Source organism: Toxotes jaculatrix, chromosome 12 (assembly GCF_017976425.1).
Source record: "Toxotes jaculatrix isolate fToxJac2 chromosome 12, fToxJac2.pri, whole genome shotgun sequence".
Taxonomy (NCBI): domain Eukaryota; kingdom Metazoa; phylum Chordata; class Actinopteri; family Toxotidae; genus Toxotes; species Toxotes jaculatrix.
Genome location: NC_054405.1, coordinates 22,972,192 through 23,116,370, shown reverse-complemented (window position 1 = coordinate 23,116,370; position 144,179 = coordinate 22,972,192). Strand labels below are relative to the sequence as shown.

At 41.2% G+C, this 144,179-nt stretch overlaps 1 protein-coding gene across 3 annotated transcripts; it reads left to right on the top strand.

Moving 5' to 3' along the window:
• The first annotated feature begins 44,827 nt into the window (after positions 1-44,827).
• Positions 44,828-143,545, top strand: LOC121190527 (glutamate receptor 4). Of its 3 annotated transcripts, none has more exons than XM_041051328.1 (16): positions 44,828-44,957; positions 49,224-49,382; positions 89,366-89,605; positions 98,428-98,612; positions 102,589-102,642; positions 103,731-103,889; positions 107,088-107,255; positions 108,278-108,382; positions 109,557-109,667; positions 117,792-117,998; positions 121,528-121,901; positions 132,217-132,415; positions 134,200-134,447; positions 136,703-136,817; positions 139,325-139,462; positions 141,606-143,545. In XM_041051328.1, the coding sequence occupies exons 1-16, from the start codon at positions 44,867-44,869 to the stop codon at positions 141,768-141,770; spliced, it is 2,718 nt and encodes a 905-aa protein (XP_040907262.1). In that variant the 5' UTR covers positions 44,828-44,866; the 3' UTR covers positions 141,771-143,545. The 3 variants fall into 3 exon arrangements, with proteins under 3 accessions (XP_040907262.1, XP_040907261.1, XP_040907263.1); XM_041051327.1 differs by lacking the exon at positions 136,703-136,817 and adding an exon at positions 137,479-137,593 and having other exon boundaries at positions 44,867-44,957; XM_041051329.1 differs by lacking the exons at positions 117,792-117,998; positions 121,528-121,901; positions 132,217-132,415; ... (2 more) ...; positions 139,325-139,462; positions 141,606-143,545 and adding an exon at positions 110,774-110,806 and having other exon boundaries at positions 44,867-44,957.
• Positions 143,546-144,179: the final 634 nt, after the last annotated feature.

Here is a 144,179-nt window from a genome sequence, read left to right as displayed (position 1 = left end):
GTAGTCACCTCAGAACTCACACACTGCAACCACACATTTAAAAATTCATTTCATTTTTTTTTTTTGCTGCAGAACAGCCAAACAGCATGGGTTGTTTCCTTTTATACACCTCCTGCATCCTGTACTTTTTTCTGTGCCCAACTCTTAATGACTATTGATTTCCCCTGCACAGGTTTGATTGATTTTGTTTGTCCTCACTGAATCAGGAGGCCGGAGATTAAAGTCCTCACCTTCTCACACAGCAAGAACAACTGATTCACTTGTGATGCCAAACCATGACTGTAATCAGCCTAAAGGTCACGTTATGTGTCCCAGTGACACATGACTTTGGTTCTGGACCAAGTACCTACAAAATGTGACGATGGTTCCTCAGCCTCAGCTGAAAGACTGGAAGTTGTTATTAGCAGATTTACTTGGCTAAAAGCTAAAAATCCTTCTTTTACACATTTATTCTCTCTGGTGGACATTTCCCCAATGAATACCTCAACTATATTTTGTCTTTTGATGGAGAGACAGACCAGAGATTTGTATCTACTTTTCTGTTGCTGTCACAGTCACTGTGTTTCCTCTTCAGGCTGAACAAGACAGTAAAGAATTTATCTATTCCTGCTCCAAGGTCAGGGATAATAACTTACTAAGTGGAAAACTGGATTACAGGCATTCACATTTGCTTGGTCATGGACCCCCCAACACACACGCTCACGCACGCACGCACGCACACACACACACACACACACACACACACACACACACATGCACGCACACGCACACAGACTGAAATGCAGGTGAAGTGCTCTATAAACAAACACAAACTTTGTCATTGCCAACAATTATCTTTTGTGCTCCCAACAAAGTCAGCCTCCTGACCCTTTTCTGAAGACACAGACTTTAATCCTACAAAGTCAAGCAATCGCCGAATCAAGCTGCCTGCAGTTTGTGTGATTTATTCCACTCTAATTGCCTAACTCCAATATTAATAAGTTTCCTCAGCCGTGCTATAATCCCTGCTGAAAAATTATCAAGGAATTACATATGCCGCAAACAAACCTTGTGACTATTTTTTTTTTTAAATAAATGACTTTATAATCCATCAGAGGAATACAAATGTCATTTCTGAAGACAGACAGAGGACAAGGCAAGAATAGGCCTCTGACTCTTTACTTATTTCCCCAGCTGTCAAGTCTCAGACACTAAATCCAAATCTTTGCTAGCCAGAGCTCTTATGTAAAGCCTTAGTAGTAGATTGGTATTAATGGCTGCATACTGTTTAGATGCCCTGCAGAGTTTCACTGATGAAGTGCATTGACATTGCAGTCACAGTGCAGCATTACCAACTCATACTTTGATGTGGTGCATGTTAAAGGTGCCTAATTTCTTCTGTAGAGTTTTAATATTGCAGAAATCAAAAGGATACATCACATTATCATTTGTTGGAGTCACAGCTGTGGTAACAATGGGGGAAACTGGTAAATTAACAGTGATCAAAATAAAGAAGCTAGACAATACAAAATATTTACCATAATATCTGTTCAGCGACTCATGAATGTACTGCAAATGTAGTTATATTGCATTTAATTTCAGGCTTTTTCAAGCTTTCCAGGAAGACGACATCGACATTCTTAATCCCACCTATGAAGCTCTGATTGGTCAACTATTTGTCCAACTGGTGGAAACAGATGCCAGCGGGCACAACTCCAGACATAAATTAAATTTAGGGAGAATTTAGGTGGACAACCTGGAGATATGTGTGGCAATTCAGAGGAAGGGTACCAGGCCAAAAACGCAGTGGATCAGACAGAAGTATTGATGTGTGAACAGGTGATTTAAAGCACGTCTGAGGCTAAGAGGAGTGGAAATCAGGTTTGTGCACTGTACAATACATTTGGCTTTTGATTACAACATTGTGCAAAGGTCCCACAATGCACTCCTCTCTGCAGTTCAGTAACTGTCATAAGCGATGCAGTTTTTTTTAATCCACTGGGAAACTTGTTTTCTTTAAGCTTTTCTTCAGAAATGTTTTAATAATTCTTTCCTGACAAGTTTCTAAGTATCCCCGCCTCTCTCAGGCCATGAAGGCAAGCGTCAGACAACTCTCTTCCTCCATTCATGGCTCCTCTCCTGGATCACCTTCGTTCAGGTGGAAGGACTTAAGTCAGATGGTGGTCCACACCACCCAACTTTGCCTCCTCCCTGAGATTGTTCACCTCCAAAGCTCCCACATTACACAGACTGTGTGTGCGTGTTGTCATACTATGCTGCTCACACAGAGCTTCACAAGGCTTCAGAAACAGCCCAAACTTCTCATGTTCAAAGGGCCACCCTCATCAAACAGCAGCTGTGTCACTGACTGAGTGCAGCTTTTTCCACAAGCGTGTGTTTGGTCAGGACAGGACCCCCTGCTGACATCCGAGCCCACTCTGTGAAGGGCTTGTCATCCTCGACAGCTCAGCTCGGAGAAATGTCGCTGGAGGATATTAGCATGGCATCTCTGTGCCTCTCCACTCGTTTTTATCAGTGTGATAGGTTTCAGCTCTCGATGAGTCATTCGCTGTTGAATGTGCTTAGTGATGTTTGATGTTATTTTTTTTTTTATTGCCTTGGTTGACAATTCAAGCCTCTGATGAGCCATGCGCACTATCTATGGGGAGCCTTGAGGCTGTGATGCATTATGGATATTGTGACGCATGCAAAAGCCCTCTCATAATCACCTTTGTGCAACTGTTTGGCACCACAATAATGTGTAACTATCATCATGGCTTTATCTCCCCGCTGGAGGTCTTTACTTTAATAATTTGTGTGGGTATCTGGTGATCAACACGTATAATAGTCCGTGCTACCACAGTTAATGGAGAAGTTTGTGTTATTATGTGTCATGGGTATTCCGGTGCATGGTTAACTTACTTTTCTCATCTGATTGGAAGTGTTACATAAACCAGCATCTCTGCTGTCTTTCCAGTAGGGGAATGAGGGTGTGATTTCACCCCTGTCGTGGGTTGTTGGTTAATCATAACTAGATGTTTCAGGTTGAGCATCATGATTGGACCCAGCAGGACCAAGTCCAGCTGCGGTTATGATCTTTTCCAGTTTACCTTAAGGCAACACTCATGCAGCCATATGTATGTTGAAAGAGTTATCGTATTGTATTGTTATTGTGCCACCCTCATCAGTCCCACATGAATCACATCTCCTGTACCTACAACATCTCGTAACTTAATTTTTAACCTTGATAAACAGTAAAAGAAATCCTCACCCCTCGTCTTCATGTTGATTTTAGAGCTGATCAGTGCTCGTTTGTCTCATTTCAGCGTTTGACCAGCTCTTTAACTGAATCTTTACCTTTTTAACTTTCCTGTACGTGTGCCTGTCACTATATATTGTGTAATGTCATGAAAAATACCCTGATTAGGTCCTTCCGCATCAGTTATCATGGACGTTGATGTCCCAAAAATTAGCGTGTAAACTATTAATGCCTTGGTCTGCCAGCTACTTACACATTTAAATTTTCAAACAGCTACACATGGCTGTATTATGTCTCTGCGATTCTCATAGTGAGTGGATATTTAATACAGTGGAAAAGCCTCTTTCCTCCGGGGAGATGTCACTCTCTTTGGTACCTTTTATTAAGCTGTAGAATTGGTAGCAGCAGCTTTGTCTGTGTTCCCAGTCAGCCTGAATTTGCAGGTATTAGTCTGAAAAAAGGTCAAGTGTAAAGTGTGTAATAGGATGAACTGGTGTAAGTACATGAGGGGGGATAGAAAGTTGTAAAGTCAAAGTGTAGATAGTTCCTGGAAAGGTGTGAGCGCTAGAAGGCAGGTAAATACAAGCGATTCCATTTAAGCAGTTGAATATATCTGTGCATATTACCCATCCGCTCAATGTACAATTCAGTGGCCAAAACCATCCCACTGTAGCGCTGCATTTTCATTTCTATGGCAGGTCTAATGAAGGGTTGGCAGTGCGAAGGCAATCAGCTGAAATATGTCACTTTTATGAAAAGGGAATTATTCTAATGCGTATTATGGGTGAGTCACCACTCTGAAGCCACATTTGCAACTCGCTCCTTGTTATCTCCTCTCTGTTAATTAAGATTGGTGAACTAAAGAGCCTGGGAACTAGATTTCTCCCTGAATTAAACATACAAATTCGAACTGGCCTGTAGTAAAGCTTTCCCTTCAACATTTTATTGTTCTTTAAACGGCGCTGGGTAACACTCTAGATTACAGCCTGCAAATTGGGCATCAATAATGGTGGTAACGAGGGAAGAAGTGCAGGAAATAAAGGGGGTTACCAATTTGCACTCAGGTAGCACCTAGAAATAAATTACTTTATATGTACTTTTTAAATGATCTTGTGCATATTAATTAGCTACAGGGCACATGCACTGTATCTAAATCTACTAACCTTTAATCATTACCTTGATGTGACTTTTTGTTTTTATTAATGTCAAGTAACTTCAACCTGAAATGTCTGGTTTTACTTTCAGATCACCTCCGAACTTATAAACTTGAGCTGGTGATGGATGATGATGAGCTGAATGAATCTGCAGCTGAAAGTTCACTCAAGTCATTAAATTCAGTTTTTAAGGAAACATGACCAGCGAAGTGCCTAAAAAGCTCTCATAGATATTTTGGTTTAAATCAAACACAGTGTCTGTGAACATTTTACTTATCAATAGGTTAATTAACAACACGTCCTCATTATGTTAATAGAAAAAATAATCTGGGGCACAATTAATAACCGCTACATGGGTTTACTTTGAACGCATCGACAAGGGGAGAAGGTCCAACTGAGGCTGCATGTGTTCAGGGCCCAGACTTCAGTGCTACACCACTGCCTTAATGCAACACACTGCACCTTTGTGGGCAGTGAGGGAGGAAAAGAAAGAGTCTGAATAAATAGTCAACCTTGAACAGCACCTGAAGTGTGAGTGTGTGAGCATCCTCCAGTCCTTCCTCACATCTGGAGGACTGAAGAAAAAATGGAAACACTTTGTAGTGATAGGCCCTTGAAACCACCCTCGTCCTTTGTTTGCATCAGCCTTTGGCAGCTCATATCAGGGGCCTTGGTTATGCTCATCTTGGCTGTGTTTAGAAGTCTGACACTTGGCAGCACTGGACATGATCACAAACAAGCTAATAAAGGCTGACAGATGGCGAGTCTGTCTGAAAGAGGGGCCAAAGGGGTAAGACTCTGTCCTCTATCTGCAAAAAATGTATGTTAGACACTGTGCTACATGTTTTAATTGGAGCCACACGCAGAATTTTAATCAAAACATTACAGTGAATAAATGATTACAACATGAAACAAACAAGATCATTACCATCATCGTGTTTTCCAACCTCCATGACGCGGATAATAAAATCTGCTTTGAGGGAATCTCTTGCGCTTCAGAGGTCGTTGCTCTCAGAATGAGACAAACAATTAAATCAGCTAATTCTCAGTGACTAAAGCCTAATAAAACACTGGAGCACACAATTCGCTTTAGCAAACCTTTAATAAGGTGCTGAATTTGTCAGTCAAGAACGTGACTTTCCTACATGCAGTACACTGTAAGTCAAGAGGGACATGTTTGGTCAGTAGGAAAATCAGAGGCAGCAGTGTTTAAAGTCACCTGACGTGGCTGTGAAGGCACGAGGCTGACAGACGAGCCGATGACTGACAGCTGAGATGACATCGGCTGCCACTCTGCTGTCGGTGGGCAGCAACAACACGGACGTGGATGAAAGCTCTGTCCTCGCACCATTACAGAACAGTTTCCAATCACACATTCCCACTGAGTTCCATGTGGCAGCCGCTCCGAGCATTTTCCTGCTTCCACAGGGGGAGAGCAGACAGCGCCTGCTGTACTTAGACTTAACAAACTACACAAACACTGTGTCATAAACAACGCATGCGTGCAGCCAGTAGGTGAAAAGTGAGTGCACTGCAATAAAGTTTGCAGGGGTGCTGCGCTGGACCAGAAAGTTCATCTTGTGACTCCTTGTGTAATTCTGTTTAAAATGATTTAAATTATATTCAGTTGGAGGCAGTTTGAGCTGCACTGCATCCCCCCAACATGTTTAGGTTTTCTGGATTTGTCCACAGTAAATTTAGCTTTTCTTTGAGTCCAGACTTCATATTGCAGTGTTCAACAGCACTTCCAACCAGCTTTACTTAATGTGCAAAATACACCTAGAAGGCAGTCCTAGTCCCTGATTGGGTAACGAGCAGCTGCTTGTTAAATCAGAATCTAATTACACACAGATTTAAATTTAATAAAAAGGCACAGTGCAAATTACACATGAATAAATCGGGTTCTTAGGGCAGAGCTGCAACAGAAACATTTACTGAAGATGTAATATATCACCACGATTAACATCAGAATATGTTGCAGTCTTTGCTAAGAGGGAAGCAGCGTCTGGGCTCTGGGTATGGCGATGCCAGTTGGTTGACTGAAATACTACCACAACTGCTGGATGGACTGAAATATGATTCCCAGACGATGCATCCTAAAGAATTCAGTGATCCACTGAGGGAATTTGTTGACATTTCCAATAGCATTTAAGTCAAAGTGCCACAGTGAAGTGCAGCCTAGCAGAGCCACAAGCAAGACTGTAAATTTTCATGATGAACATGTCCAGGTTATTTTTAGCATTTTTCTGTCCTGTTGTTGTTTAGAAGCTTGTGCAACCTGGACGACAATTCAAAGGTGTCCTTTGATTTTTGTGCAACAACTATATTGTCCAAAATTTGTATTGTGACATAAGCATCTGTTGTGTTGTTATCCAAAAGATGTTCTTTTCCCTCTCTATGTCCCCTGAAAAGTAAATAGACGTACAATTTCCTCTTTAAACAGAGTTTGTGTAAGAAGTAGGCCTTACTGTAGAAAGGTGGGAAACAGAGGGACGAGCAGAATTAACTATCTGAGGTTCAATCTGATACCAGTAAACAAGAAAAAAAACCCTGTTTTGTAGAAATTGATACTTCATGCATGGCTAAATTCTTAAAAAGGCAGCCTTTTTGATCTGTGTGCTCTCAGTGAACATACAGGAGGAATGAGCAGCCTGGTAACACCTGCTGAGTGCTCTTTTTGCCTTCTGCCACCGAGAAGAATAGCTCTGACAAGGTGACTGGCTCCAAAGAAAAGAACTCAAATCAAACCTCATGAGCCCTGCTCGACAGGCTTGTCCAGATGACAAAAGGACCAAATGGCAGCCTTTACATGAAAAAGTCACACCCTGTCAGCATTATCATCTTTTGTCATTTTATTTATTTATTTTTTTCCCCCCCAAAGATTTATTCAGTCTAAGCCTGCAGATGCTCAGATTACAGGAGGCCTGAAGCAAACTGTGTGGCAAGGTGCAGAAATGCTCTCGACATTTTAGAAACAACAACAGCTGATAGTGGAAATTTTTATTCATTCCAAACTTCAAGATTTTTGTAATTATCGTGGAGGTGGTCAGGGCTGGACTTACACTGGTCTTGAACAACAATCCTGAGTAGGTGTGTCCTGAACCTGGTCGGTGAAATATAAAATTTTTCAGCGTATTTCTATTGTGTGCAGGGATTATAATCAACAAGCTTATACCCTTAGTACACCTTCAGGTATTTAATCATTCTGCCAATTTTAGAGTCCCAGGATGTCATTAATGCTGTTTTCGAGGCTTTTAAAACTGCAATTAAATGTGTCTGCCCGTCTGCGTGTGCAGCCTCCCCAAACACACCACTCATCACTCTGCTTCACTACGCTGGCTTCCCATTGCAGCTTTGGATTAAGACTCTGGTGCGAGCCTACAGGGAAGTAAAGCAAACAGCTCCCTCCTACCTCCAAGCCAGGGTCAAACCTTGCCCTGATCCAGGATCAGGATATGATTGCCATCACTTGGGACAGTAACTCAGGGTCTCCTATAATATTTTTATTCCATTACTGGAAAAAATATTATACATAAAGTCCTTTAAAATCTATATCAAAGATGGCACAGGTCCTCTCCCTTAACCCGACTGAATTGCAGCAGAGTGTTAAGTCCACAGGAGGCTGGAGACATACACTCCCTTGTCTCTTTTATAGGTTCACCTAGCAAGCATGATTCAGTCTAATGCAGTCCAATACAGTATTCAGTATACAGTATAAAGATGTGTGCATTGATTTAGATGTTCTCACTCCTCTCCTGACAGTACAGTGATTGATGGCCAGATATATAGAAATAGTGGAGTCCTACAAGTATTTGGGAACTACAGTAAACATTAAACTGACAATTGACAGTAATACTGACCTGGTTTACAAGAACAGCAGCAGTGTCTCTTTTGTCTAAAAGTTCCAGGTTGACAAGACCCTGAGGACAATGTTTTATTGATCTTTTATTGAGTCTGTGCTCACTCTCTCTTTAATCTACCGGTGTCAATCTTTTAAGGTCAAGCACACAAAAAAATGTACTCAATAAGGTGGTTAATGTCTGCAGCAAAATAACTGGTGCTGCACAGGAAACTCTGCAGCATCCTTACATCAAACAGTTGTATAAGAAAGCAGGATCCATCCTCCCTGATTGTTCCCATTTTTTGTGTTTGTGATTTTGTGTTGTAATGCATTGTATGGTTTTACACTGAGAGGTGTTTCTAAAGTTAGGCTAAATATTAGAGAGTATTGTCTCCAAAATGGTCTTAAAGTTGGATCTAGGGATGCAACTCAAGATTATTTTCATCGTTGATTAATCTGCCAATTATTTTTCCAATTAATGGATCAACCATTTGCTCAGTTGAATGCCAGAAAAAAATGAAAATGTCCATCACAGTTTCCTAAAGCCCATGTGTCACCATCAAAGTTGAGCTGAGTTATTTTTCCTGTCGATTCACTAATCAATTCATTGACAGATCATTTCAGCTCTAGTTAAATCAGCACCTCTCTAAATTAATTTCATTGAAACCTGAACACTATAACCTCCTTCATGATAAGGGCAGGATTTATTGCAGTGTCTAAAACACACAACTGCTTAATTCAGTGGTATTGCTGCAATATGGCTGGTAGCAGCACTGAGCCCTCTGCTGCTGAGCTGCAGACTAGGTGTTGAAGGAGGAAGAAATTCTGCGCCATCTTTGACTGCAGCATGACTGTCGGTATTCTCTGCTTTTGGACTACGGGCTTCCATGTCACTTCAGAGACTCTGTGCTCTGTCAAAGTGAAAATAATCATAAAGAAAAATTAATGAATTGTTGAGCTGCAGTATGGAGTGTCAAATGAAACAGAAACTGAGAACAAAGAGCCCTAAATATCAGCCCAATCAGTCATATCAGTCTTAACACTGTTGTTCAGTGGCCTCTTTAAAAATCATCTCGCCACAGAACTCTCACCAATCTCCCAGCAGCCACTTCAACTGTCCCCCTTTTGTTCCTCTTCCTCACTTCATACGGTGGTCATGCTTACTTGACAAGCGCATCGTGACACGCACTGCACCACGAGCAGCTCTGCAACCAGGATGCTGCATGAATAATGATTGTGACATGTATCGATGATGCTAACCTGTGTGAGCACCAGAACCACCGCTTGCTGACGGTTGTCTGGTCTTTGACTGCAGCTTTTTTTCTTTTCTTTTCTTTTTTTTTTTTGCTTGTGTGTGTGTTTTCTTCTGGTGATGCAGCAGATGATGAAAGCTTCCGGCCCTATGAGCACAATTACTTTAAAAGGCCAACATGAGAACGCAGTCCTTCCATCATTTACATAACCAGCCTTCTGAGTCATTACAAATGTACTGATCCCACTTAAAAGCAGTATTCGCGGGAATGTGTGCAGCCGATCCTGATCTCAATTTGGTTTTATCGTTTGCTACTTGCAGCTTTTCCTCCTTCCCCCTCACCTCTCAAAGTTATTACAGCAGTGTCCTCCATTCCCTCTGCTCTGTGCAGATAACGAGCAGCTACACTCATCTGCTGACTCCTCTTCACCCAAAGCAAAGCCTATCATTCTTAAACACACGGCTCCTGTGAAACTAATTATTGTGCTGGCTTTCTGCCGCGTGTGTCACTGGACCATTAATGTAAAGAGTGCAGCTGATTTTCAGCCCAGTCTGTCCTTTTGACTCCTGTCGCTCTCTGAATTTCCACTCAGGTGACGATTCAGATGCTTCAGTGGTAAAATCACACTGAGTTCCCCCTCTTCTTACAGTAAACACAAAAATGCCTCAGACCATTTGGTGGTTAACTCATCTGGACATGAGGAAACTCGGACAAACATTTTTTAGTAGAAAGAGGTACTGAATCCAAACTCTGTTTATTTTGCTGGCAACTCACCCTCCCACACACTGCAAGTGAGATATTTCATTTGCACTTGACCATATGTTTGAGACAAAAGAACAAAGAAGAAAAGAAATGAATGAATGTGGAATTAATCACTGTCATCATTCATTTTACTTAGTTTCTTTTCCCCCTTTCATTGATTAACCTGTTGTACGGTGGCCCTGAGAGCTCAGCGCCCTGCGACTTAACAAAACACAAACACAGAAAACATCTTCACCAGTCTGACAACACTGCAGTGCTGCAGTGGCCCTCTGCAGTTCACCTGCTCAGGAGGATTTTTTTAGTTTTAAATGCCACATTACTGCCACAACACTTATGATATAAAAAATTGACTTTCTTCCCCCCGATATTCAAAATACAAAAATACCCAGCACCATCTAACATTTATTAGAAATATACATGTTTTTATTCCCATGTTACCTATTAAAAAGAAATAGGACGTGTTTTCCTCTTTTCTGCGCTGACAGGAAATCCTGCCCCCTTTCTAAATAAGGTACATCTACATATTTCAGCATATTACCCGAAACATCACAGATGTGACTTTGTGTTTTATATACAGTATAGCAGGTGAAGTGGGGAAATGACAAATGGGATGAGTCTGAAGGTCAGAAAGTGTTGGTTTTACCCCAGAGCCTCGGTGTGCAGTAGAGTGTAGAGGCTCAGAACAGGAAGAGGGATTCTTAAACGGTCTCAGCGAAAGTCTCCGGCAAGGGTAAATAATTGAAGGAGTGAAATACAGATGGAAAAACCTGTTTATCCCCAGAAACACCAGTGAGGAAAGGACAGGAAAGCGAGGGGATTTATGGGTAATGTGGTTTTAATTTGGAAAAACACTTCCCTCAAAAACTGCAGAAAAAATAAACATCACATTTCATTTGATTCATTAGTTGTTTGCATGTTGTTTACACTGCGGTTTGATTTTGAAACAACAACACAGATGATGGATTGTGCGTTAGAAGTGCTGTGTCTTCACCATGGGAGCTGTCAGTGATACATTAACGTTGCACACTTCCTGCTGATCAGGGACGCTGGACTTTGCATGCATCTGTATTTTGTGGAGACAGTCTGGCTTTGGCTTGCTGCGCCGAGAAGACTGATTGAAATCTGATGGATAATTTATGTTGTCGAGGTGAGCCTGTAATTTCCAGGGGAGCAGTAGTCTATGTGCTTGGCTGGCCACCATGAATGATTAATACGTAAACATTATTCATAACTTTCCGTCATAAATTTAGCTGGTCATTAATTCTGCCAACCTCCACATAGGTCGAGAGAGGAGGGAAAGTGGATGAGTTTGAGGCTGTGGTGTGAAACCTCTGAGAATGTGCGCAGACTAGAAAAGCACATCAGAGAAAAGGATGCCATGTGACTCTCACGGTCCCTCGTTCAGTTCAGCCTTACCTACTTTTGTCTTTGTGTTGTTTTTGGAACAGCGGTCTAATGTGTTGGTTAAACACGCTGTTGACATTTTCAGTCCAGCGGTTCGAACTAATTAGGTACTAATTAGCCTGCATCTGCGTTGTCCTCTGAGAGATGCTTCTCTGTGGTGTTTCCAGAAAGAGGGGGCTTCAGAAAGCAGCCGATCAGAGGTGAGAGGCTTTTGACAGGAATAAGAGGAGATTGATTGTCCTGGGTAATGAGTGCAAGAAACGTACTCTGTCTCGAGCTGTGAGTTTGATTAGACAGCCATTTTGTACACACAGAAGAGGAGAAGTGTTTTTAATTGTAACACACTCATGAATATTTGAATTGTTTCTCCCAGATTTCAAATAAACGATTTTCCTGCACTTATGATAGAGATGCTGTTTGAGAAATCATTTCACATTCAAACACGTTGCTATGTCATTTGCTTCTGTCAAAGCAACTTAGCTGTGTTTTAAACCTCTGAACGTTCGGACACAGTATGTGTAATATCCTCCAATGTTCAAATTATTGTGATGTTTTGAAAAAAAGAAAAAAATACATGGGTTACAATATCTGTTTTAGTATTTTCATGTCAACGTTCACCTTGGGGTTCCACCAGAAAATAACCCTCCATAAATCATGCGTAGAGCTTATCTTCAGACTCAGTAAAAATGAATAAGTCTATGTTTTCACAAGCACCAATGCAGATCTGTTCATAAAAGATAAAGATTCCTTTTCACTGGTGATGTTGTGTCTTTTATTGGAGCTTCGAGGCTTGTTTTACTATTCTGATGCAGTGACAGAAAACCACTTCGCTGATGACGTCTGAAGCAATTTAATGCATGGACGGATTATGAGACACCGAGCCCCTGGGCACAGACATGTAGGAGCCCCCCCATCCCTCCTACACGGGAGCAAGACCCACAAACTGAAGGAGATACAAAATGACTATAAATGACACACATTTATAGTGTGCTGTGGTTCTGTGTCTCTCTGTGGTCATTCTGTGTCTCTGAGGTGGTTTTGTGTCTCTTTGTGGTCATTTTTCTGTCTCTTTGCTGTGCTTTGATTTTAAAAACAAGAAATGCCAGCAGTCACTTTGCACAGAGTCTCGGGCGATCGTAGAGATCCAGTCGGCCCCTACATGATTTAACACAATTTTCTCGACAGTCCTGTGGTTAGTTTGAAAGTGGTTTGAACTTTTAACAAGTTCACTGAGTCAGACACACACTTTGTTGATAGAGTTGAAGAGAGTTGTCATTAGCAACATAAGCACATTTCCTGTAATATACTGAGATTTGGTTGCTGATATTGCCAATACAGCACACACATAATGATTACCACTTTTCTGCAGAGGAGCCTATTAGAAAGCAGGATCTCAGTGGTTGTGTGATGAGATGAAATACAATAAAGTATATTGCAAAGAAAATAACAGTTTGTCCATTTTGAATTTGTTTATGCTGCAGTGTTGAACAATGAGCTCACAGAGCTGAGGCAGTTTAAGAGAGGAACAGTTTTCTGAACCTTTTCAGGTGACTTCCATCATGTCCTGCTCTGATTGGCCAGTTTAAACTGGGAAGGCGGGCTCCCATTCTATAAATATGAGTGCAAAGGGGCGGGGCTTCTCCTTGTTTTGGAGGGAAAATGTCTTCTTGCCAGAGTCAATGTTTTGTCCTCCTAAGCTTTCTTCATGCTCCTTTTCACCAAAACCAGCTACATTCATCAAACATGAAGAACCTGAACTAACAGGTAAAACTGATGGTTTCTTATTATAACATGCTGTTGCGTAATGTGCAGGTGTTTGGCTGCAGTTTGTGTTTGTTACTGCCACTAAACACATTGTCTTCTGGGCATAAGCCCTGTTTGATTTGTGCTGGTGGGTTGCTGTGGTTTGTTTGGTGTAAGAAAATGTCGCTTATGGTGAAAAATTACCTTTACTTTTTTAAAGTAAGGTTTCTGTGTGTCTAAAGGAAGCATATCTTTGTCTTATTAGAGGAAGGATTGACTAGAGATTAAGGCCTGGTCACAGGGATTTAAAATTCTGAAGCATGAGTTTTTCTTTTAAATACAATGGGAGAAGGGCACAACCATTTGTTCAGTATCTCACGACCTTTTATAGACATTACGGCAGATGTAAGGGCTATGAAGTGGTTGAATGACAAAGTCCTTTCCATTTACAAAGACATTGGCTTTTGGTGCCTGATTGGACAAACAAATGAACCTCTTCAAACTCTCTTAAAAATTTAGTTTACTTCTTTTTGTTCCGTACAATGTCAGAATCTCGTCAATTAACCAACTTGCTTTCAGAATTTGTTTGAGGTCAGAAGAAGTATTGTTGTGTCTCTATATAATTATCAAGAGAATCTGAAGCAATTTTTAAAAAATGTTCCAGTGTTTGGGGCAAACAAACCAGGCTGCATGAGGTCGCTAACAAGAACCAAAACAAGTTGTTTGGCAGCAGCCAAAAACCTTGAAGAAGGAGGCTGCGATATTTTTTTTCATTGCTGAGACTTGGAGGAATAATTTGGTCTCCTCATCAGTCCACACATACCTGTTGCTGCTACCAGCCATGTTTTCGTGCTTTATGGTATTGTTGTGTTTACTGTTGTAACATTTTTTATGCTGCCCTCTTGCCCAGGTCTTTCTTTAAAAAAGATGTTTTAACTTTCACTTGGTTAAATCACAGAATGGATGAGACATTTTGGTTCTTGGTCTCCGTTTTTTTTTTTTTCCCAGTCTTTTGATTGATTGTTCTGTGCATGGAGAATATTTCCCATCAGTGTGTACACAGACACCAGACTTTAATTGAGGCAGACAGGGCAGATTTTCAGGGTCTCAGTTTGAGTGTGTGGTACTCGCTTCACTGTCGCAGGGTGTCGTGGTTGGTGCGTTCAGTAAAAGACCTGCCTCGATTGGTTTTAACTGCAGTACATATGGTGAACTCATGTGTTGATCCATTTGCTTCTCTGCCTGCATCCCTTGGCCACAAGGTGTTTGCTAGCACCAGTCGTAATTAACCATGATGCAGTCGTTTTTGGGAATAAGGTTTGTGCGTATTCATTATGGGAGGAAGTGGAGATTGTTTGGATCTAGTATGTTGTTTGCTCATTTGTAATGTATAAAATCACCCTCACACACACACAGACACATTGTTAGGCCTTTTTTTTCACTGGCAGATCATTAATGCAGGAGCTTGTGTTTCTCCTGGCTGTGAATCAATACAGGTTTAGACACATGCGGCGCTTAAGTTGGACGGGCCTATAAATAACCCAGTTTGAGGTTTTGCCCATGACTGGATGGGATGATGGATGGCTGAGGGGACGGCATTTCTCGATAGTGGAAGTGATATAAAAGCCTTCAAAAGACCAACTCTCCGGGGTATTTTGGAGAGGCCGGGCACTTTGACCAGTAGGTGCATTATTTTACATGCCTCAAGTAGCTGCCCTTCTTCCCTTTTTCATTTGCTCTCCTTTTAACATGAACCAGACCTGACTTCAGATCAGTTGTGGAGCCAACACATCATTACCTGGAGAAGCTTCTCTTCTCGGCGCAAAACAGCAAAATGAGCCTCTGCTGCCACTCATTTGAAGTTGTCAAAGTTTCCCTAAACAACATTGATTGGCTTTTCACTGACTTTGCACCGGGCTTGTTATCAGGCTGGATGTGCTGACTCTAGCTCACATTCCTCATGTAACAACTCAGCCCTCCACGCTTCTGCATTAGCACTTTAAAGCACATCTGTTGGCTGCCAGGGCAATTACTGCCACAGATACGATGATTTCACATGAAGATTTTTCCCAATCATGGACGGAAAATGAGGCAGGAATTTTAAAATGAAGGAACTAATGAAGGAACTGGAAAGATGTTTAGGATTAAAAAAAAAAAAAGACTCAAGATTTTAGGGAGGGAATATATGTTAGCCAGTATGAGTCTTATGGGCCGATTTCCTCAACCATCTACTTTCTTTGCTCTGACCCACATTTCCTGTCGGTTTGCCTCGGAGGACTTGGCTTTGTTTTCAGGGTTGCTTCTCTCCGTCTGGCCATTTCAAACAAAAAAGGCCTTTTCTAAACAAAGCCATATGCTGCGCTGGAGCCCTGTCTTTTCCCATCATTCAGAAACATGCATACGAGCACTCCGAATTTTGCAGCACTCGTGGTGAAGTTGAAAATGATCATTTTGACCGCCAGCTCTGAGATGCAGTTTTTGCCGTTTGTATCAGCTATTTCATGAAAGAGGCTTCACAAATAATCCTGGAATAAAAATTCAGTGTAGTGTCAAAGCTCAGTCTTAAAGGATGATTTTGGTGTATTGCAGCTTGTGTTTAATATTTCTAGTTTTAAGCTTAATGTCTTAATTTACTGAGGTACTCACTGGGACCAGCTCCCACCGCATCATTTTGTTCTTGCATTCATCGTTGTGTGTTTACTCTGCTGTCTCAGTGTGGCCTGCTGCCGGCTGACTGATGGCACTCAGTTTAAGTGGTTCTTCACCCTTATCAGTTCATAATCAGCAGCATATCGGCAGTTATGGAGCGTACCCAGGTATCACATAGATGTGCCTCCCTCTGCTCACTGCACAGTCACTGGTGTTATCTCACGTTGTGCCTCCCCCTGCACTGTAGATTATTTATTTGTCATTTTCTGTGTATTTTTTTTATTAATTGTGCAAAAATAAATAAAACTAAACTGAAACTGGCTGGCTGAAGACATTCTGTGACCTGGACAGATGAACAGGACTTTTAAAACTCAGCTCCTAAATTAGAAACTGTTCTCACATCCCAGGACACATTAATATTAATCTTACTCCGGTCATGAAGAAGCCCATAAGCTGTAAGTCCAAGCCCTATTTCGGATCTGGATAATTTGTACCAAACAATTACACAAAATCATTGTTAACTGCATATGCTGATAGAGAAATTAGACTTTATAATCAGCACTGTTCATGCATTACAGTACTCATTAAAATGAATTGAAGTTAAAGGGAGAAAGTTTCTTTTCAGAGTTTGCACTGCCGTTTTTACGCAAACTCTTTTTCATTCTTGTTTAAATGTTTTATGTGTACTGAAAACTTTAGATTCTCTATGTGTGAGAGTTTACCAACCCTTTAACTGCCATAATATGAAGTTATATATTACCTGTACAATGAAATCAAGTATTGTACTAAAACTATTGTATGAAAACTGCAACAACAACTGAGTGAGGAAAATTGTGCATCTAGGAGCCACTGATGCTGATATTTTTCTAGAGGATCAATGGGAAATTGGAATGATCAGGTAAATAGGGCTAGTGTTGCTCTTTGTCTGCTGGATGTGTGAGTAGTGTAAGTGTTTGCTAACATGTTAGCCATAAGGCAGTAAAATGTCAGTGCCCTGTCTCTATCCCAAATTAAAAGTTTGTTAATGCAGCTTTAAGTTGGACCAAATTAAGAGACATGATGTAAAAGTGAAGACGGTCTTTGTTACGTGACATCACTTGTCATATATCAAATGAAAATGTGGTAGTGCTTTCAGTAGTTTTCTCCAGAGGTCGTTTGACACAGATGTTGATGGAACAAACGTTACATGATGGCTTTAAACAAGATGGGACAAGGTTTGTTGGTAGCTTGATTTCCTTGTCAACAGTAAAGTAAATAAGACCTTAGTGTATGTGCCTGTAACAGATCTGGGTGTCATTGAAAACTTGGCAGCGACGCTGGCTTTGCATTGTAATTTCGAACAAGTCTCCCGAGTCTTCAGAGCGCCGGCAGAGACAGCTGCCAATTGAGACCGCCTCGCGTCTCGGCTGTGATGGATGAGCCTGCCTCGTTCTCTCACCTTGCTCGTGTAATTGAGGCTTCAGTTGTTGTCACACCACATGGTCGCGGTCATAAATGAAGCAACGCTACAGTGCACTTAAAGGCAACACCAGTGAAAGCAAATTTTGGCTGGATTGGTCTTTGAGCTGTTGTGATTAATGGGAATTTCTGGTAGTAGTCTCATGAACTGTTTAGTGGAGCACATTTTAACTTATGATATCTTGTTGAAAAATGTTGAAGGGTTGAAGAATGCTAGGCCCCAAAAATGGTGCACTGTGGTTTTCAGTAGCAGAGCCTTTTTAATTTGGTTTCTTTGCAGGAAGTTAGCAGAACATGTGTTGACATCTCAACTGTTTGGAAGAGACTCAGTTAGAAAGAAAGAAAGAAACTTTTTTTTTATTATTTCCATCGCTTCTTTCTGGGCGGTACGATATAGTTACTCTGGATGGCATCAATTTAGCCTCCAGGACGACTGTGAGGAACCTTTTTGTTCAGGATTTGTCCTTTAACTCGCACATAAAACAAATCTCCAGGACCGCCTGTAAATGATTACCAATTATGACAGCTTTTTGCTTCTGTGCTCTGTCTCCTATCATAACTGTAATCTGCTGAGCACACAGTATCCACTAACTGTCATCTGAATGCTGGCCCTCTAACGCTGTCCATTGCCAATCCTGTTTGTATTATGCTGCATGTCCTTCTTCTTCTCTCCTCCATTCCCGGCTGTCCCACCTTCCTCCTTTTCCTCCTTGCACCCAGCCCGGCCATCGGCAGGAGGGTCCCCCATATGAGTCAGGTTCTGCTCAAGGTTTCTTCCTGTTAAAGGGGAGTTTTTTTTTTTTTGCCACTGTCGCCTTAAGTGCTTGCTCTGAGGTCAGGCTCTGGGTCTCTGTAAAGCGTTTTGACACAATTTTGATTGAATTGAACTGAACTTAAAGCAATTAACTATACTATACAACCAGCAAGTGAAACATCTCATCCCTGACAAATGATCCATCCCCTCCTTGAGTCACATCTTCGGAGGCGTCATCAGAACCAACATGCTGTGCAGCAATTATGGCCTTTCAAAGTTTAAAATGGATCTTTGATAACGCCCCCATCAAGCAGAATCAGTGACATGTTTTTTGAACTCAACAGTGCAGTGTCTGTGTGGATCATCCAAAAATTTATCAACATTTCATAAGTGGTTTCGGCCTGATTTTAGCCCTGACTTTCATTTACTGAAGCCAAAATAGCTGTAAAGCTTTTGCCAAACAGCCAGATGATCTTTGTAAATGGAGCTGATGGGTGATAATGTTCAGTCTTCTATGTGCTGTAGGGTGTAGGGACTGCCAGAACACAATAAAATATAAAATTACACCAAATCTAAGCGCTACAGTCAGAAATCCTGCCTTTTAACTCTCTCCATCTGCCTGCAAATGCATTCAACATGAGCTATGATATTCATGTTTGCTGCAGCATGTATTATTAACCGCTGCGTATTTTGATTCAAATGAAGTTTGAAGGCTAAAAGTATTTCTGCCTGGGTCGAACACATCTCGCCTGATAGCTGAATGCTTAATATTTAATATATAACACAGTCTGGCGATGTGTGAACACAAACTGTAATATATATGAGCAAACACACAGCCAGGAACAGCACCGATTCAGCAGAGCTGCTCTGTGAAGCAGAAGACGTTTGGCTGGATAAGGAGCTGAGGACCACTTGACACCAGGACTCCATATCTGTCTCTCTGCCTCCCTTCCCTTCAGATTGGGTTGGTGTGGGTGAAGATGACTGGAGAGCGTGTGTGTGTGGATGAGATGAAGTGTTCATGTTAGAGTGTGTGACAGTGGAGCAATGAGAAACCATTTATGCTTGAGCCTGTGTCAGCCTCTCAGTGTTAGTGGCCACTTTTTTTTTTTTTTTGTAGCTGCAGAATCGGAGCACTTGTCTTGCAAATGGCTGCACAGACAATTCAGCTGACAGATTCGGTCAACGGTCTGTCAACTGAAAACTGCATTCATGGAAACCACTGTCTTACGTTATTTAAAAATCACAACGCAAAACGTAACGACACTGGTTTTGCACTCAGGCTGGATCTTGGAAAAATCATGAAGAGGCAGAGATTTTTCAATTCTGAACCTGTTGACTTTCCATGTTTAGCAGCCAGATGTGATTTACTAGTACCTCATTACTCAGAGTGATGTTTACAGTATATTGGAAATTGTATTTGACCATTAAAATAAGAACAACTGAAGCTTATAGTTCAGTATTATTTCCTTATGTTAGCAGTGACCCATTTCCTGTAGGTGATCCCATGGGTCTCATTTTTCTATAACAAGTCACTTATTTATTCATTTATTTATTTATTTTTTATGTACAAATTGAAAATGTGCACAAAAAATGGGTGGAAACACTCTGTGTCACAATGAAGAACATCAGAGCAGTGGCCCCACAAGTGTTCTCACAGGACTCACAAGATACAGTCAAAAATGGTCAAATTCAAAGCAGCAGAAACTGAGATTTTAGTTCCTAGTATGAGTCAACCTCCAAAAACACTCAGTCCTCCATTTCCCATAATGCAACTCATTAGCATCCATTTGTTAGTGCCTCTAAGGTAAATACCTGTGTCTCTCTCACTGCACACCTCCCGTTTTCATCACGTTTTCTGTTATAAACTTGTTTTCTTTATGCAGATGTAATATCTGATGAGATGACTGATGAGTGTTTCCACTTGTGACTTATGATTAATATATTGACCAGTGTACATTTTAAAGGATAAATATTTAGTTTTTAGCCAAAGGGTCATGGTGAACCAGCTGCCCACTGCTGGCACACAGACAGTGTGATAAAGGAGAGGACTGTCCAGACTGTCCAACTGGCCTCTCCAAAAAATAAACTGCTGTCTTTGTGCAGGATGTGTGGAGGCTTTATTAATATATGACACCTGAATATGCTGCCAAAGATGAATACGTTCACACAGAATTTGCATTAGTGATAATTAAAAACATGACCATGGCATACTGATGTACACTAACTATTAATTTGGAGGGCAGTGATTCATACAGGAAACACATGTGCAGTTAATTTTCCTTGGTTGTAATTGTTATTTTAACTAAAATGATTAAATAGACTGCATATAATTAACTGACTCCCCATAATAATCTCATTAATTTGACAGAAGTATTTAGTCATTGTCAAATCAGAGGTTTTTGTTTAAATCAAAGAGGAAGAAAAAGAAAAACATTTGTTTCCTGTTCAGCCATTATCAAATTGAGCCAAAGCAACTCAATTTGTTCACCACATTGTTCTATTCACAGCAGCTATAAACCCTTCTCTGTGGCAATTAAAATGCACTGCTTCAGGCGTTATTTGTCATGTCAGTGTTTTTTTTCCACATAGCCCAAAAATCACAAATCTGGCTCAAAGGGCTTTACAATCTGTGAAAGATTGATTAGGATAATGAAAAACTCATCCCAAGAAACCTTTAACGAGGTAAAAAGGACAGAAGAGCAACAGAGGACAGATCCCTTTTCCAGGAAGCACAGACAATAGATTTTGTTTGTATGGAGCAGACAGAAATAATAGTGAAATTACAATGCTGAGAAACAAAATGACAAAATTTGGGTAAAATTAGTGCAAACATAAGTGAGGTCAAGCAGCTTCCAGGACTGTATCTTTAAAGCTGTATTTTTTTGTTTGCATAAACATGTTAAACATGTTTGGTGTGTGCAGACCCTAAGATGATGAGTCACAGGGTACGACGCAAGTCCATATACAAGAATAAAACGTGATCAGCATGCGTCATCCATCTGTGCTGCTAGGGCAGTAAACAATGAAGCCAAGCACTTTGTTACATGCCGATTGTTCAGTCAGTAGATGTAAGTCGTAACAGTGGTCACATTGTGAGATGATCATCCTAAATTTGACTTGTCCCAGGCTATGTTTGGGCACACAACTTTTTCATATTATATATTTTTATATTCCAGTCATTACTGAGAGAAGTGTATGTCGTGATTCCTTAATAATGTGATTCCTAAATGCTAAATACTCCCTCTTTGAGGCTTTTTATTTTGCTTTGTTTGCTGGTCTTTCTAAAATTCAGTTAATAACCTGGCTGATTTAGCCTCCAGTTGTGCTCATTAGTCAGTGTTGAAACAGTGAGTTGATCTGTCATTTATTTACAGTTTTTGTCCAAAACGTGACGAATTTTGGGATTGTTTACATCTCTTTTCATACTGACATTGATTAAATATGCCATCTGTGTGAAGACAGACAAACGCGCAGCTCCGCCTGTCTGTCTGGTTTTAACTAGTGGATCTAATTGCGTAAATGTATGCACATACTAATGCATATGATCTTCGCTTTAACCATATGCACAAAGTCAAATTGCTATAAGGCGGGCGCAGATTGGAGGACACCCAAACAGCTCAGGCAGCTCACAGACACACAGCTGTACAGAGACAAATACAGTAAATTCAACTAGTTTGACATAGTGTCTAGAGAAGAGAAAGCACGGTCCATATGCCACACGTCATGGGCTCTGTTTGGTAGCTGTTGTCGTGGAGGATCAAAGCATTCGCCATTGCGCTCGCTTCCAGTGCTGTGCAACTCGCAGCTCAGCTAAGGGATTAGGCCAGCCTTGAATTTAAAGGGATGGGGGTGAATTTTAGCCTACAGGGGGTGGCATGTTTCTATTTATGGCATGAGCTGCATAAACTCAAGATTGGTGTCTTGCAGGCATTCACTGGAGTCTTGGTCCTGTTTTGCAAGAAATGTTGTGGTAGAATTATGCATCAGCGAAAAATGGGCTCCATGCAGGTACTTTACTTCCCCAGCATGACTTTGTTTCATTTATTCAGCATCATGAAGGAAAAAGAAGTCATTTTCCAAGAGTACTGGTGCAGGCTTTTACATACTAAGCATTTTCTTTCTTGTCAGATTCCCCAAACTATTTTTAGGCCCATGAGAGCGTATCTGGGATGCACTGATGGTACGTGATAAGATGTTTCTTCTCCATGCGTATCCATACCTAACCCTTTATAATTAATGGGAACCATGCTGTGTTTGTTTCTTTGAGTGTCATCTTGTGTGAAACGCAGGTGTCACCGAGATCGTCAGGGCCTGCAGGGGCCTGGTGTCAAATCCACCAATCAAACCGGGGCTTTGCGCAGTTCGACCAATTACGCACCAGCTGTGCACACGAGGGGAGAGGAGGGGAGGGTGGGGGGGGTGCAGTAAAGGAGGTTGTAGATGACAGAGAAACATGGAGCTACTGAAATCTGAACAAAGCAGATTTGACAGGAATGGCATGTTGCCCATTTTCTATTAATAGTCGAATATGTGAAGTTGAGTAACTGATGCTCGGTTTCCCCTTTAGTTGGTTCTCCACTGGTTCCAGTTTTCCACTCATCTATTAGCTCCGACACTGTGTTAGCAATGCCAGCGACTCACTGAATTCAATTATATGAAGCTAGTCTCATTTTAAACCTCTATTCTGATCCTGCCAACTCTAATATTAATATTAATATCAATAATATTTGTGCATATTTATATGAGACCTGATCAAAGTGTGTGTCATTTTTGAATCAGTTCAGGTGAACAACTTCCTGCTGACAACCACTGTTGTACTGTTCCATTATATACATCATCTGAGGCGGCCATGTTTAATTTAGATGGTTTTGGAGTAAGTGAAATTCTTCAAGAACGTTCAATAAAAGTTTGTGCAAGTTCTGAAAGTTTTTAGATATTTCTCGCTCCCCTCAGACTCAAGGCTGGTTTACCAACTGGGCAAAGAGAGCAACTAGCTCCAAACACTCAGCCTCACACCTTAATATTGTACATGTTAAAATGACAAAATATTATTCTTTATATTGTTTTTTTTTTTTTTTTTTAAATTAAAGATCCACAGTTAAGGGGTTACTGTCTGAGAGCTGATACAAAGAAAAACACCAGGAACGGCACCAGAACTGGAAGCAGCTGTGTGTGTGTGTGCGTGCGTGGCTCTGATTAAACGGTTAAACATGCAGTGTTAATGTATCCGTCCATGGTGATTTCAAATAACTGACCATATCATACTGAGTTAAAAGGAAGATTTTCTTTGAAACATGATTTATTTACCAGTTTAATCAATTTATCACTCCAGCAGCCAAGCCAGAGGCAGATCAAAAAATAGTTACAGTACATAGAGTGCTGCCTGCCCCAAAACCACAATTTGTTGTTTTTATGTTTCTGTTTGAGTGCGGATTAAACAAATGAGATGCAATGTGTGTTAATTAGTGAGCTTTAGAGGTATTTTTAGCCCTGCTTGAGGCATAGCTCTAGGCATGGCAGCGCTGGTTTGTGAGTTGATTCTCGAGTTTGGTCCAGACTAAAATATCTCAACAGCTATAAGATGGACTGATACAGATTTTCGCACAGACATTCATGACTCCCAGAGGAGGAAGCTCACTGACTTTGGCGATTCCCTGATTTTACCTCAAGTGCCACTATGAGGTTGACATTGCCATAAATCCTGATTCCCCTCGGGATGATTATTATAATTTTTGCTAACCCTTAAATTTTCATAAGGAGAATTGTCACTGTGAGCTTGTCATGAGCTGTGTTTCCATCAGTGTAGTTTTATGTGTATTTTAAAGTATTGTCCAGCAAAAAAAAACAAAAAACAAAACTCAACCGCACTTTCTGAATAAGTTCTGACTTGGCCACAGCAACTACAACCCGTACAGGCCTTGTATATTTCCAAGTAAACATGTACAGTGTATTGCACATTTAACTTCACTTGTTGATTGATTCTCTGAACTTCAAGTTTTTTCTGTAACCGAAGTCTGCTCCAGTTATGTCCCACGTGCTTATGATTACAGACAAATTCTGTGTATTCCCACTGATCCCACTTTATAATAAGTGAAGGTTATCAGATGACTACTGACCCTGAAAAGCATTTCCTGCGTCCCTGCATTCCTGTAGCAATTCCTCTAAGTCCCATTTAAAAATTCATGCGGTTGCCTCCTCTCTACTCAATAAATAAGCACTTAATAAAATGCTAATTAATAATTAATTGTCTCATTTTGCATTATTAAAACCATAATGAGTCAGTTAGGTATTTCTCATTGATTTTGCTAATTAAAGTGGTGTTGATTCAGACTTGGAGATATCACTTTATCTGCTCACTTTAAGTACTTGACCTGACTGAGATGTGTCTTCGAGAGCAGCAGAACATTCAGCAACAGACAGATGAATAATAAACAGGGAACGAGAGACAGACATTCAAGAGAATGGCGACAGTTGCGGTATTTGAAATAACAAAACGAAGCACTGATTATGTCCAATTCATTCTGCCAGTTTGGAATATTTTTAGATTTAAACCCATACTTATCCCTTCTGTGATGCAACACTAAATAAGCATAATTACACTGTCTACAAAGCAGTTAATTAGGCTAATTAATTTCAAATCCGACTGTGGTGTAAGGGTTAATCAGCTGGCATAAACAAGACAGCCCACGCAGTCCTGTCTGTCTACAGATGAAAAGTAGACATATTGCAGTGGATTTGTCTGTCTTCTCTCTGCTGAAGGTCTGCCTGCTTTTCCTCAGTAAAACACTCTTTGATGAGGTGTTTGCTGCCATGTTGCTCCAAATGAACATCAATAACATCTGTTTTTATCTAAACACAATTGAATTTAGTTCAGAGTGTGTGTCATACCTGTGGTGTTGTACCCCTGTAGTACCCCATTTTACCAAATCATTTATTGTCCTTTTCTGACATGTGCATATTTTAATACAAGCATTTAATTTCACTACTTGAAAATTGAGCTTTGGTGGTTTTACAGCTCACGGCCCATGTGTTCTGAATATTATGTTTTCATCAGTCTATTCACCAGCATTTCATATCTTTTATTCTGCTAAAATACACCTTCAGTGAAGTAGATGAAAAGGCCCAAAGTAAACTCAGACTGAAGTGAATCACTTGGTCTCTTCATTTTCTCTGAATCGAGGTGTACTATGAACAAGAGGCTGCAAGCTTAGAAGTCAGAGATAGGTGTTGGTAGGTGTCGGATGCTTTAATCTGCGATGTCAGATTGATATATGGCTCTGATGAAAGTCAAGGTAGTTATGGACAAACTGATCAGTTCTGAAGGGCAACTTGAACCTTCAGCTATTGTATCACTAACAGTGATTGGAGGGACTTTCTGTCTGCTGGAGTGGATATAGTGTGTTAGCAAAAGACCTACCCTTCACTGGTGGTGTAATAGTTTAGAAAATAACAGTAGATCGGTCAAGCGTCTGCCCCTGAGAAAGAGAGCAGCACTGGAAATGAGAAAATAGTGCACAGCCTTTTGGCTCATTGCCACTTTTCAGCTGTCGCAGCTTCTCTGTTTTGTTTCACACGCTTCATCCTCTAACAGAGGACTTTATGGTCTTAGCTAATCATCGGTCCTCCAAAAAGTGTGCACATGCGGAGCCAATCAGGACGACCTGTAAAGCCAGCTCTCGCTCGCCAGGATCAGCTGAAGAGAGTGTTTTGGTAAAACTGATTGTTTTCTCCTGCTCTTTCAAGCCATTGTCCAAATAAAAAATGTGTTTGTGCCATTTCACTTCCATTAGAGAGTGTGTGATTTGGTCCACCCGATATGCTAACACGACGCTACTTCAGTAGTCCAGCTTGTGTGGACTCCACATTAAAGGATCTGCTGCCTGGGTTTTGGCAGGCGAGGGACAAAGCTGTGTTGCTGTTGAGTGTTAAATTCACCTCGACTGTCTGATGAGATCAGGACTCTCTCTGGCTCCTTGTGACAGTGTTAGTGATGATCTGCATGTGTCAGCTCTGCTGCCCATCACATAGCAAGAAGGACTAGATGAGGAGCGGCAGGTTTACTGTATACCTGGTGTACAGGGTTTTTTGTTGTACAGCTTAATGTTACAGTATGTTGTGTTACAACAGGGGGTGTAGTTATCAGAATTCACCTGTGTGAAATAAGACATTTACAAGTAGCAGCTACCATCTTTGGCTCCCATTGTACCCAGAGCTGTTCGAGGAGGAAGGACTTGTCTTTAAATGACACCGAAGTTCTTCTGCAATATTTTTCCTTAAGTGCTATTTTTTTTTGTGTGTGAAGTTTTTCCCTCATCTACTTAGAGAGCTTGGAACCTGTTTAACCCAACGAGACACGACAGGAAAGCAATACTGTATAAGTCAATAGAAGCAGACTTGACCTATTCTCTCATCTCTCCTTTTTGCCATTTGTTTTTAGGTTTTGGAACATGAGACTAACTTATGAGACAACGGTGTCGACATTTAGCTGAAATGGACCTACATTACTTAGGATGCAGTTAAACGGAACACTTGTTACAGTAGCCTAATTATGTCGCTTACTTATTATTGTTGTTTGTAACCATTACTGTTTAATTATTGAGGTGTCTCAACTGTAGAAGAGGAGATGGTAGCGCTAAATGTGAGACCTGGGATTAGAAAGGCTTCTTTCACAAAGATATTTAATTAGAATTGCATTGCAGGGAAATAGCCTGAGCTTCAGTTTATTTCTTGTCAGCTACTGATATTTGTTCTGTACACAGTGCAGGAGGAAATAAATAACCTGTAACCTGTGGACCCACACCCTGACTCAGGCGATGGGCTATTATAGACCCAGTGGACTCCTGGGAACACAACTACAACTTGGACATTTTTTTCTGCAGCCCAACAGCACATTTTTTCCACTTGTGTGCTGAGAAGGGGCCATTAGTCAATATTAGTCAAATAGCCAAACTCAAATGGTTAAAACTGCATTTGAATAATTAAATAAGGCAACATTATTTTTCCTCTACATTTGGAATCCGATGCCCGTCCGCTGTTGTTTGGTGCTCAGCAGTGTGCAGCTCAGCTCTGTGTAATAGGACTAACAACGCTGATAAAACTAAAGTGGCAATGTAATGCAAAACAATTCATCATGCAATACAGCCAGCCTGTCACACGGCGTAATCTATTGACCACAGCAGCATTGTATTTGATTCTTTTAGGAAACATATTGCTTTCCTTGTAAGAATAATGATACCTGCTTCTCTGTATGTGTGGAACGGGCGGATATGCTTCATACTATTTAACTGTGAAATAGATATATTCAAAGATGTGCTGTCATATATACTAAGCTCATAGAAACAGCCTGCTTAAGCTGGCAAAAATATTTATGATGTAAATTTATAGCATAACGGCAATCTTTCAAAAGGACAGCTTCCCTGAATTTGGGAGCCCGCCCATAAATTATGAAGAATATAATGTTTTCGTTGAGGTTGTTGCAAAAGTGTTATTTCAACACATGCTTTCAGTCTAATTTGTGGTGTTAATGAACTGAATTGCATTTTATTGTAAGGTGTTCCTGTTATTTTCTACACCCACACTCACACAGTCACACACACCCTGATCTACACCTCTACATAACCCTTGGTGCTCTGCCCTCAGCTCACTGTTCCCACTTTCTGTCCCCTTCAGGTTCTCCATGTTCTCCTGAAGCACGATGGAGCCTGCAGTGATGGAGCTGAGAAATTAGAAAAGAGCAGAGAGAGAAAAGGAGAGTTGGGGGCGGGGAGGCCTCTGATGAAAACCCAGTGACAGCGGCTTTAATCACAAGAGCGCAGGCATTTGTTCTGTCAGCAGAAAAGAGAGCCTCACAGGGGAAGTGTGTATTAAGAACGAAGCTGATATGAGTGTTGCTGCCTCTGTGGACAGGAGTGTGGATGCATGCGTGTATTAAGGTGAGAAACACTGCAGTGAGTGGCAGTCCAGACACACACACACACACACACACACACACACACACACACACATGCAGTACCTGGACATATGTGAGAATTTGTCTCATCATTGTCTCAGTGGATGAACCCCCACAGGGGGGAGTCCTGTCTCTCCTCTTCACCTCCCTCCCACCCACATCCTCCCATCCTTCTCCTCCTGCTTCTCGTGATTTTGGCACAATTGGCGGCAATCATTCACACCTGTTGGAGGATACTGATGGATGCAGGGAGACCTCATGGGCTCCCTGGTGCTCTCACTCACAGAAAAGACAGGGAGAGGAAGAAGAGTGGAGCCTTGTCTTGTGTGGTCATATATCTCTGTTATATATCACCATGGCTGGCTTTGATTCAGCTGTAAAGATTAAGTTAAGTGTAAGGTTAGAGCCATACATCTGTTTGATGATGTGTGGCGCACACTTTGGCTTTAAATAATAATTCAGTACAAGTAGGTGATGCAAGAATAGACTGAGCTCCTATGAACACTTGATAAAGGAAATAACTTGAATTGATTTGCCTCATGTGAGCTGGCCTTAATGTTTTTAGACATTTTTTTTCTTTAGCAAGTCTCAAGTCCCTTTCACACTGGATAAAAAAAAAACCTCACGAACATCTGGCTTTTGTCTTTAGAATGAAAGGGTACAATCGAACATTCATTCCAGGGTCAAATGGCTCTGTGGTAGTCACAGGTATTTGAAAAGTGTATAAGGGTTTATGGCATGTTAGCAGCTCTGTGAGGCTGTACTCACTGCTCAGGCCCTGAGTTGCTCTGAGCAAGATGCTGTGATGATGAACTGATGATGGCACTAGATGAAATGTCAGGAGACCTCCAGAGTTGTGCGTTCAAAATTTCATAGCTCCTCATCCAACAGTTGTCAAGACATTTTATTCAAAACCACAAATGTCAACCTCGCGGTGACACAGCAGTGAAGTCTGTACAAAATTTACACCCAATCCATCTGGTTATTGTTGAGATGTTTAACTTGCACTTGATGAAAAGTCAGTGGATCACCAAAGCTGTTGGGATTCATACCAAACTTTACGCCAATCCATACAATAATGTTGAGATACTACTGTCTTGTCCAGAGAAATTGGGCGACCAACTGATGGATCGACGTTGCTGCTTGCGTGGCTGAAAACGCTCAAATCTAATGATGAGCTTCAGCAATAAACTGGTTATAAGTTCAACACGGGGGACGAGGAAAGGTGGTAACAAACAGGTCAATTAAAATTACAGAAGTCACTTAGTTTTTATAGGTCAGATTCTCCGCAGCACATAATGACTCATGCACCGTGAGTCACACACAGCCAAACAGCTGATAATGGTGGCTTTCATTCTTTCCAGCACACCTCTGCCAGTCGCAGAGTACAGAAAGGAGCTTACAGAGGAGTGCAAAAGGCAGGAGTTCATAGCTGTGGATTATTCTCACTAATGGTTAAGACCCTCTGCAGTGGCAGCAGCCAAGCGCATTGCGGGGACTCCACATTTTATATTCATGAGAGGAGCAAAAGACAGAAAAGAAAGAACGAGGGAAAGAATGACGGGGGGGGGGGAAAAGAGAGAGAAGACGGAGCAGGAAGGACTCACCACCCCCCATTCATGCTTCAAAGAGGCTCCAGTTGCCATAGAAAGTGAAGCCATCAGCCTTGGGTGGGGGGTGGCGAATCAATGAACCAGCAGATCGGTGAAGAGCTGTCGAATCTTGTGTATGTTTAAGAGGTGGGAGGACGTATCTGAGGGAGAGCTCGGGGCTTTGGTGACAGAAGGTTGCTGCGTTTCCAATTATTTAAAAATTGTGTCTAAACAAAAGCCACATTCATGTTTTGGAAATGATGACTTAATTCAAAAGCATTTGTTCGTGTCTCTCAAACTCATTTGAATTTAAATCCTTTATCTACATCTACCACACGTCGAGGTGAGAGAGACACGTGAGTAGCGCTGGAATGATTAAAAAAAAAAAAAAAACTGAACTCAAATTTTCTGTCTCAAAATTTAGTGTCATCATGGAGTTGTTACACATCAGGTGAGTTCACATTATCAGTGGCAACATGGGGAAAAAGAAAAACTGGGAAAAGCAAAAGCATAAGAAAAGTGCTAAGGATGTCAGAACCTCTCATAGCTGTGGGAGCAGAGTCATTTCAAAGCACCCACACTGCTGCGCTACAACCTGATCTCTACTAGTTAGTGTTTAGCAGATGTAGCTTAGCTTTCACCAGAGTTTTTGCCGAGGTAGCAGTTGCCCACAAGGATCCTTATCTGCCAATAAAATACAGGTTTTAAAAGGCACCTGTTGATGTGAACTGGCATCCATTAGAGGAATAGCTGAAGGAAAAGAACAAGTGTTACCAATCACATTAGAGTCAATAATCAAATCAGACAGAACAAAAACAAAGGGAGGGTGAAACTTCTGCTAATTCTCACCCGTCACATTTCGCTCAGCTTTGTTGTGGGATAGTGGAGCCTATAAATAACTTTAAACTGAATTCATTCGTATCTGCAGTTTACTCTAATCCCCTGTGATCTACATAGTCCCTCATTCCAAATCTCATCTGGTGCTTCAGCACTGAACTCAGAAGCTCATGCATCTCTGAGATAAGTTTTTATTGCAGAGGTTGGCAACAAAATAGGAAATTAAATGTCTAGAGTGAGAAGGTATGAACATTAAACTGTTGGGCTATATCAAGGAGGAAAGTCATATTTATTCTATTGAATGCAACATGAGTGATGTGCATCCTTCCTGGCCCTACTTCTACATTTTAATCTCCTTTCCTTCCCTTGTTTTTCTTGCCTGTCGGAGTGTTAAAACACAGCCCCCTTGTTAGTTTGCTCACATGGCCACCCCTGCGATGCCACCACAGAGAGCTACGGCAAAAAAAACAAAAAACAAAACTGCAGGGTTTTCCCATGAAGTAGTTGAACCTGGCTCACCCTTTGCCCCAGTGGGATGTGATAGTGTGGGAGGGCACTGCACTGGCCAATTAAATACCTACAAGTAGCGCTCCTCCTCGTAGAATACTTTGCAAAATGAAAGGGGTAATTTTGCTGTTAAACTCGTGACAGATGATAAAATGATTATGATAACTTTACAGAGCTGTAAAATCCATCTTCATAGTTTTATAAACTGTTGTGCAGTGTTTTAGCTTCCGATAAGTGGAACACTCAGGGACATATTGCTCAGACCAGCCCTCTTGGATTTCATTTCATCAGCTCAGCCGCAACCAAGGCAATAAGCCCTCACCAACTCGGCCCTTTATGTGTGTGTGTGTGTGTGTGTATTTTTTTCTGTCTTTTCTTTCTAAATACCTGGTAAAAGTTGAATAACTGCCTCCCCAACCTCAGATTTCTGGGGTGGTGGTGGTGGTGCTGCCCTAGAGCCTTCGGTAGATGAGTATGTGCTGGTTGGGGTGGGTTGAGGCTGTAGCTCTGGGCAAAACAAATGAATTTCACCGCAGCAAATGTCATGTGTGTGAGATCAGTGAGGAGGCCAACCTGGTTGAGAGCTAACTATAAGTGTGTGTGTGTGTGTGTGTCTCTTTTATGGGAGGGTTGGCGGCAGGAAAAGGGTATTTATCATAAAACACCAGGACTGTTTCCTACTTACAACACAGAGTAATCCAGCCTGGAGCAGCTACCAAGATTACAAATAACACATAGCAGCACACAGGCATTCACATGCTGCTTCACCCATTCACACACACACACACATGTCCATGTGCACTTGCACAAATAATGCATGTATACACCGTCCTGGGGCTACGAAACGGGAGTGCTGTTGCAATGGGCTCCACTTGGCCTGCACAGAGAGAGGCTGGTGGCTGTAGGAAACTGTCAGCCTGACACTAAAGAAACATACAAATGTGGCTAATATAGCTGCACTGTTCCTGCTGCACTGTAACTATAAAATATGTTCTCTTCAGTGAACTAATTGATTTTGGTTTGTGCTGTGTGGCCTGCAGGGGTAGACAGGTTTAGTGTTTTGAGTTCATCGTGCCTGTGGGTACATTAGAAAGGCTCAGATCAATAAAAGAATTATTATTTACGAGCATTTTTTTATTAGGTGTGCTATATTACTCACCTTCCTCCTGCAGGACCCCCCTGAACTCAACCCATCTTCTCTGACACCACTAAGCATCAGCCAAAGTTTTTATAGTAAAAGTAGTGTGGGATGGAGGAGGTGCATGTTAAACTGTTATTGCAGAGGAAAAGAACCACATGCAGCTCCATAGAGGACGTTCTCCTGCGTCAACCAGGAGCCACTTGTTATAGATTAAAAACAGAGTGCTTATTCATCTTTTCTGAGAGCCTAATGATATTTGGGGGCTTTTTCGCTGCTTACTTGGGGGAAGATATTCCCTTTGCAACTTACTGCTTGACAAGCAGAATGCACCTGTGCAACTGAAGTGTTGATTTAAAACAAATTAAAACAGAAGCGTGGTGTCAATGAGCTCTGTACTGATTTGCTGTCTGGCAGCTAAGTTAAACTAAGCAAATTTCTTCCCGTGTCACACAGTCGCATGATCTGTCTGTGCCCAGCTCTTCGCTCCTCAGCTGACCTTGAGTTAAGATTATTTTTGTCAAACCGTTGAGTGAACTTTCACACTCAAGATTATTCAATTAATTGATCAGTCGATAGACATAAAAATTAAATCGCAACTGTTTTGTTGAACGGTTAATTGTTCAGGTTATTTTTTTTTACACCAAAATGCCAGTGATTCGCCAGTTCTACCTTCACAAATGTCAGGATTTGTAGTTTTTCTTGGTCGTATATGATAGTAGCTTTATATCTTTGGGTTCTGGGCTGATGTTCATGACAAAGAAAAGAATAACAGTAACTGCATGAAGGTGGTTCTCTGTGTTAAACCAGGAGAGGTGTGTTTCTTGGGGTTGTATTATCCTTGTAAAGATTCCCTTAAGGGCAGCTTTATTCATTTGCCTTTATTGCCAACTTATTCAATATGCATTTTGGGAATTCCTACATGGAACAAACAAAGCACCCATACACAAAAAAGGCTTTCCCAGCTGTCTTGTTGAAACAAGATTTGTTGGTTCAGTTCAGTTGTGCGTCTGTGAGCAGTTCTGAATAGGACATTGTTGTAAAACACAAAAGAATAAAACTGCATTCACACATTGTGGGAATAACTGCTTAAGTGAGTTAACGCTTCGCTGAGCCTTGAAAGTTAGTCCATGTCTAAAATGTTTCTGCTGACGGAGGTTGTCCGATCAGGAAACACTACTATGAGCTGTTCTGGAGTGCATGGCTCTATAGTGTAATTTGGATGGGATGTTCTTGATGAAAGAGGAGACACTGACTGGAGGTGACCGTCTGCTGGCTCTGACATGGAAGTAGAAATCACTACCCCCCTGTGAAGCATCCTGTGAGTCAGACCTTGCCTCAGTGAGCTTTTCTTAGGGGTTGCTGCAGGGCCTCATATCCCCTCTGTTTTTTCTTGTCTCTTTCTATTTCCTTCATTTTCTTCACCCTGCCTTCCCCAGCACCCCCCTCCCTCCGTCTTGCCTGCTCTGGTGCTGGGGCTGCTTATTGTCTGGGACTAGCACAGTCAAATCACCCTCTCCCCTTAACTCTTTCCTTATCCACCCCCCCCCCCCCCCCCCCCCCCGTTTACCACCTGGCTGCGGAAATCAATAACACGCCTTCTCTAGACCTCGGCCATTTAATGTGACATTTGATCCAGTCGTGGATTATTTATATGAAGGAGATACAAATGAATTCTTTCTCCCTCCCTCTGCTCTGCTCTTTGCCCCCCTCTTTGCTCTGGAGGTAAAGCCGTCTCCAGTGGAAGTGTGCTTATGTAAGCCTCCTTGATACACCATGTAGTAATGCCCACCGGACCCCATTTACCGCGATTGGTGATGCTACCGAGTCATTGCCTTAGCTGTGGTCTAGATCCCCATTCCAGGTTGCATGACTAATATCTTGCATGACTAGTCACATGCATCCCACTCCATATACAAAGTAAGGCAATTGGCAATTTAGATGAGGTCTCACGCGGTTATGGTGTCCCTGTTCGTTAAATCACCACCACTTTGTAATCTGGATGACTCAACCAGGGTTACAATGATGTCAGACTGTGCGTGCTTGGGTTTGTGATGCTTATTATTACATACGGGACAGGGTGAATTATATTAGACAAAATAAAGCGGTCGTCGTCTTTACCTTTGCTTCTTTATCCCCTACGTGACCCAACAACACAATAACGGTTTGATATGAGCCAGATCTCTGGGACACAAACTGCGCGTCTTTGCAGCGTAACCCAAACACCCAGGTGATGCTGACTCAGGTGACCTCATTTCAGGTGATTTTTCAGACATTTGCACAGTTCCCTCTGGAGATACAAAATATTTTATACAGACGTTAACGTGCAGTAGTGCTCCAGTAGACTCACGTTCATACAGGAGGCAGATACAGATGTAGAATTTTGTTTTCTAAATCTTTACAACAGCATTAGTTTTTATGAAAGTCCACCAGACTGACAGACTCTTATTTCAGTCTTTTACCCTTTACACACACACAGGCAGACATTTGAATGGAAATAATAAATCCAAAAAATAGAATCCAAAAAAGAACTTGTTTTTCAAACCTGTTTGCGATTGTCGGTCAAATAAATTATATAAATGAGAAATGCTCCTACATGCTCCTGCGCAAGCCCAGGAGTGTGTTATTCAATAACAAAGCTATAATACGTGGCATATTCTGATGAATTGGTATGACTCAATAGAATTTGTGACTCTTTGTAGATAGGAGAGAACAGGAGTGCTCTTGTAATCTTCCCATAATGGATAATATCATTTGCTGGTCTTGCTAAGAAATATTAAATCTCATTTTAAAAAAAAAACATGGCAAAATGGAAAAATATTTAAAAAAAAAACTATTTTCTTTGAGGTGTTCACTCTTAGTTAATGCGTAAAGATTATATTTGATGACAATTCAAAGCGACATTATTTCAGTCATACTTATATACACAAGAAAATAACATTGGGTCAGGGTGCAGTTACTGAGATAATGCTGCTGGTGTCAACACAGTGTCTCCTTGGATAAAACTTAAAATGTCCATTCTGACAAGCAAGTGATGAACACATATCTTCAACATTATTTAAAAAGGCGTTATCCCTGTGGAAGGGGTTTCACACAGCATGCACTGTGGCTGACAAACTTTCAAAGGTTTTCTAACTTCAAAGCTGAGTTTGGCAGATGTACTATGTCTAATTTTGAAAAGGCTAGGCGTTGGTTGCTAATACTTTTTTTTTTCTCAATCAAAGCTTTTATGTTGTAACCCAAACCTATCTCCTGGAATGTATGCTCATATACAGCTTGTTTGAAACAGCAAATGTGTTTTGTAGGAAAGGTAATTGAGACCGGATTATGTTTACCATTAGCATAATGAGGGTATGTTGTTAATGTCAAGAATCCACTGATACTGAATGTATCAGTATAATGCTCACAGACAGTGTATTTGTTTTTTGCCAAAATATCCAATACTGCAATACAATATCCACTTGTGGTGACTATGGTATTATCGCACTTTTTAAATCTCATTAATTTTTGCTCATGCTTTAAAATCTTTGGGTTAATTTCATAGGCAGCTGTAGGGTGTAGCAGTAGTAGAGGGGCTTTATTTTCACCCATTTACCAGATGTTTGACATACAAAATCCTGCCTGATTTCCTGTTTGGCAACAGTTTCTCGTATTATCCAGATGATCCAGTTCATTAGCAGCTCAGTTTGTCATAAAAACCGTCCATGCACTGGGATTACCTGGGTTAGTTCACATTATTCACGTCACACGAGTTATAATTACTTAAGTAAAAACCAGGAGAGTGATAGAAATGTGCTGTGTCATTGATCAAATGACCTCGTCAACAGGAACTAGAAACCATAAAAAAAAAAAAGAGAGAGAGAGTAGATGCAGGCATCAAAAGAGTTAGGCCAGCAGGGGGAGACCACTGGTGACAGTCCACAGTAGCTCCTCCAGCTCTCCTCAGCCCTGGCAGTGCTGTTAGGGATGTTCGCCAGCTGGCAGCCAGGCAGAGGAAGGACCACTCTAAAATTCCACAACTAGTAAAGGAGCTTCATTCAGGGCTGGTGTGAGCCGTACACCTTGCTGGAATATTCTGCATCTGAGGCTGCAGCTTAGGCTTTTCCTGCAGACCCTGTGTGTGAGCTGTAGTTTGTCTGTTATTCTTCCCATAATTATTTCAGTCAGTTTTCTGAGTTTCCCAAAGCTGACTGCTCTCTGTCTTTGCCTTCTGTCTGCACCTAGGTCCTATCAACATAACCTTACCCAGGTGCTGACTCTAATTTTTTATTTAATTTAAAAACAAATGCATTATTGTTGGCATGCGGTGCTACTGAGTCATAAGAAGTGTTTGTTGTAGGCATATGATACTTGATACTTTCAAATGCCTCATGTTCACGCCCACGCTTGTTTATTCACGTATTTATTACAAATTCAACTAATATTTAATTACAACCAACTATAGGAAGAAGGAAAAAAATCTCTGAAAATGAACTTTCAGTTACTTTTTTAGGGTCGTATTTACCATATTTACTCTTGATAAGAAGAAAGTTAATGTTTTGATTATATCCACTTGTCATGCTGCCTTCTCTTATTCTGAAGAATAACACTAACACTGTATTATAACACATGGCTAAACTCAGCGCTTTAATGCACATGAATTGAAGTTCCACACTGACTCATCATTGGCCTGGTAGACAGTTTTGTTGAAAGAATACTTCACAATGGAGAAGAGCGCTGGTGGTGAAGTGATTTTTTTCTTCTTCTCTTGAACAAACCCTTTTTTGCCCCCCCCCCCCCCCCCCTTTTTTTTTTTTTTTTTTTTTTTTTAACACTGCTGTCCCAGAAATTGTCAAAAGCATTTTTATACTTTTCAAACCAGCTTAGAAAAGCTGGGTGTCAAGAGCTGGAAATTGAATTTTCACATCCTTTGAAAGGAGGGTAGATGAGTTCTGCTGAGCTGCAAACTTTGTTTATATTGTTATTTTTTTATTTTTTTTTTTATTTTTTTACAAACACCTAAGGATGCATACACACACAAAGAGAGCAACACTGTGTGTATGGGATTCCCTAACAGCGGTTGAACAACACTCTCCGTCACCCCTGATGTGATCAGGAAATACCGACTGCAGGCTTCCCATCTGTTCGGCTCCAGAGTTATGGCAGAGATCCATCACACACACACACACACACACACACACACACACCTCATTCATAAAGTCGGTCAGACTTAGACCCTCATCCACTGGGAGCAGAGTGTGAGGGGGAGCAGCAGCAGTGTTAGCGAAGCTCCTCTGAAGTCTAGTTTTAACATACTGTGCCATTTAGAGCAATTAACCAGACACTCTGCTGTGCATGCCCAGTGTAAGAGCAGCTTCCTCAGGGTTATAATGCACATCTTAATGCCATCTGATGTAGCTTGAAATGAACTTAAGTCCCAGCTCGGAAAGATGTGCCCAGATCAAAAAAAATACTTCAGTGTGTTAAAACTTATGTAAACGCTTTGTCCTTCATTACTTCCTGCATAACAGCACTGAGTCAGAGTGATCAGTAAAGTGAGACACTTTACATTTTGCTTCATCAGTGACAGGTGCAGTGCTGCATGACTATAATTTTCACATCTATAAACACTGTTCGTGCCATGGATGTTCCACTGTAGGCATTTTAAGGCCACTATAGAGTGGATGGAGTTTACGCTCAGAGTTCAGACAGTCTAACCAAATGGAGGAGGGAAAATATAATGCACCATACAGTAAAGGGAGTGGTTTAGGACTCAGTGTTTCTGAGAGCTTGTTTCATTTCTTCATGTGGTTTCAGGTGAGTGACAGGAGTGTAATGTAACACTGCACTGATACAAGAACACAATTTTTCCTCTGAAAAATCAATTCCACTCATGACGCACTGAACACTTCTTCCCTCCTCTCTGTCTCTCTTTCCATGCATGTATATCACACTGAGGCATGTCATTAACTTTGTGTTTTTCCTCTCAGTGCGCTCTCTCCATGTCCTCATTCTGCAAGTATCTCTGACTCTGGAGCTCCAGGATCCAGATCTTCTTATTGTTGTTGTTATTATTATTATTATTATTATCATTATTATTGTTATTAATTTGCGTTGCAGTCATTGCTGCTGTTATTTTAAATAACAATATTGCACTTTAGGTATCACTATTATTATTACCATTACAACAAGTCTGACAGTGCTTGAATGCAGCATCATATAGCCGGCTCAGGCAGACGACCTCCCACCCTGAGTCCAGTTCTGTCCCGGACGTTTCTTCCTAAAATTTCTCTCCATATTACCGTAAGGTCTTGACCTTACTCTGTAAAGCACCTTGCGATAATGTATGTTATGATTTGATGAACTGAACTTTCAAAGCTCCCACAGGGTTTATAATCAAACAGGTGTTTCTCTTATTCTTATTTATGTCAGAGAGGGTGGGCTAAATAATAGAAACACCTCTGTGTATAGCGCATTAAAGTTCAACAGCATCACAAACTACAGCCCCCAAAGTTCATGAAGTCACATGATGAAGACATGATAACGTGATGGAGACATGATAACGTGTGGCGACATGATAACGTGTGACGTTCGAAACGTTTACGTTCACTGACCGAGGCCCGCGTGCGTTCGCACCTGGGTCAGGTGTTCCCGTTAGAGAACAACACGAAAAATGGCCACCAATGCAATAAAATGATGGGTGGCGTCACTATGAGATTATGAGGGGTTGGTTGAGATTAGCATCTCAGCATCAGAAAGCTACAGCTACTTTATTTAACCTCTGATTTAATGCACCGCCCGGCGATTACGCTATGTAACGTAAATCAAACACACCTGTGATGATGAGTCAACAGGTGCATGCTGGGCCTGGCTAAAAGCTAAACGCTAAATTCTAAAATGCTCAGGTGGGGCACGAATCTGTGACTTCCACCTTCAGTGAGGTGAGCGCCACCTTCCGTCAGTTCCTGACTGTTAAACCTCTTTCTGTCCTCACAGTGTTTAAAAACTCTGAGGAGCCGGTGAGACCCAGGCGGAGCCGGTTATATGTTCACCCGAGAATGAACGAGCAGAGACGCTGAACCTACAGCAGACTGTGGAGGACGAGACTCACAGACCGGCGGCCATACAGGTGAGTACGACAACGAACCACTGACTGTTGTAACTCACTGTACAGAGCGCATCAAAAACAACCGTGTTGCGTAGCAACGTAGCGTCTTGTGCTGTTTATATTGTTTATAAGTACGTTGTTTGTCTTGGTGATGCTTTATTCTGCTGTTAATTCAATAAGAAGTGTCAGGCCGTTTGATTTCTGTAGTTTAATACTGCTACATAAAGTCTACGGACACGTGCTGTGCTGTCACACTTTTTTTTATTTATTGTTTTTGTTTTATTGTCAGTTTGTCCTCTTTCAGCTCTGTGCACAGGCAGCAAAGCGACTGTTTATAGGGAAAGTGTTTATTGCTGTTTTGGACATCAGGACATTTTTATGTAACGCAGTGACGTTTGTTCAGAGTACTTTTAATTAAGTTAATTAGTCAGTCATCTGAGAACATCTTTGCAGATGCAGTTTTAATTGTTTTCTTCAAAGTTGTGTTCATTTTGTCAGCTGTGTTTTCATTGTCTGAAACATTGAGCAGCTGTGATAACAGAAGTGGCGGGAACTATTCTGCATTCACAGGGATTATTTTATTACCTACTGTGATCATGAGATTAGCTGTCAGAGAACCCATTCAATTTTGGTACAGATCCAGGAATTTTTAAACATTTCGATATAGGCTTTCTAGTTAATTTAAGCTAAACATCCAGACATGACATGAGGATAAAACAGCAAAGTCTGGAAAGAATCAACAGCAGAAGCAGATCCAGTGTAGCCACCTCTTACATATAAACCAATCATTGCTATGAACTTAACTTTGATTCAGAAAAAATACCCTACAAAATCAAAGAGAGCCCTGTACAACAGTGCTGCAGTAAATCCTGCCATTGTAATGTTCAGTTTTGTCAGGACTGTGCCAAGGGTGTGGATTTTATTCTATAATTTCTTAGTGGTGTTGTACTAGCCTGTCGTATACAGTGCGTACTTGGAACAGGTTGTACACTGGCATTTAAATAAATTTGTAAAGCAAATATTTGTAACCTTTCCTCGGTTAAGGTTACAGAACGATAGCGGTCGTGGTTAAAAGAACCCAATGGTAGGAAATTGGGAGATATGTCTGTGAAGATTCTCAGACATCTAGGTCATGGTATCAGTATAACATTTATAAACAGGAAATGGGAAGTGAACAACAGTCTCCAGGTCTCCAAAGGAAGAAAAAAAAAAAAACCAAACTGAATTTAAAAGGCTAATTGCTGGTGAGACTCATGCAAACTCCCGACATACATCACACCGATGTCTTGTCTATATGATGTTGTCTCGTGCTAAACTGCCCCACGATGAATTGGATAATGGAGCAGCAGCGGTGTGATATATAATGCTGGAAGGATATCGCAGTGATGTATATTTAAAATCACTGGGTTGTAGCTGTGATGGTGGAGGGTTTATCGCAGTGTTGTCTTTAATGGGTGTGAGGTAGACAGTACATATAGAGAAACACAGTCATGATAAAAATAGATTCTCCCAATGTTTCCTGTGTTGTGCTGTTGCTTGAGCTGCACGTGAAACTCTGAGTCATATTAATACCTACCATTTTATAAAGCATAACACAGCACAGTGCTTTACATATAGTGATGTTTTTAATGGTGTTCAGTCATTTTGGTGCAGTGTGAACATCATCGTGTAGAAACCTGAACCTTACTGGGGGCAGGTAATCATTTCGCAGATCACGATGTCAGCTTGTATTTTTGTTAAATTTATTATATTTACACAGTTTAATCAGCGCAGACCTTCAAAAGCTGCACTGACAGCTCCATTACGACTCTGCACGAACATAAATCTGGCAACCAACAAAAGCAGACAGGATGTTCGCTTTAACTCAAGCAAGTTTCAAGTCTGAAAGGAAATTGTTACAAGGACCAAAGCTTTAGAAGGTTCTGTTTTATCAGCATGAATATAACTCGTTCTGATAACTGCGTCCTCGGTTTCACAACCTGCGTGATAGTGGTGGTACCTTTGTTCTTTCAAGGAAGCATAGACAGCTCTTACAATTGGATAAAATGTACAACATGAACTTGACTGCCTCATTTGCACTTGAAAGACTTCTTGTTGTGGGGGAGCACAAGAAAATCCTTAGCAAACATTTAATAAAATATATTATCACCTGGAACTATTTTCCATTCATGTCCACCTTTATATTGATGGAAGTCTGGTCAGTTAGGATGTTTGAAGAATCCAGGGTGGCTGATATTGCTATGCATAAACGAGGCATAATTTCTATTTGTTTTGTTTCAGTGAAGGCAGGGAAGTAATGGTAGCAGTAATGAGCAACAAGAGGTAACAGAGTTTATGGGAAGTGTGGTCTGAATCCTGAGAAACTGTGAGCACTGAAAACACCACTGCAGGGGGCTGGTTGCTCCCTCCAGTCCCCCAGTTCTGGAGTGCCACAGTAAAGGCACGCGATTTACTTTTGTAGCAAAAATTTCTAAAAACATGTTTTCACTTTGTCATTGTGGATTACTGAGGGTAGAGTGATTGGCAAAAATGGCAATTTTACCCTTTTAAAATTAAACCTACAACACAGTTCTCTGTCGCCCATAGAAACTCAGTCAAAAGCATTCAGCACCATGGACAGCTCCACGTCCATGAGCATTGTGAAGGCCAGCTGAGTTTTTATTCAGGCACAAAACACCTTTACAATACTGTTGCTTTTTATGGCTTGATGACTGAAATAAAAGCTGCATTTGTTTGGATATGGTAACAGAAATACATTTCCTCATTTTAACATCTAGGAACAATTATGCACTTGCACAGATTTAGAGTAGTTTGTCATATTTAAGTCATTGACAAAAACCAGAAAAAGAGTAGTCAGTTGCTTCTTCATTTATTTTTCAGCATATCCACACTAAGGGAAAAATGTCCAGTTTAGTTGGTTTTGTGAAAACTAGATGTGTGGAAAAAGTGTGTGCATACATTTGACATCCACTGGAGATGAACTGACAGAGTCTTCCTGCTACATGTGATTGTACAACCTCAAACCGGGAGACAAACAACATTGCAGTTTTTGCTTATCATCCTTAAGTGCTACCAAAGCCAATATTTTAAAGGAGATGTACATATGATGCAAATTCCAAGAACTGCAATTAGAATGTGCGTGATCTGCCTAATAGCCCATGGACGTGTATGGCTTTTTGCAGATCTGATGCACAGTGAGAGACCATTTTCTGCTTCATAGCAACAAAGCTTAAAGAAAAGCAAAACTCAGCTCAAACCACTGAGTGGTGATAATTTTAGGAGTATTTCTTTGCACATATGGAAAATATGCTGCAGAATTACAGTGATAATGACTTAATGATAATGTATTGACAGACCAGTGAGTGTGTTCACTAGAATCAAAGCAGTTTCTTGAAATGTTAGTAGCAGTTTTCCACAGCCCATGGCGACCTCTTCATGTGTCTTCTTTTGACTGAGCAACAATCCAAAACTCAGATATGTTCAGTTTACAAACATGTATGACAATGGAAAACAGCAAATATTCAGACCAAACTCCTAAATGACTTTATTTTACTTATATTTCTGTGAACAAATTGAAGCAGTCCTACTGACTAAAATTATCCATTGTTTCATTAAAGTAATAAAGCTTCACTTCACCAAACCATCGGCTAAAGGGGGACATCGGTGCTGGCGGAGCTTGTTTAGTTTCAGTGGGCTGAGTAGGAAAACTTCCTGAATCAGTTTTGGGGTAAACAAACATATTTCAAATATAAACCAACAGATCAAAATTCAGTGCAAAACAAAGTGCAAGTTTTTTCCTCTTAATACCAGATAGCAGAACAAGGTACCTCACTGAGCACTAAAACAAGAAAAGATTTACATCTCATCTCAGATTGTAAGGGTTGTGAGGAAAAAAATAATTTTAGGTCTTCACGGTGGATTAAAGGATTAAAATGCTTTCTGTAGTTTGTTCACATGAGCAGTGTTTGTAAACAAATATAGGAAAACATGTTCCTCTAATGTATCTTTAATAATCCTGGATAAAATGGCATTAGGTATGTAACAAACCTGATCCATCAGAATTAAGGTACAGTATGATGCTGTATTGCATTTTTCATTTCATTTTAGTTTTTAAATAACAAATCCCGGTGCCACAGGTCCAGAAACCTGTAGTCGAGTATATGTCTCTTTATTCATAAATGTTGTCCCCCATCTCTTACACTGGAAGCATAGTAGGAAAGGATCTCCTCACAGCTGGTACGAACAGGAGGAATCATTGCAGAGACCAAATCTGTGTCAGCATTCATGTCAGTTTCGTTTAAAAATAGATTTTAAAAGTTTTCTTAGACCAAGCATCTAGTGGACGTCACAGTAACTGCAGTTTAAGACACACAACAGTAGCCTTCAGAGTAAATCCTTGAGGCTGTCTTCCTGAAGACACACAAATGTCTCATGTAGGTTTTACGAGAACACTCTGACACTTTAGAGAACTATTTTTGCTGTAGGGAACATTTGTCAAACCTTTGTATGCCAATAGAAAAGATGCTGCTCTGGTTTAAGCGCATGTTTAGGGAACTGTGTCCTCGAAAGCCTTTTGTTTTTTTGTGTATCTCCTGTGTATCGCGGCTATGCTGTTTAATGCTTCCAGGGGTCTTGGGTCCTTTGCACGTACTTGGAACCCAAAGACACAAGGAACCCGTGTCATATTTTATAGTGAAAATTATGAACGAGGCAAAATAACCCAGTGTGAAGCCATTTAGTCCTGCAGAAGAAAGCGGCGTCTGGCAAAACAGAGGAAGCAGAGTTTACAGGAATCAGCTTGTTTCATTATAATCCTGTTAATTGGGGCAATTTATGCATCTTAAATTACAGCACGTTGAAGACGGCATAAAGAACCATTTAAACACATGGAGGGCAGCGGGAGCACGGGTTAATAACGTATATCTACTTCTGCAAAAAGGAGCTCTGTAATATTCTGGCACATTCAGGGGAAAGAACAGGTCTCTTGTCAGCCATCAGTCATCGCATCACTGTATTTTCGTGTCAGCGGTTCTGGAAGTTGTGGTGTTAAATGAGCTGCGGGGACTTCTCCGCGGCTCGGTGCCGAGCGGGCTGACTGACGCCCCTCCTGCCTGCCCCGCTCGGGTAAAAAAGGCGCATGTGTGTTATTGCTGTGATGCGAGTTGAGCCGCATCCAGACGCACTGGCCGCCGCTGGCTAATGCTCTCTCTCCCCCTCCACTCCCCCCCCAACCCCTCCACCCCGCCTCATCTTGGTGGTGTTGTGCGCAAAATCTCCAGCGCCGGACGGACGGACGCAGTTTGACGGTACAAACGAGCGGCACTGCGGGGGGATATCCAAGAAAAAGCCACCAGAAGCAGACATGGATATTTAACGGGCATTTGTAAATTTTTTTATCTCTTTGTTTTTTTTGTTTTTACCCTGTGATGTTGCTTTTGCCCCGGGGGTGTTAATTAAACCTGCTCGATGTCTCTCATCAGTTTATAACCGAAACAAAATGAGGATTTCTTCTCGCGACTGGTTTCTGTTGATGTTCTCTGGCTTTTGGGGGCTGACAATGGGTGCTTTCCCGAGCAGCGTTCAGATCGGTGAGTGTGAGCCTTAATGTTGATTCTGACCAGAACATGAATCATGTGCATGAATCTGTGGACGTCCTGTCTCCTGCCTCTGTCCTGCCATTTAACACCTCAGCACTACTCAAAGTGGAAATTGCTGATTTCCTCCGCCGTATTTTTTTCTTTTTTCTTTAAAATATCACATGCAGACTGTTGATACTGTACATGTTTAACACACACACACACACACACACACACACACACACACACACACACACACACACACACACACACACACACACACACACATACACACACACACCTAATGCGCTTTGCATCTGCAGGCTAGAGTGTGTATCCCAGTGCACTCCGCCACTGCAGCAGATCAGAGCAGCAAAGTGTGTATTCCCTATGCAGGCTGCCTGTGCATTGACTGCTGTTAACACTCTCGCAGACCCCGGTCCTGGCGCTGCAATAAACCCCTGCCTCGGTCCCACAGGCCTTACAGCATCGCGGTTTCCTTTTCCCCAGTTGCACTCTCTTTCTCTCTCTCTTTCTTTTTTCTTTTTTAAAAAAAAAAAGCATCTCCATGTTTGCATTTAACAACTTACCAGTGTTTGTCATGGGAAATAAAGGTGATGGATTCATGGTTCATTTGACTGCTGTAGCAGGCAGATTGACTTGCATGATTTAATGGCAGGGAATGAAAAGAGGGGCAAACTGTGACCTCCAGTTGTTGATCAGCACAACCCTGCCCAAAAAAATCAATTATCAGAAAAACAGTCATTCATGCTTTTCCCTGAAAAAAATCATGTAACCTGACAAATGAATTTTTTTGTTACCTTGAAGACCGTGTTAAAACCTTTTTTTCTGGTATTGAATATTTGCTCAGACTGACTTTTTTGTGGGTTTAACCTCCACTGCTCCCCTGCTTGTAGCAGAGTTGAGGCACATCAGAATCAGTCAGGCTGATGAAAAATGACAAGCTGTTCAAATGATTCTCCTTGTCCTTTTATATCAACGTGATACTCGAATCCCCGGCCCCTCCAGGGAGGTCAGAGGTCAGGGTCTGTTACAGAACAGCACCCCTGGAACTGAGGACACTTGAGCTGGGTGGGGGTTTAAAGCTGCATCTGTGGAACTGCTGTGCCATCATGCCAGACGTTCAAGTGATTTTTTTGTTGCTGATTTAGGCAAAACAAAAACAACAAAAAACTGGTGCAAGGGCATTTTTGCTCATAAGGTTTCTTTGCTGTTTCAGTTTCGTCACACTTTTTATTATGATTATATCCACTTCTCACTATCGTTTGGCTATCAGGCTTGCTGCCTGTGATAGAAAACACTGTTGATGTACTTTTTGTGTCATCATGTTTCCTATCTCATAACTGACCTCTGAGTGTAACAAGATCCATCAGACTTCATTTAACTATTTGAATAGTTTAGAGGAGCCACCGCAGAGCTCCATGCTCCATCGGCTTTTAGAGAGGGTAAACATCTCTCCAATCAACTCTTGTCTGTTTCAAATAGTTGTCACTTATTATCAGTGGGAAATTTGCTGTGTACACATGTATGCACACAGACACAAGTGCACAAACACAGTCATGGCAAACATGCTGTGCAACTGCCACAGATTAATGCTGACACTGGTGATACATGAGAAAATGGATCCTTTTTCATTTAGTCTTTTTTTTCCATTCTTTAGCTGCACTATTGTAATTCCTTTAGTGGGGCTGCAGCTTGTCTCAACAAACACTGCGTGGTGGGGGGTATCTCTGACAAGAAGTCAACCCACAACATCAAAAAGGGCAACACAAATAAATAAATAAATAAATAGATAGATAATTAATTAATTCAAAATTATCCAAAATGCTAGATTTTATAGCTCATAGAAATAAGCACTTAATAAATATTTAAATCCACCTTCAAAGTGAACCAGGATTTTGAGAATTGGTATTTTAAGCAACATTAAAAGATTTTTCTGTAAGGATTTCTGTAAGGATTTACAGGTTCTCTCTGAAGGATCCTGAAGCTCTTGTCACTTCTGAAGACGATCCTAACATCATCTGAGTAGCCTGGCTGTGTGTGTGTGTGTGGATATAACTCTCTTAAGACTGTGACTCTTCAGAGGTTGTTCATTGAGGATAAACTGGTGTTTTCACATTCTCAGACTTACTGAGACAAGTTACATCACCACATATTCAGCCACAGTTACACCACAAGAGTCTTGTTGTTGGCAAACCATATGGCATTATTTTGTTTTACATCTTGCAGTAGGAAAAGTCAGAGCCGAATAAGTGGGAGCTTATTCAGCTAAGATTTTATCCTCTTGTAATCAGCAGTGAAGATAAGTTTTCAGTTCTGAAATGTGTAAAGGGCATTCCTACTGATTGGGAGCCAAGATGTACAAACTGTTCTCACCTTTTTTTTTTTTTTTTTTGTAAATTAGGAATTAACACATCCTCTGAGCATTTGGTAGCAAGTGTGAGTCAATGGAACATGAAACCATCACATTAAAAATTATATGAAGATCAAAACGGCTCCATTGCTTTGTCTTTATTGGAGCCACGGATGGGATTTATGTGTCCTGGCTTCATAAAGAAGTCAGATATTCTGAAGTTTACCTTTTGAAGAGGTCAGCCATAAAAAGAACACAATGGCATTTTGCATTAAATGACATTTACACAGTCTCATCCCAAGAACTATAGCCTTAAGTTAGATTTTGAAATGTGAAACAAACTGCTTCTAACTTAAAACACCACTGACATTTGCACAACCATGGACAGCGTAGTCAAGATCTTTTTATATGAACACGGCTCTAATGCAAAAAGGATTAAAAAAAAAAACAAAAAGCAAAATCATAAATGAGAAGCTTGATTCTGGAGCTGGAGCTCCTGCTGAACCAGAAGGATGTCTGGTGAATATTATTTTTCTGCTTGAATTAATAAGAAACAAAGGTGATTTACATGTTAAACAGACTGTACTCTACATCGCCACAAAGCCCAGTGTTTTTTTATTTTATTTTTTTTTTACTGAGCTATGGGTTGCTGTATTGTAGCATTAAGGCTGAATTGACAGCAATGGGATATTGGCAAAGTGATTTACCAGACCAATATTGGCCTTCCATTACATTTTATATATTGTCCGGTCAATTGTGTCCACCTCTAATATGAGAGAGGTTCCTCTCTGACCACAGCTACTAAAAGAGCCTGTGAAACCCCAATAAACTTTTGGCTACTGCTTTTAAAACCTCATATTGCTGTAGGCCAAGAGAAACTGCATTAATCATTGGTTCAGACTGAAATATCTCAGCAGCTGCTGGATAGATTACAATGAAATTCGGTGCGTAAATTCATGGTACCCAGAGGATGAATTCTACTGACTGTACCACTTTGCAGCATCTCTTAGGTTGACATTTTTAGTTCAACCACTGTTGGCTGGATTGTTATGACATTTGTCACAGAAGTCGATGTTTCCTCAGGATGAACTGTAATGACTTTAGTGATCCGAGCTCTTTTCATCTAGAGCCATCATCGAGTCAAAAGTCCTAACTAATGACGTTCCCATCGACCTCTACTGTTTAGGGCTAATTAGGAAATATTAGCATATTAACATTGTCAGCGGAGAAGCTGAACATGGCAAACATTATACCTACACTGGCAGATCAAGAAACAGAGCCAAGGCACAGAACTTTGGTCATGTGATAACAAATGTTCATACAGTAAACGCTCATATGGATCTTTTTTTAAAAGGCAAGTGACGAATAACTCATTTTGTTCCTTGATTAAATTCCAGCTCTCCAATCAGAACCCTTGAGGAGGCTCCAGGTGGCCCTCAGCAGGGGGGGAACAGTTGAATTTGGCTGTGATTTGGAGTTTGAAATCCTCCCCCACAGATGATGTATAAGAATCACAATTGTTATGAGTTTCATTCTCATGACTGTGGTCTTCAAGTATGCAGTAAAGATGGGTAATTTCTGACTCCACAAGTATTTCACCCACATTGGCAATGAAAATGGGGACTGTAATATCAGCTTGTGTGTGTCTCATAGAAGTGTTTGAGAACGTCTCAATATCAGAATCCAATTTGTGTTCAGACAAGTGGACATTTGCAGATGGTGGTGAGATTGTTTCAGTGGTTTTATGCCACTCGTTTCATGTCTTGGCGCAAGTCAGCAGTAATTGAATTGTCTGTAGTGAGGTTAAACATGTGGATGAGAAAGTGGATTCTCCTCTGGTGCTTTTTTTTTTCCCCTCCTCACATGCTCCTCATCAGACTTGTGTTTTCTCCCTCTCTGCTCAGGCGGTCTGTTCATCAGAAACACTGATCAGGAGTACACGGCCTTTCGTTTGGCGATCTTCCTGCACAACACCAGCCCGAACGCCTCGGAAGCCCCGTTCAACCTGGTGCCTCACGTGGACAACATTGAGACGGCCAACAGCTTCGCTGTTACCAACGCCTGTAAGTTGATCACATGTTCTCTTTCGTGTTGATGGTGGATTTTTGCAGTGAACCAGGAAAATGAGATTTTCCTGTACAAGAAAGTGCAGAATGTGTATTTGCTCCTGATTTGCTCCTGAGTCAGTAATATTATCACTCTACTTACCGAGTTAAAGGAATTGTTAAAGCATTATTTGGTAGTAAGAAGCTAAAGATGGATGTCGATACACCATAAAACTTCCTCTACAACCACAAATTGTCATTTTTCCATTTTTGTTTGTTTATGGATGCAACAACAAGATGTAGGCAGAGCCAAGTTAGCTGTTTCCACTTGCTTCCAGCCTCTATGCTAAGCCAGGTTCACCACACACTGAATCCATCTCTGTACTTAACACACGTATGGGATTGTTATCGGGCCTCTCAGACATTTTTCTCAAAATACCAAAAGTATTTCTCTGATTGCGGTGATCTGAAATTTGTCAACAACATTAGGATGAGTGCAGCTCTCTCATGCAATGAGGGATTATTACCAATATTTCTGCTGTACTCACCAGTGACTTAGATAATCTGATTGAAGTGTTGGTTTCTGATCATTGGACTGCTTGTGTTCTGTGTTCTCAGATATTAGCGATTACATTTGTGAGTACAGCGTTATTATAACTGATGGAAATAATGGCCCAAATTATGACCCAAGCTCGAAAAGGAATCATCCTTCAAATGTTCTCAGGTTCTAATATGATGAATAACGATATCAGCTTTATAATTAGTAAAACTGGGATCAGGATTAGTGTCAGTAGAAGGAGTAATGGTGTAAACACTAGCAAGTTTAAATTATAGTGATATAATGGGCATCATCTCAAAAATGACACATAAATGACATGCACATTTTGTGTGTTCCCATCATGTCACTGAAACAGCTTTTTGTGTGTGTGTGTGTGTGTGTGTGTGTGTGTGTGTGTGTGTGTGTGTGTGTGTGTGTGTGTGTGTGTGTGTGTGTGTGTGTGTGTGTGTGTGTGTGTGTGTGTGTGTGAAGCTGTGTGAACGTACAGTACATGTATATGTGTCTGATGTGTCAGTACAGCTGTGTCTGTGAGTGTCTGCTGGTTCACATCCGATGTGAGCAATGCTGCACATGCTGGAGGGGGCAACAGCTGCACACACACATACATAAATGCACACAAACAACAATCACACACTCTGCCATGGTTAGATCTCCTAATAGTAGGAGGCAGTGATTTTTAGTGATGGTCCCTGGGGAAACATCCTTTTTCTTTCCTTCTTTTTCACTGCCTCACCGAGTGTATGTGTGTGTGCGTAGGAGGTGGGGGGTTCCTGCAAAGACCATAAAACACTGCTGGCCGATGTCTTCTACTATCTATGGTGTGATCTGGTGTTAGAAAAATCAATGGCTAAATTAAGCATAGAATGAAGTGCTGTTATGTTTGCTTGGTAATTGAGTGTGTGTGTGTGTGTGTGTGTGTGTGTGTGTGTGTGTGTGTGTGTGTGTGTGTGTGTGTGTGTGTGTGTGTGTGTGTGTGTGTGTGTGTGTGATGGCCTGAGATAAATTTGAGAAATTTTCTCGTTCTTTGATCAGATGAGGAGAGTAAGTATTTTGAAAAGTCTTGAGATGTTTACTCTTGCACTTTAATTTTATTATATAATATTACCCCTTAAATTTACTGTTGACCGTCAAATTACACCAGGGGGTTTTCAGAGTAACATTTCGGCAAATTAGCAGCATTAAAGTTATGCTGAATTAGATATTAGGAGTTCCTCCTTGCAATGTACTCATGGATGTGTAAACAACTATCACTGTGATAGTGAATAAAACTTAGAAATATGATATTTCTCAGGCAAGTTCTGTTATAAGGAGTTACAAGCAATGTCTTTTTTCCATGAATTCTAGGCACATTTATGGACATTATACACAATATTACGGTGCACACCAAATCTAAACATATGTAAAAGCTATGAATTACAACGAAAACTCTATATCTACATCTTCTGTCTGATTGCTCTAGTACTTCATTCAAGACGTATTACAATTATTTGAATGACATCTCATATAATTTTCTATGGCTGCATCATTGCATCAAAAAAAAAAAAAAAAATCTAGTTTTGCTGTGTAACATTATACAGTATAAGCATTTCCGTAGTGGGATCAATGGAAACCTTGAAACTTTGCTGACGTAAGCATTCAGCTCAAATGCTTTTAAATGTAAAACTGTATCTGTATCTGTAAGGTTTTACCTATTAATGACCTCTAAGATGAAATTACAGTAGATGAAGCTGTATTGATCTCTGTGGGGAAATGAGTTGTGCAAGCAGCAGAATAATGCAGGGCCAAACAGAAAAGTAGGTTATGAGCACAGGAATAGAATAAAAGATGAGCAATTAAAATAATTCCAAGCTAATATATGCTACACACACACACACACACACACAGACACACACATATATATATATATATATGCATACATAAATATTCTGACAGTTGCAGCATAGTCAAAGTGGACTACAGAAAAGAACATGAATATTAAAATGGTCTTTGCTTAGAATTAATCAAATATACTGGATTATTATTCAAAGAAAACCTTTACAGTACATTAGCATAATGATCCAGATTGAAACTACTAGTATTTGCTTTTATTTTGTACTTTGCACCTAAGTAACTACTCTGTTATAATAACAGTGTCTCAATGATCCCTCCATATTTCCTTGTATTTTACTTGCAAGGTTACACCATCCTCCAAACAGGCATTTTGTGTCACCCAGTCAATACAGACACTGAAATGAGGCAGTGTGACAGGAAACAGGCAGTTAGAAGAGCAGTCAGTGGCCAGTGCAGTAAGAAGAGGGCTGTCCTGTAGTCGAGCCATGGGTGGGCAGTGTTGGGGAGTAGTGAATTACATGTAATCAAACTGTAGTACATTTTGCGGTAGCTTGTTGGTAGTACGGCTACATTCATATTTGCGTAGTGATTCAAGTTGTTCAATTACCTTTTTTTTTGCCATTTTTTGTGTAGTTAACTACTGAAACTACAAACAATCTTGGGCCATAAAAGGAAAGCAATGATATTTTTTTGCTGATGTGGCTTTTTTGTATTATATGTATTTTTTTTTAATTTTGTATTTTGACATGTACATTGTCAGTAGGATCTTTTTTTTTTTTTCTAAAGTCATTTGAACTACCTTTTCTAAGTAGCTTTAGTCAATCAGACTAGATTTCTCCCCGGGGTAGCTTTGCTGTAGTTTAATTCCTTCCAGTGTGAAGTAATTGGTAGATTTCAAAGCCGTTCTTTCAAAGTAGCTTCCCCAACACGGTGGGTGGGTGTAAACTATAGTTCCAGCAACAGAAGAAACTATGGGATTTTTCGCCACTACTCTAATGGCTGCACTGTCACAGGAAGTGAGTCTGCTGCCCATTGATTGGCCAAGCCAAATCAGAGCAGAATTACATGAGCCAATCAATGGCTCTGATAGCTCAGGGCCAGCGGGAAATCTGAGATCGAACCACATTGCTTGTTTTCACCCCCAGTTTTGCATTTTTTTTTCCTTTTTCCTTCTCAGGCCCTGTTTCGTTCCATTATCAAAGACCCTGAGATAATGGTTATGAATAGGCAGTGTTACTGTCTGACGTTTAAGGGCATAGTATACATTTGGGAAGGAGAGATGAGAGACGGAGCTAATTTGTAAAAAGAGATTAGGCCATTCAGCGGCCCGGCATGCTGCTGTCAGGACGGCTGATGGGGATAATTGGTAGGAGGACGGGGACAAATGTTGTATGTTCCCATTGTCATTGATAATCATTCTGTAGGCCCAGACCCTCTGATAAATTCTGCTGCGTTTATTTGATTAACAGTGTAGCTGGTAATTATTCACAGTGGAGTTGCTTGTGTCACTGGAATGTAAAGCTACTAAAAAAAATTTATCTTGTTGGTTATCTCGCGACTTTCAAAGGTCCTCCTGTCAGTGGTATGCTCGGCAATATCATGTATTGGTATCAAGTTAATTAGGACACCTTGGTGTAATTAACATTAACAAATGAGACAACGGTCAAGACATTCGTTCGTCTCTGTTTCCCAGCGGTGGTTCCCGCAGGCTGAGAATTTATTTGTGGTCCTCAGCTCTGTGGGGCGAAACTGGGCCTCTGCCAACAAATGGACTTTTGAGGATTATTTGTCTTTCACAGAACAAATATTCCAAAATTTATAAGCGAATTAACACATTTCATTATAAGAAAGCTTGCTTCAAGTTTGTTGAACAAGCTAAACCTAGAGCTGCTATATGTAGAATTGCCATGGGATTCTAACATATTTCAAATGCAACTCAGTCGACCACAGTGCCTTTTTGTGATACTAGAATATATGAGCAATTTCATATTTATAAATTCCAGACACAGTGGATGGCTATGGCTGGTGATATTCTATATTCCTGTTGTTAAGAACAAATTACAATTACAAAATTACAAAACCAATAGTGAACCAGTTTTGCCTGTGTCCAAAGCCTGATCTCACAGAGGAACACAGTCTCCAGTAAACACTGAGAACATGTCAAAGAACCACATTACTCTGGGTGACATGTTCCTTCATTACCACAAATATGGGCTTTGCAATCTCACATACACACTGACCTGCTGCAGTAAATACTCACCAGTTTACCACCTTGCTAAAAACTACAGTTCCCTTCTGTTTTAGCACATTACTGAGCCTTTTTAAAAACTGCATCTTGCTACTGTGTTTTGTTGTTTTGAAAGTGGTCATCAGGTCAAAGCAGTGACACAGATGTTACAGTCTGGCTTGGAGGAACGTCACTTGTGGGGAGTGAAATGTTTGTTTTCTTTCTGAAATTATCCATCAACATTAGATTTGACTTTGCTTTTCTTTCTTTTTTTTTTTTAAACTGGTATTAAACAAGAAAATCCCTGTCTCTCACATGTGTGGAAGGGCCGGAAGTAAAATGCCAAAGCAACAGATTGCCTGGTTTATTATGAAACGTGGAGCCAGCATGACGATGATTTCATGGATCTCTGCCTTGCTGTCAAGGTGCCATTGCTGGTGATGTGCCGAAGTTCAGGACAGCCAGAGTGACAGTGTTAGAGTGTGTGAGTCCTTGAACTCGAATGGCTTCTCAGCCATTTGTCCCTTGGACGTGAGGATATGTCCTCTGGGAATTCAGACTGAAAGTCAGTGAGAACATCCAGGTGTTCCTGATAAAAGCCTGTGTACAAGGTTGGAGTTACCAGCATCCCCTGTGAAAAGCCTCTGACAAAAAAGACAAAAGGCAGAAAATTGATGGGCTGTAACCATGGTACTAGTGTAATACCTAAGAATGTGGAATATCCCATACATTTTCAGAACAATACAACCGATAAACTCACTGAGGATGTTTTACCCTTAACAAGACTTTGCAGGATAATTCTCTAATCTCATATTCTCCACATTAAAGTGGAATGAAAATGAGAAATATACGTGAAGGGAATAATGAACCAGATTTTACTGAAAGGGACAGTTCACATTTTCATTTGAAGTCACATGAGTTATGATCAGCGCTGAGCTGAACAACATTCAGTAGGAGCTAACCTACAGGCTAACCTCATTGTTCAGGATGATTCTTTAAACACACACACACAGACATAAAGTAGACATCGACATGTTTGTCTCCCCAAACTGTACCTTTAAAGGACTACACCATAAAAATCATCAACCAGATCAACCAGTGATCTGACTCACTTCCAAAATGAGAGCGTGACAGTTACCTTATTTACATTGTTTACATCAGCAAACGTGACATTGTTTGGTTTGACAGTTTTGTTGTAGGAGTTTGGCAAAAAGTTTTGTGAAGGTGAATGCAAGAGGAGCAGAAGAAGAGTGACAGCTTCCTTTTTTTTTGTAGAAAACTATTTTTCCACTTTGGAAGTTCCTTCTTGTCTTTCAGGAACAGAATTTGTATCTAAATATCTTTTTAAAAAGACTCTCTTTCTGAGCTTTCAACCAAATCTCACAGTCTTTATTCAGTGAACAGAGCTGGCGCAGTCGTAGCACCTGGGCTGCTTCTCCTCAAGGATGGTTTCTGTGGATGAGATGTCTTCTTAATATGTCTATGGCCGTCAATGTAAAAGATGAGTTTATTAAATTAAAGGAAAACAGTTTAGTTCAACTTGGGTGTTATTTTCGTTGGTCATCGGTTCTGTCAGAAATAACACGGAGCACCTCAGGGACTCTTGCACATGGAGCAGGAGTACGTGGAGTTTTGATAGAAAGCCCTTATCACTTACATGGCTGGTTCATGTTCATGACAATTGAAAACCCAACCGGTTTCGTCCTGGGCAGGTCGCCATCAGGCTTTCAATCTTTATAACAACAGACCTCAGTAATTACTTACATGGGTGCAATGTTATCATAGACACACTGACGCCATGTTAAGTTTCAAAGGAGCATTCAAACCAGTGACCTTCAGTGGAAATGTGGATTATTCTAGTGGTAAAATGAGACACTACCAAAAATGATGTGTATTCCTTCCTTATGTTTGGACACATAATGTGGAGGTGATTGCATGGAAGAGCTGAGTCAACTGAGAAGGAAAGGTGAGCATTTTTTTTTTTTTTGATGTAGCGAACAGCATAATGATGAGGGAGCTGGAAACAGGATATTGAATAAATTAACCTATGAGCAATGGAGAAGGGGTTTTGGAGATCTGTGTGTAATCGAGGTACACAGTTTGCAGGAAAGTGAGCATTCGATCTCCTTGCCTTCATTATAAACTCCAACTTAAATAATTAAATGAAAATTTAGACAGACTCTAACCACTATCATGTAGAAAATAAAATGAAAACTAATCAATATGCCTCCGAGCATCTGCAGACTTCTCAGCGGGGCGTGTGTGTGTGTGTGTTACCTTTTCATCTGCAGTTCATTCATCCAGCTGATCTTTATTCTCTGTTTTGTGGTAACCTCTTAACCACGCAGTCAGACAAAGGTTTTAAAGGGAGTGTGGGGGTGGAAGGGGTTAATATGACCTCCTACATGCTGCCCCTGCCTTCGCCTTCATTGAAACAGTGACATCTTAATCTGCATTGAGTCATTTATATTCAGCATGGCACTCTGACTCACTCCAGATCCAGATAGCGAGCAGCCTGTGCTCCTATATGCACTCGTGCTGCATAGGAGACTCTACATTTTCTCTGCCACTCACACGTGAACATATGCCTTCCTCGTCCGTCCTTGAGTATGAAACATCTCTCCCATTTGTGTTTCATGCGTGCCTGCATGTGTGTCTGTGGGCATGCACACAAATAATCCGGCTGTGCTGCATGTTAGCTCTATTTAAGTCTATTATCTCTCTCTCCATGGGCTCCATTCAGAGGGGCTCTTCGCTCTGTCGTCCTGCCCTTTAAATGGCTGCCTGTGCCCCTCATTTGTCTGAGGATTCTTCTGAAGCGGGAGGGTGAAAATATACAGGCCTTTTGGCGATACATACTTGTATGTGTGTGTAATGGCTGGTGTTAGGAGAAAAGGGATGGAGAGAGGGAGAGAGGGGGAGGGGGCTGCTAATGAGAGATTAATGTGGCGAAGCAGGGAGGAAGATGGAGGATGGAGGGGGTGAGGAGATGTGGGGGGTAAAAGGAAAAGGAGATGTTGGGGGAGAAAAAGGGATTGTTACAAGAAGGGATTCATTAGCCCAGTAAAAGGTAAAATGTAAGCATGATAATGTGAGTAATGCAGCTCTTGTAGATCAGAGTCTGAGCTGTTTCCACGTCTTTACAGGGTAAAATGTGACTTTTCGTCATTCAGCTGTATTAGCATTTATAACCTGTCCCTCCAATGTGTGACCAGGCAAAGTTTGTCATAGGTTGCTAAATTTAGTCAAGGCATTTTTGATGAAAAGCGCCCTCTGCGTCGCTGTTTTTGTGGCGAGCAAAATGCAAGGACATCCAAAAGAGTTGACTTGCAGTCAGAGAAAAGCAGAAGAGGCTACCAGGGTTGCACCTGTGTGTCTGTCAAAATAAGTGTCAAATAAAGAAATACAGCATTTTTTAAATGGAGTCAATCAATAAACATGTTCCTTTTATTCCAATAAAAAGAAAAATTTTTAATATCAGAAGGTGGGTGCCTGCAGACGTATAGGTTAAATCTTAGATGTGTAAAAATAAATATGCTAAATGTATTCTGGCTCACAAGCATTTTATTTTACAGCTGTGTGACTCATTCAGCATTTCTGCTTTTGTGGAGGAAATAATTGAACAAGGTGAACTACACCACAATTCATTACTTGGGTTTTCTTTTTCTTTTTCTTTTTTTTTTAACATAGCATTTCCTCCACACAAACCCCCACAATTATTTTTCAGTCTCCATCACTGAATCATTATTTTACAGCACAGAATCTTATGCATCCAACTAAATGTTGAGCATCTTGTGCAAATGTAATTTATCTGTTGATCTCTTCCATGTTTCTCAGTCCACTTTGTCTCCTCCACCTCCCCCCTCCCAATCTGTGCACTGGTCATGTAAGTGGTTCCCCCAGGTGTGTTTGTGAGTGTGTATGTGTGTTAGTGGAGGTCGCACAGGTTGAGGAGGACCTCTGAGGAGAGAACAAAGGTGTTAAAACCGAGAGTGATCCTTCAGATGCTGTTTTAGTATCAGCTTCAGTTGTATCTTACAACATTTTAAGGACAGAAGAAAGGAAAGAAACAGCAGAGAGAATGTAGCTGGAGAAAAAGATGGAAATATAAGTGGTTAAACTACGTGTCAAAAACTCCCCTTCTATATTTAGAATAAGACATAGTGGATGAATTGCTCTGCTGTTTGCACATTGAAAACAGCTGGAGTGGTCGGCAGGCCGTGGTGACACATTTAAGCTGCTGCCATATAATGGGCTCTGCCATTTGAAGGAAATTATTGGACATTTAGAAGCCATCAGGGGTGTGAGGCAGCCTCACCACCTTCTTACTCAATTAGAAATCTATTTTTGGATATGAGGATGTTCTGATGGATTTTCTCCAAACTAGGACAGGAAGTCATGCCAGTTACTTTGTGTTAATCATTTAGAGATTTCTTTTCAAATTTTAGCATCTCTGAGCTCCCATTTGATTTTTAATGCATCACTTTGTGTGACTACAGAGGGAAATAAAGCCACAGTAAATAGCACTGGGTAAACTTTTATTGTAAGTAAAAGGTAAGCTTATTTTTTTCTTATTTTGGGACAGATTTGAAGGAATTGAGAAGGGAACCAGATTTTGTTTGGTAGAACTCTGGAGACGAGACAGAGTATTTTGTTGGCGTGGTTTGTGCATTTATCTATTTTCTTTTGTGACTTGGTTCAATACTGTGGCTTCATATTTGGTGTCTTATGAGTTGGTGTTGGCTGGACAGTGTTGTGGTCACAACCTCAGCTTCACCTGAGGAAGACCATTTGTCCATGTCCATGTAGAGTGAAAGAAGAGTCAGGAGACAGCAGTGTCTTTTTGTGCGGATAATTCTTAACCAACACATGCAAAGAATTCATGGATGCCTGCTGATGATTGCCTGGACACTCGTGCACCTCACATAAAACTAATTAGTGAATCAAAAACCAGGTTAAGGTTAAGTATACTAAAAAGTCCCACTTGCTACCAGTAGATAATGTTTACTACCACTTTCCACTGTACAAAGAGTTTGATGGCCCAACATAGTGAGGATATTGTTATTCTTAGCACATATTCAGGCTGTCTCCTCTGGAAGACATTCATCGTGTTGCACTTAGTTGTTCACATAAAAAATGACAGAAATTGCTGTGTAAGGCTTAGGTCTGTCCTGAGAATGGACCTCCCATTAGATTATGAGATCCCATGATTCATGAAGTTTTCACAGTGATAATGATTCATCCTCTGGGGAGCAGGAATGAGCTGAGTAAATAGTATTGTGCCCATTACAGTTCTTGTGTCTAAGTGACCAACAGTCAAGATAATCATCAGGATTTCTCCTTTGAAGGCCCTGAATGTCCACAGCAAATAGGAATAGAAACGCAGCTGGTGGTATTTTAGATAATTTGTCATTTTTGCATTAAACTTTAGTCAAAAGGGAAGTTTGAACCAAGTTTGAAGGATGATCAAGAGAATTATTCAATGAAATAATAAACATTTAAACCAAATTCCAATGGTTAATAGGCTAATCGGTCTGAAGCACCTGAATAGACACTGATCACGTTCCCCCAATTTCCCTCTGCTCTGATGTCGACTTTAAACGCTTATTTTTTCACAGAAAAATGGAAAAACATCAAAGGTACAGAACCTCGGCACATTATGTGGCTCAAACGCTTCTGTGCGAAACTACAGCAGTCCAAGTCAACCTTCAAACAACCGTATCAGTCATCTGCTAATATCAACATTGTTCATGCAACATTAACGCTAATGAAAGCCTAACGGATTGAAGTGAATTGCTTTGCGAGACAGAGATGCCCAGAATATTTTAAGAGACTGACAGAGACAGAGAGGGGAGTGGGAGGGAAATAACAGTAGGTCTGCTCTCAGATCATAGTGAATAAGTCGTGTGAATTCACAGATGGGTTTTAACAGGAACACACTCTGGCCAGGGGAGTTGTTCTCACATGCTGGAGGATGCTGTTACAGCTCACACACATACTCATACGTACCACACGCATGAGCCAGCTATCACATTTTTGAAATGGCAGGAAGTAGCTGCAGCACTGCGATCCTCAGATTTCAAGCTGCAAGACATTCCTTTGGTATGTAGATCAAGTAGACACGACATAAGGGATGAGGCTCATGTTTAATTGTATAAACCGTCATGATAAAAGTACTGAGAGTTGGCTTGAAATCAATAAATTATATGTAAACAGCCTCATAATCATGTTACTGAATTGACATTTTGACCTTGTCTTTGCGTTCTTACCTTTATCTTATTCTGAAGAGGGTTTTTTTTTCTTTTAAATTAGCACAATGTGATGTGACAAGTTGAATTCATAAGCTATAAACCACACATTGCTTATTTCATTTTCTAAAAAGTTAATCATAGCAGATATGAGATGTTAGGCAAATGAATAGCGAAGCTGTGATGACTCAGCACAGTATAATACAGTGTTTTTCACTCCGCGTTAATGAGGTAATTCAGCATCATCAGCCTGATGTCAGGGAGGTATATGCCTCTGTGAACATTGCGGAGACAAATGAATAACATATCTGTTGGTTTAATGAGCAGGTGTGTCCAAACAGTTAGCAGGTCTGCTTTAATGGTCATTATATTTCCAGTGTGAGCTGAGGTGCTTTGATGGAGAAACCCTTCGAGGACTTTGTTCATTAGCTACTCTGTTCATTAGTTAGAGGTCAAATGGTCAGACTCCCACTGAGCGACCCCAGGGGGGATTGGCTCCTGCCCTGACTTTCTCCCTGCACACGGCTGTGACCTTTTGACCTTTAACCCCTCCTCCTCCAAAATAAAGATGTTGCAGAGCCAGACGGTATCTCTCAATCTGGAGCTCAGTTTTTCTACCTCATTTTCATTGATGAAATTCCAAAAGTGCACGTTTTAGTGCATGTGCACCCTCTTGTCCATGTGTGACACAAAGAAAACAGGGACCCACTCATAAAATAATTTCTCCATCGTGTTACTAGAGGTCAGAAACTCGGACCTGCAGTACTGCATCCATGGTTTAGCATATTTTAACCAGCCATGTTATATCAATGAGCATTGATTCTGTGTAACACTTGGACAGCTGTGTCTCTATAGGCAGACATACAGTCAGTGATGAAATATAGCACCCCACCTCAGCAATTACCACACCCACACACAGCCTCTGTCTCTCACTCTTTCTCACTCACACACACATTCTTGTCTTACTGAGGACACTTGTTGACATAATATGTTCCCTTGTCTAACCCTAGCCTGAACCAAACTCCAACCTAAACCCAATTCTGACCTGAACCCTGAAACATTAACCCTTAGACAGACCTTTGAAATTGTGATGACTGGCCAAAATGTCCTCACAACCATACAAAAGCATACACACACACAAACACACACACACACTGACCTTTCACCCTATGCTACTACTGCTTCATCTAATGACGAAACTATTATTAGAGCGGATCATTACTGGTTATCACCATTCACCGTCTGTGTGCCTTGTGTGTGTGTGCGTGCGTGCGTGTGGGTGCGCGTGCGTGTGCGCTCTAGCTTGACAAAGCTGCTGTTGGATGGTCTCACCGTTTCAACTCTCTCCAGTGGCCGACCAGAGAAGAGCCCGTGATTGCAGCATGATTGGCCAATTATTGCACTTTTATCACACCAGATACACCCTCTCATTGGTTGGCGGTCAGAGGGAGGGAGTGGATGAGCTGATTAGGAGAAGTTGGGCATTTTTGCTGTTGTGTATGGTAGCTTAATAACTCCATACAAAATCACTCAAATGACAGGGTTGATAACTGTGATTGAGCTCAGGATGCTCACAGTACGGTCGCTGAAGGAAAAGGAAGGCAAACAGACGACTGCTTTAGCTGAGAAAGGAAGCTGCTGTGAGGAATAAACAAAAAGTCATTGTGGGAAAATAAGGACCCTAAAAAAACGTCTAAAAAAAGTCTATCGTGACTCCAGACAATATTAAAATCGGTTAACCATGTTCCAAACACACAAGGTTCACCATATGGAACCTTCTCCTGCGTAGCACAAAACAAATCATTTTGGATTGTGAAGACAAACTGTTAATCAAACCACTCGTGTTTAAGGTTAGTACCTTCGTAGTTACTATTGTTACCGTTAGTATGTCAACCTATCTCCTAAAAATACCAATATCATACTTACATAATTTACAGTAGCAAAGTTTTCTAGGAAATATAATTTTTAATAAATAAACCTCTTCAAAAATCTTTGATTTAAAAAATATTTCCTTCAGCAGTGCAAACTGATCACACAAACAGATATGTAAATATACCATGATTACATTATGTTAGCAGTAGCACTAGTATTAGCAGTAGTAGAAGCAGGAGTGGCATTAGTAGTAGCTGCAAGCATTTCACTGTAAAAAAAAAAAAAGCCTTTTAATCAACAGTAATATAATAAATATAATGATAGTATTGATTAGATTCTTAGCAAGGCTGTAGTCTGCATTCTTCGTTCTCTGTACACGTAGAGGCACATTCTCACAGCCGACGTAAGGGCTAATTTTCTGAGACAGTTTGCAGTGGTTTTGGAGAGCGAGCAGGGAAGCAGCTTGTTTATGTGATGCCCTTGACATTTCCCAGCATCTCACTTCAGCTCAGTCAGAGAATCAAAACTCATATTATTGAACCGAGGTCTTACAGCCCACCACTACATCCACCCCCGCCTGCCCTGCTGCACCCTGGCAGTGATAATGAATTGTCCTTGAATCCTGACTGGGGATCTTAACCCCCCCTTTCCTCTCTGAGTAAATTCGCTGACTCGCCTGATCCTGTGGGAGCAGACTTCATGATGCACATTAATGGCCCAGAGAGCAGAGATATTTCCATATAACGCTGCATGACTGGGACTGATGAGATGTTTGATTCTGTAAGAGAAACAAAGAAGGAGATGGAAGTGAAATGGAAAAGAAGGTAAAGGGAAGGAGGAGAGAGGAGGAGTGTGTGGGAGAAAGGAAAAGCATGCTTGACAATGTTATTGGTGATAAGACTGATAGTATTGATAGTATATTGGCAATAAGACTGAAAATGAGTGTAGAAAGAAAGAAAAAGCAAAGTAAAGGCAGACCCTCTACATCCAGGGTTTTCATGGCTTGGTAGGACAAGGACAAAAACAACATGTACATTTAGAGATACTTTTCTGCTGCTAGATAATACTGCTGAGAGAAGTTGTTTGGAAAATTCAGACTTTGTTGTAATCTGTCAGGAAGAACAAGGTGAGAAATAGTTTTGTTATGCAACACTGCAATTTAAAATTTTCAAGAAGGTAGTGTCAAAAGATGCCACTGCAGTGCAGACAGCTGGGTTTGGATTTTATTTTTTTCTTAACAGTAAATCAGCTCTCTGTGCTGGGTCTACCACTTTCAGGCATCGGTGGAGGTATTAAATATGAAAAACACCACATTTCTTTTGCTGTGTGCTAAGGGTTGTTTACTATTTGAACGGGGGAAAAAAAAATGCAAAAATCATTTCTCACTGACAGTATATCAGTTTAAAATCCAGCCAAACATAAAAATCAACCAGTTTGAGACATAAGCCCAAAACATTTTCAAATCATTAGAGGATGGTGCAACAAGGCTGTTTTCATATCATATGGATGCTCAGTATTAGCTAGCCGTCTGCTTAAACACATTAAGATTTCATGCACATTATGAAGTTTGAGTGGAAAGACCTAATGGAAAGATTTAAAGTTATTATCCTGGTAATATCCTGGTTGATTTAGCAACACCTGTGGTTACTGATGGGAAGTGGTTTCTTACAGGTCTCAAAGCTCAATTTTAAAACCCATGTTTATCGGGAACTCGAGCAACAACATGCACAAAACCATTGGCTCAGAAGATTGATGGTGCTATGAATACACTATTACTAAATTGTTTTCACAATTACGTTGGGATGACAAACATAACCAGTCGCTGGATTATGTTTAAAATGAAGCACTATACTTTTGTGGTCCGACATCAGCTGTCATCCACATTACATGGAATGTGCCCATCCGTCTTTTCTAGTACATTCATTTTCCATAAATCCATTACTTCCTGTAGAGTACAGGGGCATGAAATTTAAATCCTGCACTTGAAAGAATGAAAACTACTAGTATAAGCTAATGTGAAGCATATGATGCACTTTGATTGACATCACATATAAGGAATTGTAATTATCTGAAAACTGTATATAAACCCTGTGAGAAACAAAGAACCCTGGTAATTCTAAACTTTTTGAAATGCTTTGGAATGAAAACTCAGGCTGTTGTATCTTGTCTCTATATTGTTGTGTGATTGCAGTGAAACTGCAGTAAGGATTTGGTCGCTCCCACCCTCTTGCTGTCTCCTTGTGTACGTCATCACTTTACGTCTTTCCCTGAGCTCCTTTGCCCCATTTTTCTTTCTGCTGCTGAAACACACATAGATACGCATAGACACACACAGACACACACGCTCACCCATCATTCACACCCCTCCATGTAGCCAGCCCTCCTCCCAGTGTTATTTCCTGTCTCCATGGGGAGCTGAGGGTGGGTTAATGAGGCAGACAGGCCAGATGATGCTCCTCCTGGTGAAGAACATCCAAAGTTCCTTAAACCTGCATTATGCAAGACCCCTGTCTAACATGAGAAAAAAGCAGTTTGAAGCTGTGTATGTGAACGCCTGTGTCTTTTTCAGCTTAAAATACTTGTTTTGGAGTTTGTGCATCTGATCAACAACCTGCGTATTTACATCTGAAAGTGGAATTTGGTGATTTCTCAGCCTGGAAGCTATTGTCATAGATTTGTACATCATCCCTACATTTCTATAGGTTTTTTTTAAAACATCCAAAACAGCAATCTTCTCAGACGCTGAGTCTTTGAGTTGAACTGAGAGCAAACACACACACAGTCCCCAGGAAATCCCTGTAGCTTTTGTAGCAAACTTGATAGGACTTGTAAAGCAATTAGCCACAACTGGAGTCTTTCTTTATCACATAGTGGCAGTAAACGAAAACTGCACAATGTGTGCTTTGCCTTTTTTTTTGCAGCTTGGAAACCTGCAGACAAGAACTGTGCTCTCTTCTTTAACTTTAAAGCTGCTTTGATACAAATCAAGCATGTGCATAAGCCCGTTTGGAAGCGAGTCACCACACATGAACATGGCATGTACGTATTCACATAAGACAGAGTCTGATGCATGCCAACATGCTCACAATGAAAATTTTAACATGCTGATGTTTTGCTAGTATTATCTTCACCAGCTAGATTTAGCGTGTTAGCACCAAAGCAGTGCCACTGATGTGCCTAAAAACAGTTTGGTTGTGTGTGCGTTGCAGCCTGTTTATGTGGGATATGTCTAACCATTCTTACAGACTATGTTCAGTAAACCCAGATATTGTGCATCCTTGTTAGATGGTTTAGATAGACGTTGGTATGTGTTTGGGTGACTGATGGGACTGAAAGATAATAGGCACAAAAGCACAGAGCAGGAGGAGGGAGAGAGAGAGGGAGTGAATGTAAGAAGGAAGTGTGCTCAGGGTATAAAGGAGATGGGGAGGAGAGATTTTCTGATGTGGTTTGACACTAGCCTAATATAAAATGTAAACACACACACACATATACAGCGGCTTCTCATTGATGCGGATTGGTAGCAAGGGGGGAATAGAGTTGTGTTGTTACTGCATAAAACTAGCGAGCTTGATGTTGGACCAAATCCAGTCAGGTGTCCTACTCTCTTGCAGTTTCAGTTTACTCGAAGACCTTAAGAAAAATGGGGAAACTTTAATGATCTCTGCAGGGAAATTGGTTTGTAACAGCAGCAAAGTGAAAAACAGGACACAGTGTGTAGGAATTAAAGTAGAAAAACTCAGAGACAGTGAAAGTAAATCATTTAAAACAAAAAACTGTATTTACATTTACAATTTCTGCATACATATGTTCTGATAACTGTTCAACTTTAAAATATTACACATTTTCAGACGTACCAAACCTTCAGCTTTGGATTACAGAGGGACTTCCCAAGCCAGTCCATTGGATCAGGATCAGACCCGATCAAGGCTCTTTTAATTGATCTGTATCAGTAAAATCCAGATCCATTTTCAGTCCTTTGTTTGTTGTCCTTGGCCCTGGGACACCAGCTGTCAGAAATGCAGTCAGTCAAAAGTATTTCATCACACTGCAAGTAAGTGAACAGCACAGGTGAACAAATGAATAAACAGCAGCCAACAGTTTTAATTAATGATATCCACACTGACAGCAAGCTCACCTGCTGACGCTCACAACAGACTCCATCTCGATTTCAGTGACAGTGTGCAGGTGCATCACACCTCTAACGGGCTGCTGTTAGTTGAAAACTGCACCTGTACTTTAATAATTTGTTTGCGCCGGAGACAAAGAAATGCTGTTCTGCCAAAACAGATCCAGGCCAACACTCCCCTCTCCACGGATAATCCAAAACACTACAGGATACTCTACAATATAGACAACAACCACAGGAAAGCCTTCTGTAATCTTTGCAGTAGGAAATATGAATTAGAACATGTTGTATTGTTCTCACAGACCAAGTCACCATCTGTTTCATCCTCTCAGTGGGAAACCTCCAGGATGTGTTTCATCTTCTGTTCTTCTCTGTCCTTTTATTTTGGCTTAATTCTTCAAACATCTAATGTTTGAACAATTAACCCAAGCTGGCAAGCAGTGAATAACCAGTTAAGGCTAGAGATCTTTGACGGGTGATTAGCTATAGCTAGCCGCAGACAAATGTGCTTGTCAAGCTGCTCTTGACCCAGATTTCACTGTTCTGAGATCAGTTATGAGAATCAGAATCAGAATCAGAAATGCTTTATTGCCAGGTATGTTACACATACATGGAACTTGACATGTTGTTGTTGGTGCAAAACAGAAGGCTTGGACTGACAAGTCCCAAAACACACGCAAGCGAAACATACTAAATAAATAAAAAGAAAGTACTAAGAGAGGACAGTCTGTACAAACATGATATTGCATGCATTATTATACACATGTGCAGATGTGTGTGGAAACTGTACTTGTACATATTAGAAAATGACCTTAACATTATTTTCTAGGTGTTAAGATGTAGCAGTGGCAAGTAAACCAGCAAATTGCACTGTGATTTATCGTCCTAGTAATAACCTCGGTCAACGTGTGTGATAAAAACCTTTATTGGAAAGACCCACTGTCATTTTTTCTGTGCTCATTGTTATCCTTGTACTGTAGCTCTGCTGTGAAGGGAAGCTGTGAGGTTTTCTCCAAACTACACAAAGCTTTGATCTGGATTTGAGGATCCTTTTTTGAAACTAAAAATGGAGCCGATAATGTTAAGTACGAAGTCAAACATCAAGTCAAAACAGTTTTAAGGTAGGCTAATGTTTTGACTTGGATCTTAATCAAAGGAAGAAGAGAATGTTTTGAATGGCTTTAAATAGGTTTAAATTGTCTAGATTACTTTTTACTTTGAAATGATAATATTATAATTGTAAAATTTATTATAGCCAAAAAGGTCAACCTGCTGGTGGCGCTAGAGGAAAAGTTTGCACAGTTAGAAGGATTCATCCTATGGGGACCATGAATGTCAGTATAAAATTTCATGGCAATAAATCTACTAGTTGTTGAGATATTTTAGTCTGGACCAAACCAACATACTCTGCCATCCATAGACCTGAGCTGCTGGCATGGCTAAAAATGATAAATACACACATGCACACAAATCTTTGCAAATTCATTCTTTTTTTTTTTTTTTTTTTGCTTGAAATGACCTTTACATTTTAATGAATATCAGCGGAAAACATGAGCTGCTGGCAGAATTTTGTTTTTCATAAAACCTCATTGGTCTTCATTTAACCTGGTCTGAACTCTACGGTGAAAACATACAAGTTCTGCACAACATCAATCTCAATGCAGCCTGGGCTTCTTCCTTTTGGCTGTGTGGCAAAAGCAGCAAATGAGTAGAGAGGGGGGATGAGAAGATAAATCCTGAGCCCAAATGGTGTTGATAACGCTTGTTACCAGCCATAATGAGGTCAGAGTCGCCGCTGTCTGGCTCAGATGGAGATTTATACAGAAATGAAGAGGTCCAGCTGTCTTCCACTGCACATACCAATAAAGACAGATCTACTTGAGTACCTTGGAGCATGAAGGGTGACGGGCATGATAGAGAATGCCGGTGGTTCGATGCAGGGGTGAGACAAACATGCAGAGGTATTGACATTGAGGAGAAAAGTGACTTTTTGGACAGTTAAATGAGGTAAAATGAACTGTTCTCATCGACAGCTCCCGTTGTTTTTCGATGACTGGCCTTCCAGCAGCTAACTGTGCTTTCACATTGTGAACAATTTAGATAATGTATCAGTCTTCTCTGTCCAGCAGTGGGTGGTGGGACATGCTCAGCTGCATCAGGCAAATCACATACTTTTGACAGCTTTGGTTTTTCCTTTGATAGCAGTGATTTGATGAGTTGACCTAATTCAAATGCATTTGGCAGTTCAGACCAGCAGACAGACAACCTGATACCTCAGATTACCATATTCTGCTGTGAAAATCTGCTTTGGTCAGTATGCAAAATAAAAGAGTTAATAAAAGGGTTCTTCCTCTGGGGACCATTAAGGCGCCCGACGTGTCATGACAATCACTGTGCTACATTTAACATTTTATATTCGACTAGAAATGTTTGTATAGGGCGAGCACATTTGGTGTGTGAAGTTTCTTTCATCTCTTGTGTTTAAGAATTCAAGATTTTCTCTTTAAAGTGACGCCACAGACACCCAGTGTACTGACTACACAGACTTTAGCAGTAGCTGTTCAAATCTTAACAGGAACTCCAGTTATTACTGCATCTACATCCACTTTCCATGCGTTTTGTTCACTTGTGTCAGTGTATCATGTTAAAGAAAACCTTTTAAAGTTGAAAGTTAAAGTTGAAATGTTTTCAAGCCATATATTTTTTTATTTTTGGGATTTTTAGGTCATGATCGTTTGTCATGACAGGCTTGACAGTCTTGGGGAGTCATTAGCTAACCTTTATTCCTGGACATTAGCTCAGGGTCATCAAGCTGCAGGTGGGCATCAGGCAATTTTGTGAAGTGGATTTTTTTTTTTTTTTTTTTTGTGAAAGTGAAGTACAGGATTCTTTCCCAAATGAAATACCACAGTAGCAGCTGATGAGTCTCACCCCAATCATCTGATGTATGAGTCTCTCTGTCTGGGCCAGCAGGGAGGCTTCTTGGAAGTGGAAAGCAATTAAACACACAGGCTGAACCCAATTCACTGCACTGAGCTTTACTGAAGTGTAACAGCAGCAGAAGGAGGAGAGAGACCAAAGGACCAGAGTTACCCACCACCATGTCATCTCTTCTCCACAGTGAGAAAGAGACTACATTTAGCAGGAGAACAAATACAGTGCGAAGAAAGGAATGGGCTGCTGGGAACAGACGGATTCACAGTAACCTGGGAAGAGAGTTACCTGCAGGAAAAAAGAGACAAAGAACAGAAAGCACTGAAGATAACAGATGGAGTTTGGAGGTATATACAGTATCTGGTTTGGAACTCATCCGAATGTTCCTGTGAGGATGGAAGGTGACATTTTACCTGGTACCCCTTCCACAGGTACAAAGTAAAGTGTTCTGTAAGACTGGCCAGTTGAATGTAGTTATCCGTGCATCTACCAGCTTTATCTCAATGTAATGTGGTGGACCCGACCTAGATCCCTGACACTGCTCATTCTCTGCAATACTGATGTGTATATCTAAAATTGCCTCTGCAGCAGAACAAAGTGATTTATCTAAACTTGAAAATATCCTGAAAATAAATGTGCTTGAGTCAAAGCCAGTTAAAACCCACTAATAATGTTGTATGAAAGAGAGAAAACACTTCTCTGTCTGACTGGGTTCAGCAGGCTGCTGTAGTGTGTCTGAACACTGCCGGGTTAGCATGGAGCACAGGAGCCAACAATGGTTTTAGTTCCTGTGTTCATGTTGCCAAATGGCTAAATCAGTCAACAGGACAATTTCTGGAGACTTTGGGGCTTTAAGTTGCTGGATAACTGTCACATCCTGAAAAACACGTAATGGTGAACTCATCCTGCATTAGTAAACAAAATCACTGATATCCCATTCAGGATGTTGAATGCTTGATCAATATATTGAATTTATTTAGTGAATAGTGCATTTATAGCATCCTTTTTCTTACACTTAATAAAACTAATAAGAAAAAATATATAAATATATATTTAACACTGGACCAGCCTCTCATTTTCAAGGTGAGAGCTCATGCTTTGATTGTGCAGTGATTTGGGCTGAGTAAACAATTCATGTTGTGTCGTGAGGCATGTAAATGCAACACTGGGCCTGGGTTATTCATGGTCTGAGTTTTAATAATGCATGGTGTTTAACTTTACATTCGCTGCATATTTCACAACAGTAACAGTGGAAGTGAGATGGAGCGGCATGTGAGAGCATTTACAGCTTCACAGTTGTCAGTTTAAACCCCAGGAAGCGCTGTGGAGAAAGAAAACGTCTTCTCTCTTTCAACAATTACTCTTAAAGACTTGGTAACAGTGCTGCTCCTGTGCATCTTTGTGTGTGTGTCTGTGTGAGAAAGAGATTGGGTGTCCACGCTCCTCTGAGCATCCAGATGGTGTTTGCCAGTGATGCAGTTTTAAGCTTCAACCTTCAATCCCTCATCACACACATCACATACTGTAAACCCTCCACGCACACGCACACAGACACACACGCACACAGACACACACACACACACACACACACACACACACACACACACACACACTCCCTGTTGGGTCTTTCGGTGCTCCCTGTTGGTGCAGCCCAACACAGAAGTGTCGTGTTCAGGCATGACTCTCTCCTCATTAACCCTCCCATCTGGTTCCAAGTTGTGGCTGTGTTTAAATGGAGGCATGCTTTCCAAGCACCGTCCCTCAATCACCTCTTTCTCTTCTCCCTCTCTCTCCTTCTCATTCACACCGGTTCTCGCTTGCTCTCACATGTGGTTTGCCGTCTCAGTCTCCCCCCCCCCCCCCCTCTCTCTCTCTCTCTCTCTCTCTCTCTGTGGATCTATTTTCACCTCTCAGGTCTCTTCATCTCAAAGGGTCAGACTGATAATTAAAGCTGATTGTTGACATTTCATTCTAAATCAGACATGGTTTGTTCACTCGACTTCCATTTTAGATATGATGCAGTCACAGTTGTCAGCTGTTATTAGCTTCAATAAAAAAAACAATACATCACCAGTTTTTTCAGCCCCGAATGAGTAATAATGGCAGCGGCGTATTCAGTGTGACGTATTCTGTTGTCCTGACTTGCATCATACTCTGATGATGCCATACTCTACATACTGTGTCCACCACTTTTGTCCGTAGTGAAATTTTCAGCAGCTTTTGAATTGATTTCCATGACATTCATGGTGCAAAGAGAATAAAGCCTAAGACTTTGGTGAGCCTCTGGCTTTTCCACTGGTGCCACCACAAGGTTGAGATTTTTTGTTTCAAATGTCTGATGGAGCTGTTGGATGGATGATCATGAGATTCGGGCACAGACATTCATGTTCCCCACTGGATGAATGTTAATAACTGTGCTGATCCCCTGACTTCTCATCTGGCACCATCAAGTCACATTTTTCCAAAACGACTTTCTTACATTGTACAGTAACTAGCGACGACCCCACCTGACTCAGCTGTTCTTCTTGGTGGTGGTGTTTATTTGTATTGTCAGCATGTGAATCCTTATTCCGACCCCAGCAAGAAATAACTACTGTGATAAAGCACCTGGTGAGGATGCAGATAAAAGGAGCAAACACAGAAACTTTGTGTTTAGTGCTAATTTCCATGGAATCAAAATGTGTTAGCCTGCTAACACAATAAAGTTTTTTTAACATAGTATTACAGCCTCACAGAAAGTAAAGCTCTTTCTCCAGGTTTGTGCATTTTTCTGCATTTGTTTAATTTCCCTGTGTCTTCCGTGTGCACACTCAGGCATTTAATTAATGTGGGGGTATATATATATATGTATATGTATGTGTGTGTGCATGTGTGTGAGCTGTGCTGGTAAGATAGAAGGTCGTTGTTGGGTTTTGTTGTCTTTTTCCATCCAGCCCACGACCTTCTATGTTCACCACCCAAGGGTGAAAGCATTTCATTATTAAATTAATCACTTTTTGTGCACTTTCACTTCTTTCTTTTTAATGAGTTCCTGTTCTGTGCTCTGTGTTTATTGATGTGGTGTTTCTGTAGCAGTGGTGCTGTATGTGGATTTGTATTGTAAACAGGCGTTTCTCCTTTTTAGATATTTGTTTTTGTTCTTATTTGTTTTTTGTCATAAGGCTTATGTGGAAGGGAATGTTTCCCCTCAGAGGAATCAAGTGAAATTCAAACTCTCTGAGCCAGTTTTCACAGTTTGTTTGACATAAGCTGATACAAAAATAGCGACTGGGAAAAGATTGGTTTGCATCATGTAGAACAGGCATACATTTAATACTCAGCTAGCGGCAGTGTGAGTCTCCCTGACCGGCATTGTTGTCATTGAGATGATGACCTTGTTACTGGGATGTATTGCCTTTCTCGTCTTATTCGTTATTAGCTGTAATGTGAATCCATAAGCACCTTCCACAGATTTACATACTTCTCTAAAGTGTGCAGAATTTACATAAAGCAGTCGCAGCATTTTCTCCTCTTTTTCTCGTTTTGATAAAAGGCGGCGGAGAGATTGGAGCTCCTCCCAGCATTCCCTGGAAATCCAAGTTGACGCTTTGCTTTAAGTTGTAAATAACTGGCTGCCCTCCCCTTCCTCCTGCTCCCATGCCTTTGCTGGGTAACTCTGCAAATATATTGTGTGCTTTTTGATATTTTCTGCTTGTCTGAGCTGCTTTCAGCGCCTTCTAAAAATAGGACAAATATCTCTACAGTGGTTAGTGCAAGGTAGCGGCAGGACAGAACATGTCAGCTGTGTGACAGCAGTGGTGGGACTGGACCACATACCTACGAATGGAGATGAGACATTTTATTTTTTAATGTATCACATTGTTTTGATTTTCTAAGCCACTCTTCAAAAGTATTTTGATGATTACACTATTACCAGTTTTTGAAGATTTTAGTGTTTAGTGACACTGTGTCACTCAGGTGTCCATTCATTTACATGCTAATTATTTTAGGCTGCACTTAATGCAGGTTTAAAATTATAACCTTAACGGTGGCCATCATCAGCCATTGTAACAATACCCCAACAAAACAGGCTTGAAGATGGGAACAAAATTCTCTAAAGGCAGTAAAATTCATTCAGAGAGTGTTGGACCGAGCCAACAACATACAGAATTTAACTTAGCTTCATCATTAGTGTGGCTAAACATATAAAAGTGAGCACAGCACCAGAAGAAAAGGGTGACCATGAACATGCTCACCAAATTCCACAGTAGTCTATGCATTAGATTGTGGGATTTCACTGGGCAAAGATGAAATTTTATTGTGAAGGCATGAGAGGAGTAAGGGTCATGAACTGTTCAAAACAGAACGTTAGTGTTTTCAGATACCTTTTCATGGAGCAATGTTTTGATGAAGGGGAAGTTTTGCATTGATAAAGACCAGGTTTACGTGTCATCCTCTGGGCACCAGTCATGAATATCCAGCAGTCTGCAGCAGTCCTTGAGATATCCGTTTCTTAACCAAAGTGTTGGATGGAAGGACGGATAAAAAGACTGAATGCTGGTAATGAATTCATCGACACAATCCTGCTCTTTTTTTTGTTGCCTTCTGAAATGAAGGCTTCTTTATTTCTTTAAAAAAAAGGAGCCACCTGGATTAACACGACTAATACCTTCATGAATGGAAGTAGAAAGTGTGACGTAATTGAAATACAGAGAGTTAGGAGGAGGGTTGAATCGTGTAAGGAGAAGGGGTGTGAAGCTTCAGCGTTGGAGGGAGGTAACGAGTGCGTCTTGATTCTGGCTTGTTGTGGGTTCTGAGATATCACTCTCTGTACTACCCCCCTCTCTGTGTCCTGCCCTCTCTTTGCCCTGGACCTTTTCATCCTCTTGTCCCTACTTTTCCTGACTCATAGCTTTGATTTACCTCCCCTCACCCCACGAACAAACACACACACAGACACTGCATGCCATGAATATTCATCTGTTTGTTTGCCTAAATCCTATTCTCTCACTGTTTACTCCGTTGCTCTTAAGACAGAGCTTGAGGAAGGCCCAATATGTGTGTGTGTGTGTGTGCATGTGCATGTTCCCAGTGAGTTCCATGCATCTCTGAGGATGAGCAGATCTGACAGCATCAGCCGAAAAAGAACTGTTGTCCTCAGACCAAGGATCTCGCAGCTCTGTCGGTGTGTATCTGCGTGCATGTGCGTCAGTGTGTGTGTGTGTCTCTCTCTGTTTCTGTGTGTGTGAGCGTGGGTGGATACGCTGTCTCAAAAATCAGTGAAGCAGAGTGTTTCTTCAACCAGTGTGCTTCCTCTTTCTGAATGCCCTTTCCCATGATGTCTGTGTGTGTGTGCGCACATGTGTGTCTGCTCATGTGTGCACTTCTATGACCTAAAACAGATCCTATTAGCGATAATATTCTTCTGTGGGTAGCCACACAGGGCCCTACGGTGCAGCTCCAAGCTGGGCCCCGGGGCTGACAGCAGACCAGCAGCCACCTGACTGAGTGGGGCAGGGGGAGGCCTCGTGGTGCAGCTCTTCCCCCAGGCTCAGTCTGTGCTTTCTGACCATCCAGTGAGTCATAAACCATTAGCTAACATGCTACCAGAGCCCCATCCTCCACCACTGGATGATAACACAGAAGAGCCTGTAATATGGCATCTTTTCATTATACTTATATTACTCACTTTCCACACACGCCACCTCAAAGTCAAAGTACCATGTTGTTTTCCTTATTAAATTATTACCACATTTTGAGAAAATGCTTATATCTAGGTAGTATGAAAATATATGTAAATTGTATAAAAATATTATTTTCAGTCAGTAGCAGCTGCAGCCACATTAAATACAAATGGACTCACAGTCCCTGCTTCAATAATACACATGTTCATACATGAACACAGCCACATGCAATGACACAATCACACATACAGTATGTACACACAGACACACACCACCTGGTGCAGATTGTTGTGTCTGGCTGTGTCTGTGCTCCGTCCTTGTTTATGATATGTGCTCTGCACATGTATCCAGTATGAGAGGATACAGAATTCTGCAAATACATGTTCAGCTTTAGAAATGTTTTCTCATTATTTTTGATGGTCTGACACAGCTGTTACTTTTGGAATTTCTGTTTTTCTTGAAGAACGTAAGACTAAAGTATTTTATATGGTTTGCAAAGCTGTAGGGAAGAGGAAATATAACAGGACCATTAATCTGCAGCCATGCTGCTGACTCTGTATAGACACAGCTGTGCCATTTCTGCAAAATGCTAACATCAGAATGCTAGCATGCTCATGTTTAGTGATTAATGTTTACAGCCATCTACGTTTACTGTGTAAGCATGCTAGCAATTGCTAATTAGCACTAAACACAAAGTTCAGTATTGGGAAAAACAAAATTTTGTCCATTGATGGTGCTAGCTGAGAAGTCAGAGAATCAGTCCGTCCAAAGGGATACCAAATTTCACTACAATCTTTCCAATAGTTATGGATTTCAGTCTAACCCACAATATTCAGTAGATGTCAAGATATTTTATTGTTGTAGATGAAAAGTCAGGGAATCACCAAAGTCATTCTGTAGTTCTGGAGTTATAAAGATTTTATGATTTCTGTGACTTCAAAACAAATTTGTTAATATTTAATCATGGTAGACATGGAGATAATAATATTCTTGGGAGGTGTAAGTCACACCGAATCTAAAAATGTGTGTTACATGTCTGTGTGTCCAGACTTGTCTGAGATATGACTCAGAGACAGACTGCAAATTTGGACTCAAACAGCGTCTCATGTCTCTCCTTCCGTGACCCCCTTCAACTCTGGGGTGTGCCTCGCTTTTTGAAAACCTCTGGACCATAGATGTGGCATAATGAACACTTTCATCTTTGTTATTTCTGTAACCGCTGACAGTAGAGGTGATGCCGTTACGTCTTAAAACCAGCCTGTGTAAAGTACACCACCGATCAAATCAACCATTGTCTTTCAAAAACATATTTTTGTGTGATAAACAAACTATTTCTTTAAATCTTTCCACTGGTTAAAATGTTTTTTGTTTTTGAAAATATAAAAGAAATTTCATAGCCATATTGTACATTAAAAAACATAATTATTAATTAAATAATAATAAAACTGACAATTATTCTAAATCCTTCAGAAAATAAATGACTGTTTTGTTATTCATTGGATTGAAATGAGAAAACGACCTCTGTCCATTGGAAGGTGTCTGCATTTGCTTCTATTTTCAACATATATCATTTAATTTTGATAGATTTATCATTTAATTCTGAAATGATTTATTTACCTCAGTGTTTGTGATTCCACCATTTATGCAGAAGTGTGTGTGTGTGTGTGTAATAAACTACAGCTGCCGTTGGGTGACACTAGTGACAAACCACGCGTCTAGATTGGCCAAGTCACCTGTGGAGCAGAGAAATGTCTAGCAGCTGCTGTAAATCAGGCTGTACAGATATGAAGCAGCAGCACTGGTGATCGTCAGGGGAGCTATACGGCAGCTTATTGGTTTTCTTGCTGACACGCTCACATGTGGACATTGGAGAGTGTGGGTTCCAGCTTCATGTGAAGATTGGGCCCATTAAGGCTGATAAAGCATCTTATTTAAAATCATAAGAACATTTGGTCTACACCTATAGAGGCTTGTGAAGAAAAAGAAGGTAGGAAGGTTGTCTTCGGGTGAGGAAGTAGGCTGTAAATAACAAACACATTACCTTATATACACACATGTTCCTCCTGTTTTATTCTACACCCAGGGCTCTAGACTGCTGGGGGTTGTGAGAAAGGGAATGACAAACTAATGAAATATATAAATCATGACTAAGCAGTCAGTCCTGCAGGAGTGGTAGGACAAAAAGGAAAAAACTTTACTGCACCGCTCCGAACAATAAACAATGACCTTTAGTGATGGATGCACGTACCGGTATCAGTCATGGGCAGAAATAAATGACCCTCTCTCACTGATCTTGAGTCAACCCTCATCAGCCATTAACTTGGTGAGCACAATGTTAACATTGCAATAAAGAACAGTTACTATTTAATTTTAAGTTAAAATCCTTAATTTTTATGTGACATTAAACCCTGTTTTTTGATACTATTCATGTACTTTCCAGCAAAAGCCATTCAGTGTTAGCTGAAAGTTGTTTACATTTTCACTCTTTAATTTAGAATTTTCCTTTAGGTGGAAAAATCCAAGTCGAGATATTAATTTGTGTGAAGACTCTGTGTGAGTGTCTCTGAGGGACACTAGCTCATGGCGCAATACATAATAGCCTGTTTTTCACACTTTGTCAATATTTGGCAGCGATCTGTCTATCAAAGGCTGCTCTGCTGAAATGTAGTTTAATTTAAGAAAAAAAAAACAGACTGCATAGTTATCTTGCAAAGGACTGCAGAAATGAACAACATTCCACACTCAACAGCTCCTCATTATCATTGTTGGTCTTCTGTCTAGAAAAAGGAGGGTTCCTTAAAGAAGGTTCTTTGTCATAGTGCTGGTTATTTGTATTTCTGCTCTGGTCCTGTTGGTTATGAGAACATTGTACTCAGGCGATCAGACAGGCTGTTAATAAGCACATTTATTTCATTAAATAAACAGTTGTGGAACTGACAATTGAAAAAGAGGCACACATACTGTTCTTGATTTTCTTTTATATTTATGTGAACATGAAATATAGAAAGTTCATATGCTGATGAAGGATCCAGCGCACTGGGTGGGGTCGGACCATGTAAATAATAAAATGAATGATGGCTGAATTCCATTTTGCTGCTTTGGTTTTGGAGTCCCGGTATTTTTCCTACTGGCTCACAGACACACTGTCATGGTTTACTGGGACACCTGAATCAAACAACCATTGAATCAACTGAGCCTAATGTTACTATTAACACCAGTGCTTTTTTCCACTGTGACTAACCAAAATGTCTTCTCCGAAAAAGGCTTATGGCTACATATTATGTTATGGGGTGTGATTTTTCAGTTTTACCTTTACAAGAGCAAGAAAAATCTCAGCAGGACGCCTGACCAGTTTGTTTGGCTGTTATCTCCCAGTAACTTTCCCTCTCTCTCTCTCTCCCTCACCCTCTCTGCCCCCCCTTCCCGGTTAGCTCATGTTTTATGGATGCAAAGTGGTAAAGGATTTACGAGGAGTTTAGTTCACTTATCCCTTGGTGCTTGCACTTTAAATATTCAAAGTTTGGAGCGTTTTGTGCCTCTTGGCGATCCCTCTGAGGATCTCAGCTTCATTATTAGCTGTTATATTTCTTGCTTTTGGGTATTTTTTTTGATTTGGAAATCTAATGTGTGTTAACACCCCCCTCTCATAAAAGCATAGCTGGTATATAGGGGGCCATGGGCCAGCAGCAGTGCTGGTGGCTGCTGTATGGCTGACTTACGGTCATAGCTGTATTTTACCCATCTGCCATATGCTTTTTCCCACAGGGGCAACAGCTTAGCTAGCAGCAGTCCGCTGGCTGCAGCATGCACTTAATGTAATTGTTTAGCTCCGGTTGAGTTTCTGATTGTGTGATTTTATGCGTGTCACCAATATATACTAACATTTTGCCAATATCTTGGGCCAGTATCCTCTGATATGATGGATATGATGCAGTTTGTTTGATTACATTTATTTACTGCAGGGTTGTAATGAGCCTCTCTGAATAGATGCCGCACATAAATTTGTCTGTTTGTTTTCTTGCTGTTACTTTTCTTGAGGTTTTTTTGGGGGAAAGAGGTTTGGAAGGACCAAAAAATAAAAAAAACAATGTTTTCAAACTATAAAGAGAAGATTTGAAAGTATTTCATTTGATAAAATTGTGGTGGATATGGTGGATACCGTAGTTGCAACACCCTGGGTTTAACCAGCCTTCTCCGTGTACACGTACACACATATACACACAAGGCTACCTCTAATTCTCTTAGTATTCAACCTCAGGCTGCCTGATTTTATGACAGGGTGGAGGGAAATGCAAGGGAGTGGGGGAGGAGGGGAGGAGGCGGAGTGTGTAAATGATGTGCAGAGCGGAGCTCCATCTCCCCTCCCGCCCTGCACCACCACCACTCTTTAACCCAGGGCATGGTGGGAGACAAAGTCAAGCAGACAGAATACGGCAGTGTACAGTGCATGTGTGTGTTCGTGTGTGTGTGTGTGGTGAGACTTGGTCTGTCAGTGGCACTCATGCATTATGTGGAAATGTGCTGCAATGATGTCCACTGGGACTCTATCGCTCTCTCTCCTTCTATATGTATGTGTGTGTGTGTGTGTGTGTGTGTGTGTGTGTGTGTGTGTGAGTGTATATGTGTGTGAGATGCCAAAGGAAAAGTCATACGCACAAATGCGTACATGCATGCAACATGCACTTGAATGAACACAAGCACATGGCGCAAACGCCTTATGCAATCTGACACACACACACACACACACACACACACAAGAGTGTGTGTGAAGTGAGGCAGCGGTGTGCTGTGAGGTGCAGGTTAACTGAGTGGCAGCAGAAGGCAGGGAAACGTGTGTATCATACAGAGTGGTATCGTATAGTTTTGTCACTTTCAGATACTTTACATTTCTTTAACCTTATGGTGTATAGTGATTTAGTTCATAGCACAGTTAATGAGAGCTGCTCCAGTTACTGTTCCGTTTTTGCCTCCACAAAGGAGGTTATGTTTTCTGTCCCATTAAGTTGTGGAAGTAGGATTTTTGGAGAAAGTTATGCAATGGACAGAGAAAAAAATAAGAAGAGAATAATAAGATTTTGTTGCAGTTTTTTTAAAGGATTTCTTAAAACTGAAAAATAATTCGGAACATTCTTTTTTTAAATTTTTTCTTATTACCCTCTGTACATGTCTGAATTTTGAGGAAGACAAAGATGCAGATTATTATTTTACATTAATAACAAAATAAATTTAGTGCATTGTGGAGTGTTACCAGTGCTTTTTATGACCCACAGGCTGTAGGAAATCATGGTGGTGTAGTGTCTGTCACATGAAGGATGTGCACAAACAGAAAAATGCTGCCATTTATGCTCATAATGAAAATGTTTCATGCTGATGTTTAACAGCTAATGTCTACCATATCATCGTAGTTCAGCTTAGTTGGTTTAGTAGTGTGTATTTGTATTTTGTGGCTCTGTTTTATGAACATAGTGTAAATTCATGTAAAAGAAGAAGTGGATTAGGCAGAGACTTTTATTTTGAAGGGCAGTCTGCTGCTCATATTCAGAATCTTCATGGGCTAAATATGTTTTTCTATAGAATTTGTATATTTTCCTATAAAAACGAATATTCTGTTTCCAGACTATGTATAGAAGCAGTTTTATTTTATAATCTGTATATGTTGAACTAGTTTTATTCTTCACTTTTGTTTTGGACTTCTTCCTCAGACTTCTCCCATTTATGCCAGTGGGACCCTGTGAAATCTATGCTAAGTAGCACTAAAAACAAAGCTGAGGCTGATGGGGACGTCATTTGTTTATGCAGGAATTTGGTCATAAACCAGTTTACTGGACAAATTGAAATCACCATAATCATTTGGTCCTAAATTATAGTCATGTGACAGATATTTTTGTGTACAGTCATTCACTGAGAGTTGACACTGGAACACCACCAGTTTAAAGGAAATTAAGGTAGTTACTATAATTCAGCTGCTATTATGAGACAGTTTTACTGTTGTGAGTCAGCTACAGTGATGTTGATTCTTCACTTCGACCTACCTGTTGTCCAGCTTCCACAGCGAGCACCCATTCAGCCAAGTAATTAAACCTTTAAATAAATGAACGGTGAGCCTCAATGAAGCTGCTGTATTGTGTCTGACAGTGGCTGTGTAAATGGAGGTGTTGAAGTGAGAGGGGGAATTGAGCGATTGCTTGCTGCTGTGATCCTGTTCAAAATGGCTGCCTGCCCGGCGTGAGCGCTGTGTACGGTCGGTAAGATAGTGATGGTTTCTTTTCATCTGGACCGCTCAGACAAGAGGCCTGTATTGATTTTTACTTCGCTGAAACTATTACGGACACAAAGGGGGCTTCATTCCTGTCCTTTCCATTCTTTTTCATAAAAGACCTCCACTCATGTTGCTTGCTGCTTTGTGAGTCGATGAAGATGTCTTACTACAATCGTACACGCTTAGAGAGCTGATGATGATAGAAAATGCCATCATAAATGGCTTGGCACAGTAATTCCAGTTACCAGTACTCACTTGAAAGGTTGCCAGCACTTGATACGCTTGTGTTGGAAAATATTATTTTGCCAAAAATCTCATTTCAAACATTTCAGCATTTGAACCACTGCCATTATAAGAAAGTCGATGTTAACGTTGTTTCAGTTCATTTACGAAAGTGGAAAAACCTCAAACTACATCGTAATTATCAAAAATATGAAACTTCCCATTTAAAGTTATTAGGACATATTCGCCCAGTGTGCTTTCAAATGGGAACAATTTTCAGATATTACTCCCATTGTTCAGGACACGTCATTGTTCAGCTGAAAACCAATATAAAGACAAAATGTGAATCAGGGAAAAAGGTGGTAAAAGTGACTGGTACAGCAAACATACTACCATAACAACATGATGTCCAGTCCAGTGAAAAGACCAAAACCATCAATGAAGTGTTTCCTGTGTATCCCAAGTTTTTGGGTTTTTTTTCCTCTGTGCCAGAGCCACACTGTTGCTCTGGGTGACATGTTCCCTCATTACCATGAACACACACACTGTACTTTGTTTTGACTGAATGCCACACGAGCTGCGGCTGAAAGTAGTCCCCAGTAACTCGAATAATTTGCTAAAAGCTACACTGCCCAGCTGTTTTAGGAAATTACTGAGCCTTTTTTTTTCTTTTAAATTAAACTATTATTGTGACCTGTTTTTAAAGATTTACTTTGGCTGAGGGATACAAATTTTCTTGGAGTAGAGGGAAGTGGAAGTGTTGACAGGAGGACTGGTTTTGGTCCTTTCATCTTATTTGCTGGCAATAAGAAATATACAGAATAAGGCCAAACCTGTCGAGAAGGTTGTTTGAACTGCTCAGTTTGACAGTGATCACTGATTGATTTCACAGGAACTTTATCCTATTTATACATACAGTTCCAGATTCATGCCAGATTTGATCTTGAAAATTCAGTGGATTGACTCCCCAGCAGCGAGCATTGGATGTTTTTGCTCTAAAACAAGTGGTAAATAATGGAGGTTTGTTCTGTGCAGCTGTGATCAATATATTGACAGGGCAGAGGTCGGGGGCAGTCATCATCAAACCGCCCTGTGCTGTGGGTGGGGCCTGACACCTGGGGTACTGAGGGAAAAGTGTGTCACTGGCACTAGACCACGTCCAACCATCTACTGATTTACACAGAGCACTGATGACACGGCAGTTTAGCCACCCCAAAGTCCCGCTGGTCAATAGGTCCAGATTAGGGAAGCTTATCTTACCTTAGCGAAGCTTAGCATAGCTCAGATCAGGCGTGGCGGTTTAAGTTTCAGATGATTCAGAGAGAAGATGCACTTCAGCCAAATTCACTCACATGAGGTTTATTTTTGCTCGAAGTGATGCGAGTTGATTTCTGACAAGTGTTATGTAAAATGACAGGAGAGCTTCTGTTGCATTGCTCTGTTAGTGTGTCACACTCAGAATGTCTGGCCCATTGATCAGAATGAGCTGCAGTGAGTGTGTGTGTGCTCTGACCTGTTTGTGCAGTGGAGTGTGAGGCCAGCGGATGCTGTTTCAGGGTCACTGCTGGTGTGGGACTAAATGGACCAGTCCAGGAGGCCAGCCTGTCACTAGTGGCCGCCCACTCACTGTCAGCACCACTGCCGTCACATCACGACTAGGTCATACAGAGCAAACTCTATTTGATACGGCTTGACTCTGATGGATTGCTACTGTTGGCCTATGCTGTCTCTTTGCACTGGAGCAATCCTGCTCTGGATTTTCTGTGAAGCTGTGCGTCTGAAAACACATGTGGGAAATGTCACATCTCAGACTGAGTACAAGTCGCTTTGACATTTTTCTGAAATTTAATTCTTCTTCTTTCTTTTCTGGGGCATAAAAATGGGTTGTCCCTTTTTCCCACACAGACTCTCAGAAGGAGGCTCTTGAAAGGCATAAAGCCTCTCTGTGGTCTTGATGAATGGTGGAATTGACAGTGGTTTTCACTTCAGACTTCCATCAGTCTGAGGTCTGTCAGTCTGAGGTCTAGGCTAGTCCAGACCTATGGATTCAGCTAATGACTGGCCATATCTGTCATATCACCGGTGGATCATTGTGTATAAAGCATTTGACTAGTTTAGCTTGGGAATAGCAGAGTTGTGGACTTTAAAACCAAAACAATGTGCTGAAAGACAGTAAAAAAAACCTCTCTGTAGTTAAGGGAAACTGCAGAGTTGATGATAATCCAGTGTTGGTTTATTACAGTGAGCGATGCCTCATTACATCTATGTCTCGTTTGATCGATTGTTAATACAAAAATATTGAACAGCGTAGCTTTAAACACTTCATGAGGGATCCAAACATGGCACCCTCTTCATTCCACTGACGGCTGCTCATCCAGCACATATGCCCACAAATTTACTGTCATTTTTTATTTTCTTACCCATGAAACATAATCACATGACCTTTTCCCTGCTGATAAAATATATTGTACTCAATGGCTCAAAGTGAGATAATTAGATTTTTTTTTTTTTTCAATGGTTGACCCTCAGGAAATTTTCCTTGTGGATATACAGGCCTTTCTTTTGTAAAAGATCTGTATGGCTAAATGTCTTTGTGGGCCAGAGGTGGTCATGTGATACACATTCGACTCCTGCGTCTATGCGCCTAAATGGCAGCACAGCAGTGTTTTAGCAGGGTTTGTACCAGGATGTCAGTTAATATGTGACATTCACCCCTGCCTCCACTGTAAAATGACATTTTGTGCCTTCACTCAGAGACTACATTAAATAAGGAGAAACTATGCAAGCTGATGGAGTTGTGCGACCCACATGCATTCGATAAATTCTTCCTCTGCTTGATTAAAAAAAGCCCACGCAAGAAGTGCAGTTACTGACTGAATGGAAATTCAGAAGTGACCCTTATGTTTCTCATCAGGGAAAAATGCTGGACCAAACTCACTAGTGAGCCTGCATCGAGCCTTCATGGTTTAAATGGATTCCCTCTTCATTGCTGAGGCAATCTGTTTGAATGAAATGGATAACACTCATCATTTGCCATTTGGCATGTACTGTAACTCACTACTCTGCTGTGCACTGTGCCAGATCTTCTCTGGGCAGAATGGTCTCATTGGCAGCTCTTGAGTATGTTGGAAGTGTGACCTTGAAGCAGTCATTTGTTGGAAGATTTTTCTTTTTTTAAAGGGGCCATATGCAAGTTTAGTTAAAAAAAAAAAATGAACTAAGTTTATCTACAGAATGTGAAATAACAGTTTGGACAACATGTCAAATACGTATTGTGCTGCAGAGATAGCTGCTGAAGTTAGCATGCTAACCAGCTAGCCTCGGCTCGTCCCATGTTGTAATACCATTTTGTGCCTCAAGAGGCGATAGTGAGTCACTGTAGCGTAACCAATCTGCCCTCAGTCCAACATGAGAGGATGAAGAAGTAGTAACTGTGAGCAGGCTATAAACCTGTATTCCATCCATCCTCTCTTGGATGGATCTTCCTCCAGTCTTTCCTCAAACTCAGCTGTTGATGCTGCTGCTCTCCCTCTCCCTGGCGTTCCTTGACCTCTTGTGGCTCGTCCTGTACTTGAGCCATCACTACATCTTCCCTGTCTCTTCATCATCAGTCTGAAAATAACCTAAGAAAACAGTTTACCAGCTAATGTTGGGGGTTGAGGTTTGTGATTGGCCAGTGAGCCCAGTCCTGCAGCATGCACACAGCACATGGAACGCCAAGGCCAGTGGCCTTCGTTAGAGCACGGTGGAAAATGGAGGTCATGTCATTTATATACAGGAGTTCACCTGTATACAATTACCTTCCATGTTGAGACTGTATTTATGCAGTGGGCCTAACTCTGCATTGTGCTGACCACACTTTCCGGGAATGCAGTTGTAAAGAAACATTCAGTGCATTCACAGAGTCGTAGTTGCTGTTTGTGCCTTCCCATTTTGAAGTCCAGACTGAAAAGAGGAAAGAAGAGAGCATAATATCACATTAGAAAAAGGGCTAAATGTAATTCTCAGAAAATTAATAGAAAACCAAAATATATTCTACAAGACAAAAACAGCCATGCATAAACCCATACCTGCAATTTCACACAAACATGACATTCACAGTGGCTCTCTTACATATAATCTCTCTGCGCCTGTTAAACACCATAAACAGTCACTAAAGGCACTGCGGTAATCAAAATCTCATCATTACGCGCCAACGTAGGGAGCCGTGCTACACACATGCCTCGAAAAACTTCCTATCAGCAGATTTATGCATGAAAGTAAATCAAGTGTAAACTGCAGAACAGAAAACTGTCAGTGAATTCACTTTATGCTTGTTTTAAAGTAGCTTAAGGAGCAAAAACACAAAAATTAAACCAAACCAGAGAAAATACAAACTTTCCCAGTGTAAAGTCCAGAAGGAAAAGAGGGTGGAGAGCTAGTTTATACATAAGAAATATATCACTGTACTTTCTCTCAGCACAGACTTTTCCCTCTGTAGGGAAGTGTATGAGTTCTTCACGAAAATATATTTTCTCCCATAAAACTGTATCAGCAACTCTGAAGAAGTGTGAGGAAAACAGGAAATATAATACCACAAATATTAATGTGTACCCTTCAGAATAAAAGTCTGTGCACAATCCACATAGGATCTTCGAACTTTATAAATTATGTCAGTGCAATTTACTGCTCTTGGTTATTGCTTTCAGTTTTGTCCTGTCCTATGTCCTATACTGTGTTTGTAAATGTGACTGTGAGTGCGCTCGAGATGAATTTCTACCAATATTATGATCATCAGTCTCAGTGATGGTGGTTTATTGGCCCTATTTACCCGACTGACTCCATGTAAGGGAGGCAGCAGATGGATATTTAGCAGGCAGATATGTCCACAGGTTCACTCAACATGTAACAGGATGCATATGCTTGGGTGGTAGCATTTTAAGACATGGTAACACAAGTTGAAATAAACTCTTATTGATAGCAGTAATATTGATATTGTTTTTCTTCAGTTTCATTCCTAAATATGCACGAGTTGAACCCTAATGGTACAAAAACATGCAGTAATTAGAGACCAACACAGCAGGGGGAGACAAAGATTGAGCAGAACTGTCAGGTTTTGATCTCAACCAGCAGGTTTCCGCACACGCATATCGATGTTTTGTGTTTAATTACTCAAACTAGGATAATGGCAATGTACCGTGTATAGAGAGGTTGTGGGTTGACATATAAGGAAGTGTGTGTGTGTGTGTGTGTGTGTGTGTGTGTGTGTGTGTGTGTGTGTGTGTGTGTGTGTGTGTGTGTGTGTGTGTGTGTGTGTGTGTGTGTGTGATGTCATCACCTCCCTTGAGGGGACATCAGTGGGCTGTGTAGATTTTCCAACCTCTGGACTCCTTTCTTGGTTGAGTGGACACTCTCTCTACCACGACTTTACCCCTCCCAAGGGCCTTCATCCTTCAATATGGAGAGAGACACACACACACTAATAGTAAATGTTAATCGCTGTGTGGTCTGCAGGGAGCAGGTGTGGCCATATGTGCAAACAACAGCAGTTATTTCACTGATTCTTAAGTTTAACTAAAATATGTTTTCTTTCTGCTCTAACAAAGAGATCTTCTCTGTAAATTACCGGTGCTCTCTTTTCTAAAAAGAAAACAATGATATCTTATGTTTTTGGTTTCTGTGACAGCAATAATCCAACAATCCATAGGAATCCTGTTGTATTTACATATCACCATTCTACTATTAGCTGATGGAGACGCTGATTAACAACCATGCAGACTTCGAACTGTAGCCCATGTTTAGCTTAACATACCTGAATATTTCAGCCATCCGTAATCTAAATCCTGTTGATCTTTCTCTTCAGTTGCAGTAGAAAATGTTGTCTGTATTTGGGTTTTAAACTAGGGGCCACTGCTGGTGGCTAGGGGCCACTGCTGGCTCAGCTGTCAGTCAAACAGGTACAGCTACATCCTGCCCACTCAGAGGTCTAGAAGCTAAAGGAGCATTTCTGATATATATATATATATATATATATATATATATATGTATACAAATCTCTGGCTCCATGAAGATAAAATATTTGTAGTAACATTTCCCCACCCAACACTGTGACTGACTTTAGTCATGACACAAGGAAAAGCAAACTTCAGCTGTGATATTACAACAAACCCCACTGCAGTGCAGTCTCGACTTGTCATCTTTTTCCTGGTACTGTAGGTTCCCTGCACCTCCATGTACTTTAATTGTGTGCACAACAGAAGAAGCACGGCTCTCCTTTTCTCTGACTGTTGTCTTGTTTGTCTTACTGAGGGAGGAAGCTGCAGGCAGATCAGAAAAGACGCAGACTCTCTCTCTCTCCGTCTCTACAGTAGTGCACTGCACTCTGCATGGAAACAATAGGTTTGTCAGTAAAGCAGCTGTCTTGTTTACTTTCCCACCCCCCATTTTCCTTTAACAACAGGAACATCTTGAGCTCTTCCTTCATTTTTCCGCTCACTCTGATTCTCCCCGTACCCGCAAACTGGCAGAGGATGCTCATTATCTTCCCTCTCTGTTGTTGTTCTGTGTGTGTGTAAAAAGTGGGCAATTATAGTACGGCTCTTGTAGACAGCCAAACCTTTCTATAATGAGGAGATCTCCTTAAGCAGGACACACTGTGTACGTGTGCACAGCACAGCTCGTGTGGACTTTATGCAAATGAAAAGTTTCCATTTAATTCAAAGTATGACCAATACAGTACAATAGATGCAGGTTCAGTTTGCACTGTTTTGATGTCATGAAGCAACACAGCATGAATAAAATGTGTTTTGTAAATGGGAAATATGTGCTAGAAAAAATATCTACACAGCAGCGAGGGGAATGATTCACTGAGCTACTCGGAAATGTTGGTACTGTCGCCACTGTTTAAATGGAAAAGAGAACAGCTTTTTGAGATGAAAGCATCAGAGGAAACGGATGCGTTTGGGTTTGATCTCTGTTTACTGCATTCAGCGGTTCTCTTGAAAGGATTTAAAGTGGTAATCAGTGGGATAATGGTTTTTGCGTTGTCTCCAGTCATGGTGCTAAGCGCTCATCGCCGTGGTGATTTTTTGCACCGCATCCCCCAGCAATCCATTGTCATTCAAAACAGCGAGCATTCGTTTTTCTTCATCATCCGTGCAGGTGCATCATTTGAGTACGATGGCTATCGCTGCTCATATCAACTTCCCGGTTCATCTTCTGTTTATCCTAAGTGAAATGGAAACATCACTTCCTGTGTGCTGGGAATAGTTTCTTGGCAGCGTGCCAAGATTTCTATCATTAAAAAAAGTGTTTCTCTGGAGATGAGCCCTCATTGTGTGTGTGTGTGTGTGTTGTTGTTGTTTTGCTCCTACACAATGAAATTATCGTGGCAGAAATGTGCTTATTAAACGATAAGTAAACCGATTCACAGCCTGACAATATCCTTGTTGTATTAATGTGTGGATACTTAATTTCAGAATAATAGATCTTAGAGAATTTCTTTTTGTTCAAAGAAATAAGAAAATAAAACTAAAATACTTCAGAAATGTGTTATGTTCAAAGCTGCACTAGTGTATGGATTTGTATGGATGGATCAAAAGACTGTAATTTGAAAGGGCTCGTCCACTGTGACGAACCTACTGAGAATTATCACCAGCTCTGCAGTTCCTGTCAGCTCTACTGAGCGTTTTAGCGTCCTTTGGCTCATTGTTTTGGTTTCCAGCCAACAAACTTAATCCGCTCTTGTCAGCCTCATTTCCAGCCGCAGCAGGCAGCAGTTTCCAGCACAAAAGCTCTGATAAAGCCGCCCTGCAGTGTCGAGGACCAAAGAGCAGGCAGACAAAGTTAGTGACCAGCTTGTGAACATAGTGGAGCGTTTAAGTAATTTGGGGGAAAACACAGATGGTGCAAAACCATTGGTTTGGTTTGGAACTAAGCACAGAAAGAAGATCCCTTGACATTCTATAAAAATTCCTTTACATGATTTTAAGATATTATTTTTTCTTCTTCTCATCCTACATGCCCACAGGTTCTGCCTTATTTATGTACTGATTTTATTGGTGTTGTTTTCTTCCTCAGTTTGCTCCCAGTACTCCCGTGGTGTCTTCGCCATCTTTGGCCTGTACGACAAGCGCTCGGTCCACACGTTGACGTCCTTCTGCAGCGCCCTGCACATCTCCCTCATCACGCCCAGCTTCCCCACCGAGGGCGAGAGCCAGTTCACCCTGCAGCTGCGGCCATCCATCCGAGGTGCACTCCTGTCCCTCCTCGACCACTACGACTGGAACAAGTTCGTCTTCCTGTACGACACAGACCGGGGTGAGTGATGAGGATGGGCTGCTTTTGTTTTTGTTTTTGGAAGCAGTTCATGAATGTGAGTGTACTGCGCTGCAGTGTGTGTGTCATCTAAACCACAACCTTACATCTGTAAGCATATGAAATGACTGATGTGCTTGATTTTTGTGGGAGGACAGTTTTTATGTAATATGCATGTAGTAAACAAAAAAGAGATTATGTATCTCATCTGGCCCGGGAACGCCCCGGGATCCCTCAGGTGGAGCTGGAAAACGCTGCTGGGAGAGGGACATCTGGGCTAACTTCCTTAGCCTGCTGCCACCATAGATCCATCCCCGGGAACATATGGCTAGGCACTCAGGGAAACACCCCTGCAAGAAAAAAACACGACTACTCGATTCTTCCAGTGTTAGTAATCACATCCCACACACTGTTGCTTTTCTAAATGGCGGAAGGTGCGTTCACGATACACGCTGTCGAAAATGAGGGTTTCACACTTGTGATGTAACTGGTCCAACATATGAGTGTAAACATTTCACACTGCATTTAGACAAGATTTTTACCATACCATATTTTTTACCATATCACCCAGCACTAGTTGCAATAGAGGGATAGCTGGGCATTCAAGGAATCTCGCTGGACTCCCAGCTCCCTTTTATTTATTTGTAATGTTTAAACCAGCTACAGATCCTCCTCCCCAAGTTCAATAACTGTTATTATATCATTATTATTTATACTTATTATTTCACATGGATCCTCGAGAGGGAATCAGAAAAAGGACGCCTAGGCTATTATGTGGTGTATAAAGTGTCTGTGTTGCTTTACAACACAATGACATTCAGGTTGTTGGATTTCTTTTTTTTTAATGTAATTTTAAGTAAATTCAAAATGTCACCAGCCCCAGAAACAAGGAAGGTATACAGTATATCCGGTCACTTTTGGTACGACTTTGTCCTGCAGTCCACTACACGGCAAACACACAGGTTTGAAGGGATATGTTTCCAAAATAATGGGTTTGTATCCACAACATGTCTCGGGGCCAGCAAGTAATCAATCTCTCCGTGTAGATGCTGTTACAAGTGTGCTGGGTATTATTGGACCTCTCACTCTATCCGTCTCTCTTTCTCTGACTGGATTCCCCACCTGGACGAGGACCATGAGCAGTATTTGTCTCATCCTTATGTCTCTCACTTTCACTCTTTCTCTTTCGGTTTCTCTCTCTGTTTTTTATTTTCTTCCCCTTTTCATTTTTTTCCTGTCGCCCACCCAGTCTTTGCCTCTCTCCCACTACATATACACACACACACAGAGGTTTGTGCTTATTCACCCCACCCCGCCCCCTCTCTCGGCCACATTTCCATTACAAGACAGAATGGATATGGGCTACTGCCTGGATCACATCTCCACATCTCACTTTCATACATTTTCCAGAAGCTAGTCAGGGGTTTCCATTCTTTCTCTCTGCCGCTGTGGGGACTGCAATGAATGTTGGAGCAGATTGGATATAGGGGGCTGCAGTGTGAGGAGCATATCAGTGTGTCCTCCCTCCAGAACATCTCATTCCCTGCCTCTTTTTCTCTTATCTCAGGTCGTACATGCTTGACTGGGTAAAAAGCCTCCTCTCCTCTCAACAAAACCTACTTGTATCTGATCATACGCCCACCCCCCCCCCCCCCCCCCCCCCCCCCAAAAAAAAACACAACAAAGGTTTGTGGCTGTAACACTGAGCTGCCCTACAAATGGGCTGACAACACACAACCTGACCGCCTCAATCTACCATCACAGCTGATTCAAGATCAGCAGTAGTCTGTAGACAGGAGTACAGCTGACCTCGTGTTGTGTGATATTTCAAGACTTAATCTCTTGCCTCCTGATTTGAAACAATTCTAATTTCTAGTTTCTAATGATCCTTTGAAACATTGGACACTTTAGATGCTTTGTGGAAAGCCGAATCAAACTCCTCACTTCACTTCCATGAATGGTGCATAGTTGTACTAATGTGAGAATTGGTTTTCAACATAAAAACCCAAAACATCCAAAATAACAGTCCAACTGTGACTTGGCCCTGAAGCTGGGTGCCTTTATTGATCATTCTGGATATACATTTATGAGCCAAAATATTGTCTGCCCCTGCCTAAAATTCTTTTGGTCCAACCTGTGCCACTGAAACTTTTCCAAGCCACCGAGGTAAGGACTCCATACAGTATCTGGTGCCAAGATTTTGGCAGCAGATCCTTTAAGTCCTGTAATTTGTGAGTTGGAGCCTCTGAACAATCTGACCAAATTTTCTGGTCATAACAATTTGGCCATTGTCAGAGTCACTCAGGTCTTTACACCTGCCCATTTTCCCACATCCAACATGTTGACCATGAGAGCCAACTGTTCATTTAGCCGTCAATGCATCCCAGACCTTGACATGCACCATCATTACCAGGTAATCAGCGTTATTCCCTTCATCTGTGGGTGGTCGTAATGTTTTGGCTCATCAGTGTATATATTTCAAAACACAAATTCACAGCATTTGGGAGAACAGGCGCAAGAGATTCCAGACATGAAAAACAGAGGCAGTGGTGTATTGGGACGTGACACATGCAAGCCTGTCAGAGCTGATACATTTGTAAAAACACAGGCATATCTGTTCCATGAGACAGATGACTGATGGACGTCTAAAACTCTGCAGAGATGCTCTGAACATGGTGTCAGTGTGCGTTGCCCTTTAGTCTGCAGTCTTCACTGTGTTCCTGTTTCACAGAGCTTGTGCTGTCACTTTTTATTTGAAACCTGAAATGCTGGTCAACCCGGTGGAAAAGAGAAAAATTCAATCTGTAATGATCTGTTCGAATCTGAGAATTTTCGGTGTATAAGCACAGCAGGCTTTGGTTTGTATTCCAGCAGGTGGAGTTCCTGAAAGGCACTGTCAGGCCCAGCGAGTAACGGGGCATTGTCATTCTCTTTGCTAAAACAAAACAGAGAAAACTAGTGAGCCTTGCTGAAAAAGTAATGACAACACCAAACTATCTGAGAAGTTCTGTGGGGAAGAATTTTGTGTCTGACATCATAGATTTCTGTGGAGCTCCGCAGACTTACCTGCATGAATAAAGGTCAGGCTTTTGCTGTAAAACTGAACTCCCTCACAGTTATGTGAGCTCACTTGTGAGGCAGTGGACGCACTCTGTATAAAAGAAACATGGTCAGACTGGATTTTATCTTGCAAATTTTATGTGCACTGAGGCAAAAAGCAAACTGGACAGATAAATAGCAGTGGGTAGGGTCGGACCAGTCCTCAAAGTTGAAAATGATTATGTTTAGTTGTTGCTAGCCTCTAAAAACATCCTTGCCTTTGGTGCAACCATGCAGCCACCCCCCTCCTTATATTATTTAACCCTGCAGTTATTTAAATAAGGATGCAAACAATCAGCATTTCTGTGTAAAGTGAATAAGGTGGAGTCATATTGTGACGAAGAGAAGACAATGTATCTCTCCTGGTTTCTCATAGAAAGATATATTTGATCCTGAATAAGATACGGGGAGTGTCATACAAGATTATTCACAAATCTCATCCAGTTAAGTGTTAAATGACAAAGATATCGATGTGAAGTGTTCAGTCTGGAGGGAACAGTCTGAAATGCTGCTTAACTGAGACCGCAGGATCTTGCTGGATTTATTATTGTCAGCATACATTATGATTTTTCTTTCAATTACTGCAACAAAATGATCTCACTAATAGAGTAATATTTATTGCTAAGTACTGTATTTAAATAATTATGCATTTGTTAAATTGGCTTGAGTCTGATTTATTTCATTTTATTTTTTTCTTTTTATTTATTTATTCATGTGTGTATGTATGTTGTCCTCCTGAGAGCTCTGTCCGTGGTGCTGAACTCAGGCAGCAGCTCGGTGGTACTGAGTGATCGCTGATGTTTTGGGCTCTGCCCTTCTGTTGAAGCTGCTGTCATACCAACAGTGGAAAACGCTGGATGTCAAGCATATGACACACTGAGTACAACTTAGCAACTATCATCAAAAACATGTCTGGCTAACCATGGGTACTGTTACCACCTCTGGTTGAATGAAATGAGTTGCATTCGTCATTCGTTTATTTTTGTAGATATCTGAGTTTTCTTTACTTTAAAGTTTTCTAAGGGAATGTATTTTTCATAATTCATTTTGTGATAAATATTTATAGTAATTGTTTTTGATATCAGTGATCTAATCAGATTTTTCCATCCTCCTTCTCCACTGTTTTTTTTCTTTATTGAAGTCTTATTCATGTCTTATCCAGTTCATTCCTTCACTGTCCTTTTCACTTTCATTTCCCCTACCAGCTCAAGCTAATCAGTTGAAATCTGTTTTGCTGCCTGGCATGGCATGAAAGCAAATCTCTGCACAAGCATTATTCAAAATCCTAAAAAGCACGAGGTCTTCTTCCTGCAATGGGCTAGAAAAGACAAATTACTATTACTGTATGATCTCAGAGAGGTAGACTTGCATATTTTAAATCTCAAATATTGTCATGAGGTCTTCTGTCTTTGATAGAGGGCATGAATGTGTGAGTGTGTGCACGACAGCAGCGCTTTTCAGAAGGCTTTTGGGTGCAGGCTGCAGCACTTTAGCCTGAGGATTTTTTTTTCACACACAGGACCAGGCATTCATCCAGTATTGACTATAATGTAGAATCAGCCCACGCATGGCTGAGCTCAGTCAATGAGCGCCAGTCTGACTCCCTGCATCAAAGCACCAGAGATACAAGGGGCTGGATACTGTAGCTGTGTGTGTATGCGCGTGCATCTGCGTCTGTGTGGTTATAGAGGGTGCTGTTCCTATTAGCTTTCCTAGATTTCCCATAAATATGTTCACACGCTCACACACACACACAAAAAGTAATAGGAAAAATTCAAGAAGAATCCAGGAAATGTTTTAAAAGAGAGAATCAAAGGAGAGGAAGGAAGAGGCAAAGAAAGGAGAGTAAAATAAAATAAAATGAATTACAAACTGGATCCAGGAAACGTTTTAAAGAGGTGATGGGACAAGAGGACAGGAGGGAATGAGACGAGAGGAGAAGAGAGGAAATGAGAAAGGAGATGAAAGGAAAGGAATAGAAGAGGAGTGAATAAATGAGAAAAGAGGAAAGGAAAGGAAAAAAGAGGGGATGAAACAAGGGGGAAAGAATGGAAAAGAGAGAAGAGGAAACAAGTGAAGAACAGAGCAGAGGAAAGGAAGGGTGAGGAGATGAAAGGTGAGCAAACAAGAGGAGATGAACCGAGCAAATGAGAGGAGAGGAAACAGGATGGGGAGGAAAGGGGAAGAGATGAGAAGAAGATAGAAAATGAGCGAAGAGACAAGCAGAGGAGTGGAGGGAGAAGAGGAAGAGAAGGAGTGAGGGGGGAGAGGAAATGAGGAGAAATGAGAACACGAAAAATTAGGAGAGGAGCCAACGAGGAAGTGAAAATAAGAGCAGAGAGCAAGGAAACAAGATGTTCTTGATGTTTCTCCAGCTGATGGACTGTTAGCAGCAGTGTGAACAGGCCATGATGAATGGCTCTTTTTAGAAACATAAGCCTCTCTGTGTACTCTCTGGAGAGGAAGAGGTGAAAGGAAGAGAGCGACTCATTGAGGAAGGATGGGAGCACGGAGGCCTGGTAGACACACAGACACCGACAATGTGCATCACACTGGAGGGTAAAGACGGGACAACGGGGAGGGGAAAGATAAAGACGCGGCAGAGAGTACACACAGAAGCCCAGATGTGCACTCGCTCTATTCTCCACATGCTGCAGCTGCTTCCATCCAGTATCCAGCTCTGCCCCAATCAGCACAACACGCGTTAGCATCAGTCTGCACGCTAGCCGGTGGCTGTGTCTTTGACGCTGATGCTTATTGCGGCTGGCTGTTGCTCTGCATACAGCCTCAGGGCTACACATTTATCAGCTGGTAATCAGCTGGCCCTTTGCACTCTTTGCTTGCCGCTGCAGCCGCCGTTGCAGCTTCCTGTCCATACACTGAGTGCACCATGCAGCACAATAAGACATGATGGAATACCAGCGTCATCACTGTTGCATACTGGGCAAGCAGCTTCCTCCAGCTGCTGATCCACATCTGGCAGGGCTGTGATAACTGCGTGAATTTTGGCTTTTGATTTTGGTGTAGTTTTAGGTTTTAGTGATAAAAATAACATTTTAAAAATAAATTTTAAAAAAAATTATATCCAAAGTTTCAAAGGTAAGAAGGCAAGAATGGGCCTAGCAACAGTAACTACGGGGGACGGGGACACAGATACAGAATATAATGTTAATGTCTCTTTTTGACTTTTTGTAAGGAAATGAAATTGATTACGTCGCAGAGGCTCCTCATGATAAACTGTTGCTCTGCGGTCTGCTGTCACACTGGGATAAAAATGAAAAACATATGTAGATAGTTCAAAGCAAAGCCAAAGGGATAGGAGCACACCACTGTAATGACATGAACTAAAGCTTCACGCCACACAGCACACTAAGAGTGAGACTAAACAGCTGCTCATTTGTAGTTGAAACAGCTTCGGTCAATACAGGAAATAGCTGCAAAGTAGCTGCAGTGACCACAGGGAGTCGTTTTTAGCCCAGTCTGTGGCTTCTCGCCCTGCACAGACTCTGCCCTTTTCATTATGTTTTATTTGTCAGGGACCATGTGCAAAAAGACTTATTCTCAAGCAATAAAAAGAGACACGTTGAATCAGATTTAGGCACCAGTCTGCCGTCCCTGGGCGGGTAGATGCAAACACTGCAAAACAAATGTTAAGGTAAGAAAATATAATGTGTTCACACCAGGACTGAAGGCTTTGAATGTGAGGAGAGGAGGCCGAGTTGTTTTTCTGTTCATGTTTTTTGCTCCTTGGAGAGGAAATCCTCACCTTTACTGACAACTTGTTCCAAAGTCCAAAGTCAATGTGAATATTGACAATATAATTATTGATTTTTACCAATCAGAAAGGAGGAGAGCTCATGTCAGATGTAACTGATCCCTTTTTGGGTCTTAAATCTTTTTTGTTCCACGTCCAGTTCAAATACCTGGGAGACACAGGTTTTATGGGTATTTGATGGATCGCATGGAGGACGTCTTAAAATTGTTCTCCAGATAAAGTAATCAGGGTAGACTTAGCTAATTCATTTTTAATTGTGGTTGTTATATAAGTTAAAGATAATAAATTATGAGCTTGGCTTTAGTTGAGCATCATTTATCACACATGTAAAATCGCAGTAAATGAGCAACAGTAAATGTTTTCTGAACTGCGTTAGTGGTTTGTGAATCTGTTATGAAGCGTGACGACACAGACACATAATTGTATCTGATTGTCGAAGATAATCAAACGTTATAGTTTAAAAAGAGAAAAAGCTGCCACCAGTTTCTCATCAAAGCACATTTAAAATTTCCTCTTCTGGTGTTTTCATCATTCAGCCTCTTTTATCTTTTGTTATAACTGTGACTGTAACGAGCAATGGTTGTATCCCCTCCCCGAGGTCTGGCTTCTTCCTTTAGGAGTAACTGAGGGCATCCTGACATGATATAGTACATGCATGTGTGAGTATGTGTGTGTGTTGCCTCGACCAGCGGTCCCTCCTGGCACTGACATACCTCTAATGGGGAGCAAGGGGCTGGGGAGGGGATAGAGGAGGTGGAGAGGGAACCGGGTTGCCAGAGCACAGGTTAATCCACTAATTGGGAGCAAAGGGAGACGGGTTGCCAGATTGTGATGGCCACCAGGAGGGGCCGTTTAAGGGGGACATATGTTCCTGCTGGAGAACAGCCGCCCTCACAGCTCCCCAGTTTCCTCTCTGACTCTCATCTTCTTTATACACAAACCTGACAGCGAGGCCCCCATCCAGCTCGTGGAGACGAGCCTGCTTCCCCAGCTCCACCAAAAGCCAAGATCTGGTTGGAAACGGATAAAAGCTTTAGAGGAGTTTGCTGAAGTGCAGTTCCTTTTCCACGAGAACGAGCTTATCTTGCCAGAGATGTTGTGTCAACTGAAGCCAGTTTGCTATTTAAACCAGCAATTATGAGCAATATGTTTTATCCCTTCCTATGGCCCAAAGTGCCATGTTTCAGCCTCAGTTTAACCAGTAAACATATGGCAAACAAACCAACAGGACTAAATATTTAACAAACTAAACCAATCCCAGACAGGAACGATGATACTAGATGATTCTTCAGAAACTTATGACAGTGTCATCATGAAAATATTTTCTTTCTCTTCTTTCTTTTCAGAGGATGAATACGTTATTGTTAAGGTGAAGGAATGGTCGTGTTTATTGCAAATAAACTACAGTTAAGCTTTAGTGATGACTGTGCAGATAAAGGTAAGGGAAGAATCACAGTTAGGGATGCAAACTGCATGACAGTGATCCCGCTAGACGGCCATCCATCAGTCCAACCTCCGGCTCCTCCACACCCCTTTTTTCTGCCTCGCCGCTCACGGAGCATACAGATATATAAAACCATTCCACACCTCATAAATTGTGAGGTGTGGAATTGTCCATTCTGGACATACTTCCAGGAAATATTTGTCTGTTCTTAAGTGAGGTGATTATTGGACTTCAGAAAAGAAATTGTGTATTTTTCAGTGAAGTGAAGAGTGCCACAGACATAACTAAGTATACAAAGATGATGAGCATTGGTGGTGAGCTGATCTTTTCATACAACACATGGGCATCTCATGAATGGAGCAGTAATATCTATTGTGATCCAATAAATGAAATGATTAACATTGAAACTCATCCAGATACTTTCGTGTTGGGCTAAATGAAGCTGCTCCATGTATTTTCTCCTTCAGTCCTTGATGTGTCCTGTCCTGTGTGTCTTGACCGCATCAGGATACGCCATCCTGCAGGCCATCATGGAGAAGGCCGGGCAAAACAACTGGCAGGTCAGTGCCATCTGCGTCGAAAACTTCAACGACGCCAGTTACCGGCGATTGCTGGAGGATCTGGACCGGAGACAGGAGAAGAAGTTTGTGATCGATCTCGAAGCAGAAAGACTGCAGAACATGCTGGAGCAGGTGATGCCACCATGACATTAGCATTTAGCTGTTCTTTACTTTAACTGCTGGGTTATGCGCGGTTATCATGTTATCATGTCACTTTCTAAATGCTTGATGGACCCGTTTCTGAATTCAGCTTTTCTCTAACAAAAACTTATTAAATTCCCATCACACAAGAGGAGGTTAGACATCTCAGACAGCTCACACAGGGCTTTGTATACATTAGTTCCACGCAGAGACATTCTCCCACGGTAGATTTGTGTTGGCTCATCTGGTTTTTGGCTTCATTGGTTTGTTGGCATGCCGACTAAGCAAAGCCATAAAAGGCCCGCTAATATGTGTCAGCTATCAAACATGTGGAGTGCTAATGGTAATGATGTTAAATGGTCTATTCCATATGAATGAGATAATTTGGCAATGAAGTGAACACTGTAAATCTTTAGCATGGCTGTCAAAGGACCATTCACCTGAGAGGTTAAAGGAATACGATGGATTATTAGAACTTGGCCTTATTCTGGCAAAAAATTGTCCAGTGGAGCAACAGGTCGTCAGTGAAATGATCATACATGTTGAAAATAACCCAAGTTGTTTTAAATTGTAGTTTTTATAGGAAACCTGATCATGTCAAAATACAGGTATTGTCTTAATTTTGTAGTTTTCCTATTCCCATTCCTATTGGTTATTAATTACTGAAATGAGGACATGGAGCGACATCACAAAAAAAGGTCCAGCGAGGTGAGAAACACAAACGATCAGACAGGTTGTGCACAGATATTATGTCTTCTGTTGGTTTGAAAATGCATAATATCAAGATTAATAGCTGAGTGTATTTTTCCGTTTCAGGTGCCCATTCATCAGTTTAACAGTCGTGTCTGTGTATTTCTATGGGGGAAATGCTCTTTCAGCCACAGGAAACTTTTTTGCTGTCGTACTTCATTTGGCCACTGGGATGAATTACCAGCAAGGCTGATCTCTCACCCCCGCTGGGAGGGTTTATTACCAACATTTTGGGTTTGCTCACTTTTGTTTTTATACCCAGACGATGTGATTTACAGGCTAAACTGTTTTGTTTTGTTTTTTTTTTGTATTTTTTATACCCCTGTCTGATTGTCTGACTGTTTATTGCCTCTGCAAAAGGATGGTTATATTGCCATGTCCGAGATCTCAGTGTTAAATTTAGTGGGAACAAAGTTATTTTAACTAATAGAAATGATGAAGCAAACTGTGATGTAAGACTCAATCTGTCATAAAGCAGAACAGTTTCCAGGAAAATAATCCAAAGTAGAGGCATCTATTAGATATGTGATGATGGGGAGAATATTTGTTCTTTATATGTGAGAATGAGAAGGAAGAATTTAATTAGACATTTTTCTTGTCTGACATTTTTCACTTGTACTTTAGAATCTAAAAGTCCTTGTATCATTACCACAAGATCAGAAAAATCGCCTTGATTACTGAATTTACTTCCCATTGTCTGAAACACAGGATCCCAGAAACTGAAGAACGGAAGTTAGTACTTCACACGCTTAACTCAGTGTTTGTTTCACACTGTGTTTTTTGAGTGTTTGTGCTAATTAGAAAGTTTTGAACTCAAAAACAGTCTGTTCTGATCTCCAGTGGTGTTAGTTGGCATAAGCACACTCAGAATATGATGTGCGTCTTCCTCCTCCTCCTCCTCCTCCTGCTCCTCGTCATCCCCTCATCCCTCCATCTTTCCCTGGAGCTACTGGTGTCTCTGTAATTGTTCAATTATTCAGGAATTCTCCACTCTGACATCTGTCATAGTTCTAACAATTTACTTTGCAGATGTGTGTGTATGTTCAGTCTCTTTGCCCCACAGAGCAGCTGACGTCCCACTCCATCCTTGCTTGATGCCAGTACACAGAACATCTCACAAGTAGATGCGATGGACTCCGTCATATTCAGAGCTTGTGGAGTGATGCACTGTTTTGTGCAGCGGTGGCCAGAATTACTTCCAATGACATAAACATCTATTTTATCCTGTTTTCATTCCACCTGTCACCCGGCTCATAATTACATCGTGGCAAATTATTCTGATCCAGAACAAGGATTCGAATACATAATTGGGCTTCATTAGCTGCTTATCAACAGCACGATCAGAACATATCAAGGCTTATAAGCAACCAGATGTTACTTTGAATATCAGAGCACAAAATCACTGAATGCAAACCTGTTTCGTTCACAGATGGAAGTGTAATTTGCTGACAGCTAATTTGCAAGTTGTACAAACTGTGCCATAGCTGCAAAGTTAACAAGGAAATATAGGCTTGAAGTTAAAATTAAAACAAGAAAAGTCTGAGAGGCCAAACGTAACTCCACCAAAAGTTGCTCTAAACCCTTTTTCAAACATGCAATACATAAATGTATCAGCAGTTGTACATGTCAGTCTCATGCCTGAAAAGGCTCTGGACTCATAGTGACAGTATGATGAGGTTGTGCCTAATAACATTTCCAAAACTGTACAATGTCATCACATTAATGTAAAGTCTGTAGCAGCACAGGGTTAAATATGCATATCTTATTCTGCCTTCTAAAGGGCACCGTAATGAACCTATCACTATATTATCATCTCTTATGCACAAAAAAATGAAATGAGTTTATTAATCCATGAAGCACGGCGAAAGAGCCAGTTTAAAGTTGCTGAGGAGATTCTCCTCGTATCGGATCAGGCTGTTAAAAGGATTTTTGCCCTCACAGTGCAGCGTAAAGGAGGTAAAAGACAACAAAACCAAACTGAAAAACCTTGGCACAACCATAATAATGATCAGGCCGGCAGTCCTTCCGTTAATTTTCAATTTTCATCCATGCCAGCTGCATGGAATTAAATGAGAGTCATTCAATGCGTGTGCACTGTTGGATATTATAAAACAGGCAGCAGCATCTCTATCTGATAATATTTATTAGGTGATTCACTGTGAGAAGCAGGGCGCAAGTGTCCCTCGCACTCGCGTTGGGCATTAATTAAGGCTTCAACAGGAAAGATTTAAAATCCATCAGTGACGCAGCCTGTGCGAGAACAGAAAACAATTCCGGCTCTTTGACGTAAAGGTCCTATTGTGTCTGAATAAAACCATTATGGAACATTTAGATTCCTACAGTGTTTCTGATTCACAAAAAGTCACTGCAGATGGTCAGTAAACTACTCGTGTTTGTCAAACCAGCCAACCTGTAAGAAAGAGGAAATGTCCTTCTTTGTGGAAACTTTGCTCCTTTTATTTTTTTAAACATGATTATAAAATTTGTTTTAGGTCACCGACACTATACCCAGGACCAGAATTAAACAGCATCCTTACTAATCCAAAGGCATCGCTGTGAATAGGTTTGATTCAACTACCTATTCACTTATTTCCAACCTCTCAGTGGTGTGGCTTGGATGCCGATCTTGCCTACAGCTCCATGTTGTGATTCATGTTTATATAATGGATGTAATTTTAGATTGGAATCTTGGATATTGCTGCTGTGAGCGTTCACTAACAGCAAGAGTCTCACAACCACGACCTGATACTCAGGTCTCGACAGCAGTGAAGCTGTATGGGAATTGATATCAATCCAAGCTTTTCTGAGAGATTCAAAGTATTTTTTTTTTTTTTTTTTAAGATTAATTCATGCCCTTATTAACTGGATGTCCAGTGGGATTTCCCAGCAGATGTCAGCTTTCAAAATCAGTTTTTATCACCATTATGCAGCTCTGTGGTTGTACTTGTGTGTGTGTGTGGGCCTGTGTTGTATAAGAGTGTCGAGAAGCATTGTCATGTCTCTGAAAGCGTGAAGTGTTTACCTCCTCAGCGAGCTACTGACGTGACTGCCTGTTCATTTGTTCAGACGTCCGATCTTCTACGGATTAAACCCGACGGTCCCGCTGTGTCAAGGCACACACACACTCGCCTGCTACGTGCATCATTTGAAGCAATTAACGTGTGCTATGCTGTAATCCAGTCAGATTAACGTTGAGCTGTGCTCCGCCTCCTCGCAGATTGTCAGCGTTGGGAAACATGTCAAAGGCTACCATTACATCATGGCCAACCTGGTGAGAGAAAATGACACCTCTTCACAGGGTGTCTGTTTGTTTGTTTGTTTGTTTTGTTTTGTTTGTCTGCTTCTCTCTTTCTTCTCATCATATCTGTTTCACCCCATTTATCCCACCTTCACAGATCTCCTTACTGCAGTCTCCTTGTAATTTCAGTCCATTTGTTCAAAGAGCGTTGTGTTATTGATCTGTGGACTGTGTCCCAGTATCTCTGAAGGGCTGGCTGTGGGAGCAGACCACACTTATTAGAAGGATTTACTGATACTGGACCGAAGTGTTTCCACATCCATCTTCCAAAGGGGGACAGTCTCTTTCTGCTTATCTTGGATCTGAGTTTAGTGTGTACCTTCAAGCATGAGTTTGTGTCAAAAAATTTTCATGAGAAAAGTTGAAAAGTTGTACAGTGCACATAAACCGAGAATGGATCAGTCTTCAGTGAAGTATGATACATCAGTCTGTCATTTTAAGAATTTTTAACCAACTTATTATCATCATGTTAGACACAAATTATTAAGAATTTATTATGTAGTATTTTTAAATGTACTAAAACACGTCTAGGGTTGATCTTTGAGTATTCGGTTGCTCCGTGATCAATTTCAGTATCCTTAGGAACGTGTTTATAAAAGCACTCATGTTACAGAATCTTTTTTGATTTGAATTTTAATCCATGGAAACGACTACGGACTTGTCTCATTGTGTATTTTGTCTCACCCTGGCCCAATGTTCTTGCAAACTTGCAGTGATAATGTTCCACAAATCCAGAGGGTGGACGTTTTTGATTTAGCCTATTTTACCAGAAGGTGTCAGATTTCTTCAGCATGATGAGAATCAGGACTAAGGAGAATTTAGACACATTTTTTATGTGCTCTTATCCAATTCATATGTACAGGAAATAAATGGTAGTTTAGTAGTAACTGGTTCTAGCTATCTGTGAGTCTGTCAGCTAATAATATAACTAAATCAAAGCATCAATACCTACTGCTCTTGTTAAAAGATAATTTCGTTGTACATCCTTTCTCTTACTTGTTTCTTTCTGCCTCCTCTGGACTCAGACCATGACCAGTCTTTGCCCTTGTTGCCCCCTTAAGGGTTTTAAGGACATCAACCTGGAGCGATTCATGCATGGTGGAGCCAACGTGACAGGCTTCCAGCTGGTTGACTTCAGCAACCCCATGGTCATCAAACTCATGCAGCGCTGGAACAAGCTGGATCAGAGGGAGTATCCTGGCTCGGACGCCCCACCCAAGGTATGTCAAAGGTCAAAATCGGATGAAAACAGATCAGGTCAGCAGTGCAACACAACATTTATCGTTTCGTGATTTGGTACAGGGACCCTTATGAAAACTCACAACACGTATGTGTTCAGAAGCTAACTCTCAAGTCTCAGATGTGAGATTTCATGCAAGTTTCAAATGTTTGCAATTTGACTTCCTGACATCTGTGAAACGAACAGCATCCAATAGCTACCTGTGGCATGCGTGTGTGAATTTCATGCTATTTGTAAGCAATAGGCTAAAACATGCAAAACCATGGTCCTTTAATCATCCTGTTGGGGGGACTGAGTTCGTTTAAAGGAGGAAAATATAAATGGACAGTACCAGATAAGGTGAGTGTATGAATATATAGCATCATGTTTGTGCAGAATAACAGCAACATGCACGCTGACACAGAACTACATGACAAATCTGCTTGATGCAAAAGCTAAGAGATAGCTGCTATGATAAAAGGTATTCATGAGCATGCACATGTAAGGAACAGGCGTGATCCCCAGCAATCTGCTCCACTTCCTTCACCGCTGTCATATGCAGCGATGTGACAGACTGACCCACTTTACATTCTTTTCAGCCACACAGATTGCAAATGGCACTGGGGCAAGAAGGCATCACGCCATGGTGGTCAGCAAACCTCCTCCCCTCCAGCAAATCTGTGTGTCCAACAAAGATTTCTATTTTAAAATCCAGATGCAGTGGAGTGGAAACGGTGTGAGTCAAGCAGAGTGTGTGTTTGTGTGTGCAGTATGTGTGTCTGATGGATTGGGGTGGTTCAAATCAAAAGTTTACACCATGGTGTGATATCACATGGCATTATGTGTGTGTGACTCTGTGTGTACGTGTGTGTGTTATGTGAGTGTGCATGTTTATCCCCACTCCATTTCTTGATAAATTGCTCTCTCTTCTAGAAATCCACTCAGGCCAAATTACTCTGCTCCCCACTAAGTTTGTCCACAGCCTGAGTCACAGTCAGCCCTTCTTTCTACTAATGTATTAACATGGCTGGTGAGCTGAGTCTTCTTCTGGCATGTTTACTCATTTTGCAAAGACAAATGCGATGCCTCGTGATTAAAAAGTCCAAGAATCTGCAGTTAGCAAACTAATAAGAGATTCCTGTACAATGCATGACAGCAGGCTTTGACATAACAGGGAGAAACCTGGACCTGGTATTAATATGTAATCTGAATCTGTGACCTGTGACCTGGATAACGGCATCTGATCTGATCTTTGCATTTACACTGGGTATTAATAAGTGTTGGATTTCCATATACAACTTGGGAAGGTGCAACAAATATCAGAGGGTTCCAAAGTCAACGGAAATCATTTTGGGGTATTTCCAAAGGCCAGTACAACTTGCAAACTGAGGTTCGCAGGCAGGTGAAGGCAGCTGAATAAACCGTGGGCTACTTTTCAGTAACCTTGCCAACTAAGCTAAAGTTTCTTATGCTATAAGAAGGTAATAAAGCCAGTGGAGAATCTTGCTAGCGCAAGTGCTAGCTCAGCTCCCCCCTGCAGTCACATGACCCTGATCTTGCACATTGTGGCGGCCCCTCAAGAGTCTTCCAAAGCCACTCTGCTGTATGGACTCCATTTATTATTCCTTTGCTGAGGAAAGTGTCGTCTTGTAGCTTTTTGATCAGAGGCTTGAGTTAACAAGAAGAGGCTGAGCTACTGTACATAACCTTCAGACATCTTTAAACATGTTGTGTGCATTCACATCTGCGTGTTTTATATCGGATACAGATCGCAGGATTATACCATGCTCAAATTGTTGCTTAGAATTAATTGAAGCTGAAATTGTAGTGTATATTTTTGTCTATTATGACAGTTTGCCAAGATACTCACCACCTTCATTGCAGAAATCAGATAAACACTGACTACAGTGATAACAACGTTGATAAGTGTTGGGGGTGTTAGCAACCTTTAAACTTTCTAAAAATGTTTTAAGTGACCTTGCTATGTAGCTAGCTACCTGACCATATTTATGAAAATTAGAAACAAAAAAATGGCCACAAAAAAGGCAACGAGTGTTGCAGAGGTTGTTGTAAGTTGACTTACAGGACAAATAACAATTCTTAAATTGGAATATTTCTTCAATCTGCTGATTCAAGAAACAGAAACTGGCTGATGTCTGAATCATGTCACAGGATCGTCAGTTGTTCTGAAGCTCCATGGGAAGAATTCATCGAACACCATGGAGATGCTCCTGACCGTCAGTTAGTTTATCCCTCACCTCGATTGTTTGTGTATGTGTGTGTGTGTGTGTGTGTGTTACTTTGGGCAGCTTGTCAAAGAGTAACCGGGGGATAGAGTGCAGCAGTCTCCGTAGAGAGCCATAATGTCACAGTGAGCAGTGGGCTAATGAATAGGATTCACCCCCGGCCGGAGGCAAAGTTAATGAACTCCTGCTAGCTGGGATAATTAATGCCAGACTGCTACCCGGCTGGACAAAACACTCGCCTTTTTGCTTTCTTTTTTCCCGCTCGCTTTCCATCTTGCTGCCTTTTCGTCATTCACTCAATTAGTTTTCTCCTGCGCCAGAGGTGAGTTTTAGGGAAATGTATGGCTCATGGGGGAGAGAGTGATTTTCGTAGACGCAAATAATCAGAGGCAACACGGAGTCTTCAGGTCAAAGATAGATTAGGGGAAATGGGGAGGCTTACACTGTGGGGAATATGCTCTTCTCTTCTTGCCCTCTCCTCCTTTCCAGTCCCAGAAAATAATGAGCAGAGTAAAACTGCTGCGTCTCTGCAACAGCCAGGCCGTTACAGCGTACTGCTTGGCCCTGCAGAAAGTCGCCGTGCTCTCAGAGGCAGCCTTACGCAGATTGTTTCTAAAGAGATCTGACCAGCAAATATTGCAGAACACTTTGCCTGTCCAGCTAAATCAGCATTTAATTGGCCTCATACCTTTTTTTTTCTTCTGGTGTGTGTTCCCCAGTGCTGTATGTACCTAAAACAGACAGAACAGCAGTGTGGCCTCCAGGTTACGTTAAGACTGTAGTTTAAAAATCACGTGTTCCCTCCCTGCTGGTTTTTTTAAAGTCCTAACCATAACTCCTCCTGCAGTGTTTTTATGTGATGTTGTTTTATTAGCTGAAGAACCATGTGCATAACCAATGGTGCTCACACACAGCAACATCTGTAACTCTGATCACCTCCTCTTGTCTCCCAGTACACCTCAGCGCTGACATACGACGGGGTGATGGTGATGGCCGAGGCCTTCAGGAACCTGCGCAGGCAGAAAGTGGACATTTCCAGGCGGGGGAACGCCGGCGACTGCCTCGCCAACCCCGCCGCCCCGTGGAACCAAGGCATTGACATGGAGCGCACTCTCAAACAGGTGAGAGAGAGAGAGAGAGACGAGGAACAGCAGGGGGGGATTAAAGAGAAATGCAAGGTGTTTGCAAACAGCTACAGACTGCTGAAGGATAAGACATCACACACTGATGTAATCTCACTGAAGATTTCACAGCTTCCTTTTTTTCTCTCGCAAAAACTGGAAAAAAAAAAACAAAACAAACATGAAGTTTAACCATTTTTCTCCTTCTCATTTTTAGCTTTCTGTCTAAAGCTCAAGTAAATAAAATATAACCTGGTAACTAATAATGTTAAGAGATGCTGGTAGGAGTATTTTTGAACCTTGGACTGGTCGAGACTGATCTTCTAAAATATCTCCTGACTCCATCTCTGTGCTTCATACATAGACATGAGACTGACAGTGATCTTCTCATCTCAAGCTAGATTTGTAGGTGACACGTGGGGTTAATAGGAGTCCCAACCCAGTTATAATTCACCGCCGAACTTCAACTGGCTTCATATTGTATTCACTCTGATCCTCACAATCTCCACCAGCATCAGAAAGCTTTAGGAAAAAACACAATCTGCCCAAGCTGACCAGTCACAGGCCACCTTATGGCATCTCTGCAGCCGTCGTGACCCCCGACACGTAATGACATTTTTGAAGAGGTGTGTGTCAGCTATGGTGTAGCTACAGAACCTGCTCACGTAGCCTCTGTACCAAAATATTGAACTATTCTTTTAATGCCCTCAAAAAGGGTGTTTCAAGTGTGTTCCAGCCTTGTGACGTTCAGAAAGGAAAAGCTGTTATGCCACAGTAAGCTCTATGTACAGCTTTTAGATCATACTTACTACATAAATTGTCACAGGGATGGTGACGTTCTTTATCGGTTTCCTTGAATTGAGCTGTTTTTGTCTTTTTTTGGTAGAAAATTGACCCTGATGGACCCCTTTATATTGCAGTGTTTTATTCTACCTTTGAATACCATACTATACTATACTACACTATACTATACTATACTATACATGGTGCTTATACATTTCTATGTCCTCCTCTGTGTGCAGGTCCGGCTGCAGGGATTAACAGGTAATGTCCAGTTTGACCACTATGGCCGCAGGGTCAACTACACTATGGACGTGTTTGAGCTGAAGAATAATGGACCCAGACGGGTAAAACATCACACCACACTGCTTTCATTTGTGTCATGGATAAATATTCGTCCAAGTAGAGTCAGTAACACTGTACGTTTTAACTCACACAATATATCCTCAGTATGGGCAGAGATATGGGCAGACTGCTGTCATGTGAAGTATCTGGGGGCTGAGACGATGCAGTATGTAGTGTGGCATTTTCTATTATCATAAGTAGGCCTCCAGCATCTCTGCTTCTGTTATGACAGGATGGATGTCTGAAGATGAAATTCAGGGAAAATGGGAAAAAGAGAGAGAGCACTTGTGAGAGTGATGGCAAGAGGGTGAAATGAAATGGAGAGCAATCAAGGTAGAGGAGGAGGAGGGAGGGAGGGGGGTGAGGAAGCAGAGAGGAGCTCCCATCAATCAGGAGCTGCTTTGGCCTGTCGTCCTGCTCACAGCGAGGGTCCTGTGAGGACACTGTGTGTGTGTGTGTGTTTGGGTCACAGCCTCTCTGCTACATTTTCCGTGTTCCTCAATCATCCCGATGCTCCGGCGCACAGGAGGTATTAGCCAATCACAGCTTCTCGTTTCCCTCTGGTTCGCCACCAGCAGCGGCCAACCAGCTGGCTCGCTCAGCGTCTCCACTACAATACACAAGTTTGACACAGTATTGGTTCGCAGATACGTATTGGCTTTTTATTAAAAGTCATACATAATAAGCCAATCGTTGCGGTGTACCTCCTCCCTACATTCTTTTGTTGTATGTTTATATTCTGACCACAGCATATCTCATCTGTCAGTTCCGGTCAGTCAGTCTGACCATGAAGGACGTCTGGAAGACGACAGTAACATCATCTGAACATGACTTTAGACAAAAAGAGGAAGCACAACATCGATCTCAAAATTCGCATACGTTCCTCACTTTGGTCACACGATGACACCACATCGTGATATTTCCTGTTGTTGGACCATTTCACGAATAATGGGAACCGTCTGTTATAGGGTCACAAAGTCAGGAATGCTCAGATACAGAGGGGAGGAGGCTTTCTTCCATGTCGTTTTGGCAGTTACATCCAATTTTGTCAGGCCTCCGTTGTGCTCTTCTGGTGTCGGAGATGCCGTTCACCAAAACTATATTAGCACATGCACTTGAACACATATGCCCAATGTGGGACAGACACTTGTGTTTTCTTTTTTCTTTTCACTGCAGATCGGCTACTGGAACGATGCAGACAAACTGGTGCTGATCCAGGACTCTCCGCTGCTTCCAAATGACACTTCCGGCATGGAGAACCGCACGGTTGTAGTTACTACCATCATGGTAAGAGACTGGCATGTGCTCGCCAACACACACACACACACACACAGACACACACGTATGTATGCACTCATATTCTTAGCAATTTGTAATACCAGGAGACTTTATTATCAGGTGCTGCTGCAGACTACACTGAACATAATAGCTTAGCGATATACAGAGTCAGGGGCCTGAGGTTCAGTGGCTACACATCTTACATCCTATGTCTAACATCAAACCCTGCGTTCAAATCTCCGACACTGACAGAAAAGTGTGGTGGTCAGCTGCACTGTTATGCTTCACCACCTCTTCCTTGTTGAGTGCTTCAGTTATTTTTCTTTTCTGAGGCTCTTTACAAGTACTACTACACTACTCTCTGTATTTTCACTCTGACACTATTAACGACTATTTGTCATGAACCTTGTGTTCTTGGGTAATTTTTCTTGTTTGATGCTGTGTTTTAACACTGTTAGACTGTAGATATGCTGTATGTGTGGAATCTATGGTAAAATTAAACATTTTTCCAGCTTTAAAAAACATCTCTAGTAGTAAAGTTTCCAACAAAGGACTGATGAAGTTCGCAAAAATTCATATTTCAGTACGATGCCCACAATTTAGCACATTTACTTCCCGTGAAGGCCTGTATGTTGTGTGCTACGACCAGAGTTCAAGGATCACAAACTTGGTTACAACAGTACAACATTTTCAGTGAAGAAAGCCTTAAAGAAATGGGATTTATTTTTATTATTCCTATAGTAACATCTACAAAACATTATACAGCTGCAGAACTAACTACTGCCACTTAGATTTCCTTTTATTGCACCAATAAACATCTCGAGAAAAGCAGCTACGCAACCAGCTGCCGTTACGGAGGCTTTTGTTCTTGTTGTAGGGATGAAAGAGTTCATAAAAGAGTTTCATACACCTACAAAACCAATCAAAGCATTTTACACATGATAGAAATGAATGGCCTTTGCATGGCATGTGAATCTCTGGCTGTAACAGTGACTCTGACGTGGCTGACTTGAGTAAAGCAGCCAGATGTTGACCGTACATGTAGCAGCTGAGTGGAGGAGGGAAGGAGGTGGGAATGGAGAGTCACAGCTCAGCACAATCCTCCCTCTTTTCAGCCCCTGATGAGGAACCCCATTTTAAGAAACTGAGCCCCAGTTGGACGCAAGCAGGATATGAAAGCCCTTAATGGCAGAGTGATGGACACAACAACCCGAGCCAAAATGACGCCCTAAAGACACTGGGCGAGAGGAGAGACACGGCAACTATGTTAATGGACACCCTGTTCAGAAATCTGAACAAGAAATGGAGCCACTCAGAGCTGTAATGGAGCCCCTCGAGAGGAAAATGAAATGCAAATCGAGGTCTTTTTTTAAGGACGGTGCTTGCGGATGGACACCCATTGAGGCTAAAATGGGTCCCCAACTCCTAACAGCACAGTATCTGTTTACTAGCATAAACAAAGTCCCACTACACCTGTTTGTGTGTACTAGATTCATACATTGTCATGCCCCGTGTGTTTGTGTGGCCAGTCACAGCTTGAATGCCATCCCGGTTTGAATTTGTAATTTTTGCAAAGATCTATGGGCCCCGAGATAAAAAGTGACACGTTGCCAGAACGTGAATATACATTATGTCTTAACTGAATTACTGTTTACTCTAAATCTGTCACTTTCCCCGACTACCTGCTCTACCTTGCAGCACGTTACACACTCACAGGGCTTCCTGTAAGCCTTAAAACTGCTTAGAAAGACTAATGCTCCCATAATCATTCCAGTTCATATCCATCATGCTTTTCTGCAGGATGATATATTATTATAGTTACGTTGTGATGGCTGCCTTTCACTCCCGCTTTTAATGTTTGTTCGCCGTGTTCATGAGAGGGATGTTTGTTTAGCATAAACTTCCTCTGTGTCTTAGGAACTTGTAGGGAGCACATATTTAACAAAAATGTACTCATTTGTCATCAAACATAAACCAGTCGCCCCCTGGTTTCTGTGTTTGATCAAACGAGGCAAACCGAACCTGTCTCAACACTGTGTGCACAGCAGTGAAATCAGCATCAATTCTGTCGTCTGACTGCAGATTTAAAGTTAGGTTCTCGCTCTTTTCCGCTGCAGAAAGTTGCTAAACCACTCCACGGGGCTTCTCTTAACTTGAACTTTAAAGACGCCTGTGAGGCTTTTGTACTAGAACAACAACAAAAGCAGAAGTAGCAATGATACTGTTGTTGATATTCTTTCATGTTTAAGTGAGCATGAGATCTGAGTCTAAGTGCAGACCAGGACAATCTGTATGGCTGCCCAAAAGAGCCTCAAACCACCTCATAGTTTTTTTGTTTTTTTTTCCTTGCTATCTTGTTTCATCTTTTAAATTTTCTCCCTACAATGTTTAGCTGTGTGTTGTACTCTCAGTTCTGCCAGAGGCCATTTGGATCAGGTGTTATTATTCTAGAGTTCTGCACAGGGCCAAAAACCAAAACCCAAACTCAGCCTGTACAGGACCTGACCTAACTGAACTTTGTTGGTACTGCTGAGTTTCAGACTCAAGCCCGAAACCTGTGGCAATATTTTTGTTATTTCTTCCCCAAAGTTGTCTGCTTGCTGTGGAAAGACTTTCTCACAAATACACAAGTAAAATAATAACTAATGGCAATGGCATAGAATGGTGGCCCACCAGTAAACGATAAACCTTAGCCAACGTGGAACAGTATTGCATATTTATTATAAATAATGAATTATCTGATGGTAAATATCCAGACATTTCTAATCCACATCAGAGCTTTGTACAGGCACCATCCAGATGCTCCTTACGAGTAAGTGTTGTGGAGGAAGGTTGGAGGATTTTGTGTCTTGTTGTCACAATATGGTCATAATATTTCCACAGTTCTCTGGGGATTTTAAGAAGCTCCCCTTTTTGCACGTTTATGCTTGATTTAATCCGTTATTGTTGGGTTTCACTTTGTATATAGCTATCTCAGACTGTTAACAGACAACAGATCTCTGTGATGTCTCCAGCCGTAGCTTCTGGGAAGTTGATGCATCAACAGAAAAGCTCCCACAGACAAGGACAAAGCTTGACTGTCATCGCATTGGCAGGACAAGGCTGAAAGCTTTGATGAAGTGTGTCTTGGCTTTAAACTCCTCCATTGCACTTTAAACCTGGCGCACTATCAATCTGCCAGATGGAAAGAAGCACAGACAAGGTCCTGCTGTAATTATGTTTTTGTTTAGCCTTTGTTCAAGGAATTCTGGGGGAGGACATGTTTGGATTTTATGAACAGTGAGCACTTTGAAAACCAAAGTTCCTCATGATGGTGCAACAGCAGCACACTGAGAACACATTGGGCTTCATGCAAGAAGCACATTTATGAACAGCTTCGTTCTTAAGTAGCACATACGAGATAAAATAAATAAAATCAGTAATTTTCCTCATGTTTAGAATTACTTGTAAGCACAAACAGAAATTATCAGTCATCCATGTCAAATCTTGTCTGAAATTGTTCTACAATTCAGTAGTCAGAAGAAAAGAGTCCAGCAGCCGCCTCAGAGTCTTTTAGGAGGTGAACTTCAGGTGTCATCCATCTCTGTGACTCTCACAGCAACAGCTGTTTTTTGGCATCTAACTTCATGTCAGATTATTCCTTCTTTATTTCTGCCTCAGAAAAGGTCTCTGATGACACACTGTTCACAGGTTTAGACAGGGTTTTTGCAAGTGCCGTAATACCACCACTGACACTGCTAAATATGTTATGTAGATATTTGCTGACCTCCAACAACAGGCCTTCGAGCTCCAAGTTCTTCCTTTTACTCTTGTGTGACATTTTTGTGAATGAAAACTGCCAACAAATGGAGAAGAACAGGTAGTGCAATGTAGCATTCATTCATTCTGCTAATTATCAAAATATGGCTAAAAGGGTTTTCTAAATTCGACTTTGAACCGTTGTTAGACTAAACCTAACAAGTGAGAGAGGTTTAGGTTAAGAATATGGAAGTGTTCTTTTAAAGGTAAAAATTACATTAAAAGAGAAAAACAAAACAGCACTTATTCTTTAAAAAAAATTGTGAGATTTATACAGCAGTGTTTTTCACACATAGAATTTAAATTCGAAACCTTAAATTCTTCTTTAAATTTTTAGTTGTACTTTGTTTTTGCTGCTGAAAGTAGCAAACAGTGACTGCTGCAAGTGTTCAGTTTGTAAATGAGGTTGAGGCCAAAACCCACGACAAGACCACGATGTCCCACTGCAGCAACCAGTCGAGTGCACTTCAAGTGAAAAAGTGGACGAAATATTTCATTTTTCTATTTGTGCTTTAAATGTTCTCCCGATTTTCAGTGTCATACAGTCGCATTAAATCAAAGTCAAATAACAATGTGATTAGTGCCTCAGTTGGCTCCTGATGAGAGAAACCCAGAAATGAGTCATTTACTGAGAAGCATTAATCTGAGTTTGCTTCCTAAAATGTTTTGGGCTCATATTACTGTACATCACGGACCATCTTTTTGCTGCTCGTTACTGCTCGTATTCGCACACAAAATCAAACAGGTAGATTTTACACAGTGCTGTCAGTACGTACGTGTGTACCCACATGTATGTACGTATGGATTGGTGACATCAAGTGGGCCCCGTACTGTGAGTGCGTGTGTGTGTTCGTGTGCTTTTAATGGCATGTTTAATTAGTCTCATTAGGCAGTGAGTGAAGCATTGTGCTTGTGATTATTGACCAGCCTGTCAGCCATGCTGGCCTTTACTGCGAAGACCTCTGAAACACTGCTCTCCTCTTGTGCCAGAAACACTGACTGAATCCTTTATCTCTGCCTCTTCGCCTACTCCTCCGGCTGCCAGCGCTGTCACACACCCTGCTATAATAAATCATATGGATTATGGCTGTTTCCTCTTTGATTTGCATCCAAAACAGCTGCGAAAATCAACCCTCAAATAATGTTTCTGTCGCTAAATCATGAATTGTTTTCAGGCCAATGTAAAATGTCGAGTAACCAGTTGGAGGAACTACAGCAATGTTTCACATGAAGTGGTGCTCAGACGACAGTTAATGAGCAGAGTTTATATGTGAATTTATTTGTGATTATAGCATCTGTAATATTATGCCAGTGTCTTTCGTGATGGTGCCACTGAAGATCACCAGAGTCAGAAAGTTTCAAACCTTACTCGCAGTGTTTTCAAATTTAGGACAAATTAGATGTTAAATAATTTCTGAACAATTTCCCTAATAATTTCCTGTGAAGTTTCCCAAGATGAACTTTGTAATTTGTCATTAATCATTGTTGAAATAGGAATTTCTTTAGAGGAAAAGTTCTATTATTATTGGACAATTTATTCTCCTTGTGCCTTGAACTGTATGCGTCCTTAGAGACATATTTTCAGCTCTCTAAGTTCGACCAGCAAATAACTGGAGCTATTTCACTCAAAGTGTGGTAACACTGTCTGTATTTTCCCTACAATTTGGTAACAAATGATATATTTCTTTCTAGGAAACTTCTTGGAAATTGTTCGTAAATTACGGACCCACAAAATGAGGCTGAGTCTTTATGTGGTTATAGCTTTCGAATTATTCTCATTGCCCCAAATTTTGTTTTGTAGAAAAATGAAGATTGTAGACAGATGAAGTAAAAATAAGTCTAGTCCATTTGTAGCTTTCAGCTCATTATTCTGTGTCCCTAAGTACCAGTGTGCTTTCCTGTCTGCCGCAGTATATTTTTTGATACTACCATGACGTTTCAAACCCTTTGCAAAGGGGCTTTAAGACATATTCGGTAATGCTTTATTTTACAGATCCCTAATTTCTGAATGATTTCCTAGGAAGTGTCCTGGAAAGAACTATGTCATTTTGTAGTAATTATAGGAAAAACTGGAATTTCCTGGAAAGAAAAGCTGCATTTAAACCCAAGTAAACATTAATTTGTTATTTATTTATCATTGGAAATGTAATTCTTTGTATACAGCATGTTGTTGCCTGTACACCAGTGTCACAGTGCTGCGTGTTCAGATGTCCTGCTGTGCACTGACTAAAAGACTCTCTACAGTAAATTAGGCTGTATTTTCCCCCTAATTAGGACCAAATTACATAGTTATTTCCAGGAAACTGTAATTCTTAATAATAAGGATACTGTATAGTTAACGGCAAAATGTTCATCTTTGTTCGACAATTTTGTAATAAGCTTATACATTTTTTTTTAATTCGCTTAGTATCGATGATATTAAGCACATGAATGCTCTTCAAGTGAAGAGGAGCTTTTTGTGTTGTCCATATTCTGTTAAAATTAATATTTGACTGACTTTTTTGTGCAAGAGCAGCTGTGAAACATACATTTCAGATTACGAAATGTCTCATTGTGACACGAAAATGCTAAATTGTGCCATCATTATGTTGTACAGTAACATTTTGTTGTGCCGCAGGCTCAGCCACGCATTTGCATTCTCTCCCTGCTGAGGAGTCTTTGGTTTACCTTGCTTTGGCCTGGGGCAATGTCAAGCAAACACGTCTCCAGAATAAATTGCTCCTGTTCTCAATTTGCAATAGGCTGCCTTCCATGACAAAAAGTAATTTGTTTGGAAATATAAGTGCACAAACCAGACGAGGGTTACATTTAGATCACTTTCTGAGCAACGGCAAATCTAATGATCTATAACCTACCGCTGGTTACAGTGCAGACTGATGTAGCCACCCCTGATTACTTTAAGCGTTCACATCGAGTCAGTCTTGTTTTAGGTATTAAGTCATTCAGTCTGACTGCAGCTCATTTCTCACTTCCCTTTAGCTTTAACTCTGCCTCCGTTTCTGCTTAGTCATGCATTCCTTCCTCCTATTTGAGTCTCTGTGCATCAGGCATCCACATTAACACTTTGAGGATTTTTTTTTTTTCTGCCTAAACTCCAGTCTGTGCTGCGTATATACAGCATGAAGCTGTCACTATGATTACACGTGCATCCCTTTCTGTTGTACAACACTAAATTATCTTTAGGAAAGAAATGCATCTCCCAGCAGGAGGGATCAAGTCAGTTTAAAGACATTAAATTTAAAGCTGCACTATGTTGTTTTTGTACTTGGATAGACCAAGGTGACAGTCGGAAATACAGGAATTTTATAAAGTTTGAATTACTCAGTAGAGTTAAAAGGATTTGACTCAGTATCCAGTGTCCCAGAAGTAAATGTCTTCATTTCAGAGACTTACACAGCTTGGATGGACACAAAATCTCCCAGTTTCAATACAAATGATGACCAATTACATAATAAAATATATGGTTCTCTGATTAGAAAGTCAAAGATAGAAATGTGTGCACATGAAAACTTAAGTAGCAAAATCAACTCTGACTCCCAAGGTGCATCTCTGTAAGAAGCATCCAGTCGTGAAGCTTAAACTTAAACGCTGCTAATGATTATATGAATCAAGTTTTGACACAAAGACTAAGACGCTGTATTTGGTTCCAAACTGTGTTTCAAGTGTTGTGAGTTGTCTTTGCCTCTAGTTCCTGCCTCTGACTGTCTTCTTCTTTGTAATGGCTATAGTGGTAGCATCTTTAATTAAATATGCTGTGTCATATTGCTTATGTTAATATTGAGTATTTGGTGCAGCTTTAAAATGTTGCTTTTAAAAAAAAAAAAAAAAAAAAAATGTTTTATGATAAATCATGTGCAGCGCTGATGAAACTGAATGTCCCCTGTGGAGGTTTCTTGTATATAAACACAGTTACCCAAACGCATCATGTGTATCTTTGAGGCCTAATAAAAACATCAAATGCATTTCCTGCCTTATAAAACTTTTAAAGCCTACATCATTTACATCCATGTTTGCTAGCTTGCAGTCTTTTTCTGCCACCAAATATTGATCAATTAAGTAGCATGACATCATTGGCAAGAATGTGTATTTCATCACCTGCATGCTCACACATGAGATATAAACAAAACAGCCTGCTCATCAAAACATTGCTCCATAGCACTCCTAGTGTTAAAAAACCTCACGGGGAACTTTTAACCTCAGCCCTGGTTGGTATTAGTGAGCCACAGCTCCTGCTTGTCATTCTGTTGTCTGTTGCTGTGTTGATGAGTCATTGTCTCATGTCTGCGTGTCTGTATGTCTGATGGTTTGGTTCACTGGTTATGGTCCCTTGTGTAGGAGGGTCCCTACGTGATGCTCAAGAAGAACTGGGAGATGTACGAGGGCAACGACCAGTACGAGGGATACTGCGTGGACCTGGCCTCGGAGATCGCCAAGCACATCGGCATCAAGTACAAGATCTCCATCGTCCCCGATGGAAAGTACGGCGCCAGGGACCCAGAGACGAAGATCTGGAACGGCATGGTCGGGGAGCTGGTGTACGGGGTAAGAGCCTTTGTGTTCACCCTTTGGATGTCAGGAAGCGGTTTGTTTCCCAGCTCCCTAAAGCACCATTTTGGACAGAAATTAGCTTTTCATCTAATCTGACTCATCACATTCAACTCTAATTTTATGCTGTCAGTTAGATTCATGATGGTATTTAAAGACAACAGTGTGTCTTCTTCTAATCTGTTAGCACTAACAATAAATTCATACAGCAGCTTGGCCTATGACAAGCTGGAAAAGCTGGTTTTCAGCTCTCTTAAAGCTGAAAATGGCCAGAAATTAGTCATAAAAGTCAAATTCATTCACTCACACTTTAAGCAGTGAGTCCATAAAAGCAAGATACATTAACTAGAACAATTTGTTCATCATTTGGTATCAACATGATCATATGAAAATCACAATGAGTAATAAATATAGACTTTATAAGTTTGTGCTTACTGAAATGTAATTATTTTAATGGAATTATATTACTATAAATTCTCAAATAAAAACCATTATGTATTTAAATTATGGCCCGACTCTCAAATTATCGCAGTGGCCAGAACAAACACATAAAGGCTTGGTAAAAAAAAAACAAACTGAGGGAAGGAAACTTTCCTGTACTCTCGTAGCTCACGTGGTAATTAAAGCATAATGTCATGTCACTCTGCTTTTTATTGACCACGCTAGCAGCATGGCCCCAGGGCTGGCAGACTGAAAAATTTGAACAACCATTGAATGGATTGCCATGAAATTTTTATAACTTTGAATCCCTGCAGCTCAGCTGGTGGTTCAGCTGGACTGAAACACCGGGTCCCATTCTCAATGAACAGCAGCCCATCGCTCCCACGGCTTTTCAGTCTGTACGTTTGAGCGGCCCATTACTGTTCCTGCAGATGTTTCAAATTAAAAGCTCAGTATGAATGTAATGCCTTTAATGTGAAATATCTGTGCAGTGTGAAGAAACTTAAATCATAATAATGAAATCATAATAATGAAATCAAAACAGTATTGTTTACTGAAAACAGAGAAACTCACAGATGTATCAGTTGCATCAACTGAATATGAAAACTAGTTCAGAAAACAAGAAGGCTTCTTATTAAAACATATGTTAAAACATAAGGAAATTTAAGGCCTGGTTCTCAGTGCAGTCAAGATAAATAGCTCCTCACAGCCACTATTTCATAGTTTCTAAAATACTCTTATGTCTTGTAATGTGGAGAATACTGGTTTTGCTGGACAGGAAGTCTCTGTGCAAACAGTGTTTCTTGAACTGCAGAGTTTGGCTTAATCTCCGTCTGAAGCACTGCTGTGTTGTGTTGTTGTGTAGATAATTAAACCCATCTGAAATGAAACTGTAAACAGACTAGCAGTCTCTGGTGGTACCAATGCTAGCAGGAAGGGCGGGGGAATTAGTGTAGCATTAGAGCAGAGCTTTTGAAGGGGTGAAAGAGGAGAAGCAGGGGTGTGGAGCTTGGTGAAGAATCTCTGAGGTGATGGTTTGATTTGGGCTGAGGTGCCTTTCTGCTGCTGACCTTGGTGTGGGATGAAAAAGGATGCAAGAATGTGGTATGGGATGATGCTGGGATTTCAGAGCCTAAAAGGCATCAAAGCAAAGAAAGAGAGGTATATCTGTGAATAGAAACATATAGAAAACTATTAAAAGTGAAGATTTTTGTCATTTAAATTAAATTAGAATTGAATTTAGGTTCAGTTATGGTTTAATTAATCAATCAATAAAGGTATCATTTCCTATCAGACATTCTGTCAGAGGTCATAGTACAATAATTATTTGACCTTTGTTTTTCCCAGAAAACATTCTTTGCTGTATTGTACAGTGTTTTAGACCAAAAGAGACAAGAAAAGCAGCTTTTTCAGTCGTTTTTTGTGATGAGCTAAGTGGCATTTTCACAAAGTGGCATTTTACTCACCTGCGCCTCTTCGGTGCTGCAGTGACTCACTGTGAAGTCGACTGCGACGAGGAGAGGCACAGTTTGGGATGTGTCAGGACTGATCAAGCAGTATGGAGCACTTTCGGTGCACAGAGTGACCAGGTTGGTCAAACGCACAGGAACAAAAGGTGCAGCTGTGCCCTCCGCTACTTTCATCTCTTTAACAAGCATTGTGAGTGGAAACACATCCTGTTCAAAAGCTTTGCTTTGAATGGGACACATGCCCGGCAAAATTACTTTAATACAAACCCCTTAACTGGGAAACTTAAGTGTGAATGTTGTGCTTTGTCCAAGAACAGCTGTCATTACTCTTTTGGATGTTAACTCTATCAGTTCCAGGACAGAAATTGTGTTGGGGTTTTTTTTGTTGTTTTTTTTGCGGAATCCTCCATATTATAACTAAAAATTAACTTTAAAGGTAAAAGCGTAAAGGATTAAGAATCAAACCAAGACCAAGGTTTGGGGTAAAGATCCATGGTTGCACCAGAAAAGAGAGAGAATCAACAATGGCAAATTTAGTGAAAGAGCCTTGTAAGTATAGTAATAAAAAATTGTGTGTGACTTTGCATGTTTGAAACTATATGCTGTGCACTAGTGTGTAAAGTCAGTAGTGCACTATTCAGTGTGTGGCTGGGGGCACGGGGGATGCTGGTAGCTTTTTCTACAGCGTTCATGGGAACGTCTGAGGACATGGAAGCTGTCAGCACTTTCCCGTCTAAGACTTTGCTCAGAGACCATTCATTTCTTCCCGGCTCTCCCCGAAAAGCCCTGCGCTACCACAAAAGCCCTGCCTCCTTTTAACCTGCCATGTATTTTAGCACATACTAAATGCCCCGAGGCTGTCATCTTAGTGCATTTTGCTGAGGATGAAAGAACTTAAATCTCTTTCATTTTCTTTCCCTCGTCCCTGTTTTCTCCTTTCCTACCTCCTTAAGTGTCAGATGGTCATAATGAAACTTTAAATTCTTGCTGATACTAAGTCCTTTGCTCCCAAGCCAGGCAGACAAGGTCACACAAATGGTGCTAAGTCACTAACTTTAATCTGGTTAGTGGATTTTCAGCAAGCCAGTATGCATTTTTTTCCACAGCTGCAGACCTCAGAGGTGGATGTATCCCATTTTTGCCTTCCTGTGCTGTAAGCATATTTCTCTGACACATTATTTTATCCTCCCTGCTGATTCCCCCAGAGTTTCAGCTAAGCCTCTCAGCTTTAGAGAGGGTTTCAGAATTTCTTTTTCAATTTCTTTTCTTTCTCTCTGTCTTAACTTGATCACTCTGAGATGTATTCAGCCGCCGTCTAAACTTGATCGCTCAGAGATTTGTTCAGTCAAGGGAGAAATTCAGACAAAATGACACTGAAGAAGTTGAAGAAGAAGAAATGGGGTAATTGTTGTTGTTGTTTTATGATGGCTGGCTAGCTGTTGGCCTTTGGGATGTCATATCTGTGACTAAGTGATGTTTGATTGTTGCATGGCACAGCTCAGAGAGATGATCCATCATTTACATTTGTTTATCTGTCATCGTTTGGATTTAGAGTTGCTCTCAGGGAGGCTCATTCAGATGTCTAATCAAAAACCTCTTCATCCAAATCCCCACAGAAAGCGGAAATCGCTGTGGCCCCTTTGACTATCACGTTGGTCCGGGAGGAGGTGATCGATTTCTCCAAGCCCTTCATGTCGCTGGGCATTTCCATCATGATCAAGAAGCCCCAGAAATCCAAACCAGGGGTGTTCTCCTTCCTGGACCCGTTGGCCTACGAGATCTGGATGTGCATCGTGTTTGCGTATATCGGCGTGAGCGTGGTGCTCTTCCTGGTCAGCCGCTTCAGCCCGTACGAATGGCACACCGAGGAGCCCGAAGAGGGCACTGACGGTCCGCCAAGTGACCAGCCCCCCAATGAGTTTGGTATCTTCAACTCCCTCTGGTTCTCCCTGGGCGCCTTCATGCAGCAGGGCTGTGATATCTCCCCCAGGTAAGCCGGACTTTAATTCCACTGTCAAAGAAGTCACTCAGTATTTGCTAGAAAATCTCAAAGCTCTTTTCTCCTCAGGCTGGGGACGCATCACATGACCTCGAGGCCAGTTATAATCACAATGTGCCATCACGTCTGATTGGATTGTGCCTGTGTCAGTCTAGACCATCATACAGATGACACTCAGTACTTAAATCCCTCGCCTGCCAGTCCAGTCTAGACCTTCGTCATTATTTCAGACACATTTGATTGACAAAAACAGAAACTGGACAAGTTTGGACACTCTCCTGTGACAAGCAGTGGCCTGTGACAGTGAAGAGGAAAAAAAAACACACATTAGTCATGTTAAATTATCACTAGCACCAAAAATCAGGAGTTTCTAATTTTCAAATTGAGCTAATTGTAAGGTGCATCTGTACAACACAAGATGGAAAATAATCCTCAACTGACAGGTTCTGTGAGCGTGATTTTCAGTATCTTTCCCAGCCCTAACAGCTGTGTAGTGTGTCCTTAACTTGAGTCATAGCTGACCTTCACATTAAAGCTAGAGCCTCCATTATAATCCATGGAAATACTTGAAAAATCCACCAGTTTCTGCCTGTTGTGACTTTTCTCATTGACTCAGTTGGTTCAACATCTGTGTGAGGATTGTGTTCTACGATACATTTTCATGATAACCATTTAGTAGTCTAATCTCTGGAATAACTGTATTTCTTTATTGATTTTATACAGTACACTACTTTATTGATTTTATACAGTACATTACTTTAATGATGCGAACAACCTATAAATTAGTAATTCATTTACAACAAGTGTTGATTATGTAGTGTTGGTTATATATGACCCTAAGGATGAAAATAAAAATGCTCTGTGTTTACAGCAGTAGTTCAAACTTTGGGAAATATTCTTATTTGTGTTCTTTCTGAGAGTGAGATGAGAAGATCGATATTAATCTCATGTCTGTGTGTTAAGTACGGAGTTACAGTCATATAAGCTTAGCCACAATTGAAAATAGTGTGAAACTGCAAGCCTGGCTCTGTCCAAAAAAAAAAAAAAGCCTTCAACCACCTCTGAAGCTCATTAATCAACACAGTGCGTATCAAATGTTCAGAAATGAGTAAGAAATGTAAAAATGTTTGTAACTAGGTCTTATTGAACAACAGTTTGTCTGTCCACAAAGGAAAGTGCACACAGTCGCTGTGCCTGATGTTCACCAAGAAATTATTCCTAGATGTAATACCCCTAAAACCGCAACACCTGTTGTGTTTAGGTTTCTGTTTGGGTTTGGATTAAACGAGACTAAGAGTCCACAGCTGCGCTCGTGGCTCTGTGAGCCTGTACAGCAGGTGCTTTGAGCTGAATGCTAATGTCAACATGCTAACATGCTCACTATGACAATGCAAAAATGCCCATGTTTAGCAGGTGTAATGTTCACCATCCAAAGTATATGACAACAGTAGATCACCAAACTTTTTACACTTCAACTTGAGGGCGATATGAGTGTCTGAACCAAATCTCACTTAAAAAGCACAAATCGTCAGGGAACCATGAAGTTTCTGGGTTTTAGAGGTGTTGATAGGTGTGTATGCGAACCTGGGACTGTCTGCCTCTCTTTGTTTCCAATCTTTGTGCTTAAACTAAGCTAAACATCCCATCTCCAGCTCCATTACTTAAACCCACAGACATTCGATTGAAATCAGTTTTAACATCTCACAAGAAAGCAAATATTTCCAAAAAGCTGAGCTATTCCTTTAAGATACAACCAACAAAACTGAAAAACATTTATTTAGTTTCTCAAAGACTAACACTCGTTTTCACCTGCCACTGAACTGTAGACTATTTGTATTGTTTAAGTAAGTTACTGCGCATTGTGTTGTATATTGCTGGTAATTTGCATGGGGGACTGTGGTTCGAAGGCATAATATAAAGGCATTAAGTATCAGGTACTCTGTTTTGTGTAGTTAGCGACTGTCTCATGGGTTGCACTACAGTGTCTGCTGCTCGTGCTGTGTGTATACCTGTACGTGCACAGTGGCATCACACTTGTTGTGTGTATATGTGGTGTGTTTGTGTGAGAGAGGGAAAGAGAGAGAGAGTGTGTGTCTCTGCTAGTATTGATTTTTTTTGTTTCTCTCTCTCTCTTTCTCTCTCTCTTCTTCTCCAGCCATATTGTTATTCACTGTCTGACTTGCATACACTGTGTTGTCTGCTTGTAAGGGAATTAGGTTGTCTCAGTGTCTGTCAGCTTCGGCAGTTGTGGCTTTGCACTTGTACGCCTCATGTCCGTGTATTTGAGCTCCAGTTACATTAGCGACCATGGTTCTGTGAACCCGCTGTCTGCTCCATGGTATGAAACCTGTGTGATTCACTAAGAACACACTGGCAAGGTGTTGTCTTTCACCATGTCTGTGACTTCTCTTCCCTTTTGTCCAAATTACGAGACCCAAAACAAGCATCCCTTGGGCTTTGGACCAGTGGACTGGTGTCCAGTAAGCGTGGCGTACTTTGGTGGAAGGGTGGAGAATCGGGGCTTGTACAATTTATTGTGTGGCCATGTTCCTCTCCAGCCTTCAAACGCTGGTCGTCTTTGTTTTTGCAACCAAAGATCAGGCTTCCTGTCCATCATCACACAGTGACATTCCCTCCGCTGACATCTACTGTTATGGTGAAACCTATAGACTGGTAAAGCCTGTAATTCTTAATGGCTTCTCATTGTCCTTAAAGCCTCTCTTAGCTGTGTGAATGGCTTTGTCAAGCTTAAAGTTCCAGCAGATGGATTGTTTGGGTTATTTTAAGCTACTGCTAAAATGGCTCCTATAGTTATTTTCAGTCTTTCATACGATACTTCTTTTATCTGCTTTAAGCCCTTATGGATCTTGTACTGTAATAGAGTTGGTAAGATTTTAGAAGATGAAAGGAGGACCAAACCAGCCTGTATCTTTCAGCCTCCCCCACACCGGAGGAGAACAGAGAAACACACAAGATGGAGGATCCCGAGGTACATTAGAGCGACTTCGAAATTATAGCCCGGCCTCACGTAAGCAACCTATAGAGGAGACTATGGTGGCCCTGTGACTGTGATTAAGCACACTCATTTAAGGAGTACACTTGCTTTGTTCACATGTGTGCAGACCACCCCCACCCACCACACCATAACCATCTCTGCCTGTGTACTGCAGATAAGGACTTTAGAGCCGCACAACAATGTCGGCATCAGAATGAAAAGTCTACATTTCAACCCTCTCTGTCTCTGGCTGTGGTCCCCGCTGCATTCCACCTGTCACTGCTAATCCCATGGGCCTCTCCTACTCCATCAGCACAGAGCCCCGGAGCTCAGGAGCGCTTCCACTCCAGTTTAGCCTGACAGGGCAACATGCAAATCCCTTCACACAGGGGAGATTAGACAGCATGGAGGGAGTGACAAGGGCAGAGGTGAATGGGACGAATTTCGCGCGAGAGCCGCAGTGCTCGCTCACAGGTTACAGACGGGAGGTGGCTGGACGCTGGAAACTCAGTTTGCATGCAACACAGTCTCTGAAACTTTTGATATCCTACATGTTCATCCATCATAAATGGATTAACATATAATTTGCAGTGTTTGTTTCAACGGTTTAGGAGAGTCTTATAGGAGCAGGTTCTGGTAAAGTCAGGCTTAGGTTTCGTCCAGAAGATGGTTTGTTTTGGTGGATTTCACATCTGTCACATCCGTGGTGAGGGTGGTTGCATTGTTTCAGTTTCATCGAGGATGTCCCGGAGACCTGATAAATGGCACCTGTGCACGAGAAGGTTTATGTTCGTAAGGTTTGATCAGTAATCAGTGGCCCCCATATTGCTAGGTATCTCACTCCCTATCACCACCTTTTAAGTTGAAATGGCAAACCTTTTGGCAAACAGTTGCTTAGTTACGTATCCAGCAGTTACAGAACAATATTATCATTGAATTTAAACCGTGTTTCTGGCCACTTGCTGAACATAAGTCCAGTGTGCACAGTCATATAGGTCTGGTTTTGGTCTCTACCATCTCCTCAGGGAAATATCAGAGTCTTTATCAGCTTAATATCTGTGGTTTGGTGTTGAGCAGGTAGAGTACAGTGCGTTTTTCAGAGCCTTTTAGCTGAAAACTAAGAGAGTTAATTGAAACCGTGAAGTTGTGGACCAGATGGCTAAACAATGAGTTGAAACTCACTGTAAAGCTCTGTAAAGCTGTGTCTCCTCCATGTGATTCTGTCCTCTTAGAGAAATGTAATTCTCCCACATTCCATGTAGACCTCATATTATTTATTTTTTTTTACTTATTTCGTGACACAGCTCCAACATGGAAGGCAGAGGTTGAAATAGCACAGAGCATCTTCCTCTCCTTCTCCCTCTCTCTTAATAAGGGTTAATACCCCCTTCTCCTCCCTGAAGGCAGCCCGTAATAATTAATTCAGTGATTAATATCCCGGTCTCCAATGGTAATGTCTCCGTGGAAACAGGAGAAGAGGGGAGCTTAAATGAAATGGTGACATGATAGTCTTTTTAATTGACTACAAATCCCAGATGAATAGAACTTAAGTTATTCTGGTATTTTCTCCTGAGACTGCCGGATGTCACATCACAAGTCAGAAAATATCAGTGTAAATATCAAGACAGCCGCCTGCCACTCCATGCAGGTGTAATTGGTCATGGCTGTACCAGGTGCTTTCAGTCACTTCCGTCTCATTGCTTCGGATGGATTATCTTTGTCTCTTCCGCTGAGTCATAGTTGCCACATCTCTGGCGAGCTAATGAGAATGCTGTGATTGGCTTGATTAGTCCTGATTAGCTCAGAGTGCGTGCATACTGATGGCAAATTTCCTGATGGCTGCAGATGAAGCTTAACTTTTAATTTCAGTTGTGAATTTAGGCCAACAAAAGCTGCGTTTGAAAAGGAGAAATGACTTTCAAGTGGTCTATCTGCAAGATTCCCATTATTCTATTAATTCAATGCCAATTAGCTTTGTTATCCAGCTGACACACTGCTGTTCTTCTGCATCGCTTATTGCTTATGTCAGCAGTGCTTGTCCTTCCTCGCACTCGGTTGATTTGTCGCACTGTTCTTGCAAATTATGGGCACTACCGGAGGCTCTGACTGCGTCTATGTACAGTGGTGGTTTATAGCTTCAAAGTCAAGCGCCAAGTTCATGTTTCCTGCTTTGATATTGTGGTAGGAAGTGTCAACAAGGTAGCTTTCATCAAAAACCATCCAGTTGCCAGTGAAACAATTATTCGTGTGGCCTTGAAATATGAAATAATGTTAGAGCAGTGGTTCAAGCTTTCCTGTTTATGATCCCTTAATGTTTAAAGTGTACAAGTTTTTGTCAGTAGTTCAGGCAAAGAAAGGTTTAGACAAAAGTCTTGCAAATAAAAACCCTTGGATTTACATCTTGACCCACTGTGAAGATCACAGCATCAGATTTTTGTGAATTTTGAACAGCTGAAAGTTTTGTTTATGAAGATATTTCACATTAACAAGATAAACACACTGCTCGTGTCGTACCTCCTGATGGCCAAGAAAGGACTGTACAACTCAGTAGGTGCTGCAAATGAAATAATAATGTTGAGCCATGACGTCTCTCTCTGGCTTTTTGTCTGCACATCTGTGAAGTTTCTCTGATCACCCTGCTCTGTAGGAAAGCAGTGGACTGGATAAATTAAAAACAGATCCACTTATGATACGACCAAAAAGCCTTTACACTAGGTTGCCGAGCATCATATGCAGAACATCCAAGCTAAAGGAGCCTGGGTTATCTTTGATGGTATATCACCACCCTACAGGCCTTCTCATCATGCATAGCTGCCATTTAAGCAGGCAGATAGCAATCAGTAAGAAGGAGCATGATCGTTTGAGCCTTTTATTTAATTCAACTACACATGGACCCAGCCTTTTATTTGAAACAACCTTATATTAAAGACATGCCTGAATTTCTAATTCCCTTTTTAGGAATATTTGCCTATTTATTTGTATTAACTTCTTGTCTGAACTTTTCTTGATCACTGTTAAGCCACTGTCAATTAGACTTTAGATGTTTCACGCGCAGATATTTCACAACAAAAGCTTTCCAGTGGCTCAAAGAACATAATCCCCTATTTTTGTGGTAGGCTTTTAATGTGGAAAATCTGCAGGAAGTGTCACTAACTGAAGAACGATCGAAAGTAGTGAGCGTGGTGTGAATATGTGGTTGTATTGTTGTAATAGGTCCTGTGTAAATGAACATCACGCTGAAATTATCGTATGCTTTTATTTGACAATTTACAGTAAGACACAGATTTTATCAGGGCGGCATCCGAGGTGAGGAGGGAGGCTGAGGACAGGACATGGAAGCAAAGGTAGAGAAAGGAATCTGGAGTGACAGTTTGTCTGCTATGAATAAGTCAAATGGTGTGGTTGCCCCAGGTATCACCCTGGGAGCAGACTAGCACCTCTTCATTTATTTAGGCTCTGCTCAAGGTCAGAGCTGCTTCTCTCTTTCTCTCCACGTCTCTCACTTCATCATCTCCTCCACTTCACGTTGCTGCGTTTTCTTCTCTGCCCCCGTTTCTTTTCTCTGTCCCACAAACATTCGTCAAATCCTGCAGAAAACCTACACACACATTCTCTGCACCAAATCATCTCTGACAGCAGCTTTTTATTTCTGTTTTTTTTTTCCACATCAAAGGAAATAAAAGGAGGGAAGCAGCGACTGTCAGCTGTGCGCTTTAAAGTTTGTTACCTCACATGCGTCAGATGATTTGCTGACTGGTCAATGAACGAACGTGAACCTTATTATATTTAATCCTGAGATGAGATTTGCTTTGCTTTCATCTCGCTTTTTGTCCTTGAAATTTCATTTAGTCTCCTGAACCTTATTTTCCCTTCAGATACTCTTTTCATTGGCTTCAGATTGAGGAAACAAACATTATTCCACACTGTGTGACAGTGTCTCATACATACAGTATGTGTACTGTTTGTTCCAACTGTTCTTTGAAACAGCAGCAAATGATGCATACACTGTCCACCTTTTTCTCTGGCTGCTTAGTTGCATCAAACGGAAATACTCTAGATATCTTGAGCATCATTTTTACACATTTCCCCGTAATCCAGCCTGTCATGTTTGGTACATTTGTGGACTCTAAGATTTAGACTAGCACTTGAAATAAAGTTTGGTGGGTTTTATATATCAACACTTGGCCACACAGTATGAGTTGTGTGGGAAAGGTCCCTGATTTTTTGAGGTAAATTCATTGATTAAATTGATAAACTATACATTTAGATTCCAGTTTGGCTGAAACATAATTGCTGAGGCTCAGAAATGCCACCTAGCCAATATGCACACCATGCCAGCCTTATTACATCTCCCCTGTCCCATTTAGTGAATACAAATTAATTTAATCTTAGCAAGTTAACTAGTAGGGGAAAAGTGCTGACTAATTGCTGTATGATGCTGGGATTATTGATTTTTTTTTTTCTACATTTGTTATTTTTTATACCCTGAAGCTTTCTGGACTGCTGCGAAGAATCCCATTCCCCCAACACTGGAGCCAATTTCTGTTTTGTTTCCACTTTATTTCTTCTAATACTTTCCCTGTCTGGTTTTCTTGTTTCCTCCACTTGTGGGAAAACTGAGCTCATACATCATTACAGTCGAGTTCTCCCCAACGTTTTTCACAATATCTAACAGCAATGCAAAATTTGTCCGTTTTATCATTATTTTCTTAATATATGTTGTTCAAAAACACTTTTAATAACCACACTTGGATAAGCACAAACATTACAAAAATGCAAATGATTCAACAATTCTCATAACCATAATCATTAACCTCTCCTGTGATTAGAAACTTTTCTCTTTAATATCAGTTATTGAGGTTTTTTGATGGACAAGTTTTTAGTTTGCGGACTATTTAGTTAACCAGTTCTTATATAAGTCACTGGATGTACACATTGCATACTCCTCATATTAAGTCAGTGCATAATACTGCAGAGTGTAGTAAAATAACAGTAGTTTTGAGCATTAGCAACCAAAGAAAGCGGGTAAATGTGGCCTGGTCTGGTTTTGGATGCGAATATGTCAGAAATCTGAAAAAGATTTTGTATTTTTTGATTAAATTTCTGTGTATTTTTTTTCATTTTCCTGCCGTAAAATTCAACAAAAGAAAGGTACCCCGAGTATTCAGTGTTTGCAGAAGGAAACCTGTCAATACAACATGCCATAGAGGTCTCCTGCAGACCAAGAGATGCAGGCTGAAGCCACAGATTCATCAGGAAAAAAATGTTGACCCTGAAATTAATAAAATACGTTTAATTCATAATGAAAAAAACATCTCAAATAAATTACATCACACATTTTATTAGAGGAGGATGAAAATTAACTATATTCACTATGTTACTGCGTTTGCCCTTTGATGTAATAAAATACATTATGTAGAATCCATTAGTGTTGTGTACTGCCGTCATCAGTTCAAGGCTAATAGAGAGAGAACACACTGGAGATACTGATGTGGCCTGAAAATTACACAAACTCCCAGTGCTAAGCCTCACACTGACACTCACCCCCCACCTCCCCCCATTCCCTCTGTTTACTGCAGGCCCATCAAGACACAGCAGTGTGTCACTGTGGATCAAAGTCAGTGGTATCAGCCAGGAAACACACAGCTCAGAGGGTTGGAAGGACGGCAAAGAGACACTCCTCCTCTGGTCCCATTATTACACTCCCACAATCCGCTGCTGCTCACATAGAAAAAAAAAAGAATGAAAGAGAAAGATGGAGATGGTCTGATAGGGAGAATGAAGGGATTTTGGCAAGTAGGAAAAGGAAATAAGCCAAGCAAGGGAGAGGATAGGACCCATCCGCACATCTTATCGTGCACACCCTCCATCCCTTTAGTCATTATTTTACAGTTAAATTCTCTGTGCTCAAAAGCCACAGAAATACTCTCAATCATCTCGAGGAGAAGGAAAATAGAGTGTGGGTAGAGAAAGAGAAGGAAGTCATTTGTATTCAAATCCAGAGCTAATACGTCAAGTAAGTCTATTTCATGGGCAATGCTTGCTGTGTGTGTGTGTGTGGAGGAGACATGCATTACTGCAGCTCTTCTCTATTGGAAGTTGCCTCAGCCGCCACAGGCACTTTCATCAGCACAGACCGGGAAAACAAAGGTTTCCTCAGCGATTCTTTGGTTAGAGTGACGGTTCTGCTTAAGAACTGTGCCGGCAGAACCCTGTGATTTGTTAAAATAGAGTGAAGTAGCCTGAATGTTTCTTCAAAATGCTCTGCGGAGGTGCTGGTAATCAGGGTTCTTTCAGGTGTTCGAGCGCTGGGCCGTAGCATTGGGCCGATTCACATAATGTACTGAATGCGGAGTCAATTGAGGAAAAAGATGCTTCCACCCTCTTTGTAAATGGTGTGCATGCATGCACATCACAGGACACTGGGAACATCGTACCCCGTGTGTATTGGGAACAATGGAATACGGCCAGATTGCCATAAGACACAGTGGAAATACCAGCCAGGAAAACACTGACTGTTGCAGATGCCTCTCTCCTCCCCTCCTCATCTCTCCCTCTCTCTCTCTCTTTCTCTCCATCTGACAAGGAGGCCTGAGGGTTTTGTATCCTCTGCTGTTTGATTTGCACCGAGGGGAGATCTTGTTTGTTCTCCTCAATGCAGCATTTATGGTTTAAGATTCTCCTCACGACCTTCCGCTGCTCCTGAGCAGCGAGCTATCTGTCTTCCCCGAGCGAACAAACAAGAAAAGAACAGTGCCCTCGCTACGCTGGCCGGGGGACCTGCAGCCCTTTTCATCCCACCAATGAACAAAAAGAGGGGGGATGGTTGGAAAGAAGGGACAGAACTAGTGTACCTTTTCTTTGACATAGCTGGTCAACACAAGCATGTAGGATTTTTTTTTATGAGGCAATCTGCACTAATGAAGGGTAAATACATCTCTGGTAGGCTTGAGTGTTGTCAGAGCTCCACCTTGTGGTGGCTAATCAGCATTGTTTTTGATATCCACACGGGTGGCTAGTCTCTCCATGCTTTACTCAGTCATATTCCATTCTAATTGTCTGCTATCTGACTGTATTTTCCAACACTGACTGACTGTTGTCTCTGTTTTTTTTATCTCCTCTCCTCTTTTTCCTGATTTTACTTCTTACACAACCCCAATGATTATTTTCCTCTACTTTCCTCTACTTCCTTCCTTTCGTTCCTTTCTTTACTTGTTCATCCTCTACATCCCCGTCTGCCTTCTAATCCCTCCAAACTTCCCCCGCGATATTCCTCCTCTTTCTTCCACCTCCCCCCTTTCTCTCTCCAAGATCATTGTCAGGACGAATCGTCGGGGGAGTGTGGTGGTTCTTTACTCTCATCATCATCTCGTCCTACACGGCTAACCTGGCTGCCTTCCTCACTGTGGAGAGGATGGTTTCTCCCATCGAGAGCGCAGAGGATCTTGCCAAGCAGACAGACATCGCCTACGGCACTTTGGACTCTGGCTCGACCAAAGAGTTCTTCAGGGTGAGTTGGTGTTACTGGGGCTAATGGTCTGCTCTCAGACAGGTAGGGGCACCCATGCAAGGAAACAGGTCACCAAGGCAACCCTGTTTCCTTAAAATAACGATTATGTTGTGCTAATTTGTTTTGTCAGATGTATTTTGGAGGAAGTGTGAGCACTCTCCTTGATAAAGTTCGGTGGCAAAGTTTTTTTTAAAGTGAAGGTAGAGGTGAAAAGTAACACTTTATTGATCACTGAAGGGAAATTCACACAGAGACTGGCTTTAATGAAACAGATAAAGTGAGGTTTAAATGGAATAAATAATAAATAAAATGAGAGAGAGTTGACATTAAAATAGATGTTTAGATTAGATAGCATTAACCAGGCTTAGCAAATATTGTATTGCAAGAGAGAAGACAAATTAATTTATTCTTAATGAACATTTTTCCATTTGGCAGATACATTCATTAAAACATTTCTTTCTTTGGATAAAAAGTGTAACTAATACAGCAGTGTGTTTCTCCATAAACATGTTGTATTGGAACTGCTGTTGCAGATTAATTGTAGATCAGTGTTGTAGATTGTCCATTGCCCATGTTATTATGCATAGTGATGAAGTTACATCAACCTCCTCCTGAATATGTGCAGGAGGTAAAGATATGCTCCACCCAAAACCTTTGTAGTGTCAAAGAATCACTGCCTGCTGCGCCAACGGAACCTGATACAAGGAGGGTGAGGGGGAAAAGCTCCACTCTGTAATGCCACTGTGCAGTGAGTGTTTTACAGTTTCAACAACACCAACAGAGTAAAACGTCTTCGCTCAAAATGCACATTTAATCAACGCTGTAATATTGATACAGAACTCGCTGCAGACTTGAAAGGTGGCTGCAAGTTTCATCCTTCACTAAGAACAGCAACTGTGGGCAGCTTGAGCTCATGTCAGTTACAATATATTCCAGTAGTGTCAAAGCTACAAACCCTTCCTGCTGTATCATGTACATCCCTCCACCCTCCATCTGTATACACAATCTGTTTTTTTTTGTATAAATACTCTAAATGCTGCTTCTTTCTGAGCTTCACAGAGGTCAGCATTTTGTGTGTTTGGAGCTCACTGAACCTACAAATGGACAATGGGGAAGTGGATCCTGCTGCAGGAGTGGTTTCAGAAGTTTCTATGAATATTTTTTCCCACCGTGAAGACTTTTGAATCCAATGTAACCAAGATGAGTTCAAACAGAGCAGCCTCTGTGTTTCTTTGTGAAGAAGCAAGCGACAGACTGTTCAGGCCCATAGGGGAGAGTGTTTCTCACTCAAAAGGTTTTGGGTGGAGTGTTTGGGTCTGTTCACCCACACTGCAATTACATTGTCCAGTGTTCACGAGGACGTCTTTCTACGCTCCTCGTCTCTAGCTGTAAATTCCATTCACCTCCATTGTATAATGGTGGAGACATCTCAGATACAGATTTCTAAAAACCTGGACAAATAGAAATAACAACTTTGTGACTAGGTACCAATGTTATTTGGGTGAATATCCAACATTTGGAATTTCAGATATCTCACTAGACATGGTCTAGTGAGAGTCTTATAGATAGTTAATAGAAATATAATTGCTCATATTGTTCCTTCGTTTTGGTAAGATTATAGTAAAATGAAATCTAGTAATGCCAATTTATCAACTGATGCTCCATCTTTTCTGCCGCATTGTACGTTTTCCACGTTTTTACCTGGTGTTGTACGCGGACATGCTTTTTCCATCTCTCACACCACATCTGCCTTTGAACCTCCAACCCCCTTCAAAACCCCACAGCGGTCAAAGATCGCCGTCTACGAGAAGATGTGGGGATACATGAAGTCTGCCGAGCCCACAGTCTTCACCAAGACCACGGCTGAGGGCGTGGCGCGGGTCCGCAAGTCCAAAGGGAAATACGCCTTCCTCTTGGAGTCCACTATGAATGAGTACACTGAGCAGCGCAAGCCCTGCGACACAATGAAAGTGGGAGGCAACTTGGACTCCAAAGGCTACGGAGTAGCCACACCCAAGGGTTCACAGTTAAGGTGGGTGGAATAGTGTAACAATATGTTCTACGTGTTGTTATGGTATTCCACCTTCCCTGGTGTGCCGCCTTTTCTATCTCTATCTGTGTCCACTTACTGCTTGGTGTAGGCGGGTGGGGCATTTTTACTTTAGTTTTTAGTGCAGAAGTAGTGGCTTTTTGACATCTGTGTCTGTGTTGCATGCATGTGGGGGTCACTGTGATGATGCAGGGGTGGTTTTTATTTCATTTGTTTTTTTCTTTACAGCTCTCCACACCAGGTAAACCTTTGTGCTTGTGCTTGCTGTTTGAGCAAAGATGTGGCAATGGCATGCTTGAGGCTTTGGTAAACGTAACTCTCTGAAAATTGTTTCATTCGGCAAAGACAGTTTAAGATAATCTGCATTTTTATATACAAATTTAATTAGTTTGTGTTATTTAGCTAATGCTACTCCAGCTTTCCTTCACAGTTGACTGGTTCTTTCTTTTCAACTAAGTGACTGAAATAGTGTTTCGGGAGCCATTTGAATTCTCAGCCCTGGGTAACTCTGCCAGACTCTGTCACTGCCTCCCGCACATAGTGGAATTTACAGACCTGCCAGAGAATACAGTGTCATTACTGTGGGGAGTTGCACTTTCAATCCGCACACTCATCGATCAAAGCCCGCCGGCAAGGTCTCACTGAAGGGAATGGATAAGTATACTAAAGGCAAAACTGCACAGATGTGTGTGTATGTGCTAACCAGTGGATAACAGCTCCATGATTGCTTGAACTTCCATTTAATCCTGTGGAGGAACGAGGGCAGTGTTGCACAATAGAACTTCGCTGTATAAATAGACAGTAGTAGAGCACTGCTATCATTGATCATGTGTAATTAGAGAGTGCATTAGAAACAATAGCCAAACATTAAGTTTTTTTTTTTTTTGCTTTCCTTTGTGAATAGGTACCAGGAAAGTAATTTGTTCCTAAAGCAGCCAACTCCTCACAGCCAGTAAATCAAACCCTGTTAGTTGCCTTCTGTAAATTCCTCTGCCCATGCCAAGCCTGAAGTTGAGCAGAGCAGCTGCGTTTTTTTCCTTTTTCGTTTTTTTCTTTTTTGTTGCAGTCAAGCTGGTGCCAGTTTTCAGCCACTGCTTTGACCAGGAAGAGTCCCTGACAGATCACGGTAGTCCCTTCCTCCAGGCCCTCCATCTTGTTGTTTTGGGGATTATCTTCTTCTGTCAGTCACTTGTCCGGATATCAGCGAGGAAACACACCAGCAAACATGAAGAGCAGGCAACATTGTTGGTCAAGGCTGTTATTTCACATGGCTCCGCAAGCAACCTCATCAGCTTAAACTGGAATATCAGCTGTGTTGCTTTGTGTTTCTGATCCATCTCCATTACTGACTGTTTTTTTTTTTCTCATAATGATACAAATAAATTAAAAGGATCAAAATGCACGCTGAGGCAAATCTCTCTCTCCCTCCTCTATCGTCAGACATCACTACAGCAGCCTTCAAAAGAACCCATGAAATTATGATGCACACTTATTTTAAACAGCTTTTCATAGAAATTTTATGCAAGTCAATCATGATTTTCCAGAAGAGCTAAATACTCAGAAATCCTGGGAGCTTTGAATTGGCTGACTGTATACATGTGTAAAACAGGTTGTTTGGAGGCATCTGTTTTTAAAAAAAAAAAAAAAAAAGAAAAAGAAAAAAAAGCTGGCTGATGTCGATATTTTGGGACCGACTGTGCTGATTGCCAACATTTTGTGCCAATATTTAAAGACTCAATTAAGTATTGTTTTAGCATATTTTAATCCTTTTTAGGTTAGAAAACAAAATCTGTAATAGTTTATAATCCACCATATTCATACTTACATAGAATTTAATCAAAACGCCACAAGCAGAGGTTCCCGACCTTCTTGGCTTGTGAGTTTCCAGCAGTTCGATCAAAGACTGATGTTACCTGCTCTGGTTGACTGATCTGAATAGGTATTTGAAGATGTGAAACTAGACAGTAGTTCACAAAATGTGTAAAATTAACATATATAACAATATTATATAAAGTTACTTGTACTCGGGACAGCACGTTAAAGGAGAGAGATTTGTGTTCACTGTGTATCTGGGTCCTGGGATGGGATGTAACCGTTTAGAGCATTAACGCACTTTTCCACCCTTGTCCCTCTCTTACTGCTACTCCTCCCTTCCCTCCCCCCCCCTTCTCTTCTTTCCCTCCCAAATTGGACAGCATACTCACCCCTCTCACCAAATATGTTTTATCGTTTTCAAGAAGTGCAGTTAACCTGGCAGTGTTAAAACTCAATGAGCAAGGCCTGTTGGACAAATTGAAAAACAAGTGGTGGTACGACAAAGGAGAGTGTGGCAGCGGAGGCGGTGGCGAGAAGGTTAGCCGCTATGTCGCTATGCCCATGTGACCTTGATGTGGGTAAAAGAGAAATGTGTTTTGCTGGCAACAGGGGCATCTGCCGGGTCGATGCTTGCGGAGGAACGCAGCTGGCTGGAATATGGCATTTTTAATCCTGAGAGGAGAGCGAGTACTGTCGAAGCAAAAATATTTGCTGTACTGCAACAGTAGTCATCTGAAAGTTTGGCCTTTAGCTCCCTGCTTAAAATAAATATAGAATATAGAGTAGTGCCATCTTGGGTGTGTAAGCGTACCACTAAGCATGAAGTACATTTTCTGAGCCAATAGTTTTGGGTTGACAGTACTCGCCTTCGTATTTGTCGTAATAAAGGTCCCGGCAGTATGTGCCCGTTCCAGAAAAGCGATGCAGCCGGGGGCCCCATGCATATATGTCTGTTAGCTCTGCCCTTTCCCCTTAACATCTCCCAGTAAACCCAACCCTGCAAAACAACTATATCGACCAGCGAGCAAAGAGACATGTAGCACAAGTGGGGCCCCTTCCCGGCTTCGTCACTTTGTGAAGAGTACTGAGCTGCTCTTGTTGGGCTTCTTCTGATTGAATAACATAAAATAACATGTCCTATGATGTTATTTATGTTATTTTCCCCACCTCACCCTTCCCCGTCCCCCGTGATTTGAAGAACGCCTGTAAACCTTGCCGTATTGAAACTGAGTGAAGCAGGAGTCTTAGACAAACTGAAAAACAAATGGTGGTACGATAAAGGGGAATGTGGACCCAAGGACTCGGGAAGTAAGGTCAGTCTCCACCAGCCCGGGAGCCTCCCCTCCCCTCTTTATCTCTATGCACACTTTTATAACGCTGGCAGTACTGTTCTGTTATTACAGCAGGCTGGCTGATATGACGCACACACTTAATGCTCTGAGAGAGAGAGAGCGAGAGCAAGTGACAGACATGCAGGTAGAGACTTAAGGCGTAGCCTGAGGGAAACAGCATGACAGAAACAAGGCATGGCACAGCGCTAACAGTTTTACAGCAGCTAAGCTATGTGTTGCAACTGCAGATGAAGGCTCACTCTCACGTTGGTTGTCACCTAAGATGGTCCCAGGGCATGTTCATATGTTACTGTATGTCACACTAGATGTCAGTTCTACTGTATGCCTCAGCTGTAGCAGCACACCGAAGACTGATCCACGTTGTTGATGCACTGGAGCATGGAGAGAGCTGCCACATTTTAAACAAAGCAGCATGTACCGTCCACGTCAGCCGTGTCCTCTTAATCAGATCCTTAAACACAGGGCACACACACGCTATCACCTGCAAACGAGACTAAGCATGACAGACAGTCGTTTATGTAGACGAGGTAATATGCTGAATACCCCTTAAGGATGGAGGTGATTTATTGGAGGGAGATAAATGGCAGGGAGGAGCAAGAGTCAGAGCTCAGAGAGATCATCTGCATACATTAAAATAAAAGGGGGTTAAAAGGTGAATGTCTGAACTGAGAGGCTGAGCAGCCTGTCGAAACATGGAGGAAAATTAAAGTGCCAGTTCATCCGAAATACAAAAATTTCTTCATTTTCCTAGTTGCATCTAGTCATGCAGATCGTTTTAATTACCTTCTTTAAATATCAACAGCAACATCTCTTTTTAGGAACGGTGTCCTGACTGCTTTGGGTAATCCACAGAACATGCTGTCAGCAGTTTTTTTTTCCCATACTAACAAAACAACCAGTCACAGCATGACATTAAATAACACAGAATATATTTTTTGAGAAAAAACACACACACACACACACGAAATTTTAGGGACTTTTGTGTCACCCCTATAGCCACAACTTGTTTATTGTTTTGTAGCGTTTTTTCTACTTACACACACTTACACAGATTGCAACCAAGATTTTATTATACCTATCCTGCACAGTGTGACATGAAATAAACTTATTTGAAGGTTGTTGTGCCATTAGATGAAAGCACAGTGCTCTGTGTATTATTCAGAGAAAGTGGGACATTGTTTCTGGACCGCAAATGAAATTCCAATTACCTCCGTTGTAATGGGCTTGAGGCAGAAATCTCAAAAGTGCAAAACCTGGGTAAATAAAACCAAAACTACCTGCATGTCTAGCAGCACTGCAGTTAATTGTGTAAAATGTGTTTTTTTTGTGTGTGTGTGTAATTTGTTTGAACTGACCCTTTAATGCAGAGAGGTAACAGATTTTTCTTTACTGCTTTCTAAAATGTTATAAGCAGGATCAGAAGAGTTTGTTATTGTTTTTCATAGCATGGCTACACTACAGCTATGTACCATTAGACTGACAGGTTAAAGGTAGAGTAGTGAAAAGTGAGGTGCTGTGTGAGTGTGATCAGTTATGTGTGCGTTTGTGTGTGCATGCATGACGTGAAGTTGAGGTGAGATTTTTCCATATTGCCCTGTGTCATTTGTGTGTAAATGTTGCTATGCTAATTCTAAAATCAGTGCTAAAACTAGTGTTGATTTTTGTCTTTGTTCCTCTCCCCGTCGGCTACAGGACAAGTCGTCCCAGGCCCTCAGCCTGAGCAACGTGGCAGGGGTCTTCTACATCCTTGTCGGGGGCCTGGGCTTGGCCATGCTGGTGGCCCTCATCGAATTCTGCTACAAGTCGCGCAACGAGGCCAAGAGAATGAAGGTGGAGGCCCAGTCCCAATCCCAGTCCCAACACCAAAACCCCCATTACCACCATCCCCACCACCACTGCTACCCCTGCCGTACTGGCAGCCCACCCCATAGCCCCGAGCCTAGCCAAAGCCAGAGTCCGAGGCCCAGCCCCACCATCCACAACTTAGCCGAGTTTAGCGAGGTTTTCAATGGGTATGGCAGCGATGGGGAAGCTGATAAGATGTAGTTGGGGTTTTCGTAGAAGGTCCGTCCAAGCCTTTGCTCACTAGATCCCTGCACAGAGACTGTAAGTGAAACCTATCATATCCCTGTGCTAGCTCTGCCATGCTGAGTGACTGTCGTGACCAGTGGCAAAATGCTTCCCACTTCTCTGTCTTATCTGCTCACTATGTGGTCATGTGACGTCCTGGTCTGCGTTCGAGCTTTTTCTCAATGTGACAGGAAGCAATGAGTCATCCTCAGACATGACGTCACCTCTACTGCTTCGCAGCTTGTGTGGCTGCAGACGTTGGCCCTCATTTATCAAGCAAGCTTACCGTGTGACCCATTTTTCTGCCAAAATCAAAAATGCATTACTCATTGTGAACTCAGTGGGAAGATAATATTCATGTCTGATGTTCAAATGAACTAAATCGCATTGGAAATGCATAATTAATGCCATGATTGATCACCCTTATCAAAATTTGCCGTTTGATTAGAATTTGTAATATTTTTGAGTTAGTGAGAATAAAATATGAGGATGAAAATGCAAGTTTACACAGATTAAGAAAGCTGTGGTAGTTTCATTGGCATAAAAATCATAAGAAGACATATTTCTCTTCTTAATAGCACATTTGGCTGAGTGGAATTTATTAGAAGTCAATGTACTGCTGTAGATTTGACAAAACTGCGTTACTGCTTTTCCACATAGTAAACTGACAGATAGGAAAGGCATGTTAAATGAGGACCAATGTCTTACTTGTACACACACGTCTACCCTTGTGAGGACATTTCATCAAGCTGCAGAACATTTGTCCATCTAATGTCTACTCTTACCCTCTGAAGCTCCAGTGCCTTGTTTTCTCATAGCGAACCACTGATTCAGTTTTTGCAAACTTGTTAGGGCCTAACCACACATATACACACTTAAACTTGAATAGTACAGGCTGTAGCTCAGAGACATCATTGTCTCAAGTCTGTCATTTACAATAGACTTGTACAGTGTACAACCACAGAACAAATTTATTGAGAAACCAGCCCTGAGCACACAGGAAGCCCTCTATAATAAAGCCATATTTAAACACTATACATTGTAAGGCTAAAGTAAATGTAAGTGATGCATCCCCTGAACCGAGCAGATATTATTGATGTGAGCTGTTTTCTCCGGATATTTCCCCCAGGTCTTTGAACACTAGACTTTCAGATATCTTTTCTCACTCGGTGTATATCTGTCCAGCGTGGTTATGTGTCCCCCATCAGCACTTCAGCACGAACTCTTCATTAGCTTGACTGTTGCTGAGTCAGCTTCCCTGTCCCACTGCCTGCAACTATCACTCACTGTGTAATAATTCTGTCGCTAATGGATTTATATGTAGTGTGGGGCTGGCTTGACACTGTAGTGAATGGCTATGAAAGGTGTTTTCTGACTCTGCGGTTGCTACACTGCTGTGTATATATTTAAATGTACGGTAAATGTACTTAATTGTGAAACTTTTCTACCTGTTGTTTTTACATGAAGCAGATTGGAGTTTTAGTTCAGCTACTACTAACAAACCTGAAATAATAATAATAAATAATAAATAATAATAATAACTAAAAACATAGCAACATTAAGCCCCACCCATGGCAGTGAACCCAAACTGTGATTGGACAGTCTATTGTTACTCATTTTGCCATGGGTAATGCGTCTCCATCTCAAAGAAGAAAAAGCTCTTTGTGGATCCTCATGAAAAGTAGTGACAGTGCTATGTATGTAGTTTATGCTGCCCTCTGCTGGACAGCACTGAAATACAGTACACCTCGTCACTTTGTCTTCTGTGTTGTGAACTGTAAAGTATCTTAATTGAGGATAATGTCCATCAACATTTGGTATAAAACTCCAATCTGCAAAAGTACAATTTTTCTAACTTTTTCTTGCCCCAAACACAAACTTATCTTTTCATTTTTGTCCTCAGCTCACATTTACTGAAGCCATGAGGAACAAGGCCCGTCTGTCCATCACAGGCAGCGTTGGGGAGAACGGACGGGTGCTCACACCCGACTGTCCCAAGGCCGTTCACACCGGGCCTCCCCTCCGCCAGAGCTCCGGCCTCGCCCTGGTCTCCTCTGAGCTCCCGTGAAAACCAAAAACCTCTCAAGTGCCTTATTCCAATAACAGCAGAAAGAAACAATATTCAGACCGCCCACGCAACAACCAGAACCTAACCGCAAAGAAACAGGATTCACACACACAACAGGTCACCTCCAGTGGGCGAGACAGGACCGACAGAGGAGCAAACAACAAATCCCACTGCTAGAGGTCAGCACTTGTTGTGGCTTGATGATTTCCCTCTGAAGTCTGTGGAAACCAGAGGCAGATTTTGTTTTTTCGTTTTTTTTAACTGTGCGGCCACACGGAAGCTTATGTTTTTGAATCAAAGGATCATGGGAATCCACTGGAGCCACTCAACCTTTACAACTCCAGTGACAGACAAGGAACAGCTGGAAAGAAAATGAAAAATATCATGATATATGATAAAGATGAAGACCAGAAAACTGTAAACTTGAAACTCAAAACTGTGCTTTTTTTTGGGATTGCTGTGAATTGGCAAAAACTGAACCACAATCAAGATTGTTTTCAAACTGAACAGTATTTGCTACACAGACATGAACAGCATTCAAGAGATAACAATCTCACTAGATATCAACAAGTGACGCTGGGACAGTTGTAGCCCAGTGCCGTGAAGATATGACAAAAAATATTTGTATTCATAATAACAAAAATGAAATCTATTAATACTGAATATATGAGCAAACATAGAAACTGTGAAAATAAGTAAATATGTATATTCCATGAAAAACAAAATGAAAAATCTAGCTGTACATAGGGACGACTGTGTAACATGCTTGCTTTTTAAACAGATGTACATAGCAGATACTGTAGTGGACAGACAGTTGTTTTTTTGTAAATCATCTTTGAAGATTTTATTCATCGCAATAATGAAAAAGACGATGCCACTTGAAGGAGGAGGTATGTGGAAGGAAGTGTTAAGATTTTACATGTTGAATACTGTAACTGTATTATATAGGAACATTCAGACTCTAAATGTGAAGAGGTATCAACTGCCCAAATATTCTGATACCTGTTACATTGCAAATTAATAAATATATTCAACAATGAATGTTAACTAGCTCCACCCCCAATCCTTAAACCACAACCCTCACTGTGCAGACGTAGACCCAGAGAGTTGCTCATGAGTAGAGCTTTATAAATCAAGTTTCTGCAGTCAGAATATAAATATTTTTTTCATTCTTTGATCTATTTTTTGTACTGAGAAATTAAAAAAGAAACTGTCTGTCTCCTGGTTTTAAATGTCGACAGTCAAGTACTATCTGGGTAGATCTTTTAGACCATTACGTGTGTGGAGACATGAGTCGAAACGATGATGGGAAGTTGAAAAGGAGAAAAAAAAAAAAAGAAAATGCCATTTCTCATTTCTCACTATATGTTATTTGAAGTGTCTATACAGTAAGACGTCAAAGGTGGGCTGATGAAGCCACAGTTTGTATGGTGAACAATGATTTGAGCCCTTCCTTATTGAAACACTGTGGATCCTCTGGGGAGGCTGGACACGCTGTAGCAGAAATGTATTTGCTCCAGTCTCACAGACTGAAGTGTCCTCTTTTGGAAAACGGAAGGACAATCTTCCATAGGATACAAGACGCCACATCTTCAGCAACACCAGCCAACGATGGGGCTGGTAAATGTACGGTTTATTCCCAGTTCTCATCCAGTTCATTCCCTTACACGTGTTGTGGCTGGTCAGGGAAGTTTGCAGCAGAGAAAAAACAGCTGAAATGTTTCAGGTCATGCTTTTTTTTTGTCCTGCCATCCATCTTTAGAGCTGAAGTGTAATATGGCGTCTTATTTTGGTTCAATTGTACAACTTTATTTTGATCTTTTTTAAGTAAAAGCAAATTTCAAATTGCAACGCACGGTGTCGTCATTTGACATAGAGATGAGAGAGAAGTGTGTTTGATGTTGTGTTCATGTCCTGCAACCAGTGGTGGAGGAAGTACTGAAGCTTAGTACTTAAGTAAAAGTACAAATATCTGGCAAGACATTTACTCAAGTGAAAGTGTAAGTACTACATCAAGAATCTTACTTAAGTAAAAGTACTAAGTACTTTTAAATTTACTTTAAATTATTTTTTTAAAGTAAAAGTACTCACGCAATGGGTTGTCTCAGTGTCAGGGCTGTGCCATTTTTTAAAAATTACTTTAATGATCCCTCCTGGGAAAATTACTGCATTTTACCCACACCAAGTGAACGAAACACACACACAAGCATGCATGAGATGCTGGGTCAGGGGGCTGCCTAGTGAGGCACCCGGGGAGCTGGGGTGTTAGAAAGCCCATTTACATACAGTTGTTGTATTTGTACTTTGTTAGTTCACTTGCCTTTCCTATTTCCAACTCAACTGGACGTCTGGCATGTTCTTTAATCGGGACACCTACATACTCTACTCTAAAAAAGAACATTCCTGGAG

What these genes read in the sequence shown, in the direction of transcription:
- LOC121190527 (XM_041051328.1), top strand. Translation starts at nt 44,867, where the DNA reads ATGAGGATTTCTTCTCGCGACTGGTTTCTGTTGATGTTCTCTGGCTTT. An exon ending in TCGGGGAGCTGGTGTACGGG is followed by an intron (nt 117,999 to 121,527) that starts GTAAGAGCCTTT and finishes AAATCCCCACAG; the next exon opens with AAAGCGGAAATCGCTGTGGC. An exon ending in CGACCAAAGAGTTCTTCAGG is followed by an intron (nt 132,416 to 134,199) that starts GTGAGTTGGTGT and finishes AAAACCCCACAG; the next exon opens with CGGTCAAAGATCGCCGTCTA.